The following is a 144,179-nucleotide window of genomic DNA, read 5'->3' as shown; positions in this document are numbered from 1 at the left end:
CTGGTTTGTTGAAACTATTTTGATGTAGGCCTATTACATACAGTATGTATAAAAGTCCGGTCTGGAAAATTCTAACCAGGTTAGCGTTCTAACCAGGGTGCACTGTAACATTTTAAAAATGTGCTGAACTTTTGAAATGTTAAACAGCATCATGGTATGAATACAAGTTGTTCATGTTTTCACATATCGTAACCCTGCTCGACTGATATATTTTAGCACACTCCTTGAAAGTTTTCGCACACTTCATAGACAAGGAGTTCACTTTGGTATATCAAAACATCCTGATATAATTTTGAAGACTCAAAACAAACACAAAATCTTCTCATTATTCCCGCAAGAACGAAGCTACGGGAGATATAGAAACGAGTTCCGTCCGTCCGTCACACTTTGTCCGTCCCAGCATATCTCCCAAACTATTCGTGTTGGCTTTAACCAAACTTGGTACACACGTCAGCCATGATCCCTTTAGATGTGCCTTTTGGGGTTAGACCCAGATATGAATTTTACTATGCGTGCTGTTTCCATTCAAACATGACTTAGGCTGTGACTATGAGGATGTCATCTTGTCTGAAACTGATCTTTCAAACTATACATGCTAAGTTCACAAAACTTGGTACACATATCAAACATGACCCATAGATGTGCCATTTGATGGTTAGACCAAGATATGAATTATAGTTTTTTAGCTGTTTCCCTCTGCGCAACTGGGATACGATGACATGCATCACCCAAGTCAGCGAGTCTGACCACCCGACCCCGTTAGTCGCATACGCTCACAGGCCCCCACTGCGGGTCAGAAAATCGATAAACTAGGCCCCGGTTTAGTATCAACACCCCTACTATATAATACATAAAGGTTCATCACAGAAATACGGTGACATGATCGAAAACCGGACAATTACGCACATGTCAATGAATATATCGTATTTTAAAGGTCTCACAAGTATCAAAAGCTTTTGTCCATATCTCCGATGTATGTAGGAGGCATATACATGCGCTTTCCGTGGGGATGCATTTGATGGGTTTTATTAAATCGCCAAAGACCGAGTTGCTGTGCCGGAAGTGTACAAAACTAGGTCGTCAGCGCAATCAAATTGGTTAATAAAATGACAACAAATGCACGTGCGAAAATGAGAGGGAAACTCAAACGTCTATCATCCAAGATGTCACTATCTGATGTTTTATCTTGGTAAGAATAATTTTAAAAACGAGTACAAATATTTTTTAAAGAAACACATTCATTCAGTGTAATGTGTTAGCCAATCAGATCGCCGGAGGTAGTGAAGTCAAGCGCTGACGAGCTAGTTTTGTATACTTCCGGCACAGCAACTCGGTCTTTGGCGATTTAATAAAACCCATCAAATGCATCCCCACGGAAAGCGCATGTATATGCCTCCTACATACATCGGAGATATGGACAAAAGCTTTTGATACTTGTGAGACCTTTAAAATACGATATATTCATTGACATGTGCGTAATTGTCCGGTTTTCGATCATGTCACCGTATTTCTGTGATGGGGCCTGTGACTCAAAGGCAAATGTTATTGTGATTGACTTGAAGTTATGTGGAGGTAACAACTGATATTTTTATAAGAAGACTTGTTTTTAATATTGCAAGAAAATCATTCCACAATAGGATTGCAAATGGCTAATTTGAAACTTTTCTGGCGGACACATGCTAATGAGGTCACAGGAAGAGAATGGTCCAAATGAAATTCACACCGTCAATAACGTGAATGTCCACCTTTGATGGACACTGATGCATGTTTGACACCTTCACCTCATAGAGCCAATCAAACGTCGCGAAAGTCTTGTGCGGTGTTCCTGAAGCGTGACTGGGGATTTGGCCAACGTCCTCAATCACCGCAACTACATTTCGCCCCAGACGTGTTCCGCACAGGTTATGGCCCGGGAAAGCGAAATCGGGACTAAACCTCCTCAATTTTGGTGTCGCTTTCGCGGGAACGGTCAAGCTACAGTGAGCATAGCCGAGAGCCGCGATGCGGTCCCATACAGTCAAGGCTAGCCGAGAGCCGCGATGCAGGGTCATGTCTTGACTGTATAAGACCGCATCGCGGCTCTCGGCTAGTATCCCTTGTGCAGCCAGACGCCGGCGAATGGTCCTTGGCGATATCCTGTTGACACCAGGACCTGTTCGGACTGTCAGTTTGGCTGGTTGGAATCTTTCTCGCACACGGGTGGTTCGAATCGAACGATCGTGTCGTGTCGTGGTTACAGGTGTACAGCCACTTCGGGGACTGTCTGCAACGACGACGTTTTGTTGATAACGTCTCCACGAGCAGCATATAGTGTTCCTGTGCACGTAAAATTGCCGTGCAACATTGCGATGGGGTGTTCCGGTTTCAAGCATTCCAATGGGTCGCCATCTTTCATTTTCAGTTAGCCGTGGCGAAGAGAAATGCAAGCAGCTTCTTCCAAATTGTTTTTCGAACCCGTCGACGTCTAAACAATGATTAGGTGACAATATGATTAGAGGTTTTATGCCTTTTTCCACGGACTTCTTGATAGCACGAAAACAAAACCATAGACAGGGCCCAGTTTGTGTTACGGATTAAGTGTATTATATAAAGAATATTAAAATGTGTTATAAATCATATTTCTCATTTATATAAACAAATGTGTTGATCACACTTACTTTTTCCTTTGAGTATATTTGGAAAATAGAATGCATTTGTTTCGACATTTTCAAGTGTGTAGTATATGTACTTTAACTGAGTAATTTTTCTGAAGAAACTACACAATGATAAGTTAATGTATTTCTTACATCATTTACAGGCAAAACATGTATCAAGCGTTATGTTTGTGATAACACTTCCCTCAGTAAAAGTACAGATTCTAGTATTAATTGTACATATGACCACTTACACTTTCTAAATTGCATTGTGCATTGGAACCGAATCCATTTCTAAGATAATATGGAATTCAATAATGGAATCATCTCACGTATGGCTTTCTTTTGTACTAAGGGACCGTTCATAAACTATGGCATACGTGCATTCGTGCGTATACGCGCGCGTGCGTGCGTGTGTGTGTGTGATTTTAAGGGGTCATCCATCGTCTTGGTATCTGCGAGGTTTCATTCTTTTGCCATCCTTGCCCTTAGGTTTAGGCGTTGGCTTGGGCGTTGGCTTGGGCGTTGGCTTGGGCGTTGGCTTGCCTGTTGGGGGTCATCCATTTTGTTCTGGGAGCTGGGGGTGGGGTGTGTCAGCAATTGTGTACATGAAAATTATGGGGGGGTAATTGATTTTGTACATGGCATGCAAAGGGGTCACTTATTTTGTACATAAATTCTAGGGGTCATTCACATCGTACATGCCTCTCCATAAAATCATCCCCTGCATGTCATGTACAAAATCACTGACCCACCTCTCCTTCCCATACTTTCCAAGCATTATTATAAAACAAACTTCCATGTCCAAATTGCTGCTCCCGCTCCCCCTACCAAAATAGGTAAATGGGTGACCCTCGCTTAAAATCATCATTCTCTCTCTCTCTCTCTCTCTCTCTCTCTCTCTCTCTCTCTCTCTCTCTCTCTCTCTCTCTCTCTCTCTCTCTCTCTCTCTCTCTCTCTCTCTCTCTCTCTCAAACATCTCTCTCTCTCTCTCTCTCTCTATCTATCTATCTCTCTCTCTCTCTCTCTCTCCCTCTCAAACACACATACATAAGGTCTTCGATTTTCCTCTGCGTTTAAATAACAAAATCTGCTGAATTTAATAGAAAGACGTCTTTATAACATAATATTTGTCCCAAAACAAAACTGATGCTTCCAATCATTGTAAAGTTGTCTAAAGTATGAATACACAATGCCATTTAGAGAGTGGCAAATGCAACACATGTAATTTTTCTCAGTAAAGTTACAGATTCTAGTACTTTTGTAGGGGTGAGTCCCATCCGGGATTCGAACCCACACCCTCAGAGTCAGGCACCTAATCGGCAGTACACGAAATCAGCCGTCTAAACCTCTCAGCAAAACGCAACTTCCACAAAAGTCGGACAACTGTTTGTCTAGACCACAGACTTTGTGTACCCCACTGATAAGTGTAAATTGGCACGGCTCCACAGCCGAAGCTATGAATACACAATGACATTTAGAAAGTGGTCAATATATATCATGAGTGTCAGATATGCACTGGGCCAGACTCGCCGTACAACACCGATACATAGCCGTATTGCTATCCAACTATAATTTGTCCACTCGTCATTTTGAAACCAACTGCGCACAAATGGCCTACGTAAGACCTGGACAGTATAGGAGTAAGGAAAATCTGCTCTCTGATCGGTCGATATATTCAGTTTACCGTCCTCAATGTGCATGTTAGAAATTCAGTTATTAGCGTTCAACTACTGTTTTACCTTGAGATCATTATAACAATGAAGTGTCATCGTATGTCATTTTAACCAAACATGAACGAAAACTTCTATAATGTGATCATTTTTAAGTTTTCATTGAAGCCAGATGAAAAGATATTTTTTGTCATTTGAAATATTTAAATTCCTAGCATAGTTCACAATACTGGCAACTAAACTACTAAACAAAAGTCTTGGGCATCTATTCAGTTTAAATGGGTTTATTTGTTACAATCAAAATTATATATATTCAGAGACTAAGGGTTTAGTCTACTCGTAAATGAAAACCAGCTATTCCGCCGATAATTAATATCACAAAGCGTATATTTGAATAAATATTCATATTGCTATAGCCATATATTTCATGACGGAAAATTGATCACTTGGGTGCAGTCCCGGTAGGGATCGGCAGTCATGTGTTAGCGAACGGTTATGTGTCGCAGTGAACTTGGTCAAAATACATTCTACACCTGCAGAATATACAGTATTCCAGATATATGGCAGCGGTCTGTCAATATGAAATCGTGTCTGGGACCAGACAACCCAGTGATCAACAGCATGAACATCTATCTACGCAGATGGGAACCGGTGACATGTGTCAACCAAATCAGTAAGCCTGATCACCTGATCCCGTTAGTCCCTACTTACGACAAGCATAGGTTGCTGAAGATCAGTTCTTACCCGGTCAGGCTTGCTGACTTGGTAGACACATGTCATCGTATCCCACCGTAGATCGACGCTCATGCTATTGATCACTGGATTACCTGGTCCAGACTCGATTACATACCGCAGCCATATAGTTGGAATATTGCTGAGATGCGGCGTAAAACTAAATTCACTCACATTCACATCAATATCAAGCCATGTCATTCTCAAACAATCCATTCAGATTAAGGGGGACTAATGGTAAAATCTGGAAATGTTTTGAACTGTTGTCAAAGTTGTCTGCAAGTGGGTGCTTTTACATGAATCTTTGATAGGAAGTTCTAACCATTGTGCAACACAAGTGATTGCTATTACATGGGGCACATTTTGCTTAAGTGTATAGGCTACGTGGTCATAAACTGACGACAAAACACTTGTAAGGGCGCTAAATATCAAGGATTTTCTACTTCCCTGTGTAGCGACAGGTTTCACTGCTCGAAGGGTTAAGCATGGGTGCCATGACGTTATAATTATCATACTAAGTTGCTGTTGGCAATATGTGAAGCTGCTGATTTATTTCATAAAATCTCACGAAAGCAAATTACACAAGAACAAAAGCATTGTCACTAAGGTGACATAATCCCCGCCACAAATTATCAAATCAAACTGAAAAAGTAATGAAAGTTTATGATGAAGTTAAATGTCAACAAAAACATGACCAGTCAACCTCTCTTGATATCTTGCCCTGTAATTGTTCAAACACAAAATATTTTCAAGACTCACTTTTGACCTTGACATGGAATGTTAAAAGTGTATGAGTGAGTGAGTTAATATTTAACGTCACATCGGCAATATTTCAGCCATATCGTGACGAGAACATTTGACATTGAAATGGAATATATATATTATAAAAATCTGCCGACGAAGGACAGTAAAACAACTAGAATATCACAGATATATATGTAAAACTAGCAATTAAATCTAAAAACATTTAACTATAGGGGACAACACAATATAAAAATAGGCTAGAGATAGCCAACAACTGAAGGTAGATCACCATACTAGGGACCATGGGGACTTACAGTACATTTGCTTCCTGCATGGACCCTAGCTGGATTTACACCATCCCTTCAGCTGTCAGCATGTTTAGACAATTTAGCCATAAGTTAAAATAACACACATTCTACGGTTAAAAATAATGGTATGTTTTGGGACTTACGTACCCCCAAAGGAGGACAATAATTTTACAATGCTTCAACCCCATGTGAGGATACAGCTACTCACAATCTCAGCTGTTCAACTGAACTACCAATTTTAAAATATTTATCTATTTACAATTCATTCTAACAAATCTAATTCTTTTAAAAAGTGCACTTACTAAATGATTAATTAAACTAATTATTAAAAGATCCTTCATCGTTCGTGACTTGAAATAGTTATCCCTTGTGATGGAATATTCAACACAGTCAAGCAGGACATGCTTGACCGTGATTCTTTTCATCACAAGGGATACAAAACGGAGGATCCTCACCTTCCAACAGGTATTCATGAGTATATCTGGTATGACCAATACGACATCTTCGTACGATGGCCTCTTCAAATCTGGATTGACAACCCAAGTAGGTGTAACCGATAGTTGGTTTTATTGCATGTAATTTATGGATGCCTACTTGCATCAGATCACGGATGTAAGTTCTAATGCCAGCTTTGTAATCAGAGTATGGAATAAGAAGTGGTTTTGAGTGCTCCTTGGCAGCAAAATCAGCCATTGTGTTTCCGGAAATGCCAACAGAAGACGAAGTCGTATTGGCCAGTAGCAAGATCATTATATAATTCAATAATTTCTATTAAAAGTGGATGTTTGGAAGAAAGTTTGATGGCCTATCCAATTGCCAAGGAGGAGAAGAAAGCAAACGGGAAAGAGATATATTTTGTAGGTCAATGCCAACAGCAGAAAGGCATGGTTTGACTCTTAGTCCCAGAGGCTGAACAAGAGAAGACTTTTTATTATAACTCCCCACATAGAGTTGGAAACAACTTCCATCAAATCAAAGGCCTTCAGGCCTTTAGCTTTAAGGAATTTGATATGCGGCGAAAAGTTATATGGGAGTCGAAAATTAGACCATAGAACTTGGCCCCCTTGACAACTTTGATGGGAGTGCCATTTAAAGATAGTTCTGGGTCTTTATGCGGCTTATATTTTCTACAAAGGTGTAGACAATTAGTTTTGGCCGTTTTCAAGGCAACATTTGTTTATTGCATTTAAACACAACTGCAATTGCCGTTCAATAGTATGCATATTTTCACCACGACAGGAAATATTAAAATCATCCACAAAAAGTGGTCCGTCGATTGAATCGTTTAACACCTTGGATAAACTGTTGATCTTGATACTAAGTGACAGACAAAATACTGCCTTGAGGGACACCCTGATCCTGATTTTAATGATCAACAGGGTTGAACCCACTCGGACTTGATATTGCATGTCTTTTGAAAACTGATATAAAAAGAGGCAAACGGCCTCTCAAACCAAAATCATGTAAATCCTTCAAAATGCCATCCTTCCAGGTGGTATCGTATGCTTTCTCGAGATCAAAGAATATCGATACTGCATGTTGTTTATTTACCATAGCATTTTTTACAAAGGATTCTAAACGTACCAAATGATCAATTTTACTGAAACCACATAGGATATTTGTGATAAGGGTTATTGGTTTCCAAGATACCATGTTAATCGATTGTCTACCATTTGTTCCATGGTTTTACAGACACAACTCGTTAAAGAGATTGGTCTGTAATAAGACGGATCAGTATGATCCCGGCCAGGTTTTGGAATGGGGACTACAATGGCATTACGCCAGCAAGTTGGGAAATTCCCTGTAGTCCATATCATATTATATCAAATATATTTAGCAGCATTTCCAAACACGATTCGGGCAAATGCTTTAGAGTGATAGTGGATATCATCAGCCCTGTTGTTGTATCATGAAAGTTGCTCAAGAGCGGCTGTAGCTCATGTAGTGAAAATAATTCATTATAATCTTCACCATTGTCTGAGTTAAAACTGATTCTTTTCTTCTCGTGTTGTTTCTGGTGTGTTTTGAAAATCAGAGACATAATTTGATGACGAAAAATATTTGGCAAGCGTTACGACAAGTTTATTTGCTAGGTCAGTTTTATGAGTTAAGAGATTATTACCATCCTTCAGATGCTGTATAGTAGATTTAGAACCTTTGCCCTTTATTCTTTGGACCATGTTCCACACCTTGGACATAGGTGTACGTGAATTTATTTTGGAAACATAGTTCCTCCAAGACTGACGCTTATTCTGTTTAAATGCGCGTCGAGGCTTGGCATTTAAAATTTCAACTTTGTCTAAATTATGGACTGTAGGATGTTTGCGAAAAAAAATTTTCAGCTTCCTTCCTACTCTTTCTGAGCTGTTTACACTCATTAGTAAACCATGTTTACGAATATATGGAATTGCAGAGGACTTGGGGATAGTGTGGCCAGCAATGTCATTGAGTATATCGGAAAACAGCTGTATAGGATCTTCGCTGTTCGCAAAAACATCATGTTTTAAAGTTTTATGTGATCATCACATAGTGTCCTATATAATGACCAATCACCTCTCGATAAAGGTGGATCATCACCAGGGTTGATTGTTTTGAGAATGGTAGGGACGTGATCACCCCACACAGGTCATCATGAACCATCCATTTAAATTCATTATAAAAGGTTGAATCGGTGAGTGACAGATCCAGGGAAGAATATGTTCCCGTAGCTGGATGTAAATAAGTGGCTGAATCATCATTGAAAATACAGAGATTATTATCTGATATAAATTCCTCAAAGGATTTTACCTTTATTGTTGGTATGGACACTTCCCCAAAGCGGGTTGTGTCCATTCAGATCGCCAATGATGATACATGGCTTTGGAAGCTGATCATACAGATTCTGAAGATCTGACAGACGGACATCAGAAGATGGAGGGATATATAAGCTGCACAGAGTCAAAGCAATGTGCAGGGTCAGTCGAACAGCTACAGTATGTATACTTGGCACATAAAGAAACTGTCCATACGAAAATTTAAAATCTAAATTATTCAAACCTGTGTAGACACATAAGGATTCAAACTCAGAGATTAGTGACATGTATCCAACATGCATGCACGTGCCACGTTCCGTGACGTCAGTGGGTTCGTCCTTGAGACGTGCAATACGTTGTTGCACGTGCATTCCGGGAAAAGAAAAACAGACCTTACAACAGAACTTGAGAGGATATGGCGTGACATCCCACAAGCCTTCCTTGCACGTTTGATAGGCTCTATGCGTCGTCGATGCACTGCTGTTCTCAATGCCGATGGTGGACATACCCGTTATTGAGCTTGTGACATGGTCGTTTGACCCCTGTCCCGCTTGTGGACTCGTGACGTCATTTGATTGACTTTTTCAGTTGAAATTCTCCCTACTTGTTATTGTCTCATGATCCCTCCATTAAAGTTTATATGTACCTTTGACATTGTTATCGTACTTATCAACTGGGATAATATTTTGACAATGCACAGTTTCTTTATGTGGCTAGTATATTATACCCTGCGGTACTAAGATTGAAGCACCTCCAGTTGCTTTATCTCCTGGAGGAGAAAAGGAATGATAATGGCTGTATTGTCTCAAAGTAAAGTTATCTGTAGGTTTTAAATATGTCTCTTGGAGACAGAGCGCTGACGGCTGAATATCTTGTATCAGTAATTGTATCTCATTGAAGTTATTTCTTAGTCCTCTGCAATGCCATTGCATTAAAGTAGACAATTGAGTCATGGCGCCTTGTGAATGCGAGGGAGGATACCCCTCCGCCTGTCCTGTGAGGACGGAGTAACCTCCATATCTAAAGGTCCAACTGAGTTTTCAAGAGGTACCTCTGGAGGTGAAGGAACAACAGGTAGTTTATCCCTAGTAATCCCTTTTCCTTTCTTCTTTTTAATTGTATCTACGACTGGTTGCAAAACAGACGTTTGCGATGATGTCTCGGATTCAGTTTGATCAGTCTGAGAACCAGACGTAGATTGAGTGACTGTGGCAGTAGGTTAATGGTTGAATCTGACGAAAGGTTTCTCTGACTTGACCCTAGTCAAGTCAGTCCTGACACGCAGTAGAGGACATTGCCACAGAGCGAGTAACTACCGCAGCGTAGGTACTGTGTGATGGTTTGATTTAGCAGTTTGTTTGCATCCAGGTATGAAACGTTAATGTTACCCTCTTTCTTAACGGTAAAACGTTTTACTGCTGAAAACTCAGAGAGACACCGTGCCCTGTCACGCACGATGCCACGACAAGAGTTTAATGTTCTGTGTGCAGAGACGGTAACTTGTGTGTTTGCAAAGGTCTTGATTGACAGCAGATTGAGAGTTGTTGTCTCCGTAAATATTCAACTAAAAGTGAACCACTACGGAGACGGGTAACATTCTTGACCTCCCCACAAATTCCAGAAATAGCCTTTGAAATGGCGAAAGGATTAAGTTTGATAGGAAGAAAATCTGCAGTTTCTATTACTAAAACCGAGTCCAAGAATCAACAGTTATATTTGTTTGGTCACTTGATTGATCTATTTCGTCAATACGTCGTACTTTTCATGGCGAGATGAACCAGCTTGTTGTTGTGACATGAAAGGAATTTGATTCAGCAACCCCTGCTCCCAACCCACCACGGAGTATCAACACGGATAATGTCTAATAGCACCGGATATCCAGCATGCAAACACCAGGGATACAAGGGTGATATACTCCAGTAAATACGACATAAATAGCTATATCTGTCTACCAAACATAATGTCAGGCTGGATCGGCTCTAACAAAAACTTGGAGACATACAGAATTTAGAGGTCGACATCACCAGATTGGCCCATGAGCCACCGCCTTCTGGCATAGGACTCTAGGCAATAAATTTAACAATAATTTGTATGCTAGAATCAAAATTACCAATACCCAATCATTCTAATGTGCAAAAATACTGTCTATGCACAGGGCTTGGCGTGACCAGCCGATTGATAGAACCGGGCCCATTCTGCCACCCGTCTGGGTGAAGTAAGGGCCAAAGTGGTGTGTTCGGCAAAATGAACACGGTTCCAGGCTACCATTGCCCTCAACCACCAGAATCCGTCCTCCACCGACACAAGGGGCGCAACCCACGGCAAACAGGTTGGTGGACCAAATATACCCCCGGTCCCACAACGGGGGTGGGGGTGGGGTTTGCGGGTGGCTCTTCACGAGTGCCAATAGTGTATGAAATATGCCAAAAGAGTACTGAAGAAATTGCTTATTGAAAAACATTCAAGGGAAGTCAAGAAAGTCTATGAAGAAAATCCAGTGAACGGTTCTTGAGATAGCTTAACATGCAGGTTAACATGCTGAAATCTTCAAAGTGTCGCCATGGCTTTGAAAATTATGTGAAGGTCACCAAAATCGACTGGGCCCTGCGCCTTCCCCGGATAAAGCTTGGGGTTGAATATGAAAAGAATCTAGGGAACGGTTCTTGAGATAGCTTAACATGCAGGTTAACATGCTGAAATCTTCAAAGTGTCGCCATGACCTTGAAAATTATGTGAAGGTCACCAAATTCGACTGGGCCTGCGCCTTCCCTCGATAAGGCTAGGTGTTGAATATGAAGAATATCCAGTGAACAGTTCTTAAGATATCTCGCTTACAAGGGTAAACGCTAAAGTCCTCTTGTGACCTTTGAAATGAAGGTCAAGGTCACCAAACCTCGGACCTTTCTTATACATTGATGAACTTAGTTACCAAATATGAAAGAATCTAGTCAACGGTTCTTAAGATATTCCAATTCGTACATACGGACGGACGGACGGAGTCTAATACTATATCCCCGCTTCGCGCTAAACACTTTGATAATAACAATTCGTGTGCTAGATCTAACTTTGCAACCAGTATGTACATAACTTCTATGACACAGATCTTTATATGACTAAGACATCGGACCTCGTCATATGCGGTACAATTGACAGCAAAACCTATTTGGAAAGAACACCAAGTGTATCAAGAAGTAATCCCTATCACTATGAACTGTGATTGGATATATCTGTACACTTGGTCAGGGTGTGATGTGCAGCACACACTGAAACAGGGTAGATTATCTGAGGTGCACTTGGACTTGGACTTTTAATGTTGAGGTACGTGGTTATTAAATTTCGCATATCAGCATCTGGTAAATATTAAATGATACAGGTACCCTCACGAACTAGAGAACAGTAGTTTTATTAGTCCAGTCATGTGACAGGGCGACTTAAGCTAACAGGAAATCTTTCACGATAACACTATCGCGACACTTTCGAGCGTAATTTACGCGATGTCACTAGACACGTTTATGGCAGATTTGTGGTCCAGTATACTTGATTGCACTAATGATGGCCTAAACGAAGCGAGCTTTCATTTTCCACTGTTTCATTGTCCGAATCTCCCATTTCACTTGACTACTTTTCAATTTAAACGAGTTACTTGTTTCTAGCAAACTGAGACATTTTGAGAGCCTAAGCGTCAGTCTATTGCCATTGTGTGTACTATTACATGAAACCTAGCAACGACTAGAAGGTGTTACGTGCAGTTTTATATTTTACCAGAAAACAGTATCTATTAACAGTTGTTTCTTGTGTCAGGACGACCTAAAGCTACCCGAGAAATCTGGGCTGCCTTGAAGGCTGCATGTGAATAAAGTACCGATCGATATCGTTATCTAAATCCATAAATCAAACCGTGCAGTTATACAGACACTATAAAATACCTGTGTCACCCTAAAGGGGCTCTGATCCAGGGCGATTTTAGTTTAGCCAACTATCTAATCACGTTGTCTTGGAATGAGTGTTTCGAGAGTCAGGTTTGATTTGTTTGAGTCACATGCAGTCTACCCTGGTTATAACGCCACCATTTGTCTAGGACGTGTTGTGGCTTATAACCAGGGAATTTCAGTGGCTGGAAATCTGTTCTTGAAAATTATGTCGTTATAACCAGCGTACACTGTAACCTATTTAAACAGCATCATGGTATGAACACAAGTTGTGATTTGTTCTTGTCCCTGGTTTACCATTATGACACTGCAGCTGGAGCGGCAAGTTTTGTTGTTGTTATAGGTGTGGCCTTGGGCCAGCTGTTTATGTTTTCACATATCGTATTTAGCACACTCGCTTAAAGAGGGTGTGAGATTTCAATTAGTTTTCGCACACTTCCTAGACACTTCCTAGACAAGCACACATTGTTACATAGAAATATCCTGATATACAAGTTAAGACTAAAACAAACACAAGATCTTCACATTTTCTTGAACTCGCCTGCAATTACGTGGAATACGTTTCATGTTATGAATCTGTTTAAATCGTTATTTTGGGGAAATGATTTCGACAGATCTTGAATTTGATACATCATTCGTATTTATGTTTGACAAAGAGCGATGTTAAATATACAATGATATAAAACATTTTTTTGTCTTTAGTAATGAAATAGGTAAAAGTTGTCATCAAAAACATTACTTTTTAACCTTCATTTAATTCAAGAAATATTTAATGTTGATCTGTCTTGTTAACAAACAAGGGCGGTGGGGTAACCTAACGGTTAAAGCGTTGGCTCGTCACGCCGAAGACCCGGGTTCGAATCCCACTTGAAGCCCATTTCTGGTGTCCCCGCCGTGATGTTGCTGGAATATTGCTAGAAGCGGCGTTAAACCAAACTCAGTCAGTGTTAACAAACATACTTTATTGAAGCATCTCTCTGTCGAAATTACTCCAATATCTGATACAGGAGTATGGATGGGTCACCAGTCGGTGGGGTAGTTAACTAAAGAGGACAGGGATCTATTGTAGAAATCAAATATTCTTTCATAATCATGGTTTTCTTGTACGAGAGAAATACTATTAGTCACACAACAACAACAACACATTTATGAACACAACACTTTTAACACTTCGGTGAGAAACAAGCCTGCAGCCTCTTGAGTTGTAGGGGAGGTGGGTAGCCTAATGGTTAAAGCGTTGGCTCGTCACACCGAAGACCCGGTTTCGAATCCACATGGGTACAATGTGTGAAGCCCATTTCTGGTGTCCTCTGACGTGATGTTGCTGGAATATTGCTAAAAGCGGCGTAAAACCAAACTCAGTCAGTCTTGAGTTGTACTTAGGACACCGTTGTGGTCACATATATATATTTCCCAAGTCAATGTACTTACAAAGTTAGTCTGACTTGTCTGTCCATTTTATGTTAATGTACAATACATTTGAAATCTTGGTGGTATATATGCTATGCAAGTGCCTGTAAATCTGATTTTGTAAACCCTCCTCACACTCTAACTCGTGTGTGCGTAGACACATCTTATCCATATTTTACTCATTTACAAATGGTATGCACTCAATTTGAACATGGTTAAATGTTAAATCAACTCGAACATGGCTCTTCTTAGTTGGCATTTTACATTTAAGAAGGAGGTATTTTGTTCTGCATAGTTCACGAGCATCAGATAATATAAGCAGTTTACCAGAAACTATTGAGAAAATCCTTGTTTCCGAATGCTGAGGTGAGGTGAGGTGAAATTGGGTTTAACGTCGTGCTTGAGAATGTTTCGCTCATATGACGACGTGCATGCGTGTGTATGTGTATGTGTGGCTGCTTGTACTAACCCAGACTGAAGCTGGTTTTATAGTGCTAGCTCACTGAGATACCATGCCGCAGTGAAGCATGACTACCCCCACTCAGACACAGTATACTGACTCCGAGCCGACCAGTCCTTGTTGTACCCATTAATGCCAAGCGCCAGACAGGGACCAACAAATTACCATATCTTAACGTCGTTTGGCATGACGGGGTCGGGGATCTAACCCGCGACCTTCCGCACTCCGGGCGGACGCTCTAACTCACTACACCACAGAGGCGGTCTTCCGAATACTGATAATAGAATTTTAGAATAGGTGTTGCATTATGTAGTAAGGTACTCAATATCGGGGATAATTCTTGTTAAAAATGCTCGTAAGAATCAACCTTACTATATGAAGAGTTATCTCCCTGGTGTAGCAGACGGCTTCCTTTGTTGACAAGGCAGTTTTGACAGAAGAGAAAGAAAGCTGGTTCTAGATGATTTTGAAAGCGATGTGACAGAATAACCAAAAAGGACTTAGAAATATTGAGGATATGAAGAAAGAAGTGTCACACGATATCCTGCAGACTTTGATCGGTAGTGTACCTAGGCTCATTTAGTCGTGTATTGCAGGGCAAGGAGGTCACACAAAGTAGGCTACTGAAAAGGCACTTAGACTGTAAGAGAATTATATCTCAACATATTCATTAAGTAAAACATCTATAGTTTATATACATGTATTAAATGTTTGGCGAAACAACTTTCTCAATAATTTCTTGGAATACTATACATATGACTCTACCGATATCTAACCCTCTGACGTTCGCGGGTGGTGGGGTAGACTAGCGGTTAAAGCGTTGGCTCGTCACGCCGAAGACCGGGTTCGATTCCCCACATGGGCACAATGTGTTAAGCCCATTTCTGGTGTCCCCGCCGTGATATTGCTGGAATATTGCTAAAAGCAGCGTAAAACTAAACTCAGTCAGTCAGTCAATCTGACGTTCGCATTATTGATACTGTAGTGTACATACCACCCTGCATTGTACAAAACAACACACAATTTAACAACGTATAGCGTCCTTTCAAGTACACCCAGTAAGAAATCCTAATACCAACGGGCATACTGCTGAACGTTCAGTCAAAGTGATATTGTATGGTCCCATATGCTTTGCCAGACGTTTTCAGAAAAATAATGATTTTCTGGATCGTTTTCGTGTATAGTTTGTTTGTTGCTTAACGCTGAGCAGTTTTCCAGCTATATGACGGCGGTCTGTACATAATCGTTCCTGACCCACATAACCATGTGGTTTACATCCTGACCATCAATCTGCGCAACTGGGATACGATGACGTGCATCGCCCTAATCAGCGAGCCTAATCACCGATCCATTTGCTGAAGATCAGTTTAACCCATTGAGTAGTGCTCAAGTGACATAGCTCAAGAATACCAAACTTATACCAATACCAATCGATAAAGTATATATCGTACATTACTAAAAAACATCTCGATACCGTTGTTCTCGTGAACATATCACTAATAAAACAAATACTGTTTGTCTTTCTCCTGTCCAATGCGGCTTTTATGCTCTAGGGAATAAGGCGAAGAAACGCTTATGTCTCGATTATGCAGAACACAAGTTTAGTGAAATGTTTCGAACAGTTAAAGAGATAATGTTGTGAAAGCTGTCCACCAGCGAATGAGTGAGTGAGTGAATTTAGTTTACGCCGCACTCAGCAATATTCCAGCTATATGGCTGCGGTCTGTAAATGATCGAGTCTGGACCAGACAATCCAGTGATCAACAGTATGAGCATCGATCTAAACAATTGGGATACGATGACATGTATCAACCAAGTCAAGCGAGCCTGACCACCCGATCCGTTAGTCGCATCTTACAACAAGCATTGATTGCTGAAGATCAGTTCTAACCCGGCTTGCTGACTTGGTTAACACATGTCATCTTATCCCAATTACGAAGATCGACGCTCATGCTATTCATCACAGGATTGTCTGGTCCAATCCATTCAGATTCAGAGGGACTAATGGTAAAATTTGGAAATGTTCTGAAGTGTTGTCAAAATTTGTGTCTGCAAGTGGGTGCTTTACATGAATCTTTGATGGCAAGTTCCAACCGATGTGCAACACAAGTGATTGCTGTTACATGGGGCACTTTTTGCTTAAGTTTGAATGTTTGTGTGTGTGTGTGTGTGTGTGTGTGTGTGTGTGTGTGTGTGTGTGTGTGTGTGTGTGTGTGTGTGTGTTATTGTATGTGGTTTTGTTTAGGTACATGGTCATAAACTTAAATATCAAGGACTTTCTACTTCCCTGTGTAGCGACAGGTTTCACTGCTCGCGGGGTTTAGCATAGGTAAGAAACTGTGTTTTACTTCGCGCACCTGGGTCCTAGTCTATAAACGTGAATTTAATCACGTTATAAATATCATACTTAGTGGGGTCTGGCAATATGTGAAGTTGCTGATATATTTCATAAAAATCTGACGAAAGCAAATTACACAAGAATAATACTCATATATTGCACGCTGACTGAAAACCTTCTGACAATGAAGCTTTCATAATCACAGAATGTGTGTGCTAAAAATCTAACTTTGCAACCAGTATATACACACCTTCCATGACACAGAACTTTATATGACTAAGGCGTCCCTACCTCGTCATATACGGTACAATTGACAGCATAACCTATTTGCAGAAAACACCCAGTGAACAACGTAGTAAACCCTATCAACTGTGATTGGTTATCTTTACACACGTGGTCAGGGTGTGATCTGCAGCACACATTGCAACAGCGGATAGATTACCTGAGGTATACTCGGACCGACATTGATGTTGAGGTACGTGGTTACTATATTTCTCATATCAACATCTGGTAAATATCAAATGGTACAGTTATCCTCACTATCTAGAGGACGGTATTTGTTGGTAGTCCCACCGTGTGGAAGGCGACTTAAAGGGACACTGATTCAGGGGCACGTTCCGTGGACTGGTTGCTGCTTTTGCCATTGTCTTTTCTCCCTTGAGTACTTGGATGAATTCTTGAATGTTTGCGATCTCTACATGAAAACGTTTTTACTCATTTCATTCTTCATTATTATGATAACGAATGAAAACATTTTGAAGTTTGGCTTCATCTACCAGTGGTAAAACATGATAAGCCAGTAAAATATCGATGTATATTTTGTCTTATAATCCTAATTAGTTTATTATCATATTTGTATGTATTTTGGAAACTTAATAAAAAGTGCACGATCTGTATTGTAGTGAAATTATAACATGATTGTAATATCTATATATTTTATAGTTGCCAACGTGAATTCATATTTTTTCACACACACACGCCCAAAGTGCGACCTGGTGTATGTTGTCTGTCTCATTACATTTCTCAGCGAATAAATGATTCTGTTGAACAAACAAAATGAACCTATGAATAAATAAAAATACAAATTTAAAATTAAAACCGACTTAAGATATAGCAATGATATCAGGCTATTACCTTGCTCGAGGAATGTATCCATCAATATCCACATAAAAGGAACGATATGCCATTCATCTGCAGCTGACAAAGAATCCTGTTCCATTTCGTAATGTCCTGTTTAACAGTCTAATAAAGAAAAAAGTGATATAACGTCATAACTAGTGATAGGTTTTCAACTGTTTCATGTTTTCACATTGGTGCATAGCCTCATTGGTCACCCAAGATAGCCCACCTAACAACTTCTTGCATAATGTCCACCATTCTTAAGAAGAAGTGAGTGAGTGAGTTAATATTTTAAGCAACATCGACAATATTTCAGCCATATTATGCCAGCTAAAACAAGTTATAATTGAATAATGAATACAGGTAAATTATAAAGCTCTCTCTGTCAACGAAGGTCAGTAATATAACTAATGTATCACAGATTTCAGTTTAAAACTAATAATGAACTATGAAACATTTTAACTATATATGACAATACAATATAAGAATAGGCTATAGATCGCCAACAACTGATGGTAGATCGCCATACTAGGAGTCCATGGGGACTCACATTATATGCTTCCTGCATGTACCCTACCTGGATTGGCACACCATCCCTTCAGCCATCAGCAAGTTTAGTTAATTTAGCCATAAATTAAAATAACACATATTCTACGATTTAGAAATAATGGCATGTTTTTAAATTTACTTTGAATGTTTTAGGACTTACGTTACCCCACAGGACAATACACACTTGTAATTTTACACGCTTCTACCCCTGTGGGGATACAGCCACTCAACAATCTCAGCTACTAAATTAAACTACCAATTTTAGAATATTTATCTATTTACAGATTCATTCCACTTTCAAATCCCTAATTCTTTTAGAAATGCCTCAGAAAGAAGTAAATTTAGTTAGCCAACAATGAGCAATCAACGTACTGGTGGTTAATCCCTTGACGGAAGCACGAAGGCTGGTGAAACCTCCACGATGCTCCTTCCAGTTCCACCTTCACTATCCACCTTCCATTCCATCTTCATTCCTATGGCCATTTCACTCCACCTTTTCCTCTTCTTCACCATACCGCCTTCCAAGATTCGCATGTCTTTCACTCCACCGCACCACTTTCCACTCCACTATTCCGACATTACGCCTTCAATTCCTCCAGGTTTCCTTTCACTCCATTCTTTCCAAAACGCCACTTCCCATTACCGTCCTTTCAGTTCACTATCTTCGCAACACACTCCTTCAATTGCGGCACCACTTTCATTCCAATATCGCGTCCACTTTCCACCACCGCACCACTTTCCTTTCCTACCGTTCCACTTTCAGCGCCGACTAACCACCACTTTCACCCAGTCGCACCACTTCCTTTCCTTTCACCCACCACGCGCACCACTTTCACTCCACGGCCGTAATTCACTTTCTACCCACTCCGCTCACTTTCTCAGTTGCCCACTATCGCACCACTTCACTATGTCTCTTTCACCCAATAATATCGCGCCTTCCGTCCTTTCTCCACTACCGTTCCTCCATCCTTAATTCATTTACCACTTTCAGTTCACTACCTTTCCTCTTCTAATTCCACGGTTCCTCCACTTCTTTCACCCAATTATTCCTTTCCTCCACTGTCGCCTCCACTTTCCGTCCTTTCCTCCGGGTTTTCACTCCACTATCGCGCGACACTTTCCACTACTTTCCTTTTTCCTCCACTACTGTACCGCGTCCTTTCCTCATTCACTTTTTATGGCCCAATTTCAATTCCAATGGTCGCGTCACTTTCCTCCGCACGCACCACTTTCACCCACTCACGGAAATTCTCCACCTCTTTCAGTTCCTACCGCACCCTTCCCAATATCGCACCATCTCCTTTCCTTTCCCCACTCAACTACTCTTCGCCCTTTCCTCCTTAGCACCGGGACCTTTCACTCCTTTCCTTTCCTCCACCACTTCTCCCACTACCGCAGTGTCCACTATCGCTCCTTCTCCTCCAATATCGCGTCATTCCTACTGCACCAATTTCCTACCGTTCCAATGTCCGGTGATCAACGCACCGTTTACCCAATGTCGCAATTTTCCTCCTCCACTAACGCACCAATTTCACCACGTCGCACCACTCCTTTTCCTCCGTACCACTTTCGGTTCCGGTTCCACCCGTTCAGTGCACCATACTTTCCGCGTCCTTTCACTTCTCCTCCTTGTGTCGCGTCCTTTCACCCACTCCGTACCACTTCGCAGCGTTCATCCTCCCTCATTGTTGCAACGCCTTCACGTCACTCTACTCCTTTCACCCACCTCACCACTTTCCTCCAGTTCGCACCACTTTCCTCCACTATCCGCGACAATTTCAACGGCACTCCACCACTTTCACTCCACTCCGTACCATCCGGTTCACTTTATCCACCACATCTACTTCAATATGGTTTCACCCCATCTATCGCGTCACTTTCCTCCTTTACCGCACCACTTTCCTCCACTACTGTACTCACTTGTCTTTTCCCACGCACCACTCCCGTTTCATCCCATCGGGACACTTTCTCTCACTCCACTACCGTTCTCGCCCAGCATTCCTACCTTCCATGCCGGATTATCACCTGCTCACTCCGCACCACTTTCCCTCCAATATCGCCACTCTCCTTTCCGCAGCCACTTTCCACTCCACTATCGCACCACTTTCCTCCAATATCGCACCACTTCCCTCAATATCGCACCACTTTCCCCACTACCGCACCGCATCACTTTCCTCCACAATCGCACCACTTTCCCTCCACTACCACACCACTTTCCAATATTGCACCACTTTCCACACCACTTTTCACTCCACTACCGCACCACTTTCCCTCCAATATCGCACCACTTTCCTCCAATATCGCACCACTTTCACTTCCACTACTGCACCACTTTCCCTCCACTACCGTACCACTTTCAGTTCACTTTATCGCACCACTTCAATATGGCACCACTTTCCTCCAATATCGCGTCACTTTCTCTCCACTACCGCACCACTTTCGCTCCACCCACTGTACCACTTTCAGTTCACTACCGCACCACTTTCACTCCAATATCGCACCACTTTCCTCCACTATCGCGACACTTTCCTCCACTACCGCACCACTTTCACTCCACTACTGTACCACTTTCAGTTCACTATCGCACCACATTCACTTCAATATGGCACCACTTTCACTCCAATATCGCGTCACTTTCTCTCCACTACCGCACCACTTTCACTCCACTACTGTACCACTTTCAGTTCACTACCGCACCACTTTCACTCCAATATCGCACCACTTTCACTCCACTATCGGGACACTTTCACTCCACTACCGCACCACTTTCGCTCCAGTATCGCACCACTTTCACTCCATAATCGGGACACTTTCACTCCACTACCGCACCACTTTCCCTCCAGTATCGCACCACTTTCACTCCACTACCGCACCACTTTCACTCCACTATCGCACCACTTTCCATCCAATATCGCGTCACTTTCTTTCCACTACCGCACCACTTTCACTCCACTACCGTTCCACTTTCAGTTGACTAACGCACCACTTTCACTCCAATATCGCACCACTTTCGATCCACTATCGGGACACTTTCACTCCACTACCGCACCACTTTCACTCCACTACTGCACCACTTTCACTCCACTACCGTACCACTTTCAGTTCACTATCGCACCACTTCAATATGGCACCACTTTCACTCCAATATCGCGTCACTTTCTCCACTACCGCACCACTTTCCCATTATCGCACCACTCCACCACTGTACCACTTTCAGTTCACTACCGCACCACTTTCACTCCAATATTGCACCACTTTCACTCCACTATCGGGACACTTTCACTCCACTACCGCACCACTTTCCCTCCAATATCGCACCACTTTCACTCCACTATCGCGACACTTTTACTCCACTACTGCACCACTTTCACTCCACTACTGTACCACTTTCAGTTCACTATCGCACCACATTCACTTCAATATGGCACCACTTTCACTCCAATATCGCGTCACTTTCTCTCCACTACCGCACCACTTTCACTCCACTACTGTACCACTTTCAGTTCACTACCGCACCACTTTCACTCCAATATCGCACCACTTTCACTCCACTATCGGGACACTTTCACTCCACTACCGCACCACTTTCGCTCCAGTATCGCACCACTTTCACTCCATAATCGGGACACTTTCACTCCACTACCGCACCACTTTCACTCCAATATCGCACCACTTTCCCTCCACTACCGCACCACTTTCCCTCCACTATCGCACCACTTTCCCTCCAATATCGCACCACTTTCCCTCCACTACTGCACCACTTTCACTCCACTATCGCACCACTTTCACTCCAATATCGCACCACTTTCCCTCAATATCGCACCACTTTCCCTCCAATATCGCACCACTTTCACTCCACTACCGCACCACTTTCACTCCAATATCGCACCACTTTCCCTCCACTACCACACCACTTTCACTCCACTACCACACCACTTTCACTCCACTACCGCACCACTTTCCCTCCAATATCGCACCACTTTCCCTCCAATATCGCACCACTTTCACTCCACTACTGCACCACTTTCACTCCACTACCGTACCACTTTCAGTTCACTATCGCACCACTTCAATATGGCACCACTTTCACTCCAATATCGCGTCACTTTCTCTCCACTACCGCACCACTTTCACTCCACCACTGTACCACTTTCAGTTCACTACCGCACCACTTTCACTCCAATATTGCACCACTTTCACTCCACTATCGGGACACTTTCACTCCACTACCGCACCACTTTCCCTCCAATATCGCACCACTTTCACTCCACTATCGCGACACTTTCACTCCACTACTGCACCACTTTCACTCCACTACTGTACCACTTTCAGTTCACTATCGCACCACTTTCACTCCAATATCGCACCACTTTCCCTCCAATATCGCACCACTTTCACTCCACTACCGCACCACTTTCACTCCAATATCGCACCACTTTCCCTCCACTACCACACCACTTTCACTCCACTACCACACCACTTTCACTCCACTACCGCACCACTTTCCCTCCAATATCGCACCACTTTCCCTCCAATATCGCACCACTTTCACTCCACTACCGCACCACTTTCCCTCCAATATCGCACCACTTTCACTCCGCTACCGCACCACTTTCACTCCAATATCGCACCACTTTCACTCCACTACCACACCACTTTCGAGGCACAGTTTGCGCGATGTTCCTCTCTGACGTAATACTAAAAGCCTAAATGAAGCAAGCTTTTATTTGCCAGAGTTTCATTGTCGAAATCTCCAATTTGGCTTTGGCAACATGGTTGTTTTTTGTGTGTCTTTTTTGTTTTATCTAAATGGAGTTATTTGTTTCTAGCAATATGAGATATTTTCAGAACCCGAGCGTCAGTCTTACCATTCTGTTTACGCACGACTTCGTGGGTTGTTTACGGTATGGACTTTACATGAAACGCAGTAACGTATGAAAGCTGTCAGGCGCACATTTGTAACTTAGAAGAGGACAGTATTTATTAGCAGTCTTATCTTGTGGCAGGGCGACCTAAATTTACTCGAGGAAACTGGGTTGCCTTAAAGGCTGCATGCCATTAAAGTACCGAACGATATCGTTGTTATCTAACTCCAACGGTTCAGTTATGCAAACACCATAAACTACCCGTGTCACCAAAAAGTGCCTTGCAGAATGTCCTTTTGACTTTGATATCCGTACAAGGCAATCGACCGACTGCAGACGCGACGCGGCTTCGGCCTTAGCCGTGTTAATTTCGCATATCCGCAAACACTATTATAAGAATATGGAGCCGTTATCAGACGGAGAGGTCAACAGGTGACGTACCCGGATCCAGTTGACCACGTCCACAACTGTAGCAGGACAGGTTCATATTGATCCGTCACTTAAGCGATAGGCTCACCACGGTCACCCTCACAGGTACAGCTATTTTCAGTCCAGACAGTGAGGAGCTGCCGCTGAGTATGGGCACAACAGTGACGAGTTACGTCGCGGGGAACGTTTTGGACGAACTGCATACAGGAAGTGTACAGGTTTGTTAGGGGTAGTGTAATGCTGCTCGTAGAAGACTTTATACACGTCCAGGGCACAAAGTTACACAGGTGAAATTCGACTACACGTCTTTCTGATTATGTAACAAACAAACGTGATTTAATTTTCAACCCGACCTCACACAACAATACTGACAGCAACCTTTTTGAGGAACCACAACATCCAAGTACTGTCATGGCCCTCAAGGTCTCCAGGTCTAAACCCCATCGAACATTTATGGAATGCTCTTGATCACCGTCTGTTTTCACGTCAGAAACAAGCAGGGAACCTTCAACAAGGAAGAATGTTGAACATTCCCAAGGCCACAACTGACTATTCTGACTGGTTCCATGTGGCGACAATACAAGGCCGTTCCGGACTTTCACGTTTGCCATACAGATGACCTTCATCTTGACATTCGATTGTTTCATGTGTGCCATGATGAACCTCGGTAACTGACAATGACTTTGTGGCAAATGTGAACATTTCATTATGATCATTTTGGAATGTCGAAAGTCCGGAATCTCTCCACACCGTGGCCAGTTTCTGACAAAAGATTAGACAAAATTCAACATGCAATTATGAATACATGCTAAGGGTGAAAAAGTTCAAAAGAATCTTTTTTCAGAAACTCGAAAAATGTAAACTACAGTAGCCCACAGGCGAGAATGATTACGTTTGCTCAACATTCATGTTTTGGGAAATTTAAATGAATGAAAGTTTTTTCACAAGTGTCATGACACAATATTCAACTCATTTTAACTTAATTCTATTAATTTAGAGCGTAATTCAAGCATCTCGAACATGAGCGAGGATATTATGTGAAGTGGCGTTTGTTTACATGATACGCATGACATGTTCTTCTTGAAGTACTTGTGTGTAGTATAGGTGCAATGTCCCGCCAGAAGACTTTTAAGAAACTTTTGCCCTTAAACTGAAACCCTTTCAGTGATTGGGAAAGGCAGGGGCCATGGACCATTTTGCACATTAGAATACAAAATGGCCTATTAACATTTTGAAGTTTACTATTGATACAAGGGCAGTGACCCATTCTAACTTCAGAAAATGGCTAATTGTCAAACTTCTCTATCCCAATCCCTGCCTTTTCCATCTGCATCCCCAACATAGCCTCAATCAAAAGAGTTTTGTCTTTGTTCCTTCTGACTTGGCCCGAGCTTTCAAAAACAACTAAAACCTCACAAATGCATCCAGAATTGGGTTTTATATCATATTTAAAGAGTCTCAAAGTGAAGTGGGTGAGTGAGTTGAGTTGAGTTTTACGCCGCACTCAGCTACCGCACCAGCTATATGGTGGCGGTCTGTAAATAATCGGATCTGGACCAGACAATCCAGGGATCAACAGCATGAACCACGTTGCTCAAAGTGGATCTCACCTTCCTACATTCACTGCATAGACTATATATGTCATAGGTATTCGGTCTCTCTTGGCCAGGGCTGTCAAAAATAACTTAAACATCATAGATGTATCTTAAATTGTGTTCATATCTGTAGCATAGTAAGATATTTACCTAAATACCACTTTACAGAGTCTCATAGCGTAGTATTTTATTTGCTGTAAGTAAAGCCCAGTCTGACTTGATCATTGCTAATTAAATCAATAGCCAGTCACCCCTGTTCCCAGCCTGCGTGATGACTTTTCTACGAGGAATTATCAAAACGTTTTGAGCCTAAAATACTTCTGATATGTGCATGATAAAAATAACTGTATGATATTGAAAAATGGTTTATATCATTTACATAATTTACGTATTAATGACATTAATGACATGCACACGTCGCTAGTTTCCGGTCACGTGACATCTGATCACATGTGTCCCTATTGAAACGGCAGAAATGGATATGCTTGAGTACGGAGCAGTTTTCGGTCCTCCCCGGTGAAGCACATTGCAGAACGATTGACAGCAGTATATGGAGGAGTCTTGCCCATCATTTGCAATCATCAAGCGATGGGTGAGGGAATTCCAGTGCGGTAGAGAGAGTCTTGAAGATGACCCCCGTCCTGGTCAGCCCACAACCAGCTCCAGCCAGGAAATCATTGACCAGACGCACGCCTTGGTAATAAGCAATAGTCGAATCTCCATCAATGAGTTAGAGCAGACAAGAGGCATCTAGTATGGATCAGTTGTAATCATCCTGCATGAACATTCCCACATTTAGTATGTCAGCATTAGTAATGATATTGAACAAGATATAACAAATCCCAGACCATTTTCGGTTAGGTAAGTTACTTGTGATGAAACTTGATTCATCACAATGACCCTGAGAGCAAACAGGAATCCATGTAGTGGAAGTAGCCAAGTCTCCTCCAACCGAGAAGTTCAAGTCGTCCAGAAAGGTTATGACCACCATATTTTGGGATAGCCAAGGTATCATCCTCATAGATTACCTTCCACGAGGACTAACGATGAATGGGGAATATGATGGTACCCTACTGAAGAAAGTGAGACAGTCCATCAAGGAGAAGGGCCGTGGCAAACTCAGGCTTCTACATCAGGACAACACTCCAGTCCATACCAGCCGTATTGCACTGGCTGCTGTTGAAGAATGCGAATTTGAAATCCTACCTCACCCACCCTTTTCTCTAGACCTGGGCCCCTATTCTCGAAAGGATCCTAGCCCTAGGATATCCTAACTTTGACCCTAGGGTCTAGGATAGGTGTCCTACCTTATTCTCAAAAAGTATCCTCGCGCTAGGATATCCTAACTTAAGACAAATACTAAGATAGGTTCTGACTTGTCCTAAGTCTATCTTAGTGGAAATCAACATGGTGTGGTGCTTGCTTGGTAACCAATTTTGACGTTGTCAAACAAAATAACTCGCCTAAATTACATCTGAATTTACAACAGCACACAGTTTTGATGAGCTAAGAAGCATTTTATAAGTTTATATTATCAATTTAACAGTAATGGATAGACATACTTGTTGCAATACACATATAAAAGAGATTTGTTCAATTCTTTCCCATTCTATCCACAACATTGCTCTTTTCTGTCACTTTGCTGTGAAATGTCAATGTCAAGGCCAACTTGATAAGGGAAGTAACTCCTGTTTATGCCCAAGGTGAATTTTCACTTTGTGAGATGACGCATAATTATAGTTCAAGTCATGATTTTCATAAAAAAACCCAAATAAAATGAAATATTGTTTGCACATATCTTAATTCTATTTTGGCAGACTTTCAAACTCTGAAGTAAAATACAAAATTATTGTTATCTCCTTGTTGAATAATTGAATTTTCAAAAAGTTCATTAACTAATACAAAGTGATGTAAATATCGAATATGGTAACATATAACAATACTTTAAGTACTAATTCACTCTATTTTATGGATACAAGATTTGATTTTGAATTATAATTATAACTCTAATTAATTATAATTTCTTCTAGATGTACTAAGTCCACCAAAAGCTGAATTTCATCGCTTTCCAGCTTTTTACTTCGATTTCTAGTCTAACCATTTATCTTGTAAACGAGTCTGTACTTGCCCTTATATATTAATGTTTTTATGGAATGAACCATGGGTACTATTTAGTGGAGTACCCAACTTAATGAAGGTTTTTTTTTATCTCACCTGGTGAAGAGCCTGCTATCCTAGCTAGGATAGGTAGCACAAGTTAGGACAGGGATAGGATCGTTTCGAGAATGGGTCTTATCCTAACGATAGGATGTCGTAACTCCTGTCTCAAGTACTTAGGATCTGCCTTAGCTGCGACACTTTCGAGAAAAAGGCACCCTGGCACCAACTGACTACCACCTGTTTCCTTATCCGAAGAAGCACCTCTGTGGTAGGAGATTCGATGATGATCGACAGATGTAGACACGTGGCTACAGGACCAAGGAAAGGACTTCTACAGAAAAGGCATAAATGTCTGGCAGACAAGATAGACCAAGTGCATTGACTTACAAAGCGATTTTGTTGAGAAAAAAATGGGGCTTGCATCGATGTCCTTCCTCTAAATATTTTATGCTCAAAACTTTTTGATAGCCCCCACGGTTCCCGACCATCTCCTATGTATGACGTATCGCACATAAATGTTCTGATGTTCTCCTCTCTCAGCTTCCCAATTCACTATGGTAATATTACACAAGACCATCAACCACTGCGTTTTATCAAACGTGAGTGAGAGAGTAAAAATTTGACGTCACTTCGGCAATATTTCAGCCATATCGTGACAACAAAAAAGGTATATGCTAAGAATAAACATATAGACTATTATATACTTTTCAAAAACCTATCAGCGAAGTACAGTATAATGACTAGATTATCACAAATTATTAAAAACTAGTTTGAGTTCAGTGTAAAATTTTAAATATTTCAAAACAACACAATAAAAAATCGGGCTATAGATCGACAGCAACTGAAGGCAGATTACCATGGACTGGGACCATGGGACCATGGGGATTTTCGTTACTTTTGCTACCTGCATGGTCCCTAGCTGGATTTATATCATGGCCTCAGCTGTTAGGGAATTTTCAGCAATTTAGCCATAAATTAAAACTACAAACATTCTACGATTAAAATTCTGGCAATGACCAACATACATTGAAGATGTGGTCTTAAATGAAGTGAAGTGACATAGTTGAGTTGAGTTGGGTTTTGCGTCACGTCGGCATTATTCCAGCCATAAAGTGACGAGAACTAGTTTGCATTAATAAACATTGTAAGTACATACTCGGTATGAGTTTTATTTCAAAAATATAGATTCATTACATTGTGATTTATAAGCAGAAAAAGTAATAACATCAAATTTAAAGGCAGGCAATTTGTTAGTGACATTTCACAGTTACAATTTATGATAGTTACATTTCACAGTTACAATTTATGATACAGTTCAACTTCCCTCAGGTAGTTCACTATCAGATGAGCGCTCACGCGGGAGAACAGATCTTTTAGGTTTGTTTCATCATAATGTGAGTCCCTTGCAGAGGACAAGTCCACGCATTCAAGCAGAATATGCTTGATGGTGAAACCCTCATCGCAAGACACACATGGGTGTGTGTGTGTGTGTGTGTGTGGGGTGTCCATCCCCATCCGTTTTCAGCAGGAAGTCATGAGTAAATCGGCTGTGGCCAATACGACATCGTCGTAAAATTACCTCATCACGTCTTGACTGACAACCCAAGTAGGTATAACCAATTGTTGGTTTCAATTCATACAGTTTATTTCTTCCTACTTGAGTGTCCCATCGTTTTTGCATCAGGTCCCGAGTATAGCTTTTGATAGTGGGTTTAAAATCGCTGTACAGGGATCAGCAGTGGAGATAAGGGCTTTGTCAAGAGCTGCTTTTGCTGCAGCATCGGCCTTTGTGTTACCTGCTATGCCGACGTGACCAGGCAACGAGCAGAGGACGATGTCGCATTGGGCAGTAGAGAGGTGGCTGTAAAGTTCCAAAATGTCCAGAATGATGGGGTGACTTGAAGTAACATTTTGAAGTGCTTGAAGGCAAGATAATGAATCTGTGAAAACGATGAAGTTTTTGGAATGATTCTGCTGTTTAATATAGGTCAGAGCTGAAAAGATAGCTTTGGCCTCGGCAGTGAAAAATGGAACTGTTGTCGGGAATCCTAGAGAAGACAGTCTTAGATCTTATGACTGTAGCACTGGCGACTTGGCCCTCATCCTTGGATCCGTCTGTGAAAATGGATCTATGGTTGTCATACTTGGAACGTAAGTGGATGTATTCCTGCTGGAACACCAAGGGATTTGTTTCAGACTTTTTGAATTTAGTGAGGGTAAGATCGACCTGTGGTTTCACCATCTGCCAGGGTGGTGAAGACAGGAGTCGGTAAGGAGCTATGCTATTGAGATCAATTTTAGCTGCAGATATGTGTGGTTGAATTCTGATTCCAAGTGGTGGAACCGGGCTTGGCAGTTTAGGAAACAGGTCTTCATAGAGAGGGTTGAAAATAAAATTGTATGCTGGATTGGACTGATTTGAACGTAATTTAGTGATATACTGCAGTGAGAGTTTAATGCGGCGTTGTTCAAGGGAAGGTTCGTTAGCCTCTGCATATAGACTGTCTACCGGAGAAGTCCAAAAAGCTCCCAGGCAGAGCCTCAGGCCTTGGAGGTGGATAGAATCTAATTTTTCTAGATTGCTTTTGCAGGCTCCACCATAAACAATGGAGCCATAGTCTAGTTTTGAGCGAACCAAAGATCAGTACAAGTGAAGGAGGGTAATCTGATCCCCTCCCCACTCTGTATTTGAAACGACTTTTAGTAAGTCCAGAGCCTTCAAGCACTTGGTTTTCAAATATTTTATGTGTGGCAAGAACGTCAGGTGGCGGTCGAATATGAGTCCCAGGAATTTGGCCTCTTCTACTACCTTGATGGGAGTACCATCTAAAGATAGGTCTGGATCCTTGTGTGGTCTGTATTTACAACAAAAGTGAATACAATTTGTTTTGGATTTTAAGAACTTAAAGCCATTTTCATTGGCCCATTTTTGGATTTTGTTAAGGCAGAGTTGTAGCTACCTTTCTATTGCGTGCATGTTCTTACCACGACATGAAATATTGAAGTCATCCACGAAAAGGGACCCATCAACACAACTGTTCAGAACGTTAGTGAGGCTGTTAATTTTTATGCTAAAAAGTGTGACAGACAGGATGCTGCTTCGGGGGCGCCCTGATCTTGATTGAAATAGTCAGACAGTGTGGAACCCACCCGAACTTGAAATTGTCTGTTGTTTAAAAACTGACATATGAATTGAGGTAGTCTACCCCTCAATCCAAACTCGTGTAAATCTTTTAGGATACCATGTTTCCATGTTGTATCATATGCTTTTTCTAAGTCGAAAAAGATAGATACTGTATGTTGTTTGTTGACAATGGAGTTTTTGATGGATGATTCCAGACGCACTAGATGGTCAATGGTACTTCGGTTTTTTCGGAAACCATATTGGAGGTCACTGAGGAGATTATTGGTCTCCAAGTATAGTTGAAGGGGCTTCAGATAAACTGAGAACCCTCTTTTTAGCTTCGTGAAAGGAGATGTTCTTTTCATGTTTCATCTTTACGATCTCTGATTCACGCTGCCATACAGGACAAGATTTGGAGGAGGTCATATGGTTACCACCACAGTTTGGACACTTCACTTCCTTGGTACAGTCATTGCTCTCATGTTTATCACCACAGTGGTAACAAACAGCAGAGGAACGACAGGACTTGAATCCATGGCCAAACTTTTGGCAGTTGTAGCACCGGAGAGGGTTGGGTATGTATACCTCCACTCCAATGCTGCAGTAACCAGCTCTAATCGAATCGGGGATCTTTGATCGGGCGAACGTAAAGAGATAGGTGTTTGTGGGTTGCACAACACCATCCTTCTTAAAAGTAAATCGCTTCACGGCTGTGACAGACTGCTGAGAAAGTTCCTGGACAATCTGTTTCTCAGTCATGTCAGACAGGCATCGAGCTCTGTCCCGTACTATGCCTGTGTTCAGGGTTTTGTGCGCTGAGACAGCAACCTTGATATTGACAAATTCTTGGATTTTGAGTAGATTCAAGGATTGGTGTTTCCGGGTACATTCTATCAGGAGCGAGCCGGATCGGAGCTTGGTGGCATTGGCAACCTCTCCGCAGATACCAGCGATACCTTTGGAGATTGCAAATGGATTTAGTTGCAACGGCTGCTTGTCACAAGCTTCAATGATCAGGAAGCGTGGCCAGTAGTCAGGTCGGGGTGGGCGTACTCTCGTCAGACGAGGAGTTGTCAGTATCCATGTGTCTTCATTTTGAACCGGGGCCTTGGGAAGCCATGTCGTGAGTAATGTGGTTCGGCATCCCCTCTCCCCACCCACCGTGGTGTGTCAACAAGGACGATCTTATATTGCAGCGGATCTCCAAGCTGCAAAGACTAGGGATAAGGGGGTGTTATACTCCAACGAATTGTCCATGACAATCAATTGGAGACGTACAGAAATCGGCGGTCAGCATCACCAGATTGGCTCATGAGCCACAGCCTTCTGTGCATGGGTCTGCGAGGCTAATTTGTTTTGGTAGAATATTAGTTAACATTTTAAACATGGCCAAAAGTGTTATGTAATACCAAATTTTGTATAGACATTCCATGCACAGGGCAAGGCGTGACCAGCCGATTGGTAGAATCGGGCCTATTCTACCACCCGTCTAGGCAAAGTTAGGGTCGAAGCGGTGTGTTGGATTATTGAACACTATTGCCGGTTCCGGCATCCTCAACCACCAGACTCCCTTCCTCTGCCGACACAGGGATGCAACCCACGGCAACCGGGTTGCCCAATTTGGTCGCCTCTTACGACCAGCAATGGGGTGCTGTGGACCTATTCGACCCCGGGTCCACACGGGGGCAAAGAGCCATAAGCGTTACCCAGCACCCACCACGAGGAGGTTGCTCTTCAAGGGTGCCTCGGCATAGCAGGTAACACAAAAGCCGATGCTGGAGCATAAGCAGCTCTTGACAAGCCCTTATCTCCACTGCTGATCCCGTACAGCGATTTCAAACCCACTATCAAAAGCTATACTCGGGACCTGATGCAAAAACAATGGGACACTCAAGTACAATTGGTTATACCTACTTGGGTTGCCAGTCAAGACGTGATGAGGTAATTTTACGACGATGTCGTATTGGCCACAGTCGATTTATTCATGACTATCTGCTGAAAACGGGTGGGGATGGACCCCATGTGTGTGTCTCTTGCGATAAGGTTTTCACCATTAAGCATGATCTGCTTGAATGTGTGGACTCATCGTCTGCAAGGGACTCACATTATGATGCAACAAACCTAAAAGATCTGTTCTCCCGCGTGAGCGCTCATCTGATAGTGAACCACCTGAGGAAAGTTTATCTGTATCATAAATTGTAACTGTGAAATGTAACTATCATAAATTGTAACTGTGAAATGTCACTAACAAATTGCCTGCCTTTAAATTTGAAGCTATGACTTTTTCTGCTTTTAAATCACAATGTAATGAATCTATGTTTTGAAATAAAACTCATTCCAAGTATGTACTTAATACAATGTTTATTAATGCAAACTAGTTCTCGTCACTATATGGCTGGAATAATGCCGATGTAACGCAAAACCCAACTCAACTCAACTCAACATTGCTTTTAAGCATCGAACTGAGAAAGTGACTCGGTAAGAAGAACGTGTGGTGAAGTAGACAAATGAAATTATATAAACAGTTAAATTGGTAATCTACTGTCATAACATATAAAAGCTCGCGCCTGTGAAATATCAACGAAACATTAGAAAAATAGCTCACACCAAAGGCTTCACCGAGTATTCACAGACAACATGCTTCCCATCTGCGGGAACCTATTTCACTACGAATGTGCTATGAGCGCAGCCCAGCTGTTGAAACCACTTTTCCCCAAGCGCTGGGAAAAAATTAGTGAATCGTTTGAACTTTAGCGAGGTTTTATTTTTTCAACTTTATATGTTGAATTTGTATTTTTGATGATTTGCTTCGGTAAGTCCATACCGAAAGGTATCCGAATCTGCAAAGTTGTGTTTTACGTTGCATGAGACCTTTAACGCAAACAGTCAGTAAAGTTTTCTCTTATCGTCAATATATGAGGCTTAACCAAGCATATAAACAGGACAATGCCACTTGAAAACAACATATTCGCGTTCATTTTTATGTGTAGTGTAGAAGTTAGGCGTCACAACTCAAATCTGTAGGCATTCTGCCACAAACAAACAAGAAAGATATACAGATTTCATATCATATTTATTAGCTTCGTTTCGATCAGTAGACATTTGTGAATTACATTGCCTCATTGTCCCTTTTCCTCCTCCTGTACAGATGCATCACTTTCTGTATCAGATATCATGTCTTCGTTTTCGGTCAAGTCTTCCACCCCAGATTTATATATATTTGTACAGTTTTGGAATCATGTCATGATACATAGTATTTGTGTCTTGTGTTTGCTTCAGTATTTCTCGTGTCTTCGTACCCTTCTTCATATGATACAGATAAGTAATAAATCGTGCATACGTCTCTTAAAAAGTAATCCATATTAATTTCTTCAGTTTGGCTTCTATCACGTCTTCGGTAACACCTCTTTTCGTGTACAGCTGTCGCTTCTCATCCCAAAAAATCTTTATTCAACTCACGTCTGTGATATCGCTTAACGATTCATTATCGTCATCATCATTTTCCATTTCAGGACATTGTTTATCATGTTAATGTCTTTGTAAGTTATGTTTATTGCTAAACACTTGACCACAATAGTCACAGTCCACCAGAGGACGTGGTCTCTTCACAGCAGAGAAGTTGTCGTCTTCCTCCCACTTCCTTTTGAAACCCACTCGGGGTATCCCAGGTGGACCGACTGAGGACTGTTTGGGACACAAGTTTCCTCTGTGTTTTTGCAAATCAAAATGATGCTGAAACACGAGTCATCACAAGATAGCATTGTTAGGAGGTTTTCTTCACACGTCTGCTCACTTTGAAAGTCTAACTCTGACTGGTTTGTCCTGGCTCGGAGGTCTCCTTTTAAACTGAAGACATTGGGACAAAGTCGCAAATGGGGAGGTGTTTGTCAGTTTAGACCATGCATGACACAACTTGTAACAAAGATTTCTTCCACGGAAGCGAGGTTGGGGTCGAAGTGACAATACTGCGTGATAAATGTCTTGCTACATCCATGTGGTTAACGTCCACTCACCAGTATGTAGATACTCGTCAATGTACTAGGCTGACAATACTGCACGATAAATCTCTTGCTACATTCACGTGGTTAACGTCCAGTCATCAGTATGTAGATACTAGTCAGTGTACTAGGCTGACAATACTGCACGATAAATTTCTTGCTACATTCACGTGGTTAACGTCCAGTCATCAGTATGTAGATACTAGTCAGTGTACTAGGCTGACAATACTGCACGATAAAGTTCTTGCTACATTCACGTGGTTAACGTCCAGTCATCAGTATGTAGATACTAGTCAATGTACGTCTTTATATTTGGTCTTATAATCCTAAAAAATTAGTTTATTTTGATACTTGTATGCATTTTGAAACTTAATAAAAAGCAGGCGTTCTGCTGATACTTACAATGAATTTATAACAGGACTGTGATATCTAGACAGTTTGTAGTTTGCCCATGTGAATCATAATTCGCACACATACTCTAGTGACCGCCTCCGTGGTGTAGTGGTTAGAGCGTCCGCCCGGGAGCGGAAGGTCGCGGAGTTCGATCCCCGACCGCGTCATACTAAAAAGATGTTAAAATATGCTACTTGCTGGTCCCTGCCTGGCGCTCGGCATTAATGGGTACAACAAGGACTGGTCGGCTCGGAGTCAGTATAATGTGTCAGAGTGGGGTATTCATGCTTCACTGCGGCATGGTATCTCAGTGGGCTCAGCACTATAAAACCAGCTTCAGTCTGGGCTAGTACAAGCAGCCGCACATACACATACACACGCATGCACATCGTCATATGAGCGAAATATTCTCAAAGTACGACGTAAAACCCAATTTCACCTCACCTCACATATTCTAGTGTATGTTGTCTGTCTCATTACACTTCACGGCGAAAACAATGATTCTGTTGAATGCTACGACTAATGAATAAAACAAAATGCAGATATTAAAATTAAAACAGATTAAAGTTATAGGAACAATGTCAGGCTATTACCTTGTTCGAGAAATGTATCCATCAATATCCACAAAACGAGTGATGTGCCATTCATCTGCAGCTGTTCCAAGCAATGTGTCTTTTAACAGTCTAGTATACGAAAAAAGTGATATATCGTTTCCGGTATTTCACATTGGCGTATAGTCTCATTGGTCAGTCAAGATAGCACACCTGGCAACTAACTGCATAATGTCCGCCCTTCTTTTAAAAAAAGTAATTTAGTTTGTCAATAATGAGCAATCAACCAATGTATTGGCGGTAAATCCTTTGAAAGAAGGACGTTGTTTTTCACAGACACTTTACGGCAGAGTGTATTCAGTATAGATTAGTAAATCTACATACATAAACACTACCTTTTGACAAATCCGCTGTGTAAAATAAGAGTAATTAGCCAATCAGCGTGTTATCGGTTAATCCTTTGATCGATGTTTATAATGTTGAGTATTTACTCCAGACACAAGAAATGCCAAATGGGAACCTTTGTCGGGTAATCTAAGTGGTGTTACCACTAATTATACCTGTTATAAATTCATTAACTGACCATCAAGTGAATGATGACAAAATAACATGTGTAGGTTTATACCACCTAACACGGGTTACAACAAGGGAGTATTATTTGCTGTATGGGCCGACACTGTTTTGAGAATACGAACAGAACTTCATTGTTGCATAAGAAATACATATAAGCATTTGCTGTGTGCTAAAGCTGTATGTACCTATTTACAGATGGCAAAGTGGGGTTGTTTACGTTACGGATTCAAATAAATCAAATATCAATGTTGAAGATCATACGTAATAGACGTTATATTTTTACATGACATGATTAAATATCGAAGTAAAAACCCACAGAAATGGACTCAATATGGATCAGTCATTATACCATCCAGGCATTAGAAAACTTGAAAAACCCACATTGCTTTGATACTTTATTACAATCACACAAGAACTGCCGGGGATATTTTCAAATAACGGCATCTGATGGGCATCCACCCTTCTTAATGTCGCACTGTTTAGGTTGAAGAAATTAACCGTAACCGTGATGAGCAAGGCTGATCATCGTTTTCACTATGACTGACTGACTGACTGAGTTTAGTTTTACGCCGCTTTTAGCAATATTCCAGCAATATCACGGCGGGGGACACCAGAAATGGGCTTAACACATTGTGTCCATGTGGGGAATCGAACCCGGGTCTTCGGCGTGACGAGCCAACGCTTTAACCACTAGGCTACCCCTTCGCCCCGTTTTCACTATGACTAGCTGCTGGCTCGAACAAATAGGGTCTAGCGACACCAAGCAATTTTGACAGAATCGTGTATGAAAACAAGTTGTAACTTGAAAGCTAGGCAAAGCAGGTGACAAAATTAAATGACAGTAGATTGTGAGAACATATAGCTTTCAATTTTCACAACAATTGTCTCAATTTCAGGTTTATACAAACCTGTAAACAAGTTAATTTAGCCCCTGAAATGTACATGAATTCGGCCCTCATATGTATTCCTCACATAACGTCACAGAGACGCGCCCCTCTGATTGGTTGAAATTTCGTTCGCGGGTGAGAATTGTGCACTGTTGTCAAAAGGTCGATTTAAGTTAATTTAAGATCGAAATGAGTAGTTATAATGACGTTACAGCAACAATGATATCAAAATTATGAAAAAATGCACTTACGCCCCCTCAAACGTTAAACAACTTTTGCGTTTTCAATGATGATAGTTTCTTAAACAACTTTTTGGTGGAGTCCGGAAAATTTAAAGAAAGCTGTTGGGTATTACATGTGTACTATTTATATTCATGTGGCAATTTTGTACAATGATAAAATTTATAATTCATCTGTCCGTTTCTGACTCAAACGGACTGTAGGTGTAGCTGATCTGCTATTACTGGGGCGGTGGGGTAGTCTAGTTGTTAAAGCGTTGGCTCGTCACGCCGAAGACTCGGGTTCGAATCCCCACATGGGTACAATGAGTGAAGCCCATTTCTGGTGTCCCCCGCCGTGATATTGCTGGAATATTGCTAAAAGCGGCGTAAAACCAAACTCAGTCAGTCAGTCAGTCAGTCTGCTATTACTGACGCAAGCATTCGCGCCCCTCCGTCTAGTCGACATTACGTCGGACACTTATGTCAATTAGATAGACAATGACGACTTTACAGAGGAATCAAGACTGTGCTCGACTGTAGCATGGACAAAGACAAAATCACTATTTAGATTGTATCTCAGTGACGAGGGAAGAACGGATTTCCATGTCCTACATTGAGCCATGACTGTTTCTGTACATGTGTGAGGCTTCATCTTCTTGTACCAATAACACACAATATCATCTTGACAATGTGATTTATGCCTACTGGAGATGGAGTGATGATTTGGTAATGACTAACTTTCATGCCATTTTAGACGATCTGTTGCTTTTGAACGTATATATATATATATATTTGCCATTTCATCGGTACGATTTTGCAGCAAACGGACAATAATTCCCAACGTGAAGCATTTATTGCGCTTAGAACACCATGGTAGTTATCAGAATGAACAGTATGCAATAAATCTATTAAAACTGAATCCACACTGCGTATGTATGTACTCATATGTAACATCTAAACTGATATCATAGTTAATAGACATCAGGGCCCGGTTGTTCAAAACTCGGTTATCTTAACCGCCGGTTAACTCCTAACGTCCGGTTAAATCCTTAACCGGCCGTTAGCTAACCGAACGTTAAATATGCGTTGTTCAAAACATGGTTAGTGATTCCGTTAGCTAACGTCACCGTCAAAGTTAACCGTGTGGTTAACGTCACTGGTTAGCTTCCATATATCCCAGAATTCCGTTTTCTGTTTACTTCCGGTTTGCCAAAAATGGAATCGCAACATGTCGCCTGCATCCCTAGAAAAATGAGAAGTAGAAATTTCCCTGCTGACGAGAATGGTTGAGCCCAAATGGTCTTTGTTATCGGTGAAACATTCGACTGTAGTTTCGAAGAAACGGAAAAACACATTATGGTCAAAGATTATAAGAGAAGTGAATGCGAAGGGGGTAGCTCCGAGACCCTTGGTTGAAGTGAAAGAAAAGGGGACAAACATGGATCGGAAGGCCAAGAACGACCACAGAATTCAGTCACGGAGCTCAGTCAAGCAACCAGCCATGTCGTTGACATGATGCGTGAATCGGCAAGTTTTGACGGTATATTTTTCAATAAATCAAACAGTGTACTGCAGTAAGGGACCGTTCATAATTTATCGCTAGGGGGGTGATTATGATTTTTATGGAGACGCTTGTGCAATGTGAATGACCCCCTCTAAAATTTATGTACAAAATAAGTGACCCCCCTGCATGTCATGTACAAAATCAATGATCCCCCTTCCCACCCATAATTTCTAAGCATAATTTTAAGCATATTTTTATGTACGAAATTGATTACCCCCTAGTACGTGTGTACACAATTGATGACCCCTCTAGCTCGCCAGAACAAAATTGGCGACCCCTTATAATCATTATCACCCTCCCTAGCCATAAATTATGAACAGTCCCTAAATGACAAATTTCACTTCGACAAAAATGACGTTAAATGCCCTGTTCAGTAATTTTACTCAAAGTTCAGTGGAGCTGATACATTGCACCTAGATACCGATGACGATGTAGGCATATGATTACAATTTTCACAATATAATTAACAACAAAGGCCATACGAATTCTAGGCCTATATGAAAAATGGGACATTAATATCAGTTTCACACTCACAAAATCTCAGGTAGAAATGGAACAACAAACCACGTGGTAATGTCTATTATCTAGATCTACTTTACTGTCGACACCATATATGGAATAATCTAGATCTAGATTTCGATATTCAAATATAACATTTAATCAATGTGACTACGAAGCAGGCCTGCATATCACTCACAACAGAAATAGATAGATAGATCCACATAATAATGTTTTGATTATTTTCCTACACATCAGTTGCAACAGCAATGTTTATGCTAATAAAGTTTTCGTCAATTTACATAGCATTTTTAAAAGATGATTTGCTTCAATAAAAAATCGAAGAATGATAACGGAATAAAGAACTATTGCTGAAATGATTAGTAAAAATATGATTAAAATCCATCCATAGGAAGGGGATGCCAGACGGACAGATGTGTCCTTGCTCCTCAACCCTCACTTTGAAGTCCAATAAAATTCAAAATATATCACGCAGACAAATATATTGTACAGTTTCGAAATCTGCGGAAAATTTCATGTATCTTGCGACCATCCACAATTATCCTAGACAAAGCTTAAGTGCTGAACACGACCTTTCAAAATAAGCTTCATCGTAAATGTCGCCATTTTGACACTATACGAAATAGAATACGATTCACAGCGTTATTTGGTGTGTTTTGAAATATAAAATTCGGATAATTACTAGAGTTACTGAATTTCAAAAACAGCATAATAATCATCACTGATATCAGTTTTTCATGAAATCACTAATGATAATTCTGAAACGTTGCCAATGAACCTGGAATCGTGTTGGGATGTTTTCATAAATACACTAACACGAACGCCAAAGTGCGCTTTCCGCCATATTGGATTGTGTTTACAAAATCACGTTTCGCGGAGGCCGGTATTGAGACGCCAATTACAACACTTATATTTCATATTCAGCTGCGACAAATGCATCACTGAAATTCCCCATGCATTTTAGAATCAAATTACAACTGGTCTGTGCCACCAGTACCAACTGTCTAGATAAACTGGAACGAAGATACTGGGGGTGAAACGAACGCTGTGAGCTAAAGACACCATTTGTTTGAAATGTAAACAAAGAATTCACACATTACACTGTGCAGCATTTTCTCAAATTTTCAGACACCCATTCAATACTTTAAGAATACAAATGGAAAGAGCAAAGAATTCACATGGAAAGAGCATCGCATCAAGAAATGGCAAATTAAAAATAGATACAATACAGTAATGTGATGTGTTTATAATGCCGTCCGGTGATTCCGCGCACCTAAGCACATCGATCACAACACTTAATTTTGAACGGGTACAAAAGACATACCTGAAAAGTGTTAAATCTTGTGTACAAGGGACAGCACTCCGTATGGCATATGTGAAAGCGTAATCTGTATAAGAGTTATCCCCCTTGTAATGTCCATGAAGGGTCGTTACTCAAAGCCATAGGCACATGTAAATGGATACTTTACAGTTATTTTGGAGAGAACCGTCCCATGATCAAGGTCAGTAATATTTATTTCAACACGTTTATGTATTTTCGTGAGCTGTCTACAGAATACTATGATAGAGCAGTATTGAAGATCTAAACGGGACTATTTATCGGCAATATTGACGTTTGAATTCTTCGAGCTCCCTTCCCATGGATGGATTTTAATAACATTCTTACTAATCATTACAGCAATAGGCCTTAATTTCCTTATTATTCTTCGATTGTTAATGAGGCAAATTAAACACAAAAGCATCTTTTGAAATGCCTATATACTGTATAAATTGACGAAAACCTTATTAGCATAAGCATTGCTCTGGCAACTGATGTGTAGGAAAATAAACCAAACATCAATGTACATGTATATATCTATTTCTGTTGTGAGTGATATGCAGGCCTAGGTCGTACATCACGTAACTTTGATGAAAATGTTATGTTTCAAAATGGAAACCTAGATCCAGATTATGCCATATATGGGGTCAAGTTCAAGGTCGACAGTAAAAATAGATCTAGATTATAAACATTACCACGTGGTTTGTTACTGTGAGTGTGAAATTGATTTTTATGTCCCATTTTTATATAGGCCTACATTTCACTTTTCGTAATTGCCAATGGCATTTGTTAAATAGATAGATTATGAATATCGGTACGTAGGTGATGTACCAGCTCCACTTTATTTTACGTATTTACTCATTTACTAAAATTATTTAACAGGGCATATAACTTCATTGTTGTCGAAGTAAACTAATTCATCATTTATTGTTTGGTGATTTATTGAAACCTACACTCTGTCTCGAGACCGTCTGGGACGTCGTCAAAACTTGCCGAGTCACGCATCTTGTCGATGATGCGGCTGGTTGCCTGACTCAGCTCAGACGGTGGTGGTCCTCCGCCGGTCTTCCTTGACTGAAATCTGTGTTCAGTGTACTGTTTCTTTGCCTTCCGATTCATGTTTGTCCATTTCTCTCTCACCTCAATCAAAGACCACGGAGCTACCCCCTTAGCATTCACCTCTTTTACAATCTCTGACCATAAGGCGTTTTTACAATGTGCAATGTTTATCCAGAGACCATATAATAGATTATTATATGGTCTCTGGTTTATCCGATAGCAAAGACCAGTTGGCCTCAACCATTGACTGGATTACATTCTCCTCGTCAGCAGAGAAATTTCGACTTCTTTATTTCCTTGGGGTGCAGGCGACATTTTGCGTTTCCATTTTTGACAAACCGGAAGTAAACAGAACACGGAATTGTGGGATATATGGAAGCTAACCAGTGACGTTAACCACACTGTTAACTTTGACGGTGACGTTAGCTAATGTCATAGCTAACCATGTTTTGAACAACGCATATTTAACGTGCGGTTAGCTAACGGCCGGGTAAGGATTTAACCGGCCGTTAGGAGTTTACCGGCGGTTAAGATAACCGAGTTTTGAACAACTGACGAGGCTATTTTATCAATCTGTTAGCACTCCTGACAGGCATTTCCTATGATTACTTACTCACGGGGGTATTTCAATGAGGTAATATGCGTCACACTTAAACATTGTAAGTTAAACATCTTAAATCAAAATCATTATGTCGGGAATTTTCCTGAACATGTTACATCAATGTCATAATGCATTTCAGACTGTATTTATTACCAATGATGATACTTAAACATAACGGTTATGGATCTAAGGAGACCAGAGTCAATAAGATTTTTCAGAGTTTTAAGAGTTTTCCAACAGGCGATCAACAACCGTGAAACGTACCACCCCATTTCACTTGAAAGTTTGAAATGCCATTTGAATATTACTACGGCTGACACTGACATTCGCTCTTTCGTTGGCTACAAAGTCACGTTGAGAGTGGGGAACTTCTAAGGCATTATATGCAGTTAAAGTTGAGAACTTAATATCCAGCAGGTTTTTTTCCATTCACTGACCTTAAATCTGCCGTTTGGCGGCAAAGAGATAATAAGACATGCATTTGCCAAGTTTCATGCCATACAACCTCTGATAGGGTTCCGTGAGCAAACCTGCTTTAGTCATCAGGATCAGGTTGTGAGTCAAAGGTGTAGCATTATACAATACCTTTAAACTCATTCTTTTAAACTGAATGGAGAAGACCGCTTCAATGTGTTACTTGACATAACAACTGGAACTCTCCCCAGCATTCCGCACACACGTTTCGTTCTTCATCTGCCAGTCAAAACACTTTCATCCAAATATACTTGCACGCTGTAGGCTGAAGCGGATATTGTGCTAACAACTAATTAACTAATACAACTAGTTATTCAACATATAGGAAATAACTGGTCAGAGAACCTTTATCATTTACTGATTCAACACAGACCATTGAAGCCGAGAGTACATGGCAATACAGACTGTTTTGCGACGTGAGCGCCTTATGGGGATATATTTCATGCAATCGTTTGCAAAGATTCATAGGTATATAAATACATATGGATAAATGAAGATACACATTGAATAATAATGTATAGTTAGTGATGTAGAAACTTCTTGGGCAGCAATTTAGACTTGGTGCATAGACCTGAGGGTAGACAACTACATGGCATAATAATGTAACGCATACAAAGTCGCGCGGTAGGGAATAAACTTAGGTCTCTCTAGTCTTAAATATCTTTGTTATAAAAATGCTAAATACATGGTAAGTTTTTCATTTTTTGGCTAGTAGTCCTACAAACGTATCGAAAGATTGGTGCTTTGTATATTAATCTGGTAAAATTCCATATTATAGTGAATCTTAATGTTGTCGTATATAGGGAGTTTGATGATCTAACATCGTTGGACCTATTTAATACTATTCATTGTGTGTGTCGTATCACATGTGATCATCTGAGAAACAGTTTCATGATTTTACACGCCCTGCGTTGAGAAAAGTTATAGTAATCATCAGTGGCACTCTGTGTCGATTGCAGGAACCATTATGTGATCATACCTTTTGTTCCATTTTTCAGATTTCTCACTCACTGTAATGTAAGACAACCCTAGGATTCCCGATGAGATGTTACTATGTAGTTACTGTGGTGAGGATATCCCACCAGGGACTCAATGTGTAGAGGGAGAAGAGGCGTATCATGAGGAGTGTATCAAGTGAGTATATATTGTCTGTCATGTCTTTCTTCTGGGTACGCGTTCTATTCAGTTCAACTTATATCTGACCTTATTTGGATTAAACAAGTTAACAAGTGTCAAGTATCTGAATATTTCAATCTGCTGTATCTGACAAAACCAAAACATCACAGAATAGGGTAGTGTGCACTGAAGCTGTTCCTCCATGATAAAATATATATGTTTCCTTTGTCATAATCTGCGTAAAGCATTATTTAATTAACATAGGATGTAATGAAAAAACATTCAATATGATCTTCACCACTGACTGAGTGGAAATGTATTCTTTTCTTCTACTGTTGTTTCTGAAACTGAGGGACAGACCATAATGATGAAGAAAGTTTGGCTGGAGTTTTGCCATGTTTATTTGCAACACCAGATTCATCAGTATTACATTATCACCGTCTTTGAGATGGTGAACATTAGATTTTGAACCTTTGCCTTTTATTTGTTGTATCATGTTCCACACCTTTGACATCGGTGTATGAGAATTAATTCTGGAAGCATACTTTCTCGAAGATTGACACGTATTCTGTTTCAATGCGCTTCAAGCAATGTCATTAAGTATAAACAACGTCTTCACTGTTCCAGAAAAGGTCATGCTTTAAGTGTTTCATACAGTTTGATTTAAGTACCAATCATCCCTTCACTTTCCTAATTGAAAAAAGTGGATGAGCAGCAGGGTTGATAATTTTGAGAATGGTAGGGATGTGATCACTCCCACATATGTCAACATGGACCATCCATTCAAATTCATTATACAAGTTGGAGTGCCAAATCGTGTACAGAATATGTTCCAGTGTCTGAATGTTAATAGGTGGTTGAATCATCATTATATACTTTGTTTATTCCATGAAATAAATCCCTGAATGATTTTACCTTTATTATTAGTATAGGCACTTCCCCAAAGCGGGTTCTTCGCATTGAGATCAACTATGGTGCTTCCATTTTAGTACGACATGGTATCATGCATAGCCCCCATCTCTAAATACAAATCTTCAAACTGTTGCTGTTCATCTGGTATTTGCATTGACACTGTGCAGCTTGTATATTCCTTCCTCTTCTGATATTCGACACGAATGAAGAGATATATAAAAAAACTGCATAATGAATAAAAGTTCATGCTGGAATGACAGGTGGTTAAATTTACTTTTCAGTTGGATTCTCTTCAACCTTTGAATGTTCAACCAAGTGTTACATATACAGAAATCCCTTTGAATGTTTCAGACTCAATATTCCAAGAGGAAAGGAAGCACTCAAGATCTTAGGAGATATTTCCACACAGTCCAATGTTTTGTGCATGGCAATACATGTCAACTACATACATGGTCTAGCACAGGAAAACAGGGAACAAACTAAAAGGAAGAAGGAAAAGAGGGCTATAAAAGCAAGGGAATTGTTGAAAAACGCAACTGCACTCCGCAATTCTAATTCAGGGCATCTATTGATTCACTTCGTGGGACGAGAAAAAGAAGACACCTTTACTGGGGCATTTGACGAATTTGCTGATGACAAACTTCAGACTTTGATTCAAGATGGAAGCCTGTTCACAGATGTGTACTCAAAACGGTTATTGGGTGATTATGCCACAGATCTAGACAACCTGCAGAAGAAGCAACAGGAAGTACTTCAAAGAGATATCAGGAAAGCTCGAGGCGAAAACCAAAGAACAACTACTTGCTCAGGAGCAGCTGGAAAGCTAAAATTGAAGGCCAAGGAGACACTGGATGAGGAGTTGCTTGATGCAATACTTCAGCAGAGACAGAAAGTAGTGGATACACTGAAGGAAATTGAAATATTGCAGAACATTAAGTTAAAAGAAAGAAAAGAAACTGTCGGTGTGTATTGATAAGGCTACTTTAAAGGATACACGCCATTATACAGATTTCCTTGTACTGTATGTTGAAGGTGGCCTATATCTCACCACATCTGACTCTAAAACAAAAATAGCTCTGGACGAACGAATCATCAATCCATCTGATCAAACTTTGATAAGATTCCTGAAAAGCAAAACTCAGTTTAGATCAGTGCATCCTAATGCAAATACATTCCGGGGCTTAACTAAACTTCATGAGAGTAGATCCGTTCAATTCAAAGGCTATTTCAAAGGGAAGGATACCGATGAGAAAACAGTCCGTTACATGTTGGATGACCACAGACTTCTTGAATACATTAGTGCATTTTCAAAACTACCTGATGGTGGTACCTACCTTTATGGCATCGCAGAGAAAGAGACTTCCATCAATGGAAGTCCATACAAGTCAAAGTGTATGGAAATTCAACAAGTTCCAGTCGGTAATCAGCAGAATGTAGAAGCTAAAATAAAGGAGGGAGTTTCAAAAGGTGTGTTAATCTGTGACTATGATGGACATGAAACACACAATGACATCGTGGAGGTATTTTTCATTCCATCTTCTCGAGACAACGAACAACCTGATGTTGGTGTGGAGGCCCCTGAACATTTTGTAATTCAAGTACACGTCCAGCCTGTCAGTGGCATAGTGTTCTATGATAAACAGGGGCCTTTGGCATACAGAGTGGAAGCAGACACTGTCAAACCATACTCTGTAAAACAGTGGTTTCATGCCGTCCTCGTGAACAGCGTAGTGAAGTAGATGAACGGATCACAAACAAGTCAGTAAGTTTGCTAACTTTCTGGGTCATTTGTGTTTTGCATTATATATTTTAGTTTCATTACACAAGAATATATACTCTTCAAAAATGGAAACTTGACACTGACTTTCCAATTTTAATAATAAAACAACTACTTGTAGGCAGGATACAAGCAACAAACGATCATGATACTATGTGGGGATAACAATATTAATTCCCAATACATTTCCAATGTCCCAAACTGAATCTCCTGGAAACCACTCGAAGCCTGTACTCAGGCAAGTGAGTGACAGATGATATGTTCTGCCTCTCATACTGCAATGCCAAAGTTGTCAAAGTGTAATGGTGGATTCCTCAGTACAAGTCTCACCTCCAGCTCCGTTTATGCGAATCGGATGTCTTTTGCATTACCATTCGCTAACATACTTGATTGTCATTGGGTTGTATTTGAGTCTGTAACAATCCGATAGCATGATTTTAGCAATGTCAAGTTTCTATTTATTTGGAAAGCTAAATGTTCATGTTGTGTAATGGAACGAGACATGGGTGCTGTAGTGGAACATGATTTGTTCGTTCAAATCAACTCACAAAGTATAATATAGTGAGTGAATGAACATTTAAGATCATATCAGCAATATTACAGCCTTATCGTGACGACAAAATTATCTATTAATAAAGGCCAACTAAGATAGAATAAATACATGTCAAACAAAGGTAGTAAAATCACTAGATATAATTTCTCTTAAAACTAGTATGTAACCAAAGAATATTATTATATAATATATAAACCTCCAACAAGACAACATAAAAACGGGCTGTGGATCGCCAACAGTGAGTGAGTTAGTATTTAACGAAAAACATTGTAAAGAGTAAAATCTGTCGACGATAGAGTATCACAGATATGAATTTAAAACTAGAATGTAAATCTAAAACATTTTGATTGAAGAAGACAGTTCAATATAAAACGCGGGCTATAGATCGCCAACAACTGAAGGTAGATCACCATATTTGAGACCATGGGGACTTACAGTACTTTGGCTTCCTGCATGGACCCTGGCTGGATTTAAACTACCCCTTCAGCTGTTAGCGATTTTACGCAAGGTTAGCAATTGATCCAAAATGTACATAGATATTGGTTTACATTACTATTCTTTGATTGATATGGGCTTACATACCCACTCAGGTGGACTTCAACCCCCATCAGTTAATAATCACATTTTACCGTTTTGTAAAATATTTAACTATATACTATCAAATTTTAGGATTAATTTATTCTATTTCTTTTAAAAGGTACCATGTTAAATGAGAATATTATTATATATATTATTTTCGTTATTGGTAATAGAAGCGACAAAACCCTTTCCACATTCATAGGAATTCTCTGCCAAAAGCAGAGTCGATTGTACAGTTGTGACAACCGGTATATCATGAGAAGATATTTGTTTCAGTATTACAGCTGTATGACGTTGTTTGTAAACAAATTGGGTCACAACCATACTATCCAGTGATTGTAACCATGCCATACGATGACAGAGCATTTGTTTATGAATCACCAAGAAATAGTGATGATACCAGGTGTTCGCACAACATGACATGTTAAAATCATCCACAAAACAGCGATCCATCAATGGAATCATTTTAAGACCTCAGAGAGACTATTTATTCTAATACTGAATAAAGTGACAGATAAAATACCGCCTTGTGGAACACCCTGACCCTGATTATAATGGTCAGACAGGGTAGAACCCACGCGGACTTGAAACTGCCTGCTGGTTAACAACTTGGATATGAACGGAGAGAGACGGCCTCATAGTCCAAAATCACGTAAATATTTTATGATGTCTTTGTTTCCATGTCGTGTCGTATGCCTTATCTAAATGAAAAGATAGACACTGCATGTTTGTTTTGTTAATTGCATGTTTAACAAATGACTCTAATCGAACTAGGGGCGGTGGGGTAGCCTAGCTGTTAATGCGTTCGCTGGTCATGCTGAATACCCGGGTTCGAATCCCCACATGGGCATAATGTGTAAAGCCCATTTCTTGTGTCACCGTCGTGCTGAAATATTGCTAAAAGCAGCTTAAAACCCAACTCACTCACTCACTCACTACTTAAACTAAGTGATCAACATCGATTTTTTCCAAACTCACACTGAATATTAGCTATTAAAGGCACAATATCACACCACACTTCTCTAAAATAAATAATGCATTTCTCTCATTAATTACTGTCAGCCCTCAGGGAAGCTACCATATTAATTTATTCCAAACAAAATTACGTGTTTACATTACAATATTAGACTAAAAAGTTTGATTGAATTAATGCAATTAATGCCCTCTACTGGCCGAACATTATTTCAAATGATTCCTATAGAATTATGTCCCATGTAGCGCTCTTTACGAATATCCTATGCACAACCTGTGATTGAAAACCATTTCGGCAAACACCGACAACACCGCGTGCTAGTTTTCTATGGACAGTGTTCTCTGTTTTATTAACACAACCCGTCAAAATATCACCCAATACTACATTCCTTATTCAAATAGTAAACTCACAGTTTTACAAAATGTGATTCGAAATGCAATACAAAACATTCAATATTCAATTAATTCACACACTTCCAAAGAAATAATATCCAAAATGCAATACAAAAATACACTCACGCATTTCTGCCACCAACACCACTGAAATACGCCTCTGAAGCTTTCACCATGACATTCGCTTAGGTATCACCCTCTCACCCAAACTGTCACATCCAGTTGTCCTTATTTAAAGGAGAACACATTTCAGCCTAACTAGTTTGAGCTTATTTTGCAGTAATTTCATTGGGATGGCAAACACAACACTGTTGCTAATGATAATATTATGATTCTAGCACGACATTGTGTGATACTCGATTCTGATTGGCTGAGAGCTCATCAAAACTCTTCTTAAATGGCAGTTTAAGGACCGCTAATTAAAGTGACCGATTCACCGCGTATGAATACAATGAACTCGTTGACCCTTTAGTTTGTTAACAAACATGTCGGACATCGGATATTTCAACCCCGACATCATCTTTGAGGTTTTTGAACTAAAAAGCAAATGTCCAAGATATTTTAGCAATTTCCAAGAAAAAGCCCCTTCAAGCCTTATGTTTTGCACGCCAAAGAGTCTGGTTTAAAATACTTATCAGTCGTGCTAGAATGAAGATAAAGCTAATCTATTTTTTAAACGCGTTTGGTTTTTGAATTACATTTAGCGGTCTTAAATCAACGATAAAGGACCGTAAAATTGAAAACAGAGTAACTTTTAATTTGAGTAAATGGGAAAAGTTTCGACTATAAACATGATTTTCATATGTGTAAAAAATATAATTTCATGTATAAAGATTACTATTAGCAGTGAAAATAGCAGTGCGTGTGCTTCAATTAGCAGGGTAAGTGGACGAACTTTCTTTATTCAATAATAAATATATCTAGTTCAACATAGTGGCAAAAGTTTGATGGTAGTATGAAGCTGATCATGGATTCAATTGATCGTTACCGTTTAGAATCAAACTAAGTTTCCTTGTTTTTGTGTTTGTTGTTCTATCACAGCGCTATTACTGGGGTTCTTGTCTCATGGTTTCTGTGTCAGGTATGTTTCAGGAAATACGACAAAATGCCAGGGCGAGAAGTGAGTTTAAACAGCAAGGATTTTCAGCGTCCTCGCTTGAAACCAGGCGTGTACACAGCATTACTAAGATTAAAGACACCTTTGTGAAGAAAGGTAAGTGTTTCTTTAATGTTGTTAGAGGATGACAAAATGCCTATTGACGATTTGCTATGCTTAAAACATAGTCACAAGTTGTTCTTTTAATGTCACCGAACTGATGAGATAATAGATGTATACTGATGTTACAGGTGTACTAAATGTTGTTCCGTCGGAGATACCCACGCATCTATCGGATATCAGAGATGACCTCATTTCGCTGCTGATGACAAATGGAGCTCTGTACCAAGAAAACATCATTACCAGTGAACCATTGGGGAAAGAGACAACACATGTCTTTTGTATTTGTCAAAATCTTCAGCAGCATTACTGGATCTCCCTGTGCCACGGACACACAGAAACACTAGGTGTGACGCCTTCATAGCAATGCCCCATCAACCCCTCATGCTGCTGACTCTGATTGACAATGGCACTGAAACTGAAGAGATAAGGAAGTATAACACCACTGTGGCTAGAGAAGTGACTTCAAAACTACGCAGGTTTACCAATGAAAGCATTAATCTGATACATGGAGTTTTGAGTTTGAGTGACCTCATAGACACGGACACGTGCTACATAAAGTTACAGAGAATAGCAGCATTATCTGCATCCTTTGTTCCCAAGTCTTCTGTTGATGACTCTTGCAAAATATGAACACGTGATGATGGCTTTCTGGGCAGCTGTTGCTGAAACAAAGTCAGCCCTGACAGAGACAGGTGAAGTAGATGACAGTTGTATCCACTTTCTCACTTCTGATCAGTGTATTGTGTCTTGTGGAGAACATCGAAAGTAGATATGTTTCCTGCAGACAGGAGACCGACATTGAATCCACGACTCTGATGGTGGAGGTGGCCAGGAGACTGAGTAGACTGGGTGACACTCTACTGATATGCAACTCACAGGAAGAAAAGAGCAGACTCAGGTATGTGGAATCACATAAACTGTATGTATACTCTAAACAATCATTGTTGTTTTGTTTTTTTAGATAATAGTGATATGACTAATACTAAATCGGATAAAGGCAAAGACTTGACGTTCTTCATCTTGTACATCTTAGATCAACCATGTATATGCCTTAACTATAAAAAATACGTCCCACAACATGTATGTAGTTCCAAATGACAAGGCTTCAAATAGCATAAAATTAATGGATGAATGAAAGCATCGCTGCCTAAATTATTTGATCAAATCACTTGGAAGTGACATGTCTCATAATGCTACAAATGTTTCTCCAGTTATTAACTAATGGATCGGTACTATAATCAACACCATCACATTTTTCTTTAACCCTATGAATGAGTGAACGAGTGAGAATTGATAGTCATATCGGCAGTATGTGCTCTACCCACCATGTATAGTGTAATAAAGCTCCCTGAACTATTATAGTTAATGAGCGTTATGATAGTTTAGGGCGAAAGTGTGCTTTATTACATTATACATGGTGGTAGAGCGAACAGTATTTCTTTTCTAATATGCCAAATTTAATACTTTCTAAGGATAATTACGATTAATCTACGGCAAAAAACGATCGACTGTGTCGATGACCTAAATGAAGAATCCTCGCACAGGGCTAACTGGCGCGCTGTTCTATTGATGTGTCTGCCCCCTACGTTAAGACGAACGTAACCAGAACAACAAATGATAGACAGTTTCATGACGGTTAAAATACGGATTAAATATCTCCTCTAAATGAATTTAATTACATCTGTGATTAACGTAAACCATATGAACGTCGCATTTGTACTACAAACGTAAGTTTAGATCCGTATGCAACTGGCAGTTTTTTATTCTGTTTGAAATTCGTTTTTCTATGACATCATCCGCTCATTGTAAGGCAAATATACTGAAAATTACATGCATCGTAACTCTGGCCAGTTTTGACACATTACGAAATACACACAGTTAACGTCAAAGTGAATTTTTAGCCATATTGCATTGTGTTTATAAACGTCACACGTACTCTTACACGAATCCGTGAATTCCTCATACAGTTCAAAATAAAATGACAAATGGTCTTTGTCACCAATACCAAGTGTTTCAGTGAAATCTAACGTAATATATCAGATGCCGTGCTTGAAAAGGATCACTTGTTTGAAATGTTAACAAAGTCGAACTCAGATTTCACTCTGTGTATCTGTTCGCCTACTTTTGTTGCATACACTTGCTCATTAGTTTTAGACCATGCATAGGAAAGATATTGTAGCAAGCGACAGTTAAATAAATAGGTGTATTGCAATGATTTCCGAGATTCATCACAATATATTATAATGTCTTTAAAGCGTGACGTCATGAAAGATGTGACAGACGATGGAAGTTCTCCTAATTTCTGACTATTTCCCTTGGTCATAATGAGAACAAAAAGAAAATAAGAACCAGCAGATTGTCAGAATGTTTCGGACTACTTACATGTCACATTCATGTATATACGTTGCTTGAAACAACGAAATTTCCGGCGTACTTCCGTACTCGTGTCAGTGAACACGTCATTTTGAGAATGTCGCTTCCCGATAGTGATGTCATACGTACGTCAACATTGGTACACATATTTGGTATTTTCATTGAGTTGAGGTTCTGAATGAAAATACACACGATCAATCTGTCCTGCTGCTTACATTTTTCAGTTCTTATGCTTCTATCGTATTTTGCACAAACTTTTCTCACGTGATTAATTTCAGTATTATTATCTTTTAATTTTGGACGAGAAGGGAGACCAGTCTAAATTCAAGTGGCACCAATTACGTCATCAAAGGGCGGTAACTCTGGCCTGTTAAGCTCGGCATACAAAGACCGCATGATGGCATAACATTTCAGCACTTCTTTTGAGGGTTATACTTTAATTGTAAGAAAAATGAACGTATAATTTCAAACATTGATATTAAATAATTAAAATATTTCATTTTGTTTCACATAAGATTAAGTGTGATTTTATCGTGCACACTTCCGCTTTAACCACCTTTGAGGATAAAGTCACTAACCATCTCAGTTACTAATTGACCGTGAAGATCCGGGGTAGAATAGGTGTTCAGCAACCCATGCTTGCCACTAAAGGCGACTATGCTTGTCGTAAGAGGCAACTAACGGGATCGGGTGGTCAGGCTCGCTGACACATGTCATTGGTTCCCCAATTGCGCAGATCGATGCTCATGCTGTTGATCACTGGATTGTGTGGTCCAGACTGCATTATTTACAGACCGCCGCCATATAGCTGGAATATTGCTGAGTGCGGCGTAAAAGTAAACTCACTCACTCACTCTTATTATAATATTGATTTAGAGATGAATCAAAACAAAACAAACTACAAGTAGTTATCTGTTATATATAATGGCCGTTTGCCCTAGGCTTAGAGTGCGTTTTCTCAAGCAGCGGTGTCCGTTTTCTTGTGAGTGATGGCAGTTTTCTCAAATTTTGTTCTTGTTGTTTTCGCTGAGGTCCGTTTTCACTATAACCCAAAATGGGATACGGAGAAAACGTCATGTTTTAAGTGTTCAGTACGTAATGTGACAGTTTTGAGAATGGTAGGGAAGTGATCATTCCCACATAGGTCATCATGAATCATTCATTCAAATTCATTGTGCAAGTTGGAATCAGTGAGTGCGAGATATAGGGCAGCATATGTTCCAGTGGCTTGATGTTAAATAGATAGTTGAATCATCATTAAAACACACAGGTTATATATATCACCGGACTGGAACATGAGTCTGGCATAAGACTCTAGGCAATCATAAATAATATATAGTGGTTTCAATTTCCTCACTTGTGGCCACGATCAAATGTTACCTTTGAGTAAATAGCCAACTATTATCTTGTGCGCAGGGCTTGGCATGACCGGCCGATTGATAGAACCAGCTCATTCTGGGCCTGAGGTATTCCTGGCTCCTGTCTCCTCGACCATCATAAGAATCTTTTCCTCCCCCGACACGGGCGCAATTCACAGCAATTCACAGGTTGCCCAATTTGGCTGTCTCTTAAGGCCAGCAATCGGGAGCCACACGCGTGCAGAGTTACTAACGTTGCTCAGCACTCACCACGAGCTGGCTGCTCTTCATGAGTGCCTAAAACCTATAGACATGACCATTCCTCCTTTGTACTTGGTTCCAAAGCTCCATAAAGTCCGTGCACAGAGAAAGAGATTGCAGGTTACAGCAAAAGCAACATCATAGCCCTGTCTCAAAATTTTAACCATAAACCTTCTTTCAAGAGGGAGTTTCTGTCACATTCACAGAAGGTACTTGAGACAACTTATATTATCAAACCTTCAAAGATTAGCCTACTACTTTTGTAAACTAAAAATCAAATTGATTCTGCCAAAAGATTAGTTTTTAGCTCTCATATAACAAATTTCAGGAAAATTCTGTGACACATGGGGCTTTTGTACTAAAAAAACGTGATGACCGTAGTTAGTAACCTGTCTGACTTCAGATGTTCATGATAATTTGTCAAACATATCGGATAAGAACTTCTGAAGTTCACTGACACTATGTTTTTGCTGCAGATCTGTCTACTCGTCAACAATCTCGGTTCTTGATGTGGAAGGCACCGACCTGTCAAAGTTTCAAAATTTGGTTCATGAAACGAACAGTTATCTGTTCGAACCCTCTGGCCGACAATGGAAGTTTCTCAAAGGTATATAGTGTTCATGCATTATACTTTTTACAGTCATGGCAGATACTTTCATTTATGTTAATGTAAGGTTTTTATGGACAATGTTGTTCATAACGCTTAACCTTTTCTTTCAGTCATCCCTTAATTCTATCCAGTGATAGATTAAACTGGAATACCTAAATGCTTGTTTTTGCAGGCACTCAACACAGGTCACATACTACAAAGAATCAAACAGTAAGTCCAAAATTATATTAATGTTTGTTGATCATTCATTTATTTGTAAATGAATCTACAGGATGCGTACTGGATGATTGTACATACACCTGAAACCGAAAATAGAGATTTTGCATGTGCGTAGCCACACCAAGACGTATGAAATTAGCTGTTCGTCACTAACTATCTCCATGTTATACTGCTGCTGATTGTTGCACATTGCAATATGTTCAGACTGAGACATCAAACAGGAAAGAAGATGGTTGCCAAGTGTTCCACACTAAAGACTTTCTCCGACCACAGTTACAGCAAGCGGAAGGAGATATTACTGAAATTAGACGTCATTACACGATGATAGGTACTGTACTGCTGTTGCTTAGATATACACACTGTTTTTATATGTTTGATAATTCGTATGTAATTAAAAACAAATATAGGATCAGAAGAAATAAATGGGACATCTGCTTCATTCCTCTGTTTTACAGAGGGTTATGATGAAGATTTATGGATGTTGACTTCTGTAAGGTGAGGTACAGGACCTTTTGGAGTGTATACATACTCCTTTATCATGTGGAAATCTAGGAAATAGATAGCTATATAAGTATATGTGGAACAACAAGAATGATTAGATGACAATATTGGCATTTAACAGAGATGATGATATGAAATTTTAATATGTGACAATAGCAATGATTGTTTGAGCCAAGGAAATCCGATGATGCCAGCTCACACCACATCCAAATTCATCCAAATATGTTCAATACATACGGCCTGAGGTCACATAAGATATAGGGAGCTGCTTGTGAACCTACAATGCTTCTTCAATAGCTTAATCTCGTGTGGGCGAAGACTCTAAATGGTGTTCATACTTTATGGTGATCTGTGGCGGTGGGGTAGCCTAGTGGTTAAAGCGTTGGTTCCTCACGCCGAAGATCCGGGTTCGAATCCCCACAAGGGTACAATGTGTGAAACCCATTTCTGGTGTTCCCCGCCGTGATGGTGCTGGAATATTGCTGAAAGCGGCGTAAAACCAAACTCAGTCAGTCAGTCAGTCATGGTGATCTTAATCTAACCCCAAACACTGTGAGTATACCTCATTTAGTGTCTCGGTTACCGCCACGGGACGACTGTTCCATTCTTAAGTAAGGGAATTGCTGAGGTCCCGTCTCACAAGGACGCTCTGACAGGGCTATTTATACCTTGTTTCACGTTTCACAGTGGTGAGGAGAGTGTGACGGGGCAGGCTACTCCTTGTGGACAATGGACTCTTGCATTGTCATCTCTTAGGATGAAGTGAAGTCTTGACTTTACCAGCATAGAGTCACGTACAAAACCAGAATGTTATGCTTACCCTATATCATGATTAAGCCTTCTCGATATTGGTCATGGACTGAATACTGAAATATTTTCCTTTCTGAGCAAGATCGAGCACCATGTCCAAATCTAGACTATATGTTAATTCCTCTGGAAACCAGTCTTGGTCTGTCTAAGTGACACGATCTTCATCTCTATTCCAAAGTCGTTAACTGTCGGTCAGTGCTATGTGAATGCATGCCTCGGACTGGAGACAAGCTCACGTTCACAATGACAACGACTTGGGAGTTAATCCAAACGTATAGTATCGACCACCAAAGACATTTGTTGACCTAGTTTCAATCATGCCTATCCCTCAGCCTAATTATTCAAGTGTCTAACCATATTTAAACTTGTGCACATCGTGCAAATGACTGCATGCCTCTGTCAATTCTGTGTCCTCCTGTGGGGGTACGGAAGTCCCAAAACATTCAAAGTAACATTAAACGTACCATTATGTTTAACTATAGAATATATGTTATTTTAATTTATGGCTAAATTGTCCTTGCTGACAACTGAAGTGGTATAAATCCAGCTTAGATCCATGCAGGAAGTGAATGTACTGTAAAATCCCTAAATTGGTGATCTACCTTCAGCTGTTGGCTTTCTATAGCCTGTTTTATGTTGTATTGTCACATATAGTTAAAATGTTTTAGAGTTCATTACTAGTTTAAAACTGAAATCTGTGATAAACTAATTATTTTACTGTCCTTCGTTGACAGGGTTTTATAATTTACCTTTATTTATTATGAAATTATAACTTGCTTTTAGTCACTATATGGCTGAAATATTGCTGATGTGACTTCAAATCCTAACTCACTCACTCACTGTCAACTCTTTTTGTTACTGAGGTCATTCATCTGTTATCCAACCATTCTGGAATTCACTCATCACTTGTTGGTTGCATTTTGCTTAATTTGTCCCATGTTTCATTGAATGTTATCTCAATTTGTTTCATTTGAATTGTTTCCAACCAGTCCCTGTATGATCCCTTATCATTTTTTTTCATTCTTTATTACGTATGGATGGCCATGAGACCAACTGTACACATGTGTAAAACAGTAAGGTAACGACATGCATATGCGCCACACTGAGAATATAGATCTTATTAAATTGATATGAGATTTTTGTATGATCCCTTATCTCTATACTTGAAGTTAATTGTACTTAACTGATCCTTATATCAACAGGCGGCGTCAACATAATTCCAGTCAGTCTGACAAGCCATTTGGTGGACATTAAGGATATGCTACTTTCAGTCCTGGAAACTGATAAATCCCTCTTTCACTGCAACATTGTCACTGGTGCAGAGCTGGACTTGAGTGATGACGAGAAGTGTTTGGTGCATTTGACAGAATCCTTAGCAACAACACTAGACTTTCCAGTTTCAGAGAGACCTTCTGAAATACGATGTGATATGTTTCTGGCCCTTCCAAAGCAGCCCCCAGTTGTACTGACAGTGATGAACTGTGAACATGAATCGAAAATGATAACAAATTACAACACCTCAGTAGCCAGAGAAGTGACTGCAAAATTACGTCGTTTTACAAGTGAAAACCTTAATGTTATACATGGGGTTGTGAGCAAGAATGACATGAAAGATAACGAGGTGTTCTTTGCAAAGTTACAAAAAATTGCCGCAGTGTCTTCAGTATTCATTTCAAAAGCTTCTTTGATGATGAACTCGTTCAAGTATGACCAAATACTTATGGCTTTCTGGGCAGCATTAGCTGAGACAAAAGTAGATGTACAAGAGAGTCAGTTAAAATTTCTTAACAAAGAACAATGCATCCTTTTGTTGGAAAATCTTAACAGAATGAATGTCGAGGTCAGGCTTCATTCCAGTAGTGAGGCCACCACCCTGATGCTTGAGGTTGCCAGGAGACTGAGCAGACTGGGCAACACCTTGCTGATCTGTCGGATACGGGAGGAGAGGGACCGATTGAGGTAGGTTGTATAGATGGGCCGAACGTGTATAATCCCTCTTGTTCCATGGTTATAATCTACCTTCTTGTGCAGTACAGTTATCATCTGTCTTGTGTTACAGTGTAACCTATCTTGTTCTACAATTCTTTTGTATCTTGTTATACAGGTATTACCTATTTCATTCTCTAGTCTGTTAAATTGTACGTGTATGTTGAAGGATTTATGAAAGTTGTGCTTAAAGATAAAACTTTACATTTCCAGGTCAGTGTACTCATCCACGATATCAATGAATGATGTCTGGAAGACGGATCTATCAGCATATGAGAACATTGTTCATGATGCTCGCAGTCTGCCCCAGATGCCGAGTGGTTGTCGGGTGTGGAGATTCAAAACAGGTAAGAATGTCAATGTCCTAAAAACTAATCATGATAATTGTTTTCTCACACATCCAATTTATCTATTGCTAAGACATGAATCTTAACACCAATTTGTATCCGATATATTGCAGTTACGACTGTTACTAGTGGAACTTATGAACCTCAATAATCCAAATTATCAAATGAAGCAGTGTAGTTTAAATCATGCACTGGTTAAAATGATTCCATGTTCACTTGGTATTTCACAAGAAACGTTTTCAATGTTTAGTAGAGAATAATGAGGGTTTTATTTACTTTGGGATGGATTGTTTGTGTTTTTATTACAAAACTATTGTGCAGTGGATTTCAAGGTCGTTGAAGCAGTTATGACACATTATTGTATGAGGCACCCGTGAATAGCCACCTGATCGTGGTGGGTGCTGGGTAACGCTAAGAGCTCTTCAACCCCCCGTGTGGACCCGGGGGAATATTTGGTCCACCAACCTGTTTGCCGTGGGCTGCTCCCCCGGTGTCGGTGGAGGACGGGAGGCTGGTGGTTGAGGGCACTGGGAGCCTGGAACCGTGTTCCTTTTGCCCAACACACCATTTCGCCCCTTACTTCACCTAGACGGGTGGTAGAACTGGCCCGGTCCTACCAATCGGCTGGTCACGCCATGCCCTGTGCATAGAAAGTATTTTTGCACATTTGAATTATTGGGTATTGGTAATTTTACTTGTCTAGTATACAAATTATTGTTAATTTTAATTGCCTTATTGCTAGATTCCTATGCCAGACGGCGGTGGCTCATGGGCCAATCTGGTTATATAGACCTCTGAATTCCGTGTTCTTTAGAAAAGTGTCATGGGCCGAACCAGCCTGGCACTTATTCAAGTCTGTATTTTCTGGAGTATAACATCCCTGTAACCCTGGTATTGCAGTCTGGTTTCCACTGCGATACCGTCCTTGTTGACACTCGAGGGCGGGTGGGGGGCAGGGTTGTTGAATTATATTATTACACCATGGCTAAAAACGCTCAATCTGGTTCATCGAAAACAAGCAAACGTCGTCATATGTCTTCTTCATCCGATGAAGAGATATCTACTTTCTTTAAAGATTCATGTCAAGTTGTTGGTCATTGAAAGTTCTGATGGAAATCCTTTAAAGATCAATCCTTTTGCCATCTCCAAGGGTATCCAAGGTATCTGCGGTGAGGTAAAAGAAGTCACTCGTCTCCAAAATGGTTCTCTTTAATTGAATGCTTACGTAGGCAACAATCTGTCAATCTGCTAGGACTACAGCAGTTTGTAAACAACCAGGTTGTTGTTTCAATTCATAAAACTCTCAACACATTTAGAGGTATTATCAGAGACAGGACCCGCGGTCTGTCCGATATGACAGAAGATGAGATTGTAGCAGAACTGAAAGACCAGGGAGTCACTTCTGTTAAACGTTTTAGCAGGAAACAAGTGTCAACCTTGGTAAAAACAAGTACATACCTTTTCACTTTTGGCTTGACAACTCTTCCCAAATTCATAAAAGCTGGATGCTGTAATATATGTAGAGATATATGTACCAAATCCACTCCGGTGTTACAAATGCCCAAAATTTGGAAATGGTGCGAGATCTTGTACAGGTAAGTCAGTGTGTTCACGTTGCAGTAGAGCTCATGAAAGCACTGAATGTACTAATGACATAAAGTGTGCCAACTGCAGTGGTGGGCATCTGACATCGTCAAAAACTAGTCCAAAATTTGAGTATGAGTGCAAAATCCTAAAATTGAAGTGCAATTATAATATCTCCTACTTTGAAGCAAAGAAATTGGTTCAGGATCAATCAAAACCAGCAACAGGTCTTACCTATTCTGCTACAGTTTCTACTCCTGCTCCCTGTTCTGTCAAAACAGCTACATCCGTTTCAACATCTTGTCAGACCGTTATATCTTGCATAAATGACGCTCAGATAACCTTAGATGACACGACCCAGCCATCACAAGATTGACAGCGCTCATCAGCCTCAAAGACTGAGGAGACCCAACCAGGACAAATATCAGATATTGATTTAACTCCAGATACCAAGAGCGTAGTTAAACTCACAAATAAAGAAAAGAAAAAGTCGAGAAAAAAGACCAGAGCCCTTCAACATGTAGAAGATCCTTCTCCTTTAACACCTTCTGTTGCGGTCCAAAATCTGTTTGAACCGCTTGACATGGAGATCACTCCTTCACAAAATGGTTGTAGGAGTGGCGCTGCCACGCGCTCACCATCTCCAGTGTAAGCTCCCTAAGCAGTTTTATGAAATTAATACAATGGAATTGCAGAGGCCTCAGAAACAATTTTAACGATCTACACTTATTGTCACAAGAGTTTACACCATCGGCTTTTAGTCTACAAGAGACATACCTGAAAAGTACAGACAGATTTGAATTGCGTCTGTCCAATTCATTTCAGACGAGAACGTATTCTGAACTTGATTTATCACTCTCAGATCCAAATATTTATAACGAGTTTGAATGGTCGGTCCATGATGACCTTTGTTGAAGTGACCATTTCCCCACAATTCTCTTAGCTATAAATCCGACTGATGACCCACCTGAAACCAGGTGGAATTTCAGTAAGGCTAATTGGCCTTTATTTCAAACACTTTGTACTGAGAAATTAAAATCCGACCTTTTGATGAATGTCCCGGATCCTATTCAGTTGTTCTCGGATACATTGAATGATATCGCTGATGAAACTGTTCCTAAGTCCTCTGGTAAACCTCATTGTCGTAAACCATGGTTTTCTGATGCTTGTAAACAAGCAAGGAAGTGTAGGAAAAAGGCAGAGAAGTACTTTCGACGACATCCTACAATTCACAATTTTAATAATGTAAAAATGAATAATGCCAAGGCTCGGCGTACTTTCAAACAAAGTAAACGGCAGTCTTGGAAGAACTTTGTATCAAAAATTATTTCACGTTCACCAATGAATAAGATGTGGAACATGATACAGAGAATTAAGGGCAAAGGTAGAAATTCTAGTGTTCATCATCTTAAAGATGGACACGATATGTTAACAGATGCAACTGACATTGCAAACAAGTTGGATGAAACTTGAGCTACTCATTCTTCTTCATCTAATTATAATCCACAGTTTCAGAAATATAAAACTCATCAAGAAAAGTTGTCAATTAACTTTCATTCTGAAAATGGTGAAGACTCAAATGAAGTATTTTCACTGCATGAGTTAAATACTGCCTTGGCACAAGCTCATGATACGGCAACTGGAGCTGATAACATCCACTATCAGCTCTTGAAACATTTACCCAGTGCATGTCTTGAAACACTTCTGAACTTTTTTTTATCATATTCGCACAACAGGACACTTCCCTCCTTCATGGCGTCATACCATTGTTGTACCAATACCTGAGCCAGGCCGAGATAATACAGATCGATCTAACTATAGACCAATTTCTTTAACAAGCTGTGTTTGTAAAACCATGCAACACATGATCAATACTAGATTAGTATGGTTTCTAAAATCCAGTAATCTTATTACTAACAGTCAATGTGGTTTTCGCAAAAATCATAGCACTATTGACCATTTGGTTCGACTAGAATCATTCGTTAAAAATTCCATTGTAAATAACCAGCATGGTGTATCAATCTTTTTCGACCTAGAAAAAGCTTACGATACCACATGGAAACATGTTATCTTAAGAGATTTACATGACTTTGGTTTGAGAGGCCGTTTGCCTCATTTTATATCACAGTTTTTAGCAGACAGACAATTTCAAGTTCGTGTTGGATCAACCCTGTCTGACCATTATCATCAGGATCAGGGGGTTCCACAAGGCAGTATTTTGTGTGTTACTTTGTTTAGCATAGAAATCAATAGTCTCTCAAACGTATTAAATGACTCAATAGATGGGTCATTGTTTGTGGATGATTTCGACGTTTCATGTCGTGGTAAAACTATGCATACCATCGAGAGACAATTACAGATGTGTTTAAATAAAATTCATAAATGGTCACTTGAGAATGCCTTTAAATTTTCACAGTTAAAGACCAAATGTATAGAAATATAAGCCTCATAAAGATCCCGAACTGTTCTTAGATGGCTCTCCAATTAACCTTGTGCAGGAAGCCAAGTTTCTGGGGCTGATTTTTTATAAACATTTGGCCTTTTAACCACATATTAAGTATTAATAGACTTAATAGATCTATTGTCTTCAGGCATTTAAAGTCGTATCAAATTCAAAGTGGGGAGGAGATCAAACTACCCTGCTTCATTTGTACAGATCACTCATCCAATCAAAACTTGATTATGGTTCCATCGTATATGGTGGGGCCTGTAAAAGCAACTTGAAACTACTTGATTCTATCCACCACCAAGGTCTAAAGTTGAGGCCTGAAGTTGATCTAACACTGAAAAAGTTTAAGAAATCTGAAACTAATGAATTACAGTATAAACAAGAATATAATCAATTAAAAAAAACACATATAATACATACAAATCCTAATTTACAGATGGGTCCAATGTTGGTGGCGCGGTGGCATGTGCCACTGTCATTGGATCCAGAACGATATCTTCTCGACTACCAAATAACAGCTCTATTTTCACAGCAGAAGCTAACGCCATATTAACTGCTCTTAAATCTATTAATACACACCCTAAATATAAACATTACATGATGTTTTCCGATTCTCTTTCGTGTCTTCAGGCTAATAAAAATCTTTCTTGTAAACATCCACTTTTGTTAGAAATTATTGAATTGTATAATGAGCTTGCTACTAGCCAATGCGACATCGTTTTTAGTTGGTTACCCTGCCACGTTGGCATTTCTGGGAACACAATTGCTGATCTTGCTGCCAAGGCAGCACTCAACAAATCTGTGACACCACTTCTTATTCCATACTCTGATTACAAAGCTATCATTAGAACCTACATCTGTGATCTGATGCATCAGAAGTGGGACACCCAAGTAGGTATTAACAAATAACATGAAATATAACCCTATATCGGTTACACTTACTTTGGTTGTCAGTCCAGATTTGAAGAGGTCATCTTGCGACGATGTCGTATTGGTCACACTCGATATACTCATGCATACCTATTGAAAGGTGAGGATCCTCCATTTTTTATCACTTGTGATGAGAGAGTCACGCTCAAGCATAACCTGCTTGACTGTGTTGAATTCTCCATCATAAGGGATCAATATTTCAATGTGAAAACAGTTAACGATCTTTTTAACACTGTTAATTTTCATTTAATTATTGTGTTTTTTTTAAAGAAATTGTTTTCATCGATGAAGTTTGAATAATATGTTCTGTAGATTGATGTATTTTAACTCATTAAGCCCGAGAGCCCCATCGTTACTCAACACCTGGAAGCCCTCGCTGATTGCCCACTCTTTGTGCCGAGACTAATTAGTGCTAGTCACACCTGATTTCCCTGGCAGGTTTCGGGGATCACAGGAAACTGTCTAGTCGTACAAACAAGTCCTGATTGCTTAATTGTGTCGTAAAGATATATGTTGAAAGGAATCAGGTGTGAACACATGTCTTGTATTGCAAGCTCTATGTAATTTTATTGCAAGTTTCTCTTGTAGACCTTTTGTCGGCTTGTACATTTATATTTTATCACAATATGCATACACATGTATTCTTTTTATGTAACAGATGAGACACACGTTAACAAATTCTCTCTCTTATATCATTGTGTGAGGTTTAAATTTACAAAACATCTATGACAATGACATAATGTAAAGAAGAATTTACTTTCATGCTTTATAATCTTCGACGAAAATAGCGGTTTTGTCGATACATTTCTAGTGTTTACGAATTATTTTAATGAAAGTACTATAACGCTAGTCTGTGACTAGCACAAAGCACATTCATAGCATTGCACTTTATTTCATACAGATTTAATGCGGAAAACATGCGTGACCATACAAACATACATATACAAAATGTATACTACATATTCCTTGCATAGACATAAAACAAAGAGTCACGTCATCAAAATTCCCGAATAGAACGTTCGGTTTCTCAACTGTTCAATGTAGTGGCTGGTCATATGTTATCTGCGACCAATCGTATCATGAGATACCTGTCACAGAGGAAAGGACAGGTGATGGGGCGTGGGCGAAATTTCTGAAGAGCACGTTTGGTCACTCAGCAGCTTGGATAGATATTGGTTATTGGCTATATCCTTGACCAGTCGACATGCTGGGTTTCGGCTTTATCAACTCAAGCTATCATGTAACAGTTTGTGTATTGTAAACATACATACTGGTATCTCAACTGTTCAGTATAGTGGCTGGTCATATGTTATCTGCGACCAATCGTATCATGAGATACCTGTCACAGAGGAAAGGACAGGTGACGGGGCGTGGGCGAAATTTCTGAAGAGCACGTTTGGTCACTCAGCAGCTTGGATAGATATTGGTTATTGGCTATATCTTTGACCAGTCGATATGCTAGGTTTCGGCTTTATCAACTCAAGCTATCATGTAACAATTTGTGTATTGTAAACATACACACTGGTTACGATGTATGAAATATACACATAAGACAAATAGGAGTAGATAGTCACTTTGGCGAGTTTATTTGTCCTCATTTTAGTGTTTTTCGATAAGTAAAACAAAGCGATTGAAATCTAACCACTGAGTAGAGGTAGTATTTATTTTCATATACATTTTATGCACACAACTAGTACATAAAACATAATGGTTTGATGTACATGTAAATATAATCTTCACCTTGATACGAATGACTATCCAAACTAGAGTACACGCATTACAGAATTCACGAGGTGACACTATACTGAATCATTATAGTGTATAAACTTGCAGTTGACACCCCCACCCCCAATATTTATGAAGGTGGGCGTGCCTATATCTTAACTGAATGCAAACGAGGTTCATAAGATTACAGATGTGCATGCATGTATAAACATCACAGAGAGGGGCGTGACTCCATAAAGCAAGATGTCCAATGATATAACAGCGCATCTGTTTATTTTACACTTGTCACGGGACAAACCTTTCAACAAGGACGTAACTACATATGCATTCTACCGGAGGCTGTTATTTCAAGGTCGAAAGAGGCGTTCAATTATCTCAATACTGTTATCTGCTTGAATGATTATACGCATGTGTATCGATACCGTAACTGATATACTATCCAGCTTTTATTGACGATGGATGAATAGAGACTGAGTTGATTGATACACGTGATAATTGCACCGGAATTGATATTTACACAGATCAAATACCAACGTTTTACAGAATGGTCATGTACATTGCATAGAAAACTGACAATTCAAATCAACATGAAACTTTCAACAGCTTGAACAAAAATGCTTGAAATACCTTTGTATGGCTTACATGTAATAACTTATGATATTACTTCTGTCCATGTGTGACAATGTTTTGAATTACCAAGTAACTGTCTTTTGTAACAAACGTAGTAACACGTTTCATTGTTGTAATAACACTGACATGTATATATGTATTCGATGCAAAGGCGCGACTTATCACTTTATATTCGCCTAGGTAACATTACGAATTTTAGATTATGGAAAACAACTAGTTACAATTCAGTAAACTTCAAATTAGTAAGTTCAATGATGTTTAATCTATTCGAGCTTGGATGTATAATTACTTGTGTTTATACATTATGTTTCAGTATATGAAACATGATAACGTAATGATGCCTAAAAGGTAAATTCAAACTATTCTATTGTGTTTGAATTCTTTGTATGTCCTTGAAATTTCGTATATTGTTTCCTATTTATTAGGTAGTTGAAGGAAATATAATTTTTAGTAACCTCTAAACCATTACATCTAATTCAATCAAGGTGCATACGAAGTATTTTAGTATCCATTCCCAAGGAAGAGTACCAGGCACTTACATCTGTAAAAACATCATAATCCCCATTCTCGCCGACATGCGTTCATTTGCTAAACGCTGTACAAGGCTATGATAATGATTAACAATTGTCATCAAAACACTTTAAATACTTCTTCTGATTGATACTAAATGTGGGATCTCTCGTAAGAAAAGCTAACATTTGCTCAGTACTGCTAAAGTGGTTGAAATAATAGGCACAGTGCGATTTTTAAAAGTACAACACACATGTGCGTCTCTCGCAGAATAAGAGGTGCTTTCTGTTGACGACTGTATGTGGCTCTCGCTGTGTTGAGATGAGTTGAGTTGAGTTTTACGTCACATCGGCATTTTTCCCAGCCATATAGTGACGAGAACAAGTTTGCATTAGTAAATATTGTAAGTACATACTCGGAATGAGTTTTATTTCAAAGACATTTATTGATTAAATTGTCATTCAAAAGCAGAAAAAGTCATAGCATCAAATATAAAGGCAGGCGGTTTGTTACATTTCATAGTTACAATTTATGGTTGTTACATTTCACAGTTACAATTTATGATACAGATCAACTTCCCTCAGGTAGTTCAGTATCAGATGGGCGCTCACGCGTGAGAACAGATCTTTTAGGTTTGTTGCATCATAATGTGAGTCCCTTGCAGGCGATAAGTCCACGCATTCAAGCAGAATATGCTTGACGGTGAAAACCTCATCGCAAGAGACACACGTGGGGGGTCCATCCCCATCCGTTTTCAGCAGATAGGCATGTGTAAATCGACTGTGGCCAATACGACATCGTCATAAAATTACCTCATCGCGTCTTGACTGACAACCCAAGTAGGTATAACCGATTGTTGGCTTCAATTCATGGAGTTTGTTTCTTCCTACTTGAGTGTCCCACCTTTTTTGCATCAGGTCCCGAGTATAGCTTTTGATAGTGGGTTTGAAGTCACTGTACGGGATTAGCAGTGGAGCAGTGCTGCAGCATCGGCCTTAGTGTTACCTGCTATGCCGACGTGACCCGGCAACCAGCAGAGGATGATGTCATATTGGCCAGTAGAAAGGTCGTTGTACAGTTCTAATATGTCCAGGATGATTGGGTGACTTTAAGTCACGTTTAGAAGTGCTTGAAGGCAGGATAATGAATCCGTAAATACGATGAAGTTTTTGGACTGATTTTGCTGTTGAATGTAGGTCAAAGCTGAGAAGATAGCTTTGGCTTCAGCGGTGAAAATGGAACTGTTGTCGGGGATCCTAGAGGAAACAGTCTTGGCTCCAATGACTGTAACGCTGGCAACTTGGCCATCGTCCTTGGATCCGTCTGTGAAAATGGATCTGTGAGTGTTATACTTCGAACGTAACTGGTTGTATTCCTGTTGGAACACCAAGGGATTTGTTTCAGACTTTTTGAGTTTGGTGAGGGTAAGATCGACCTGTGGTTTTACCATTTGCCATGGTGGTGAGGACAGAACTCGGTATGGTGCAATGATGTTGAGATCAATTTTAGCTGCAGTTATGTGTGGTTTGATCCTGATTCCAAGTGGTGGAACCAGGCATGGCAGTTTAGGAAATAAGTTTTCATAGAGCGGGTTGAAAACACAATTGTATGCTTGATTGGGCTCATTTGAACGTAATATATTGATATACTGCAGTGAAAGTTTAATGCGGCGTTGTTCAAGGGAAGGTTCATTTGCCTCTGCATATAGACTGTCTACCGGAGAGGTCCTAAAAGCTCCCAGGCAGAGCCTCAGTCCTTGGTGGTGGATAGAGTCTAATTTTTCTAAATTGCTTTTGCAGACTCCACCGTAGACAATGGAGCCATAATCTAGTTTACTGCGAACTAATGATCTGTACAAGTGAAGGAGGGTGGTCTGATCCCCTCCCCACTCTGTATTTGAGACTACTTTTAGCAAGTCTAGAGCCTTCAAGCACTTTGTTTTCAAATATTTTATGTGTGGTAAGAATGTCAGGTGGCGGTCGAATAGGAGTCCAAGGAATTTGGCCTCTTCTACTACCTTGATGGGAGTACCATCTAAAGTTAGGTCTGGATCCTTGTGTGGTTTGTATTTACGACAAAAGTGAATACAATTTGTTTTGGATTTTGAAAACTTAAAACCATTTTCATTGGCCCATTTGTGGATTTTGTTAAGGCAGAGTTGTAGCTGCCTTTCTATTGCGTGCATGTTCTTACCACGACATGAAATATTGAAGTCATCCACGAACAGGGACCCATCAACGCAACTGTTCAGGACGTTAGTGAGGCTGTTAATTTTGATGCTAAAAAGGGTGACAGACAGGATGCTGCCTTGGGGGACGCCCTGATCTTGGTGGAAATAGTCAGACAGTGTGGAACCGAACCGAACTTGAAATTGTCTGTTATTTAAAAACCGAGATATGAATTGAGATAATCTCGTGTAAATCTTTTAGGATACCATGTTTCCATGTTGTATCATATGCTTTTTCTAAGTCGAAAAAGATCGATACTGCATGTTGTTTGTTGACAATGGAGTTTTTGATGAATGATTCCAGACGCACCAGATGGTCAATGGTACTTCGGTTTTTTCGGTAACCACATTGGAGGTCACTGAGGAGGTTATTGGTCTCCAGGTACCAGATTAATCGATTGTTGACCATGCGCTCTATGGTTTTGCAAACGCAGCTAGTTAGTGATATAGGACGGTAGTTTGAGGGATCAGTATGATCGTGACCAGGTTTTGGTATAGGGATGATAATGGCATTGTGCCACGAAGGGGGAAAGTGTCCGGATGTCCAGATGTCATCAAATATATTTAGTAGTGTTTCCAGGCCTGTGTCAGGGAGGTGTTTCAGAAGCTGATAATGGATTTCATCAGCTCCTGCCGCAGTATCGTGAGCTTGTCCTAGGGCAGTACGTAATTCATGGAGGGAAAACGTTTCGTTGTAATCCTCCCCATTATCAGAGTTAAAATTGACTGGTTTCTTTTCTTGTTGGGTTTGATATTTCTGGAACTGAGTGTTATAATTTGATGAGGAGGAGTGGTTTGCCAAAGTTTCGCCGAGTTTGTTTGCAATTTCAGATTTATTTGTTAGAAGGGAGTCACCATGTTTCAGGTGGTGAACTCCTGATTTTGACCCTATGCCCTTGATCTTTTGAATCATGTTCCACACCTTGGACATGGGTGTGCGGGAGTTGATTTTGGACACATATTTCCTCCATGACCGGCGTTTAGTTTGTTTGAAGGTACGTTTCGCCCTGGCATTTGTCATTTTAACAGCATTCAGGTTATGCACTGTAGGATGTTGTCGGAAATATTTTTCCGCCTTCTTCCTATTTTTCCTCGCTTGTTTGCAGTTTGTATCAAACCATGGTTTGCGTATGTGCAGGTTTGCAGAGGACTTAGGAATACTTTTGTCTCCGATGGCATTTAGGACGTCTGAAAATAGTTCCATGGGGTCAGGAACATTCCTGAAGTTGTCCGGCTTAAGTTTTTCTGAACATAGGGTTTGGAATAAAGGCCAATTGGCCTTAGTAAAATTCCATCTTGTTGATGGTGGTTCATCCGTGGGGTTGATAGGAGTAAGAATTGTTGGGAAGTGGTCGCTTCCACAAAGGTCGTCATGGACCGACCATTCGAACTCATTTAAAAGATTAGAATCTGTAAGTGATAGATCGAGAGCAGAGTATGTTCCAGTGGCAGGATTGAGGTAGGTGTTTGATCCATCGTTGAATATGCATACATCATTATTGGAGAGTAACTCTTCAAGTATCTTCCTCTTACTATTTGTATCATTACTCCCCCATAGGGGGTTATGGCCGTTGAAGTCGCCCATGATTATGCAGGGCTTTGGGAGTTGATCATATAAGTTCTGAAGATCTGATAGGCGAACAGTTGAGGTGGGAGGGAGATAGAGGGAACATAGTGTAAACCCTATGTTCAGAGTCATGCCGACAGCAACAGTTTGTAGGTTGGTTTTAAGTGAAACAGGGCTATGAAGGATGCCCTGCCTCACCAGGATAGATGTGCCTCCTGTAGCCTTTACACCGGGAGGAGAAAAGGAGTGGTAGGAACTGTACCGACGGATATCAAATTTGTCGGTCCTTTTTAGGTAGGTTTGTTGGAGACAAAACGCGGATGGTTTGAAGTCTTGAATCAATAACTGTAATTCATTATAATTATTCTTAAGTCCTCTGCAATTCCATTGGATCATGTTTTGTGGATTCATGGTGCTTCCACTGGTGACATGTCACGTGAACGTGAGAAAGCGTTTGATGAACTCTTATTGGTGTCAAGTGGAGTTGGAGTTACCTCCATATCCAGAGGGCCAAAGGAGTTATGGACCTCGATGGGGACCTCTGAAGGAGAGGTGGCCTTTGGTTTTGTGTTTGGCAGTTCAAGTTGTTTTAGTCTCTCTAGCCTCTTTCTTTCCATTTTCCGGCGCGCAGTTTCTGTTTCTGGTTTTGGCATTTGTTCTGGTGTTTGTGATTCAGAAGTTTTGACTTTTGGCGTTGGAGATGGAGTGGCTGAGATAGGCTAAGTTGTGTTGAGTTCAGTTGGCTGAGAAGACGTGACCCATGTCAGGTCGGTCTGACATGAGATGGTTGCAGTAGTGATGGTAGGACGGGAGACAGCAGCAGAGTAGGTGATGGTTGAAGGGGCTGCAGTTAGACTTGCAACCCTCTTCTTTGCTTCATGAAAGGAGATATTTTCTATGTGTTTAATCTTCAGTATCTCGGATTCGCGTTTCCATACTGGGCAGAACTTGGAAGAGGCCATATGGTTACCCCCGCAGTTTGTGCACTTCACTTCCTTAGTACAGTCGTTGCCCTCATGCTTGTCACCACAGCGGTAACAGACAGCAGAGGAACGACAGGACTTGGATCCATGTCCAAACCTTTGGCAGTTGTAGCACCGGAGTGGATTGGGGACATACAACTCCACACCAATGCTACAATAACCAGCTCTAATCGAGACAGGAATGTTTGCTCGCGCGAACGTGAAGAGATAGGTGTTCGTTGGTTGAACAACACCATCCTTTTTTAAGGTAAATCGTTTGACGGCTGTGACGGATTGCTGAGAGAGTTCCTTGACAATTTGTTCTTCAGTCATGTCAGACAGGCATCGAGCTCTGTCCCGTACAATGCCTGTACACGAATTAAGGGTTTTGTGTGCTGAGACAGCGACCTTGATATTTACAAATTCTTGTATTTTGAGGAGATTCAAGGATTGTTGTTTCCGGGTACATTCTATCAGGAGAGAGCCAGATCGGAGCTTTGTGACATTGGCAACCTCTCCGCAGATACCAGTTATACCTTTGGAGATTGCAAAAAGGGTTCAATTGCAAAGGTTGCTTGTCACAAGCCTCAATAATCAGGAAGCGTGGCCAGTAGTCAGGTCGGGGGGGCGTACTCTCGTCAGACGAGGAATTGGCGGTATCCATGTGTCTTCGTTTTGAACCGGGGTATTGGGAAGCCATGTCGTGGGTAATGTGGTTCGGCATCCCCTCTCCCCACCCACCGTGGAGTGTCAACAAGGACGATCTTATATTGCAGCGGATCTCCAAGCTGCAAAGACCAAGGATAAGGGGGATGTTATACTCCAGCGAATTAGACATGAAATGCTGTAGCTGCCTACCAGATTAAAGGTCAGGATGGTTCTGTCCATGACAATCAATTGGAGACGTACAGAAATCGGAGGTCAGCATCACCAGATTGGCCCATGAGCCACCGCCTTCTGTGCATGGGTCTGCGAGGCTAAATTGTTTCGTAGAGTATTTGTTAACATTTTGAACATGGTCAAAAGTGTTATGTAATACCACGTTTTGTATAGACATTCCATGCACAGGGCAAGGCGTGACCAGCCGATTGGTAGAATCGGGCCTATTCTACCACCCGTCTAGGCAAAGTTAGGGTCGAAGTGGTGTGTTGGATTATTGAACACTATTGCCGGTTCCGTCATCCTCAACCACCAGACTCCCTTCCTCTGCCGACACAGGGATGCAACCCACGGCAAACGGGTTGCCCAATTTGGTCGCCTCTTACGACCAGCAATGGGGTGCTGTGGACCTATTCGACCCCGGGCCCACACGGGGGCGAAGAGCCATTGGCGTTACCCAGCACCCACCGCGAGGAGGTTGCTCTTCAAGGAGTGCCGGCTCTCGCTGTGAGAAACTGCTAATTCCCTGCCCCATAAACACGTCACTCGCTGTGAGGAGCTGATTAATTTGCCCAATATATGCGTCTCTCGGCCTTAATGAGTAAATCATTGGTAGTTTAGATTAGTAACTTAGATTGTTAGTGGCTGTACCCTCAAAGGGGGTTAAAGTACTGTAACATGATTGTCCTCCTGAGAGGGTACGTAAGTCCCAAAACTTTCAAAGTAAAATATAACTTATCACATTTTAAACGTAGTATTTGTGTTATTTTAACTGTTGGCTAATTTTTCCTACAGTCGCCAGCGGCTGAAGGGACGGTGTTAATCCAGCTAGGATCCATGCAGGTAGCAAAAGTAATTTAAGTCCCCATGGTTCCTAGTATGGTGATCTACCTTCAGTTGTTGGCGATCTATAGCCCGTGTTGTATACTGTATTGTCTTCTTTTATTGGATTTTTTTAGCTTTGCTCGCTAGTTTTATATTCATATCTGTGATTCTCTAGTATTTTTACTGTCCATCGTCGACAGGTTTTAATCTTCCAAATGTTTTCACCTTCTATTCTATGGATTCTTCTCCTCACGATATGGCTGAGATATTGCCGATGTGACGTTAAATATTAACTCACTCACTCACATATTGTTTGAGAAAGACTGCACTTGTGCTTCCTAAATCTATATCCATAACCTACTAAAACTGACTTCGCCGTAGCATAGCCCTGGTAGGCTGCATTGGAGTTAAATGTAAACCATTTGATATTTTGATATTTACAACACTTAACAGTGCCATTTATTATAGAGATTGACATTTATCTCTATCTATCTGTCTGTCTGTCTGTCTGTCTGTCTGTCTGTCTATCTAATTTATATAATGAAAAATTGAATTTGGAAAGTGGTATTGAATATGTAATTATCCTAGTATAGCTTCTTCTGGGTCTGAAATATTATATTATTTCCTTCTATTCAAAATTAAAAAACAAAACATCTTTAATTCTATACAATGCAGTCATTGTAGAAATGTGCATATATATATATATACGCACAAAATGTCCAAAGTAGTACAGGTGTTCAGTACCCGTGAAGATCCGGGGTAGAATAGGTCTTCAGCAACCCATGTGCTTGCCATAAAAAGCGGCTATCTTGTCGTAAGAGGCGACTAACGGGATCGGGTGGTCAGTTTCGCTGACTTGGTTGACACATGTCATCGGTTCCCAATTGCGCAGATCGATGCTCATGCTGTTGATCACTGGATTGTCTGGTCCAGACTCGATTATTTACAGACCGCCGCCATATAGCTGGAATATTGCTGAGTGCGGCGTAAAACTCAACTCACTCACTCACTACAGGTGTTCAGTCATAAATATTGCACAGATAAATAAAAACAGAATGCCTTTTTCTCCAACATGTTACGTTCTTTACTCTTCAGGGAGATTGTAGCGGTTACAGTATGGTAACTGTACTGTAACCGCTACAATCTCCCTGAAGAGTAAAGAACGAAACATGTTGGAGAAAAAGGCATTCTGTTTTTATTTATCTATGCAATATATATATATATTTTTGGTGCATGGTGCATGATATATTCAATGACTATGGATAAATGGTGGATGTGTGTGTGTGTGTGTGTGTGTGTGTGTGTGTGTGTGTATCTACCATTTATCCATACAGTCATGCACCATAAACCTTTACAGATATAGAAATGTAGATTTCAGTTATGCTCATGTTTAACATTCTATCCATCGTATTTGAACATTGGTTACATATGTAGGTGATGATTGACATCATCTGTCCGTTACTGTTATTTTACAAGTATTTGTTAATTGTTAATTGTTTCTCACTTCCTATATACTCGCTAAATATTTGTGTTGTCAAAAATCCCATAATGTACGACCCGACGAAATTCACACGTTGCATAACAAGACTTTCACATTTCGCACACCACTTCTGGTCCCTCCCGTACTAAATTACATGAATGCAGCCTAATCGGCCGGAATACGATAGAGATTTGTGTACATATACAATGGAAATATACTGCAGGTTTAAAAGTGTGATATTCAGACATTTAGTGCCAGACTTAAATTGCCGGTTGCAAAACATTCAACAAAACGACAAAACATGACCTGAAAACGATCTTCGAACGTCCCTTTCGCGATTCATTATTGTTATTGGTTAACAGTCTCTAAGTGTAATAGTAACACGTACAGCTCCCGTCGCGCATAGGACAAGCGCTGTCAGTTTAAGGTTGGACCGTCCGGATCAGCGCAACTAGCGGATTAGTGAAGGGAACATAAATTCCAAAAGATATGTTTGAGAAATTCATTGTTGTAATTATTCATCTCTTCTGTTTTTGCAGTGACGGGAATCCGGAAGAGGAAGAAACATTCTGAACAAAATCCCACACAGGTATATATGTTTGGAATGTTTGGACGTTATCTCCGATCAATACATGTGGGTTAATTATTTATGCCTCATAATGTTCTAACGTAACAATCGTCAAATGTTGCGATGAGGTCCAAGAAATATTCAACCAAGCATTTTATCCCTCAGGGTTATCGTATTACAGAGGTAGAACATTGTTCATATCTATGTTCAATGACGTTTTGCCTAAACTATAGATGAAACCACTGAATACTTCGGGTCTGCCTCTGTATGTGCGTTAGTTAACCGTCCGATGTTTTAGGAGTATATACTTATCAAACTCATATTGAACAGAAACAATTCTTACGAATAGACCCCTTTAACACCTGAATGTCTTATTTCATGAAACATGTTTCTGATCGACAGGTCTAACTTGAAAAAAAAATAAACACCCATCATATTATGTTGTCTTATTTCATAGTGGTGTGGTAGAATTGGTATAAAGTAATTGTTAACAGTAGTGTAAATTGGGGGATGGCAGCTTGGGAGATTTACCGTAATAGATTTATCAGTACCTGATTGTCATGTAGCCATTGTCTCACTTATGCGGGATCTTTTGGAGTTGATTCGTTTGGGAGGATAAAGAGTGTATGACATACGTACACCACATGGCGAGGGCCTGTGCGGCCAAATTGGCGGTCAGGTATGTGACTGAGGCACGTGACTTGCCGATTGCCTTGGCGGGTCCAACGGCACGGACTTTCCATGACGATTCCCATCGTTCCACCGTCAAATGTCAATTCATGGCATTACTATATAAGTGACCTGGCTTTCAATGTCAGTTGTCTTGTTGCGGTGATCCGTACAGGTACCATACACCGATAGGTTCCCGAGGTCTTGTCATCAAAACTCCCTCCTTGTCACTTGGGCCTTGTAGTTAGAGTGGGACGGGAAAACAAAGTATACTAGGCACATAAAGAAACTGTGCATTGTCAAAATATTATCCCAGTTAATAAGTACGATAACAATGTCAAAGGTACATATGAACTGTAATGGAGGGACCATGAGACCATAACAAGTCGGGAGAATTTCAACTGAAAAGTTAATCACAATGACGTCACGAGTCCACAAGCGGGACAGGGGTCAAAAGACCATGTCACAAGCTCAATAACGGGTATGTCCACCATCGGCTTTGAGAACAGCAGTGCATCGACGACGCATAGAGCCTATCAAACGTGCAAGGAAGGCTTGTGGGATGCCACGCCAGATTCTCTCAAGTTCTGTTGCAAGGTCAAGGACGTTATCTGGCGGATGAGGAAGACGGCGTAGACGTCGATCCATCTCGTCCCAAACATGTTCTATCGGGGAGAGATCCGGTGAATTTGCAGGCCAAGGCAGTAAGTCAACGTTGTGGTGTTGCAAGAAATCCATAGCAACCCTTGCCGTATGAGGGCGGGCATTGTCCTGTTGGAATGTTAACCCAGGGCCTTGACGTTGCAGGAAAGGAATCGCCACAGGTCGAAGAATCTGATCCCTGTAGCCCACACCAGTTAAGTTGCCCTGAACAATCACCAAAGGAGTTCTTTGGCGTGCTGTTATTCCACCCCAAATCATCACGGAACCACCACCAAAGCGATTCCTCTCCAAGACACAGGCCTGTGCATAACGTTCTCCCACGCGTATAGGCACGTTGACGTCCATCACTATGGGAAATGTTAAACCTGGACTCATCTGTAAAAACAACATTTCTCCACCAAAACAAGGGTCTGCGGACATGATTTCGCCACCACATTCGGCGAGCTTGTCGATGACGTTGTGTCAGGATAGGCTGTATGGCGGGACGTCGTGGTCTGATCCCGTGATGACGTAAACGTTGTCGAAGTGTGTTGGGGTGGATACGGCGAAGTCCTGGGATGGTCCGCGTCAGTCATCACTGCAGTCTGAAACCTGTGGCGAAGATTGGTCACTCTTATCCATCTGTCCTGTCTTGGCGTTGTGACACGTGGACGTCCAGAATGTGGCCGATCGATGACGTCATTTGTGTTCTGGTAGCGTCTCACCAGTGCAGAAATGGTGTTCCGGTGGCAGTGGAAATGTGCAGCCACTTGTCGTTGAGACATTTCCCCACGGACCATCCCAATGGCCTCATGACGTTGTGCAGACGTGAGCCTTGGCATGCTATGCGTTTCAATAGCCGTTTAATTGTGAGAACGATCGCAAGGGCAGGGGTTGAGCTTTCCAAAGTGACAGTATTGTGTTGCATTCATTTTCTCTGTTTCTCTTTCCCGGACTGAGCGTGCAACAACGTCTTGCACGTCTCAAGGACGAAACCACTGACATCACGGAACGTGGCACGTGCATGCATGTTGGATACATATCACTAATCTCTGAGTTTAAATCCTTATGTGTCTACACAGGTTTGATAAATTTTGATTTTAAATTTTTGTATGCACAGTTTCTTTATCTGCCTAGTATATTTAGGATGAGTTAATGTTCGGTTGGGAAGGGAAACAATTAGTGTAGGAAGGAATCTGTTAAGCGTTAGGAATTAAAGGGCATATAGAGGTTGGTAATTAAAGGGGTAGGTCGGGAGGATAATAGTAAAAGTTTAGAAAGTAAGTTCCAGTTGAGTGACTGAGTAAGATGTTGTTTCGATACGTTTTTGTATATTTTCAATAAACTCTCTTCTATTACAGATTTTTGTGTTATTCTTCATGTGTTTGAAGTCCAATATTAGAACTGAAATCTGAATTACAAACAATGGGGATGGACAACAATATTCTCACAGTCCATAAAATCACACAACGCAAAGTCTAAGGTTGTCTGTTACCATCTCCCCACACTGTTTGAATCCCATAATTCAGCTGTCACTGGGTGCTCCCCAGGGGGCGCCTATTACAGTGGCCTTCTCAAGCTCTATCCACTGGAGTTCTCTTCCAGCAACGTGCACGGAGAAACCTCATAAGTTTGCCTGTGGCACAAATGTGTTCTCTGTTAAACTGTTCTAACTTTCCCAGGATTTTAGATTTTTCACTTTTGGGTTCATTTCTTTTTTAATTTGCGGTAAGCGTATGTCTCCTCACGATCCTCATGATGACAGTGGCAAATGTGTGAAGACGCCATGTTCGGAGCTGGTGTTAATAGCCTTTCAGTCACACCCTAAGCCTAAAATACACTTTCGCAGATAAAGTTGCAGCCCTAGAAGTTAAATTGCATGATTCGATGCCCCGATGTAAAGTCACGCGTAGATTCAACAGCCTGAAGCTCCCATGTTAAAGATGAGACAGAAACGTAAATTCGGACATAGCCCGTGACACACTGCAGATGCTTCGCTGCTGCTTACATCACGTGGCTATTGTGGTGTTCGATTCTCAAGCCTTGTTAGCTAACCTCGGGGCTCAGTTCACTCTCTTACGAATATATCATCATCGCTATCAGCTATGCTCCTCATGCTTTTTTCTAAGCCACTTGATGATCAGCTGTTCAATGGCAAGTGTGAGGAAGAGCTTGAATTTCTAAAGTCAATAGGAATAGAAAGTGTCACAACTTTAGTTTCCTCCAGCTCCAGCTAGTCAAGTCCTATTGTCAAGAGTTGAGTTGAGTTGGGCTTTACGTCACATCGGCATTATTCCAGCCATATAGTGACGAGAACGAGTCTGCATTAATATACATTGTAAGTACAAAGTCAAAAATAGTTTTGTTTCAAAGATACACATTCATTAAATTGTCATTTTAAAACAGAGAATGTCATAGCACTAAATTTAAAAGCAGGCAAATTCGTTAGTCACATTACACAGCTACAATTTATGATAGAGATCAACTTCCCTCAGGTAGTTCACTATCAGATGAGCGCTCACGTGGGAGAACAGATCTTTCAGATTTGTTGCATGATAATGCGAGTCCCTTGCAGATGTAAACTCCACACAGTCAAGCAGAATATGTTTGATGGTGAAAACCTCATCGCAAGAGACACATATGGGGGGTCCATCCCCATCCTTTTTCAGCAGATAGTCATGTGTACACCGACTGTGGCCAATACGACATCGTCGTAAAATTACCTCATCACATCTTGACTGACTACCCAAGTAGGTATAACCAATTGTTGGCTTCAATTCATGGAGTTTCATCTCAGAAATATCTTTGCTGTCCCTTGGAGATTATTCCAATTGCGAGTTCTACTCATGGGAATATCAGTGGCTCCATGGCTACAGATATTCATGGATATATAGATGATTTCCTGTATCCAAGTGTCGATGTAGACTCTAGACGACTCCCTATATCTGAGAGATTTCTTTCTAGTTCCTAGTGCATTCAGCAAAATCACAACTTTAGCCCAGGAAGGAAACGAAATATATAGGGGCCATATTCAACACTCATCAAGATAATGTTTATCCACCGTTGGATCAATCAACATCGAGGGAAACAGCTAGACTCTGTCATTATACCTACGGATCTTGTGCTAAAGAACCTTGTATGGTTGATAAACTCTGATAATGTCATTCACAGGACTCCAATCAGGACGTTGTCACCAGATCGACATTTCTTCGCAGATGCTTCAATCACAGGTTGGGGAGCTCATCTATAAGACAAGAGGGCATCAGGTCTCTGAGGAGTTACATTCCCCAGTTCATATCAACATCTTAGAGATGAGAGAGGTCTTATTAACCATCTAGCACTGGACACAAATACACAGTCGTTCCTCACTTCTAGTTGTCACGAACAACACCATTGTTGTCCATATTAACAGACTTGAAGGAACCAGCACTTAACTATATTTAAAAACATCCTAAATATAAACAATATATCATATTTTCAGATTCTCTTTCTTGCCTTCAGGCTATTAAAAAAAATTTTTTCTTGCAAACATCCACTTTTATTAGAAATTATTGAATTATACAATGAGCTTGCTACTAGCCAGTGCAACATCGTCCTCTGTCGGTTACCCAGCCATGTTGGAATCTCTGGTAACACATGAATGGCTGACTTTGCTGCCAAGGCAGCACTCAACAAATCGGTAACACCACTTCTTATTCCATACTCTGATTATAAACCTAACACCAGATCTTATATCCGTGATCTGATGCAGAAGAAGTGGGACACTCAAGTAGGTGTTAATAAATTACATGAAATAAAACCTTATATTTGTTATACCTACTTGGGTTGCCAGTCCAGATTTGAAGAGGTCATCATACGATGATGTCGTATTGGCCACACAAGATATATTCATGAATACCTATTGAAAGGTGAGGATCCTCCGTTTTGCATCCCTTGTGATGAGAGAATCACGGTCAAGCATGTCCTGCTTGACTGTGTTGAATATTCCATTACAAGGGATAACTATTTCAAGTCAAGAACTATGAGGGATCTTTTTAATAATGTCAGTTCTCATTTTATTATTGCCCTTTTAAAAGAATTAGATTTGTTAAATGATTTGTAAATAGATGCATTTTTTATTATTGGTAGTTTAAATTAGTACCTGAGATTGCTAGTGGCTGCGGCCTCAAAGGGGGTTGAAGTAGCGTAAAATTATTGTCCTCCTGAGAGGCTACGTAAGTCCAGAAAAATCATGCATCATAGTGGACAGACACATCCCAGGAAAGATCAACATCCTTCCATATGCGTTACCATACCTGGACAAGATTCTAACAACATAATGGACACTTAATTCGAATGCTTTCAGGCAGATAGCGATCAAATAGAAACAGTCTCACATAAATCTTTTCGCGCCCCTGTAGAGCAATCTCCTCGTGATGGGTGCTGGGTAACACTAATGGCTCTTCGCCCCCGTGTCCACAGCACCCCATTGCTGGTCGTAAGAGGCGACCAAATTAGGCAACCTGTTCGCCGTGGGTTGCATCCCTGTGTCGGCAGAGGGAGGGAGTCTGGTGGTTGAGGATGACGGAACCGGCAATAGTGTTCAATAATCCAACACACCACTTCGACCCTAACTTTGCATATGGTATTACTAAACACTTTTGACATGATGAAAATGTAAACTGGAATTTTCCCAACACCAAATAGCCTTGCAGGCCCATGCACAGAAGGCGGTGGCTCATGGGCCAATCTGCTGAAGCCAACAATTGGTTATACCTACTTGGGTAGTCAGTCAAGATGTGATGAGGTAATTTTACGACGATGTCGTATTGGCCACAGTCGGTTTACACATGACTATCTGCTGAAAACGGATGGGGATGGACCCCCCATATGTGTCTCTTGCGATGAAGTTTTCACCGTCAAGCATATTCTGCTTGACTGTGTGGACTTATCGTCTGCAAGGGACTCGCATTATCATGCAACAAATCTGAAAGATCTGTTCTCCCGCGTGAGCGCTCATCTGATAGTGAACTACCTGAGGGAAGTTGATCTATATCATAAATTGTAGCTGTGTAATGTGACTAACGAATTTGCCTGCTTTTAAATTTAGTGCTATGACATTCTCTGTTTTTAAATGACAATGTAATAAATATGTGTCTTTGAAACAAGACTAATTTTGACTATGTACTTACAATGTGTATTCATGCAGACTCGTTCTCGTCACTATATGGCTGAAATAATGCCGATGTGACGTAAAGCTCAACTCAACTCAACTCAACTCTTTGCGACATCAGTTGCCGACTTATATCAGTCTTGTCCCATATCCTCCAGCTTACGCAGTAGATATCATGCCTTTCCACCGACGGCAATCTTAATACAAGTCCTTGTCAAGATGTAGTATGATGATCTACCTTCAGTTGTTGGCTATCTGTAGCCTGTTTTTATATTGTATCGTCTTGTATAGTTAAAATGTTTTAAAATTAATTACTAATTTTAAATTTACATCTGTGATAAACTAGTTGTTTTACTGTCCTTCGTTGATAAGTTTTTACCTCTAATTTACAGCTGTTACGCAAACACTGAGAGCTTCAAATCTGTTTATATGACTACAAATAGGATCGATTTCTATTTGTGGTCATATAACTCTGAGAATCCGAAACTACCAATGGACCTATAACGTCGCATATGATTCTGGTTGTGTTATACATCTCAAAGATTATCGCTGAGCACTAGCATCTGTTGTTACCAAGCTAGGAATACATGTTGGGAAGGATCCAGGTCTTAACATGAATATTTGAACTAGAGGATATCCCCAAACAACGCATAACTACAAAACGTTATTTGTGGTTTATCAGAAATTATTATTACACCATCCGTTTGAACCTATTGCAAAACAACTTTTCCTCCTATTGCTTGGAAGACTGCATTCCTTGTGGCACTGGCCAAGGTTTCACAGATTACAGACCTGCATGCCCTGGGCGTTGGATCGGTTGCATTCCCGAAAACCCTTTCAGAGTTGGCTTCATCATCAAGACACTTAAATGAGTAATATACACCCGATGAACTGTAGGTGAAAATAGCTTGTACTGCCACTGTAGATTCCCTTGAAGAAATCAGTTTTAGTTTGTAAATTTAGTTAATGTCAGAATACAGTTGTTAACTGCAAACACTCCTTTCTTGTTTGCTTCACTCTAAAACGATTTCTGGTTAACGTATTGTTCAACATGTGACAATGGTTATACAATCGCTAAACATTCCATCATCATGAAGTACTGCATGTCATGTCCTGCAAATGGATCAAAAGAGACAATTGGTCACAAGTTCACATTATGAGATTGTTATTTCAGTTATGATAAAGGAAGGTATGTCATTCATGCGTAAACAAGATATAGCTACTGCGTGTACTTGTCTTGAAGGCTGAACGCTTATTTGTCACCGTAGTGCAGGTAATTGCACAACTCGTATTCAAATTGTAAATTGTTGTGTGTTTTTTCAGCCTTTGGTGGACAGTCTTCCTCATGCCTCTCTGGGGGACTATGCTTCTGTCACACCATCAATGGACTCACTAAAGAAATCGGTTTCTGATACATCACAGGAGGGTGTTGCTTCTCTTAGTTCACAGGACTCGCCAGAGGATTTATCTTCAGAAAGATCAGGCTCTCAGATAACAACACTGGAGGAAACTCATGACTGTAAGTGACAGAAAGCTTTGAGACATTGTCCACAGGGCGACTACAACTGAGTGTTTTTCACATTCATAACTACAGTCATAGTTGCAGAAAACTATTTCTGAAATGAATTTACAAAGTAGGCTAAACTCTGATTGAACATGCCAGAATTGGACAGTTTGAACCTTTACATGATAGCTTAAGCAATGCGTATTGGAACTTGGAAAAACATAAACAATTACCATGATAATGAATGTTATCTTTGATGTCGGTTTAATGACAATAGTACTTATGACAAGAACGGTGTTCAATTGTAAAATCGTAAAAGTTATGGCGACTCTGCCATGACTGTGCTGTGTGACGATTCTGATCTGAATATAAGAGAATCTTAGTTCTAAGAGAGCTCCGAAAATCTTGGCCTAGGTCTTCTGAACTTTTCCCAGGTGTATAGTAAGTAGGAGTTCAAAGAGAAAATCCCATGGTCACCATCACTGTCGTTATATCATAACAAAATGATATAATACCATTATGAAGATAATGTGATTTAATATTGCAACTCATAAATCCTGACATGGCCAAAGCCAAGTACCAATGTTACACATTATGAATTACAGACCTACCTTGTTTTAAACCATTCTGTTTCTGTGCCCATGCAGACATCAGCAGGAATTGATCCCATTGATCGATTCTAAGTTGCCAAGTTCGAATGTCTCATTAATACTGATGTTGTGTAGGCACATTATGTTAATTGAAATGAGTAAGAGCTATTGTTCACTACTTATTTGTAGTTTTTATTATATTAACAATACGGTTTATTTGTGGTTCAATTATATTATCCTGCAGGTTTTGAGGACGCAAAGAAGCTTACAAAAGACTTGGATATCGTGGAAAAGGTAACACACATTTTGCATTGTTAAATCAAATTCATCAGAATACAAACAAAATGACATTCAGCTGCTGCAAAAAATGTACGGGCTAGTGTGTGTTGCTTTAGATATCGAAACGCTGACTTTCAGTAGTTACTAGACATTTTAGCAGATGAAACACAAAATGACTATTTTGTACAGTGTGACGTGAAACGTTTTTTTTTTTTTTCTTTTTCTATGATAATGCATGATATACTTCGGAGTGAACGTCTGTTGTCATTGTCATTGGAAACCATGGAACAGACAGGTTTAAAAATAGTTGACCTTAACTGCTGCAGTTGCAGTATTCCAATAACATTTTTGTAACACAATCACTACTAGATGCCTACTGAAGTCGAATGTATAACCCGGAATACAGATGACCAATTAAGAAGCTGACTAATCGTCCCATTCCCTTGCTCCCTGTGCCCTTCAACAGACGCACAAGCGTGCATATAAGTACATGCATGCGCGCGTACCTCCATACACATGTAAACGTGTGTGCGCGTTTTAGGATGGCTAATATTTTCTGTTTGTTTCAGGAGGACAAAAACATTGTGCAGCTAAGTCCTCTATATGCAGGTATGGAGTTTAAATACATTCAGTCTTTGATCATTCGTGCAACTGTTGAAATGTGAAAATCAGAAGGTGGTGGATAATATTTCTTTCCATTCCTCAGCTGAGAGGCAAAACCCATTACATTACTTGAGCCGGATCATAGACAGCCTTTCAAGGTTTAGAGAACAGTCAAGACTTGATACGGTAAGTGTTTTTGGTGTCAAGACAAAGGGATGACAGATTTACAACATTTGTCAGTAGAAAGGTCTTTGGGTTGCTGATGATTAACTTAATCATCACAAGGACGTTATAAACTCTTACCTCATAATAATATCTCTGTAAAGATGTAGACGTAACATTTCACTTTCATTGCCATACAGATGATTCCAGATAACAAAGCAGCCATAGCCCAACATGTAGGAATTATTCTGTCTGTGGAGCAAGGTTGGTATAATATTGGACACAGGTCATTTTGAAAAATGTTAAAAGAGTAAATAATTTGAATTGACAAATAAAGATTACATTTCGTAGGTTGTGTCCACGTGTGTGGAAGTATTAAATCGCAAATGCTTTGAAACCACTCTTCTCTTTCTGCTACAATTACTATTTCGTAATATTACAAAGAAATGTTCATCTGGAAATAGTTTTGTTCAGCTTTTGCGAATAAAATCTTGTGACATCTTTTGTTTATGAGAGAGATGCTACATCTATAGCATACTTTAATGTCTGCATAGTTTTGCTATAACTCCTGAAGGTAACGTTTTGTACCTGAATTGTTATTTTAGGTGATCGACTTGTCTACGTTAAGGGAACTCCTGTTTTGTGTAAGTTCACTTTTTCCTTATGTGAAACAAAATATACACAACCAACATTTTATAAAAGGATATTTATATTTTATAACCCAACTGGAACACATTTATTATGGATTTCACCTTCAAGATTCATTCATGTCACCATTTGTTATGTTGTTGATCACGAGAGGGAAGATCGAAATATTAACTCTCTTAGGACTTATTCATGTAGAATTTTTTCATACACACAGCAAAAATGTTCTTTAAAAACTTCTTTTCCAACGTCTAACCTTTATTTTTCCGTATTTATCAACAAATGACAAAGGGGAGTTTACAACAACAGTAGATTGACAGATACGCTTTACCATGATTAGGGTATTTTTCGGTCTGTTACTGCTTACTACATGGGATAATTACAAAGAACTGTTCGTCTTTCTATGTGCCGATGCAGCACCCCTGAAGAGCAATCTCCTCGTGATGGGTACTGGGTAACGCTAATGGCTCTTCGCCCCCGTGTGAACCCGGGGTCGAATAGGTCCACAGCACCCCATTGCTGGTCGTAAGAGGCGACCAAATTGGGCGACCCGTTTGCCGTGGGTTGCATCCCTGTGTCGGCAGAGAAGGGAGTCTGGTGGTTGAGGATGACGAAACCAGCAATAGTGTTCCTTAATCCAACACACCACTTCGACCCTAACTTTGCATAGACGGGTGGTAAAATAGGCCCGATTCTACCAATCGGCTGGTCACGCCTTGCCCTGTGGTATACAAAATTTGGTATTACATAACACTTTTGGCATGTTCAAAATGATAACGGATATTCTGTCAAAACCAATCAGCCGCGCACACCCATGCACAGAAGGCGGTGGCTCATGGGCCAATCTGGTGATGCTGTCCTCTGATTTCTGTACGTCTCCAATTGATTGTCATGGACCGAACCATCCTGACCTTTAATCTGGTAGACAGCTGCAGCATTTCATGTCAAATTCGCTTGAGTATAACACCTCCTTATCCCCAGTCTTTGCAGAGCTCGATGCCTGTCTGACATGACTGAGGAACAAATTGTCAAGGAACTCTCTCAGCAATCCGTCACAGCCGTCAAACGATTCACCTTCAAAAAGGACGGTGTTGTTCAACCAACGAACACCTATCTCTTCACATTCGCGCGAGCAAACATTCCTGACTCGATTAGAGCTGGTTATTGTAGCATTGGTGTGGAGGTGTATGTCCCCAATCCACTCCCGTGCTACAACTGCCAAAAGTTTGGACATGGATCCAAGTCCTGTCGTTCCTCTGCTGTTTGTTATCACTGTGGTGACAAGCATAAGGGCAACGACTGTACTAAGGAAGTGAAGTGCACAAACTGCTGTGGTAACCATATGGCCTCTTCCAAGTTTTGCCCAGTGTGGCAAAAAGAAAAAAGAAAATATCTCCTTTCATGAAGCAAAGAAGAGGGTTACAAGTTTAACTGCAGCCCCTTCAACCATCACCTACTCTGCTGCTGTCTCCCGTCCTTCTATCACTACTGCAACAATCTCATGTCAAACCGACCTGACATGGATCATGTCTTCTCAGCCAACTCAACTCAACACAACTCAGGCCATCTAAGCCACTCCATCTCCAACGCCAAAAGTCAAAACCTCTGAATCACAAACTCCAGAACAAATGCCAAAACCAGAAACAGAAACTGCGCAAAAAAAAGGGAAAAAAAGAGGCTAGAGAGACTAAAGCAACTCGAACAACCGCCAAACACAAAACCAAAGGCCACCTCTCCCTCAGACGTCCTCATCGAGGTCCATAACTGGCCCTCTGGATATGGAGGTAACTCCATCTCCACCAGACACCAATAGGAGTTCATCAAACGATTTCTCACGTTCACGTGACATGTCACCAGTGGAAGCACCATGAATCCACTAAACATGATTCAATGGAATTGCAGAGGACTTAAGAATAATAAATAATGAACTACAGTTATTGATTCAAGACTTCAAACCATCTGCGTTTTGTCTCCATGAAACCTACCTAAAAAAGACTGATAAATTTGACATCCGTCGGTACAGTTCCTACCACTCCTTTTCTCCTCCCGGTGTAAAAGCTACAGGAGGCACTTCTATCCTGGTGAGGCAGGGCATCCTCAATAGCCCTCTTCCATTTAACACCAACCTACAAACTGTTGCTGTCCGCATGACTCTGAACATAGGGTTTACACTATGTTCCCTCTATCTCCCTCCCACCTCAACTGTTCGCCTAACAGATCTTCAGAACTTATACGATCAACTCCCAAAGCCCTGCATAATCATGGGCGACTTCAACGGCCATAAACCCCTATGGGGGAGTACTGATACAAATAGTAAGGGAAAGGTCCTTGAAGAGTTTCTCTCCAATAATGATGTATGCATCTTCAACGATGGATCAAACACCTACCTCAATCCTGCCACTGGATCATACTCTCCTCTCGATCTATCACTTACAGATTCTAATCTTTTAAATGCGTTTGAATGGTTGGTCCATGATGACCTTTGTGGAAGCGACCACTTCCCAACAATTCTTACTCCTATCAACCCCACGGATGAACCACCATCAACAAGATGGAATTTTACTAAGGCCAATTGGCCTTTATTCCAAACCCTATGTTCAGAAAAACTTAAGCCAGACAACTTCAGGAATGTTCCTGACCCCATGGAACTATTTTCAGACGTCCTAAATGCCATCGGAGACAAAACTATTCCTAAGTCCTCTGCAAACCCGCACATACGCAAACCATGGTTTGATACAAACTGCAAACAAGCGAGGAAAAATAGGAAGAAGGCGGAAATATATTTCCGACAACATCCTACAGTGCATAACCTGAATGCTGTTAAAATGACAAATGCCAGGGCAAAACGTACCTTCAAACAAACTAAACGCCGGTCATGGAGGAAATATGTGTCCAAAAAATCAACTCCCGCACACCCATGTCCAAGGTGTGGAACATGATTCAAAAGATTAAGGGCAAAGGGTCAAAATCAGGAGTTCACCACCTGAAAGATGGTGACTCTCTCTTAACAAATAAATCTGAAATTGCAAACAAACTTGGCGAAACTTTGGCAAACCACTCCTCCTCATCAAATTATAACCCTCAGTTCAAGAAATACCAAACCCAACAAGAAAAGAAATCAGTCAATTTTAACTCTGATAATGGGGAGGATTACAACGAAACGTTTTCCCTCCATGAATTACGTACTGCCCTAGGACAGCATCACGACACTGCGGCAGGAGCTGATGAAATTCATTATCAGCTTCTGAAACACCTCCCTGACTCAAGCTTGGAAACACTACTAAATATATTTGATGACATCTGGACATCCGGACACTTTCCCCCCTTCGTGGCACAATGCCATTATCATCCCTATACCAAAACCTGGCCGCGCTCATAATAATCCCTCAAACTACCGTCCTATATCACTAACTAGGTGCGTTTGCAAAACCATGGAGCGCATGGTCAACAATGGATTAATCTGGTACTTGAAGACCAATAATCTCCTCAGTGACCTCCAATGTGGTTTTCTGAAAAAAACGAAGTACCATTGACCATCTGGTGCGTCTGGAATCATTCATCAAAAACTCCATTGTCAACAAACAACATACAGTATCTATCTTTTTCGACTTAGAAAAAGCATATGATACAACGTGGAAACATGGTATCCTAAAATATTTACACGAGTTTGGATTGAGGGGTAGACTACCTCAATTCATATCTCAGTTTTTAAACAACAGACAATTTCAAGTTCGGGTGGGTTCCACATTGTCTGATTATTTCCACCAAGATCAGGGCGTCCCCCAAGGCAGCACTCTGTCTGTCACACTTTTTAGCATAAAACCTAACAGCCTCACTAACGTTCTGAACAGTTGTGTTGATGGGTCCCTTTTCGTGGATGATTTCAATATTTCATGTCGTGGTAAGAACATGCACACAATAGAAAGGCAGCTACACCTTAACAAAATCCAAAAATGGGCCAATGAAAATGGTTTTAAGTTTTCAAAATCCAAAACAAATTGTATTCACTTTTGTCGTAAATACAAACCACACAAGGATCCAGATCTGTCTTTAGATGGTACTCCCATCAAGGTAGCAGAAGAGGCCAAATTCCTGGGACTCATATTCGACCGCCACCTGACATTCTTATCACACATAAAATATTTGAAAACAAAGTGCTTGAAGGCTCTAGACTTGCTAAAAGTAGTCTCAAATACAGAGTGGGGAGGGGATCAGACCACCCTCCTTCACTTGTACAGATCATTAGTTCGCAGTAAACTAGATTATGGCTCCATTGTCTTCGGTGGAGCCTGCAAAAGCAATTTAGAAAAATTAAACTCTATCCACCACCAAGGGCTGAGGCTCTGCCTTGGAGTTTTTAGGACCTCTCCGGTAGACAGTCTATATGCGGAAGCCAATGAACCTTCCCTTGAACAACACCGCATTAAACTCTCACTGCAGTATATCACTAAATTACGTTCAAATGAGTCCAATCCAGCATACAATTGTGTTTTCAACCCGCTCTATGAAAACTTGTTTCCTAAACTGCCAAGCCTGGTTCCACCACTTGGAATCAGGATCAAACCACATATATCTGCAGCTAAAATTGATCTCAACATCATTGCACCTTACCGACTTCTGTCCTCACCACCATGGCAAATGGTGAAACCACAGGTCGATCTCACCCTCACCAAACTCAAAAAGTCTGAAACAAATCCTTTGGTGTTCCAACAGGAATACAACCAGTTACGTTCAAAGTATAACACCCATAGATCCATTTTCAATGACGGATCCAAGGACGATGGCCAAGTTGCCAGTGCTACAGTCATTGGATCCAAGACTGTCTCCTCTAGGATCTCCGACAACAGTTCCATTTTCACCGCTGAAGCCAAAGCTATCTTCTCAGCTTTGACCTACATTCAACAGCAAAAACATTCCAAAATCTTCATCGTTTTTACAGATTCACTATCCTGCCTTCAAGCACTACAAAATGTGACTTCAAGTCACCCAATCATCCTGGACTTATTGGAACTTTACAACGACCTCTTTACTGTCCAATGTGACATCGTCCTCTGCTGGTTGCCGGGTCACGTCGGCATAGCAGGTAACCCCAAGGGCGATGCTGCAGCAAAAGCAGCTCTTGAAAAGCCCCTATCTCCACTGCTAATCCCGTACAGTGATTTCAGACCCACTATCAAAAGCTATACTCGGGACCTGATGCAAAAAGAGTGGGGCACTCAAGTAGGAAAAAACAAACTCCATGAATTGAAGCCAACAATTAGTTATACCTACTTGGGTTGTCAGTCAAGACGTGATGAGGTAATTTTACGACGATGTCGTATTGGCCACAGTCGATTTACACATGACTATCTGCTGAAAACGGATGGGGATGGACCCCCCCCATGTGTGTCTCTTGCGATGAGGTTTTCACCATCAAGCATATTCTGCTTGAATGCGTGGACTTATCGACTTCAAGGGACTCACATTATGATGCAAGAAACCTAAAAGATCTGTTCTCCCGCGTGAGCGCTCATCTGGTAGTGAACTACCTGAGGGAAGTTGATCTGTTACATAAATTGTAACTGCGAAATGTAACCACCATAAATTGTAACTATGAAATGTGACTAACAAATTCCCTTCCTTTAAATTTGATGCTATGACTTTTTCTGATTTTAAATGACAATGTAATCAATATATGTCTTTGAAATAAAACTCATTCCGAGTATGTACTTACAATGTTTACTAATGCAAACTTGTTCTCGTCACTATATGGCTGGAATAATGCCGATGTGACGTAAAGCCCAACTCAACTCTGCAGCTTGGAGATCCGCTGCCTTATAAGATCGTCCGTGTTGACACTCCATGGTGGGTGAGGAGAGGGGGTGCCGAACCACATTACTTGCAACATGGCTTCCTAACACCCCGGTTCAAAATGAAGACAGATGGATTCCTACAAGTCCTCGTCTGACGAGAGTACGCCCCTTCGACCTAATTACTGGCCACGTTTTCTAATTATTGAAGCTTGTGACAAGCAACCTCTGCAATTGAACCCATTTGCAGTCTCCAAGGGTATCGCTGGTATCTGCGGAGAGGTTGCTAATGTCACAAAGCTCAGATCCGGCTCACTACTAGTGGAATGTGCTAGGAGAGAGCAATCCCTGAACTTACTGAATTTACAAGAGTTTGTCAATGTAAAGGTTGCTGTCTCAGCACATAAAACACTGAACACGTGTAGAAGCATTGTACGGGACAGAGCTCGATGCCTGTCTGACATGACTGAGGAACAAATTGTCCAGGAACTCTCCCGGCAGTCTGTCACAGCCGTGAAGAGATTCACTATCAAGAAGGAAGGTGTGGTTCAACCGACAAACACCTACCTCTTTACGTTCGCCCGATCGAAGATTCCCGAATCAATTAGAGCCGGTTATTGCAGCATTGGTGTGGAGGTCTATGTACCAAATGGTGACAAGCATGAGAGCAATGATTGTACTAAGGAAGTGAAGCGTTCAAACTGCGGGGGTAACCATGTGGCTTCTTCCAAATCTTGTCCCGTGTGGCAACGTGAATCAGAGATCATAAGGATCAAACACAAAGAAACACAGCAAAAATAACTTGGTTTCCGCAATGCGAAAACCTGATATAAAGTTGACTGAAACTTAAGTTTCCACCAGAATCCAGTGAGTTTCCGTTCTATTACATTGAGTATCCGCAATGACGGAAACTTACAATTACCCACTTTCTAAGGGTTTCCGCAAGGTTTCCGTTACCCACAATCTAAGAGGTTTCCGCAAGGTATCCGTTACCCACACTCCATCAGGTTTCCGTTGGGTTTCAGTTAACTTTAAATCCATCAGGTTTCCGCAAGGTTTCAGAAATAGACTCCAACAGGTTTCCGCAGAGTTTCAGTTACCCACAATGCGACATAGTTTCTGCATAGTTTCAGTTACCAGTTTCAGTTTCACGGGTTTTCATATGCGTTTCATAGAGCCAATTTTAAACATTCTTATTTATTCATATTATAAACTTTGTTAAAAACAATAAGCAATTTGTTATAATCATAACGTTTTCATAAAGAACAACAGAATATATGGTAAGATTCACTGTTTTATTTTCTCAACATGAATATGAATTAGCATTTAAGGCAAATAAGGATCATGCATATAACTAATAATATATCATTAAAGAACAGAACAAAACATTTATGGCATAACTCAATCCACTTTAAGAAATCATATATCATTTATAACAAAGTAGTAATATCATCAGTTAAACTCTCATTCAGTTATTATTTGGAAATAGCATTTTAAATATGAAATTTATTCCTAAAATCATGCTTATGGTGAAAAATAATAATAACATACAACTTAAAAAACAGTAATAGAACATAGTTGCATCGGCTTTTATTTGCACGCCTTGACATGAAGCCACACACTCTGTCACAACTATCGCCAAACTACCGCTATGATATACATCATACAATAACACAACATACAGCTTGCAATACAAAAATAAAATAAAATAAAAATTACATTATGAAATTGAAAATATAATTCAATTAAATTGCAAGAGTTGGTCAGTTAGTTAATAGGCCACTTTGGGGCATCCCTGGGCGGAGATTCCTCTATTACTTTGGTTGGATGCCTCATCCTCGTCCTCATGTTGGCCTTGGCGAGAGCAGTGACGGCGTAGATTCTTTTCAAATCCAGTGTCGTCTTGTATGCCCTAAGCTTCCTGGACTCCCAGCGAAGGGGGGCGGAATGCAACAAACTGACATCATCGTCACTCACGACTGGTGATGTCATGTCTATGGTGAGTGTTGTCGCTACCTTTTTCTTTCGCCTATCTGGTCAATCGATAGATGCAAGGCTGTTTAGGCTCTGTGCAAGTTTCTGAAAATGGCAGATAATAACGAATTACTAGATTATTTTAATAAATTACACAAACATCAGTCAACAAAAAATTGCCAATGCCAAGGATGATTTAAAATAGTTAATCCAAAAGGATTGCATTTTCTATATAGTAATAGGTTTTCATCAAATTGCTGTATTCAATCTATTACAGTTCGTATTGTTGAAGGCACAAGTATATTCACCCAGTCGAGACTGTATGTTTACACCATCAAGTCTTTGGGGTGCATTTAGAAGTGAATAATACAAGACAAGAATGTTTATGGATGTCAACGTCTTTAGTATGTGAAAACACCATGTTTCGGAGTGAATGCTTACACTTGACGAGGGGGTAAGCATTCACTCTGAAACGTGTTTTCACATAATAAAGGAGTTGACATCCATAAACCTTGTCTTTACACCATTAATTGGAAATTATTAACTATTTATAATGAAAGTCACTACAGATAAGTCAAAATTACCATCACATGTTCCTGCTGACCATTATATTGTTTCCCGACTCATCATCAGCTTTGCTGAAAAAAATAAACAATAAGACGTTACTTTTCCTTGCATTTCCCAATTCATTCATTCATGTTAAAAAAAACCCAAACAATTGCAGTGACATTTGTACTAGCAAGCAAACTACAGATTTATCACTCCACGTTATGCAATTGGTAAGTGAACGGCCTGATAAATGAAGTTTAGTTATCTCATGTGACATAACCTTGGAGTAATTACGGTATTGTAAAATCAAGGTGTCAGTTTGATTGCAATTTCACACAGGTGTGAAGTTAAGCTTTATTTGGTCCAATCTGAAATCATAATTAAGTTTACCGGTTATTCAAATCCACTTGCAAATGTAACTTTTTGAAAATGAATCTAAGGAAGCGAAATAATCAAATATTCAAAATGAAATTATGTCTATGTTTCGTAGTACCATAAACACATACCTTCAATCAGCGAGGGTGGCCTTTCCCTCCAGGAGTAGTCGTGACAAAAGTTTTCTCACAACAGCTTAAATGAATAAAACAAATCCATTAATATATAATATATTTGCTATATTTTTCAAAATAGTAGATAAAGTATATTTTTTGATAGACCTGTTTTACTTCACTAAAATTTAAAAATAATTCGAGCGAAACTGTATATACAAGGGACTGGGATACGGTGATTTCGTAGACTGAACCAGTTCGTAGACGCGGTGGATTCGTAACCCAGACTGGTTCGTAGACGGTGATTTCGTAGACGTGTATTAATAATTGAATAATAGTATATATTAAGTTTGTTTATTTACTTAGAATGTGTATAACGAAGTTGTTATGCTTTGTTTTCAGTGATACAAAAATATTGTTACTGTGTGACTTTGTGTGTAATAAAGATGAAGCGTCATTGAGGTTGAACTTTTCCCATTTTAATAAAGTCTACGAATCCACCGCTCAATCCGTCTACGAATCCACCGGATTTCCACGTCTACGAACCAGTCTGGTCTACGAATTCACCTACAGCCAAGGGACTTAAGTATTTGTCAGTCGGCAAAATTCTCTTGCATGTTATTTTAGTGTAGCTGTGTAATTTTCATTAATTCAGTTTTCCTTATTTGGTGTCAAATTTTGCAGGTTGTTAGGAAATCATCTTGGTCACAGAAACATAATTTCCATGTAATGTTCCTTCAAGTATTTTCCGCATTGTGGTTACATGAGCAACATATATACAACATTGCGTATTTTTTCCCCATAGACCGCCATGTTTAAAATTAAGAAAGGCAAGATTTATGGATATCAACTTCTTTATTGTGAATTATAAGTTGACATCCATAAATCTTGCCCATCTTATGCATTCCACTTCTAAATGCCCTTCAAAGCTTTGATGTTACAAATTGTCAAAACAATGACACTCATCAATCAAAGTATTGTCATTCTTGAAATGCTGAATGGAAAATAGAATGGAAATTATGTCTTTGCAGCAGAGATGATTCATGACACATGTGCGAAATATGAATAATATCAAACGGAAAATAAATTCAAGACACATTTTCTAGCTGTACCAAATTAACATGCAAGTCTATGGAAATTATGCACAGTGACGAGTACTGCCAATGACTGTAATTCGCGAGATTAGCTTGTTTACCAATCCGGATTTCTGTACGTAAAGTAAATAATTTTTTAAACGTTATTTGACAACAAAACATTTGGTCTTACCTGACACGGTCGTGGTACTGCGAGTTTTTCGCAGGCATTACCATCTTTCTTTTCCAGGTCTCGTCCAGTGCCTTGAGGGAGACTGAGTCGGTCATGAAAATGGCGTCTCGCAAAGACTCATGGGAAATACACTTTGTTGTTGTTTTTTAATCTAGCTCCAATATTACAGTTTGACAATAGCTTTCCGCGTTATACAACAAAACAAACATACACTATAGACATAAGATGTGTTTTTATAATGATTGAGGTAGTCTCGCGTGGACGTGATCCGGTCGCCAATTTTTCATTTGTTTACATTGCCGACATCAAAGGGGACCGTGAAAAGTGGAAATGAGCAGATTAAATGTGAGTACCCAAAGTGGGCTTATGGGTCTTTTCATCGCATTAGGGACACTAATTGCTCCTCCTCAGTGCCAAGCATCAACATGTAGGCCTGGAGATAAATAACAGTGAATAACTGTGAAACATATTCATGTTACTTAAAAAAGCCTGAGCTTTATGAGTCCTACTCATTTATTTCTCATAATAACTTTTGTTAGTGGCAAATAAGTGATTTTTCAAAACCCTCTCAGGAGTAGGCAATATTCGAAAATATTTCTGCTGGACGTAAAACATCATCATGTAAGTAATTTACATATTGAGCTCAAAACATACATGTATATTAGAAATGCTTATATCATGTTCATTCTTTTCAGTTCTACACCTAGATCTACGTATACTATTCCCATGTATTATACGTTTTCTTATCTAATTTTGCAGTATATATTACCAGCTTATCAAATGTCAGTTCTATTTATCTGAGTGAGTTTAATTTTACGCTGCACTCAGCAATATTCCAGCCATATGGCGGTATTTATATAATTATACCAGTTCATCTATTTCATCATGTTATAACCATTAAAACTATCATCACATATACTTTACACTAGCTTTGTGTTATAAATTGTGTAGGGGCGGTGGGGTAGCCTACTGGTTAAAGCGTTGGCTCGTTCACGCCGAAGACACAGGTTCGAATCCCCACGTGGGTACAATGTGTTAAGCCCATTTCTGGTGTTCCCCGCCGTGATGTTGCTGGAATATTGCTAAAAGCGGCGTAAAACCAAACTCAGTCAGTCAGTATAATTTGTGTAATCAGTTATAAAACCTCTTAGCCTTACAATGCATTGACACAACTCACGTATAACATTTCTAAAAAAATCATTGTTTAAATCATATGATTTACAGTACCTATTGTGGATCCACTGACTTCTGGATATTGACAAGAGGCTTGGCTTCGTAATCATTTATAGTAACACCATACCATACTCCTAATTTCATAAAAGGAAATCTTATAACAATATTTTTATTCATTTAGTCTTTAGTCAAAAACAAGTAAACACCTTAATTGATGTATAGAATAAATTTCTTTATCTTTGTGAAAAATACAATCACTCAAAATGTAACAGTGCGTGGATTCCAGTGTAATTATAAGTTGATATGTTTTTCAGGTCCAAGAAAAAAAAAAAGTTTTCTGTCCGCACTGCCAGTCGGGAAACAATGAATCCGTCTCGAATGGACGGCAGTCTTTCATCAGGTTAGTCACCAAAGATACTTCACTGCACAGGTTTCACTTACTTAACGACTTCAGTTTGCACTGTCCCTTTGCTATCATTCATATATCAGAAATGAATATATTAATTATTGTATATCAGATATGTAACTGTAACTGAAAGTGAACAAGTTGTATTACACATTTTACAATTTTTATAGTCAAGTCAAGTAAAGGTCATTGCCCATTTTATGTTATTATATTGCTGTGAATTGTTTCCTTAGAGGGTTGATAAAACTAAGAAATACCTACTGGCGATATTTTCATCAAGGGAAATGTCAGATTTTGCAGCCTTTTCTCAGTTGAGCTGGTCATTTCAATTTGAAATGAATAAGATCACTGACATAATCAGGTGTTACATTCAGTGTTTAAACATGATTCCTATCTATTCAAAATATGTACGTACCGTTGTACCTATATATACTTAGATTTCAATTGGCGATTTGGTAGTAGATGTCACCTTGAATATGAGTACACTGGCTTGGCTACTATTTTCTGGCATCTTTTATCAATCAAATAAGTCACAATGTCCAATGGAAGAAACAATATAAATGTATGCTTTCCTTTGTGATTGTGAAAACAATCTTTTGGTTACATCTACAAATTATTCGTTCTAATTTTATAATTTCCTTGTGATCATATGTACCACTGTGCATGCATTTGAATATGTATACATGTGTTAAGCATTGTATGCATTATATTTGCAGGATGATGTAGAGTCTGTGTGGGATGATGAGGATGGCAACGATGTTGTGCCAGGCACCAACCAGGACTCTTCACATTCACCAGCAGACATCCTAAGTAGAGCATACACCATCTGTTTGCGGTTGTGGACTGGTTCAAGCCTTGTTGTCATCAACTTGGTTATATTTCCCCTTTCTCTGTGCGGGAAAACAAATGTCTCAACTCAGGCTCTGCTTCATATGTACCAGAGGATTGCTGCCTGCTCAACATGAGTGCAACAGAAGCTTCATGATTGTGAGCGAGTTGCCAAGTCTTTACTATGTGAGATTGTTATTGCGTATATGTGATACATTAAGGCACCTTCAAATGCACACTTCATGTATGGCCTTTCATAAAATAAGCATGAATTTGAATTTGAAATCTGTTTAATAAATACCATGTTATGCCTGCCCAAGTTGACCTAATTTCTTCACATGCATAAAACTTTGAAAGGTTTTGACATATTGATTATTTTCATATTCATACAGAAGTTGTGTTCTCAAACGCTGAAGATTCCCTCTTCATGTGGCTTCTCAAACGCACACGTTTTGATTTTTTTCTTGAGTTCTACTCAAATGTGAGCTATTCAAAATAATGAAACAGCTGAATCATAACAGTGACTGTGTTACTGTGTTTGTTGTTTTTTCATTGAAAATGTAATAAATGGCACATTCACCATTGTAAGTTTCTGTATGTAGAATGGCGAGTGAGTGAGTTACAAAGTCACATCGGCAGCCATATGGTAACTATGAAAGTCGTAAATTTGCAAATGTGTACATGAAAAAACCAAACTTATATACTTACCTGTCTGCAAAGGACAGTAAAATAACTAGCCTATGACAAATGTACACTAAAAACTAGCATAAAACCATAAAACACTTTAACGGTACAATATAAAAATGGACTGTAGATTGCCAACACCTGAATGTTCTTTTGCTTCCTGCATGGACCCTAGCTGGATTCTGTATATAGAAACTATCTTGCAAATGTAACAGTAAGTAAATATAGTCCCCCCATGGATCAGCACAAGGCTAATTATGAGGTTGTCATTACATCTAAGCTGAAACCAACAGACTTGTCAGTTTCTGGGTACAGAAACCTAGCGGAAACCTACATTACCCAGTATCCAATAGGTTTCCGCAACAGCATTTTTGCTATGAATGTTTCAGCGAACTGAGCCTAAATGGAAAGTCACAATGGCAGTTTCAGTTGTAGAAACTTGATGGAAACCTACATTTGTTAGTTTCACTTTTGTCAACTATGCGGAAACTATCATTGTCTGTTTCCGGATACTGAAACCCAGCGGAAACCTACATTACCCAGTATCCATTTGGTTTCCGCAAGAAGTTATTTTTGCTGTGAAAATATATCATTTCACAAAGCGAAGAAGAGGGTTACAAGTTTAACTGTCTCCTCTTCAACAATCACTTACTCTGCTGCTGTCTCCCGTCCCACTATCACTACTGCAAGTATCTCGTGCCAGACCGATCTGACTTGGGTCAATTCCTCTCAGCCAATCTCAACCACTTCAACCCCAAAACCAAACGTCAAAACATCAGAATCACAAACACCACAACCTATTCCAAAGCCAGAAACAGGAAAGGTGCGTCAAAAGACGAAAGGAAAGAAACCAGAACGATTAAAGCAGCATGAGCAACTGCCAAAACCCAAATCCAAGACCACCTCTCCGGTAGAGGTCCCCCTCGAGGTCCACAACTCCTTTGGACCTTTGGATATGGAGGTCACTCCATCTCCAACTGACACAAATAGCAAGATGGGAGTTCCTCAAACGCTTCCTCACTGTCACGTGACATGTCACCAGTGGACGCACCATGAATCCACAAAGCATGATTCAATGGAATTGCAGAGGACTTAAGAATAATTTTAATGAACTACAGTTATTGATTCAAGATTTTTAACCGTCTGCGTTTTGTCTCCAAGAAACCTACCTAAAAAGGACTGATAATTTCGACATCCGTCGGTACAGTTCCTACCACTCCTTTTCTCCTCCCGGTGTTAAAGCTACAGGAGGCACTTCTATCCTGGTGAGGCAGGGCATCCTCAATAGCCCTGTACCACTTGACACCACCCTACAAACTGATGCTGTCCGCATGACTCTGAACATAGGGTTTACACTATGTTCACTTTATCTTCCTCCCTCCTCAACTGTCCGCCTATCAGATCTTCAGAACTTGAATGATCAACTCCCAAAGCCCTGCATAATCATGGGCGACTTGAACGGCCATAACCCCCTATGGGGGAGTACTGATACAAATAGTAAGGGAAAGGCCCTTGAAGAGTTTCCTTCAAATAATAATCTATGCATCTTCAACGATGGATCAAACACCTACCTCTATCCTGCCACTGAATCATACTCTGCTTTCGATCTATCACTTACAGATTCTAATCTTTTAAATGAGTTTGAATGGTCGGTCCACGACGACCTTTGTGGAAGCGACCACTTCCCAACAATTCTTACACCTATCAACCTCACGGATGAACCACCATCAACAAGATGGAATTTTACCAAGGTCAATTGGCCTTTATTCCAAACCCTATGTTCTGAAAAACTTAAGCTGGACAACTTCAGGAATGTTCCTGACCCCATGGAACTATTTTCAGACGTCCTAAATGCCAAACGTCCTCTGCAAACCCGCACATACGCAAACCATGGTTTGATACAAACTGCAAACAAGCTAGAAAAAATAGGAAGAAGGCGGAAAAATATTTCCGACAACATCCTACAGTGCATAACCTGAATGCTGTTAAAATGACAAATGCCAGGGCAAGACATACCTTCAAACAAACTAAACGCCGGTCATGGAGGAAATATGTGCCTAAAATCAACTCACAACCATGTCCAAGGTGTGGAACATGATTCAAAAGATTAAGGGCAAAGGGTCAAAATCAGGAGTTCGCCATCTGAAAGATGGTGACTCTCTCTTAACAAATAAATCTGAAATTGCAAACAAACTTGGCGAAACTTTGGCAAACCACTCCTCCTCATCAAATTATAACCCTCAGTTCAAGAAATACCAAACCCAACAAGAAAAGAAATCAGTCAATTTTAACTCTGATAATGGGGAGAATTACAATGAAACGTTTTCTCTCCATGAATTACGTACTGCCCTGGGACAGGCTAATTAGCTGCGTTTGCAAAACCATGGAGCGCATGATCAACAATCGATTAATCTGGTACTTGGAGACCAATAACCTCCTCAGTGACCTCCAATGTGGTTTCCGAAAGAACTGAAGTACCATTGACCATCTGGTGCCTCTGGAATCATTCATCAAAAACTCCATTGTCAACAAATAACATACTGTATCTATCTTTTTCGACTTCGAAAAAGCATATGATACAACGTGGAAACATGGTATCCTAAAATATTTACACGAGTTTGGATTGAGGGGTAGACTACCTCCATTCATATCTCAGTTTTTAAACAACAGACAATTTCAAGTTCGGGTGGGTTCCACATTGTCTGATTATTTCCACCAAGATCAGGGCGTCCCCCAAGGCAGCATTCTGTCTGTCACACTTTTTAGCATAAAACCTAACAGCCTCACTAACGTTCTGAACAGTTGTGTTGATGGGTCCCTTTTCGTGGATGATTTCAATATTTCATGTCGTGGTAAGAACATGCACACAATAGAAAGGCAGCTACAACTCTGCCTTAACAAAATCCAAAAATGGGCCAATGAAAATGGTTTTAAGTTTTCAAAATCCAAAACAAATTGTATTCACTTTTGTCGTAAATACAAACCACACAAGGATCCAGATCTGTCTTTAGATGGTACTCCCATCAAGGTAGTAGAAGAGGCCAAATTCCTGGGACTCATAATCGACCGTCACTTGAAATTCTTATTTCACATAAAATATTTGAAAACAAAGAGCTTGAAGGCTCTGGACTTAAAAGTAGTTTTAAATACAGAGTGGGGAGGGGGATCAGACTACCCTCCTTCACTTGTACAGATCATTGGTTCGCAGTAAACTAGATTATGGCTCCATTGTCTATGGTGGAGCCTGTAAAAGCAATTTAGAAATATTAGATTCTATCCACCACCAAGGGCTGAGGCTCTGCCTTGCAGCTTTTAGGACCTCTCCGGTAGACAGTCTATATGCGGAGGCCAATGAACCTTCCCTTGAACAACGCCGCATTAAACTCTCACTGCAGTATATCACTCAATTACGTTCAAATGAGTCCAATCCAGCATACAATTGTGTTTTCAACCCGCTCTATGAAAACCTGTTTCCTAATCTGCCAAGCCTGGTTCCACCACTTGGAATCAGAATCCAACCACATATATCTGCAGCTAAAATCGATATCAATATCATTGCACCTTACCGACTTCTGTCCTCACCACCGTGGCAAATGGTGAAACCACAGGTCGATCCTACCCTCGACAAACTCAAAAAGTCTGAAACAAATCCTTTGGTGATCCAACAGCTACGTTCAAAGTATAACACCCATAGATCCATTTTCACAGACGGATCCAAGGACGATGGCCAAGTTGCCAGTGCTACAGTCATTGGATCCAAGACTGTCTCCTCTAGGATTCCCGACAACAGTTCCATTTTCACCGCTGAAGCCAAAGCTATCTTCTCAGCTTTGACCTACATTCAACAGCAGAATCATCCCAAAAACTTCTTCGTTTTTACAGATTCATTATCTTGCCTTCAAGCACTTCAAAATGTAATTTCAAGTCACCCAATCATTCTGGACATTTTTGAACTTTACAACGACCTTTCTACTGGCCAAAGTGACATCGTCCTGTGCTGGTTGCCGGGTCACGTCGGCATAGCAGGTAACACAAAGGCCGATGCTGAAGCTAAAGCAGCTCTTGACAAGCCCTTATTTCCACTGCTAATCCCGTACAGTGATTTCAGACCCACTATCACAAGTTGTACTCGGGACCTCATGCAGAAAAGGTGGGGCACTCAACTAGGAAGAAAGAAACTTCATGAATTGAAGCCAACAATTGGTTATACCTACTTGGGTTGTCAGTCAAGACGTGATGAGGTAATTTTACGACGATGTCGTATTGGCAACACTCGGTTTACACATGACTATTTGCTGAAAACGGATGGGGATGGACCCCCCATATGTGTCTCTTGCGATGAAATGTTCACCATCAAGCATATTCTGCTTGACTGTGTGGACCTATCGTCTGCAAGGGACTTGCATTATCATGCAACAAATCTGAAAGATCTGTTCTCCCGCGTGAGCGCTCATCTGATAGTGAACTACCTGAGGGAAGTCGATCTATATCATAAATTGTAGCTGTATAAAGTGACTAACGAATTGCCTGCTTTTAAACTTAGTGCTATGACATTCTCTGTTTTTAAATGACAATGTACTGAATATATGTCTTTGAAACAAAACTAATTTTGACTTTGTACTTACAATGTGTATTCAAGCAGGCTCGTTCTCGTTACTATATGGCTGAGATAATGCCGATGTGACGTAAAGCCCGACTCAACTCAACTATGTGCCGATGCATCCACTTGATCTCAGCTCATACAGTCGCCTGTGTTTGTGATACACCCACTTGGGTTCAGTTCATTCAGCCAGCGTTATTTCTGATGAACCCGCACGGGTTCTGTTGTTTGATGTATCCACTTAAGATAGGTTCAGACGGTTGGTGTTGTTTCTGATGCATCCATGTGGGTTAAGTTCATACATATAACATTGTTTCTTATACATCCACATGGGTTCTGTTCCAGCAGTAAGCGTAGTTTCTGGCGCATTCCCATGGGTTCAGTTCATACAGCTAGTGTTGTTTCCAATGAATCCACTTGAGTTCAGTTCATACAGTTGGCATTGTTCAGTTTCTGATGTATCCATGGGATCTGTTCAGACTGTCAGCGTTCTTTCTGACGTATGCACAGGGGTTAGGTTGAGACAGTTGGCATTGTTTCTAATGAAATCACTTGAGCTGAGTTGAGACAGTTGGCGTTGTTTCTGATGTATCCACATAGGTTCAGTTCATCGTGCACGTGAATACACACAGGTTCACTGCATTCGCTCAGTAATATGTAAGGTTCCTGCTCGTGTACATTTTCTTCAGGTAAGAACTCTCGACTCATATACATAAGCTTAGGGCGACACAAGGTCCCTGCTCATGTACATTATCTTCAGGTAAGAACTCTCGACTCCTATCTCATGTACATTATCTTCAGGTAAGTACCTGCTCATGTACATTATCTTCAGGTAAGAACTCTCGACTCCTATCACAGTACCTGCTCATGTACATTATCTTCAGGTAAGAACTCTCGACTCCTATCACAGTACCTGCTCATGTACATTATCTTCAGGTAAGAACTCTCGACTCCTATCACAGTACCTGCTCATGTACATTATCTTCAGGTAAGAACTCTCGACTCATATCACAGTACCTGCTCATGTACATTATCTTCAGGTAAGAAGTCTCGACTCATATCACAGGTTTCTGCCCGTGTACATTTTCTTCAGGTAAGAACTCTCGACTCATATACATAAGCTTCGGGTGACACAAGGTTCCTGCTTGTGTACAATATCTTCAGGTAAGAACTCTTGGCTCATATACATAAGCTTCGGGTGACACAAGGTTCCTGCTTGTGTACATAATCTTCAGGTGAGAGAAGGTTCCTCCTCCTATACATAATCTTCAGGTGAGAGAAGGTGCCTCCTCGTATACATAATCTTCAGGTGAGAGAAGGTTCCTGGTTGTGTACATAATCTTCAGGTGAGAGAAGGTGCCACCTCGTATACATAATCTTCAGGTGAGAGAAGGTGCCTCCTCGTGTACATAATGTTCAGGTGACACACGGTTCCTGTTTGTGTACATAATCTTACACATAATCATAATCATACAAAATCTTCAGGTGAGAGAAGGTGCCTCCTCGTATAAATAGTCTTCAGGTGAGAGAAGGTGCCTCCTCGTATACATAATCACCAGGTGAGAAGGTTTCTCCTCGTATACATAGTCTTCAACCGGATGGTTTGGTTGGCATTTGTATTGTTTGTTTTTTTCTTTTTGTTGTTGTTGTTGTTGGCTTATTTGTTCTTCAGATTGTTGTTTTTTTATGTCAGCACTAGTTGGTCATGTGAGATTATATGCGACCTAGAAGGTCTGTTTTGATAAGAAATCTACCTAAAAAAATGTCAATGCCTTGAGCATGTACTAGATACATGGATAAGTGCGCTATATAAATATCCTATAATAAAAAAAAAGATTTGGAAAGTTGTGGTCGTTATTTAGTGGGCTTAGGGATGTTTGTAGTGTTAGGTGCGTCTTTGTGTCCAGTGAGTAAGATCAGAGAGTTAACAGAATAGAGATTGAGAGGCATATAGACAAGTGTGGGTTAGTGTTTCGACAGTACAGTGGGAATTAGGATTGCAATAGCATGGGGAAGCCAGTTAACTACACATTGTTTGCCTTAAACACGTGAAGCATGAAGTATAAACAAAGGAATTAAGATAGATGGGAATCATTGTGGGATTCGCAGCATTAATTCTCATAGAAATATGCACTGGGGAGATGTAACCTTAAATCAGGATGCAAAGGGCACTGAGTACTTATATATCTTACAAATCTAAACACGCGCTTCTTTCAGTGGAATTTTAGAAGTGTGGACGTGTAATATACATTAGAAAAAATTATGGATACAACTTCTTTATTTCCTGACTGCGACGTTTCGATACAGATTATTGTGTCGTTGTCAAATAGGAATGACAACGATTCAAGAATTTGTATCGAAACGTCGCACTCACGAAATAAAGAAGTTGTTATCCATAAAGTGTATCTATATTGTAAACACGCACGGGAATAAACACTGAGAAGCTTGGACTGCCACGCCAACGCTGCCCCGTCGTTCATAATAAACGCTCTCAACCATAACCCACGGGGTTTTAGAGGCCGTTACAAGGCATTTCACTTGACTACAAATCCCAAACTACCCCCTCGAGCCGATTCATCCTTGGTTTAGGCGACAACCAGTTCAAACCTTTCCTTGGAAATGGTCCGCCTATTCAGCTAATTCAATTTGGTGACCATAGAAAAGGACAGAGTTTCACTAATTGTTTACAAACTTCTGGTAATTCTAACTGTGATAATCTAGTCGCTTTACTCTCCTTTGACGACAGGTTTTATCATAAACATATATTCTTTACCAACGTCAACATTTGTTCTCGTCACGATATGGCTGAAATATTGCCGATGTGACGTTAAATATTAACTCACTAACTACAAATGTCTGAAGAACAGCACAAAAACATAAGTAAATTTATTAACAGACTTCCTGGTCTTTCCACTTCTGAATCGTTGCCTTTTGCTGGACTTGTTTGCCGTCTGTGCTATATCCCAAAATTTCTGATTGAGCTTATCAGCTCTATATCTTCCGATAGAATCAACAAATCTGTGATAAGTATTCATTTTCTCAATCAGAGCAGTGACAGTCAACATACATGTGTGCCTAGTAACAGAAAACGTGAAATGAATCGTGGAAATCTCTCTGCCTGCAGTCACGTGACTGTGACCCTGTCAACGATCGATTATATTCGTTTTATTTTTTGTGAAATCGACAAACCACAATCCCTCAGGTCGTTGTTAGCCTCTCTCACTGTCACATATTATATCTGCACTGAGTTTTCGTACCTCATGTACGTATAAATGGGCCGAGTGTCCAGTAAATATGATTACGCACCAAAAATCTCAGATCAATTAGTCAGTCAGCCGAATAGCGATTAAATCACATAAATATGACCTTGCACAGTTGTTACTTTACTTCTTTTTTTAAAAACAAACAAAACAAAACAAAACCTTTTTTTCTCTAAAAACATCATCTCAGACATCGGTTAAATGAAGGGAATTGATAGTCATTTGGTATTGTACAATCAAACTGTCGGTGTGTTGTCTAACATGCCAGCGGCGATATATAGACAAACAACCCTGATAACGAATGAAGAAATATATTAGTTCAAAGGCTTTTCATGCGTTAGTGAACGTATTTATGTGTAATCATCATTAAAACTTCACCTACATATTGTTTGAACGGTATATCGGTGTATACAGGCTCCTGTTCATTGTAAAGGATTGTAGAAACTATCATTTGACAGCAGAAATCAACAGTAAGTTTTAGCGAAGTGCTATTTCTGCGAAACTGACTTTTTACATGCAGAGTCGAGCCAGACATTTCTTGAATCTTTCATAACATATATCTTATTTATAAGATACTTTAAATAAATAGAAGTCCATGAGTGAGTGAGTTTAGTTTTATGACGCTTTTAGCAATATTCCACCAATATCTCGGCGGGGGACACCAGAAATGGGCTTCACACATTGTACCCATGTGTGCATTCGAACTTGGGTCTTCAGCGTGACGAGAGAACGCTTTAACCACTAGGCCACCCCACCGCCCCTCAAGTACCTCCTCCGTGGTGTAGTGGTTAGAACGTCCGCCCGGAGAGCGGAAGGTCGCGGGTTCGATCCCCGACCGCGTCATACCAAAATATGGTACGTGTTGGTCCCTGCCTGGCGCTCGGCATTAATGGGTACAACAAGGACTGGTCGGCTTGGAGTCAGTATAATGTGTCTGAGTGGGGTATTCATGCTTCACTGCGGCATGGTATCTCAGTGGGCTCAGCACTATAAAACCAGCTAGTCTGGGCTAGTACAAGCAGCCGCACATACACATACACACGCATGCACGTCGTCATATGAGCGAAATATTATCAAGCAAGACGTTAAACCCAATTTCACCTCATTCACCCACCGCCACTCAAAAGGTCCATGAAGAGGACAAACTTGGTGCACATCAGCAAAGAGAAACAAAACGAAATAACTTCATGTTTGCGATAGTTAAGATATATAACCTTGCACAGACGTTAAAGATTTAGTCAGGGATATATTACATGGGGCAATATGTATATGACGTATTATTTTACAATCAGATTCTGTCAGTGTCTGCTTTCAACACAACACCTGTTGGAAGTAAATATATTAGTTTCATGTTTACTTACGTATTAATAAATGTATCTATGTGTAACCATCATTTAGAATTCCCCTACAAATCGTTACAACCGTACATCCCGCCATTCCCCGCTCAGCGTGACGCTGTATCTGTGAAAGTGACTGAAGCGGACATAGAAGCTGCCCGTTCATATGTTGTCTGTTGTCTGTTACAGATGTCAAAATGTCTTCACTTGACTTTGTTTTCTATTTTATTGTATTCCATATTGCACTAAAGAAGTTCAGAATTCCCACACTATAACTTTTATCGTGATTTATGCAAGTATTTCTGTATATTTTGACGAAGCGCCTCGACGTCTGTCTTCAACATCACATCAACAGGGCCGGAAAAAAAATGTCAAAATTGTTGTGCTCGGTATTTATTCGTTTATCAAATCACGTAACTTTGTTTGAAATACATTTAGAATTCACACACAAATAGTTTTACAGTACAGTTATTCCGTTGTGTGTGACAGTGATCACCCAGTTTGCAACTGGTGAAACTCACAGTCACACATTCAGCGCGCTGTTCACAGATAATCACAAAGGATCATTCAGCTGTTTACAGATAATCACATGCAATTCCGATTAAACACCCGGCTTTGTCAATGACAGTAAATAAACTCGTCTCACAACAAACCCAATCTGTATTTCCAGGTCCTGAACTACATCTGGACGCCGCACGAGCAAACACAAGATGGTGCCAAGTAACTGCAGATGGTGAGCTGATCAACTCGCCGTCCCACACACCGTCAGATCAGGAGAGGCACAGGTTACAGGAGTATTGGGGGACCTGTACTTCCACCCCCATCCCCTTTCCTCCATCCTACTCTACTTTCGCCCCAGTATACAGCACACCTAGATACTGGGAGACATTCACCAGGCTGCGGGTGGTGGTGGGGTCGTGGTGCCTTGTACTGGAGATGGGGGTGAGTGAGGCAGGTCAGGTAGGCAGGGTGTGGTGGGTTTCTGATCAGCGTCGCTCCTGGTGTGTCAATGTAGAGAGCTGTGACATACACCCGGGAAGTGTCTGCACCACGGTGTACAGGGAGGGTGAACGGGGCGAGTGTCAGCAGAACACCGTGTTCCGCACTCCCGGCACACAGGCCACCCTCCACTATGGCGTTGTGCTGGATGTGGCGAGGGGAAGACTCGCATTTGTCGACTTGAACAGAGAGATTGTTTTAGCCAAGTTTGATGAGATTTTCACGGAAGACCTGTACCCCATGTTTGGTGTTTGGTCGGATGAATTGACCATCAACATGAGGCTGGTCAGCGGTGAGGACATCGACATCACTGACACAAAGAAGTCTCTGATTCACCATGCGCTGACATAGAAAACACGCCAGACATGAGACTGTGTGACGTTACCAGTGTAACTGAGAGACTACCCGCCGTTTCATTGACCTCCACGTTACTCAGCGAAGCGGACATAGAAGGGTCCGTTTCGTTTCATGTTTCATGTTTACAGAAAGTAGCGAAGTTTGCTAAATGTGATGTTTTGCTGCACGTGATGATGGTACAATGTCTACAAAGTATTTAGAATTATCACATTAGTATCTTCATGTTGAAATAATTGATGTAACCACCACCATTAGGAGACACTGTGTGATGTTTGTGAAATCTGATGTGTTGAATATAAGTCTTTAGTGAAGTCAGGTTTTACACAAAATGTTTCACATAGCAATGTTTTCTATTTCACTTCACTCTCCTGTGTATTATAAATGTTTTGAATCCTCGCGTTAATAGTTTTATGATCATATTCGTGTTGTTGCCGCTTAAACTAAGTTGTTATGTTAAGCCATTATGTTGTTTTCTAATGAATGTCAGGTTTGGTTGAGTTGAGAGCACAAAACTGAGATATGTTGTTTCAAAGTACAGTTTTCTTTATTCCATTTCACTTATTTTGTTACAAGTGTTTTCAATCAACGCATTAATAGTTTCATGATCAAATATATGTTTTTGCAACTTAAAAGTGACATATTATGTTGTTTTCTGATGAATGTCGGACTTTAAACTGGTGAGAACTCTAGACTTAGTTGTGTATTTCGCTCAACGTGCCTGTATATCACAAAGCTTTCACTCTAACATAGACAGTTTTATGTCTATTTCTTGAGCAGCTCTTAATCATGACACAGTTTGTAGTTCTCTGACCGACGATATAATTTGTAACAATGAGAACAAAGATTGATAAATAAAGTGCTTGTAAAATTGCCGCTTTCATTGTTTCTTTCAATTTTCAGTATTGTGTGAGTGAGTGAATGGTGTTTTCTCGGCAGTAAGGAATATTCCAGCTATATCACAGGATCTTGTAAATAATCCTGGTCCTGTAAACCAGTGATCGATAGCATGAGCAGTGATTACTAAGTTAGTGATTACGGATATAAAGTGCGTTTGTTACTAATGAATAGTTGTAAAACTGACAGGGGTGAAGTGACTAATATATGGTGTAGCAATTCCACTTGAGGCTACACCAATTTTATTACTTGTTTTACGGATTTTTGTCCTCAGAAAACCAAAAGGCAGGAGGGGAAAACCATCACCAGTCAAAATAATATTACTTTTAAATACTAATAGAATTTTAGCGGGGAATTTTTTTTCTTATTCTTGAAAAAATACGACCGCCGGATGCCTAAAACAAGAAATAAAGAATTATTCACCACCTGATTACGTGAAGGAATTTAATATTTGACTTTTTGTGCAATAAAATGCAAATTAAATTAAATACATATCAAAGCAGCATCTATGTTGCTCAGTAGTGGAATTTAACATTGCGTATGAACATCACGTGACACACGTGCAGATACAGGGTAAAAGGGCGTTTTCCTTATGGGGAACTCACAATCTCCAATGCTACGGAGCTAAGGATACGCTTTGAAATACTTCCGAAACTATCTCTAAGAACAGAAGAAAAGGTGTCAGTATGCCGTCAAGCGGATGGGATTGCAATGAGACCTAGCTTTCATTAATTGTTAAAAGGCAATAGCTTCAAATCTGCTCCTGTCATCAATAGAAAAGTATGTACAAGGTGATTTTCAACATCTACTGTTTTGAACATCTAATGTTTATTGAATGGGTTAGCCGAATATTGACTGCAAAGTTCCGGACAGGCGAGGCAACACCTGGGATAGGTTTGTGCCAAAAGCGTTACACCATGTTTACTGACCAATTTAGGTTTTGCCTCTGATTCAGTGATGACAGAAAACGTTGTAAGCGACGTAGTGGCGAGAGATATGCGTTGGTCAACAAGTCTTGATGGTGATCGGGATGGCGACGTAATTTTATAAGTGTCATGGTGTGAATGGTATAACACATCTTACGTATACGGGATAACACTTTAGTCAAGTATAATCTCTAGTACTATATTGAATACTAATACGGTTAGAATATACACCCTCAGTGTGAGCTATGTGATCACACAAAGTCAGCTAGCTCACCAACTCATGGTAGGGTACACATAAGTACCAAAATAACTTTGCATATATGTCTTTTAATCAATTTGCCATGGTAAAAATATATCTGCAGAGTTCCCTCGCAACAATTTTAACGTTCCCAAACCTTGCTACTGTGTACCCTCACAATACTGTCCGCAGATCAGACATAAGAGTTCCTTCAAGTTTGAAGCAGCTGTGATTCTCTTACCCTTTCCTGAACATACCCAGCTTTACTGACCCGTGTCCTACAATCCCCATGACACGTATCTGTGTAATTCCATCAGGCATTACTCCGTCGTCACTTCTACTTATATACTCTTAAGGTCAGGGAATGGTCGTAGGTATTTTCACTAAGAACACTCTGTAAGAATACGAGCCCCAGAGACACAACTGCAATTCACTTTGTATTTTACTGTGGTTGAGCTAATAACATTAGACATACAACATGATGTTACTAGCGACCACTGAGTACATGAGTACCCCTTGCAGTGAAGTATGGCAGTATTGGCTGTATATATGAAACATCCTTTTGAAGAAAGATCGTATTCTAAACTACGCATCCACAGTGTGGCATGGGCGTCGGTGGAATTATCAGTTACACATGAGAAAGGTCTCCCAAAATTCTAAAGATAGTTTTTATTTATGAAACATGACGGTGGTTTGCAATGAATATTTGACGTAGGCAGAAAGATCATTGTACACTCTCCAGAATAATTATTGTTAAGAACTATGATCAACAATTTCTCTATGCCTCAGTTCGAAAATATCATTATAAAAGAAGCGAATTCTTTGAATCTCCATATGAAGAACATTTATGACGGAGGTCACAGGTGACCCCGTTGTACGGGGTTTGTTTCATTATTGTATGCATTATTTTATGTGTTATTCGATATGAAGCAAATGTATAGCGAGACGGTCAAGGGTATGTATCTTCATAGAAAATGATAATAAAACCCTCGAAAATCGAGGATGTCTCCTCTGGTGGGTTTTATCTCTTCTTCACGGAGTGTCATGACTGAGTAAAATATACTCTTAAAAAAAGTAACGCAAAAGTGAAAAAATCCTGATAAATTTAGATATGTGGAAACTTAGAGTTATGAACACTGAATATGTTGTGTTGTGGAGCTTACAAAAAGCATTTTCATCGCAATAATCGTTAAGAAATGACTTCTTACACAGATGATTAACGGTGAAAAAACGCAACAGCTGTGGTTTTGAGCCACTTACGCAAAGGCATGGCATGCACGTGCAAAAGGCATAACAAGCACCATATGAGTACAGGTAGACTAAGGCTTAGTCTCTGAATATATATAATTTTGATAGTAACAAACAAGCCCATGTATATTGAAAAGGAGCCCTAGGGAGACCAGAGAGACTGAGGAAATCTAGACTTGCTTTATCAAGGGCTTTAGCACCGCAGAGAGGGCTTGGCAGTAGGGAAATTAATGTGGTTCAGGGACTGTGAGACAGACTAGAGTGCAGGGTTCTCGATTTCGCTTCACTTCGGTTAAAACTCTCAGCACAGATTTCATAATGCCAAGACTGAACGAAACTCAGAGGAACAACGCCATCGGAGTGAGTGAGTGAGTTTAGTTTTACGCCGCTTTTAGCAATATTCTAGCAATATCACGACGGGGGACACCAGAAATGGGCTTCGCACAATGTACCCACGTGGGGACTCGAACCCGGGTCTTCGGCGTGACGAGCGAACGCTTTAACCACTAAACTACCCCACCACCACCCAACGCCATCGGACGATTGCAAGGAGGCGAGGTTTTTTAATGTCTCCCCTAGCACCATATCGAGGCTATGGAATCGCTACCAACAGCAGCAATCAACACGTGACCTTCCCAGATCCGGTAGACCACGTGTCACCATTCCTGCCCAAGACCGCTACATCCGGTTACGCCACCTACGCCAAAGGATGACAAATGCTGCCTTCACTGCATCCTCAGTAACGGGACATCATCAGGATCTCGGACCACACTGTCCGTAACCGTCTACGAGAGGCAGGGTTGCGACCAAGACGTCCTGTTAAAGGCGTGATTTTGTCCCGGCCGCATCGCCAGCTACGATTGCAATGGTGTCGAGCGCACGGGGTATGGCCTCAGGGACGATGGAGACACGTATGGTTCAGCGATGAATCCCGATTCATGCCATCTCTCACAACGCCAGGACAGGCTTAAAAGCTTGGGGGAAGAGCAAAGCGCTATGATATCTTGCGTCCGCACGTCGTCCCCACCATGGCTAACGTCAACGCTGTTTTCCAGCAGGACAGTGCCCGTCCTCATACATCACCACATCACCACACACATCACCACAGCCTTCCTAGCAAACAACAACATCAACGTTCTGCCATGGCCTTCCAGATCCCCGTATTTTAAACCCAATTTAGCATCTTTGGGATGAATTCTCATAGACGTCTGCGATGGCGACAACCACAACCTCAGATACTACAACAGCTAGCTGCCGCTTTGGCGGCTGAGTGGGCTACAATTCCCCAGACTGTCATCCGCAATCTGATTCCGTCTATGGGCAGGAGGTGCCAGGCAGTAACTGATTCTCAGTGGGGTCACACACGTTACTAACTGTGGTGTACCTGACGTCAAAAGTGCCGTTGGAACATTCGATGACTGCTACTATTGCCTCGGTTGTTGTTTATCTGTAAAAAAAGTCAAATTTCTTTCATTTCTAGTTCATGTAGTAAATGTCTTCGAAACATCCAATGTAAATCTGGCTTTGGGTTAGTTTTTTTAAGAGTATATTTATTTTAATGGGACGATTAGACACCCAACAAAGAATTTAATCTTAGGGTTTATAGCTTTTCCACACATTACATTATATTGTTATGTTGGTGTCCTGTAATAATGTATCCTATATGCAGAAATTAACTGTTTATATTTCTAAAGTAATGCGCTTTGGTTTTGTATGTTGATTGATTTATTGTGAATGTTGTCTCTCTGTAACTTTGTAATGCAGAAAAGACGTGTGGCCTACACAGCGAAAGGAATAAAATTAATGCTAGTCATTGTTCCAGTGATTGATATAGTGGACAACGATAACACTAATACGTCATCCATCAAGTGACCCGTGAAGATCTGGGTTAGAACTCATCTTCAGTAACCCATGCTTGTCTCCCCGTGAAGATCCGGGTTAGAACTGATCTTCAGTAACCCATGCTTGTCGTAAGAGGCGGCTAACGGGATCGGGTGGTCAGGCTCGCTGACTGGGTTGACACATGTCATCGGTCCCCAACTGCACAGATTGATACTCATGCTGTTGATCACTGGATTGTCTGGTCCAGACTCGATTATTTACAGACCGCCACCATATAGCTGGAATATTGCTGAGTGCGGCGTAAAACTACTCTCACTCACTCATCCATGAAGTGGTTCTACCCCTGTAGGGCATGTCCCTCTTGACCCCTGTTGTGTTAGGACACTTGGTAAGTTCCTGTCCGCCCCCGACTGACTGTGTCGTTCGTCACGCTAACTCCTTGTGGTAGGATTAGCTGTCAGATCTCGCTAAGCATGGCAGCTTACAGGGTCAGATGTGAGCAGCTGACTAAGTGTTATCGACATGGATCGCTACACCACGCAGCTCTGGTCAATCCCATACCATGGGCGCTTGACTCTGATATGTTTATAAGTATGACCTATATATATAAGATATAAGAAAGGTGTGTCAGTAAATCGAAACAAAATGGCGGCCCGGCTCGGCTCGGCTTGGTTTCGGTCTGACAAACGGTTCCATCGCTTTGACCGTTGAATAAACTGCACAATTTATGCTCAGTTGACCTCTGTAAAGTACCTTGCGTATCACTAACCTGGTGATTTTATTCTCATTTAAAGCTTTCAATAATTTTGCCGTCCATTCTCGGGCTACAGATATGTACCGAATAGCAGAGCAAGTCTCAGATTGGATAGCGTCTTCTATTATTCCCACCTCTTTTAACGTGCAACTATATTATCCAATCAGAGACTCGCTCTACTACTCGGTGTGGGTCTGTAGCCTAAGATTTGTTTACTTCCGGGCATATGTCCTGACTTCGTGCGAGAATGGACGGCAAAATTATTGAAAGCCTTCGAGACATACATGCGGTTTGGTTGTTTCTCTCAGACCTTGAGCCAAACAACTAAGGTTTTGCCAACTACACATCATTTTTTTTTCAGAAAGCTTGTCCTTGTGTCATCGTATCTACTACCTGTTGCGTAAAGGATCTCGGTGTGAAACCAACAAGCAACAACGGTATGTGATAGAACTCGCCGTTGTAGTCTACAATTACTTAGACTAGAAATCACTACAAATGGATTGTAATAGTGGTACAAAATAGAGTGGTAGTACATTTCAAAGCGGCACTTAATTACAGTAAAGATTGCAGCAATAAAGACGGTGTTGATGGTTCACTCCCAAAAGACACACCTCCCAAAAGACAGACCTCCCATAAGACAGACTCATTGAGTACAATAATTAGCTGAGCCATGCTGTTCACTCCTGTTTACTTAATGAGCTGTAGCATAAGAAGAGCAGAGTATGTCCCATCGCTGAAAGGTTCTCTGAACCACAATTGAACCTACCTCATAAAATTAATGTACTTCTTCAAGTATAAAACAAGTAAAAATAATTGGAGAATAGACGTTTTTATAACAGGTATTTTCCCATGACTTTTTTGTTGTTGTTGAATTAGTTTTTTGCAAATAACTGGAGAGCAGGATGTTTTTATTACTGAAGATAAAAGTGAAATAGTATTTATAAAGTTCAGTATAAACAAAGTTTATAACTGGAGAGCAGGACGGTTTTATAATAGTTATTTTCCCCATGACTTTTTTCCCATGACTTTTTCCCGATCATCCTTCTAGATGGCTACCTGGGCCTAAATTTTCGAAGCTCTCTTAGCGCTAAGACTGTCGTAAGTGCCATACATTAACATTAACTTACGACTATCTTAGCGCAAAATCTAGGCCCTGTATTCTAAGAGCAAGGTGAAAGGAGAAAATGATGATGTTCAAGTGGCTTTCTGATAAGTGTTACCTGTGCTCTTATCTGACATGTGATGTAAAATAATATGGTGCTTGGTCTCATATGTTTGATAGGTACATGTATATAAATCACTGTTTTTTGATAATATTCACAAGTAAATGTGATCTAGCAAATATATGTTGATGCAATATGTCTTAATTTAAAAATCATAATTCATTACATGAGTTGATAAACTATAGTTAATACCTAATGTTGTCTTTTAGGGTACAGCTTAATTAAGCTTATGCAACCAGCCATAAAATGTGTTGTTTTAAGCGGTCTGTCTTTTGGGAGGTCTGTCTTATGGGAGGTCTGTCTTATGGGAGATACCGTGTTGGTAATAGGGGTGACTGACTATTGGGGGGAAACAACTATTGCGACAGCGATAGTCTATTGCGACCAACTATTGCAATAATGTTTTCCTCCTTGAAGTGTCTTATTTGAGGTCATTTCCCAAATGAATGTGTAGTTTATATGAAATAAACACAAGTTGAATAGTTTCAGTCTCCTTTAATAACTGACAAGAAACTTGAAATCCAGATCAAGTAAACAGTTCAAACATGGATTCAATGAAGCTGCGCTAGTCTGCCCCCAAACATCCTGTATTTTGCGCCGCGCATTTATCAATGAAAGTCAATTACTAAAGTATCCATAGTCACACATGTATCGACAGTTTTTCGTTTCTACCATCGATTAATTGCTATCAGAGACTCGACAACTGCATCCTTACAACCATAGTTGATAGTACATATTCCCCTCGCTTTAACAGAAGCAAAGCTTCCCAAATAGGCCAAGTATGAGTTACCATGGTGACAAGTGATCTTCACACACCTGCTGGCTTTATTGTAACGTGAGATGCTTGAGTGAGTGAGTGAATTTAGTTTTATACCGCTTTTTGCAATATTCCAGCAATATCAGGGCGGGGGATAGTCTGTCGTTCAGACCCTGAAGCAAATTTGTCCAAGAAAGCCCACACGAGTCTAGAAAATGTGGCAAGTCTGAAGAAAGTCTCAGGGCTCCTTTTCATTATATATATATATTTTTTTACTATGAACTGTTTTCAGTAAAATATGTTCATTTCAGAGACTAATTGTTAGTCGAGGCGGGGGACACCAGGGTGCTGTTGTAACAAGCGATCTTAGGGCTAAGGCTAACTCCTGTACCTCAACACACACTGTCGTAGCGCTCAGGTTGTTTTGTACAATGGCACCTAGAAATGGGCTTCAGAGAGAGAGATGTTTATTCAAGTCAAAGGCCACTGGCCTAAATGACATACATTTGCAATATATACAATAAATATACATTTGTAATATATACAGGATATATACAAAATAGTTTAAATTACAAGAATAGAAGCGTACAATATGAGAGAGTATAGCAGTAGATTAAACAAACAGCATGTAGATTATTGGTGAAGATAAGGATATAATTCAAAGGCAATGAATACATATTTACTTAAATTTAACAGTGTTTTAGGACATTTGGTGTTCATTAGATTAGCAAATGTTGTAACTGAGGGATGGTTGTGATACATCGAGTGAATATAGGAGTTTCGGAGTTGGGTGAAGGCTTTGCAGATTAATAAAAAATGATACTCGTTTTCAATTTGATGGATTCCATATCGGCTGCAGTGAGAGCATATTCTTAATTCTTCATCCATGGGCTTCACATGAGAGTGAGTGAGTGTGGTTTTACGCCACCTTTAGCAATATTCTAGCAACATCACGGCGGGGGACCCCTGAAAGGGGCTTCAAGCATTGAACCCATGTGTGGGGAATCGAACCCGGGCCTTCGGCGTGACGAGTGAACACTTTAACTACTAGGCTACCCTACCGCCCGGCTTCACGTGAGATGCTTGAGGCAAGAGCACGTCACTTTATTCACAAACAATGGTGTCCTGAACTTTCTCTAACTCTGTGTCAGACTACACTTGAATATACCCGAATACGCTTAGAAATGTACACACCAATTTAGTCTCCTAGTGTCAGTAACCAACACACCACTGTCCTCTACCTAGACTAACGCTCAGTCTCCGAATATATATAATGTTGATAGTAACAAACAAGTCCATGTCAATTGAAAAGGAGCTCAATTGAGACGAGAGATTCTAGACCTGCATATTTTAGGGCGTTAGCATTGCAATGAAGGCTTGGCAGTAGGCAAAATAATGTGGTTCAGGGACTGTGGGACAGAGTATGCTCAACCGAATCTTAACAGAACCGATTTAATACAAACACACACTGTTTTGACAGACGGACATACATTCTATTTCAGTAATGTAGGCCATTGGCACATAATACAAACAAAATGCATTATATAATACATATATGCTGGATATAGGATAACGATTGAATACAAGGTCAGTTAATTGTAAAGGTCTTTTATACTTCTTAGCTTTAATACAGCGGAGAGGAATGTACTTTATGTTTTTTGATAATTTATGTTAGAACAGGTAATTAAACGCACAAAGGTTTCAAGTTTTGGAGGGTGGGTTGTGAAACGCTTATTCCTTATTTCAGAATATTTACCACAGATAAGTAGGACATGGAGCTCGTCTTCAACTTAGTTTTTTTCCAATAGAGTCGCAGTAAAGGCAGAGACGTTGATCACAGGGTGTGGCGACCGGTTTCCACTGCTAAAATTTAAAGTTGTTACAGCGGAACATGGTTATAACTCATAACTGTTTTACATGTCTGTGAACATTGCAACATAACAGTAACTGATTCTAGCCATCATATCAACATCCAAGTCAGGGAGAATTGAATCGGAAATTGATAATAGCATTGATACTGACGTCAACTCCCAGTTGAAGCTATGGTATCTGATTTGGTAAGTTTAGCATAACAGCGGGTGAATAACAGCGCATTGAGTCGTATTTAAGTTACATCACAGTGTGCCATGTGGTTGTGTAATTTAGTATGAATTTATGTGATACGCCTAATTCAGCAATCCAGTGATTGACATCATGAGCATCGATCTACACAATTGGGATACGATGACATGTGTCAACCAAGTCAGCGAGTCTGATCACCCGATCCCGTTAGTCGCCTTGATGTGAGTAGAAAGGTCATGTGTTGCAGGCCTCAGACCTTTATAGTTTTGATAAACCCATACTCACTGGTGCTGGCAAATTTAGAAAAAAAACCTTGCGACTGATCAAGGAAATCCTGTCAAGCATAAGGGACGCAATTCAAGACAGACAACTGCAGCGCCAGAGACGACCCGTATCATAACAGAATCGAAACAAAATACAATGGATTAACGAGGGTGCAATGACTCATTACATGACTCTTATAAGAACGTCTCAACAATTATTGAGATTTCAAAGACTTAATTCCTAAAAAAACCCTGATTTTTAATGTCATAAGTAATGTCATAATTCCACTCATTCTTCTGTGTGATATTGAACAGTATTGATTGGAATAAACCCATACTTAGTTACAGTTCGCCTATTCATCCGTTACTGAAAAGCGAGGGTTTATTATTGTTTAGAGTAAATAATGAATGTACTGATATTTAATATTCACCATTTTTTATTTCATCAGTCAATTAATACGTTAGTGATGTGATCTGTGATATTTTAAGATATGTAAAGGTTTCAATTTAAGTGTAATGATTCAAATTTAAATTATTTATGTTAATGAATTTTAGACATAATAGAAATATTTGAACAAGTCATTATGTTACGATATAGTAATTATACATTATCTCTTAATGCAAATGCAATAATATAATTTAGGTAAATAAATATTGTGTATCTCAATGTGTTAAAATTGTATGTCAATAACAATGTGATATTAGGTTACTTTTGCTGATATAAACGCAATTATTGGTATCTTTAAAGGGGTCAAACAGCTAATTGTTGCCTTTCTTACTTTACCGACAGATTCTACACGCCGTAACACCTCCCACCTCTTTTTTTATATAAAATGACAACACAACGCGGTTTTAAACCAGAGGTTTGTGGCCTACCTATGCTTTCGAAAACATGTTTATACATGCAAACACTAAAAAGACTGGTCTGTCACAAGAGCTGATCTTCTACAGTATCTCACACAGATGTAAGATCGTCATTTTTCCGTGGTTAAGTTGTATGACTACGTCCAATTACATTGGATCAACTCGGATGGTTTCAACGTCAAAATCTAAACAAAAACACGTGACACGGACAGGGTTTATTTATGTCAAGGGCTATTTTTAGCACAACAACCCCGTTACGATTCCGAAGCGGGTCAGTGAACTTCCGCTTCTTTAGAACCAGCGTGTTATACTTGATTTTTCTTGATTGACTTACAAGTTTGCAGCAGGCTAATGTCACCCTTTAAACCTTTCTTGGTTGAAAAATTAGAAATTAATTTGGAAGTGTTACAAACCGGAAGTAGTTATGTGCGTGCGCAGGTGTTACCAGATCATCTGTGTACGTCTAGTTTGCAAATTCGATGAAGTAGCAAGGAGAAATTCCAGATTTTCCAGTATTGCTTTATCTTATCATATCTACAGATAGTAACATAGTATGTATATATATTTATCTTGACAATTGGTGCCAAATGTATGCCGAAAACTGTCTTTGTTTTCAGAAAACTGCACTTTTGTGCTTGTACTTCTGCTCGTCATTAGATTTATTCGCCAGGCTATCGTCTTTGTGTCGTCTGATTATCAGATCAAACATGAAACTTACTCTCTTGATCTGAATTTGTTGAAAGATATAACAATTCATGAACTCATATATTCATTTCGTACAGTGATATGTGTCTCGAAAGGCGGATTATTTGAGACAAAGTTCGTGTTTATTGGGAACGCCAAACCATCATGGTTGACGACCAGCTGTCGCTAGGTATGATCATTTCATATGGAACACATTGTCACATTTTGCAAAGTATAACGTGCAATTGCGGTCACTTACATGTGGTTGAGTTCACTTAAGGTTGTGTCTTTGCGTGGCAATTACAAATGCATTGTTAAGAAATGTCTGGTATGAAATGTACATTATTTATGCAAGACAACTAAGTCAGTTGAATCTTTTTGAGAAAGGAAGTAGCCAAGCTACCTGGTCAAGATGACTTTTCCCAAGTTCCCCTCATTGATTGAATGGCAGGTTGTCACATGTGGATTTGTGTTCCAGATTCATGTTTAGTTTACAGGGAAGGTTACTTTTACCCATATAATTCTCACATATAATATGTAGGGCACACACCATTTGCGCATCTCTTGGGATTCCAAGTTAAAAGGTCCAAATTCAGTTGTTCAAGTAATCCTCCATATGGTCTAATCTTAAATTGCACGTGGCACTGTTTCACAGGTCAGAGGCATTATTAAGTGTATATTCAAATTCATTCAGAATATCATGGAGTTGATCGGATGACTGTGTACTTATGTTGCCCTTGCTGACTTACTGCCAGCATATAACTGGAATACTGCTGAGTGTGGCAGTAAACAACAAGCAAACTTGCTGCCAGCTGTTCTATTTCCACTGCTCTGTGTAAGACCTTGCCTGTGGGTTGTGGAAAGAGTTCCTTACATCCCCCCCCCCCCCCCCTATTTTTGTGATGAGCAAACACTATAGTTTAGTCTATAGTTTATAGTTAAAACTGAGGTGGGGGGTACATAAGAAACTCTTACTGGGGTCAGATTGTTAAAAAACTACTTCTAAATGTTGAAATCTAAACTGGAAATATAAGAAGAAAGGGGCTTTACTCTAGGATGGTGCTGCAGGTTGTCAGGTGCCCAAAGTTACTCCTCCCTAGTAGTCAAGGACTGTAGAGGGGAGTGATGTAACATTAAACAGGCAAATTGTGATATGAACATTAAGCAGTACAATGTTACTATATAACCCTTATGTTCCAATAGTCATAGATAAATTTATATATTTACTGGTATGATAATAACTAATATCTACAATCTTGAGGCATTTCTATGGTCTGGTCTCTTTTCTAAACAGCACATGCCTTGGCATGTTTATATTAACACTCCATGTTGATGATGTAATATGTAGTCTTGTTTATCCTTGTTGACTGACATGTTGCTGAAAGTCTGGATTATTGAGTGAAGCAGCACCAGGTTTCGAATTGTTGTAAGACATGCTCATTTAGGGGTAAGCCACTGAGTATTTTAGTTCAACAAAACTAATGTTTAAGAAAGATTGTTTGGGCCTTTAATACCTACTGCATTATGTATCACAATACAATTTTCTATTTTGCACTGTAGTGCAATATGAAATGTGTACCTATATGTCAGACAGACAGGACTATTAGTAATTCAATGTCTTACATACTGAAGTCCACATACAATAGCCTGGTGCCCAGATGATTTATCCATGAGAATTGACTTGCACAGATGACAACTTGTTTTTCTCAGCTCCTAAACAAATAATAATATTGTTACTGATGCAGACATGATAATAATTTTATACAAAATAGGAAACTTTCTGTCTCTGATCTGTCCATTTGAAAAGAAACTGTTTATGACAAAGGTAAAGTTGTTGCAGTAAAGGGACAGTCTTGAACTGGTCTACAGGAGCATAAATAATCTGGGTTTTGGAAATTTTATCTTGGACCATTGGTGTTTTCAGCAAGAGCAAAAGTTGCATATGTATACATATATATGGGCCAGATGGTGCTGAAAAGATGCTGCAGCCCACAAATGTTACCACTCAGCTTCTCTATAGACAAAAAAGTGTGAGTACAGATAAAATCTAGCCTGCTATGCCACTGACTTTGATTTGAAGGTAGATATTCCACTGTCTCCACAGACCAGCAGCTATTGGACCAACTGTCAATAGCTTATGTTATTCCAGTGTAGGAAAAGTAATTTTCATCAGGTTATTTTTATGGCCATACACTTCAGGAAAATGTGTCGTTTCAAGTTTTTTGTGAGAGGGGCAGACAAAATGTGCCCAGGATTTCAAATTTGGTAATTTTATATAAGCTTGTGTGAAATGTTGAAACATTTGGTGAATATAAGTAGTACTGAAAGATATGCTGTCTTTTAAAAAAGTAATATGTACTAATGGTATTTGTCCCAAGTGTATCACTGTCTGTTGATATCATAAAGGCTGGATGTCCAAAAGTGTTTTAAAACCAACTGTCAAGATGGTATATTGACATCTAAGAGGGTAGTGTACAGTTGATGGGGAGATGGGCAAAATATGCTGGTTCGGGCAAAGTACTGGGTTATTCAGTGTTGGCAATGTTGAAAGAGAACATCAGTCTGTCATCAACACATAAGTTTAGTCACTCGTCGTTACAAATGCCTGAGTGTAGCGGATTTAATAATGTTTGGCAGGTAGGTCATGCCTTTTACTCTGATAGAATATTTATCTTAGGAATATCTGACAGAACATCCATAGGAGGTCACACTTGGCTGCTTAAACTAAATGAAGGGTCTATGTATTCTGAAACCAATCAAAGTAAGCTTTCTGAAAAGCTTCATGTCTAAATTCTTGATTTGGCAGTTTCGATTTTAACAATTTTGCCATTTTTAAGTGCTATTTTAGCTGACACCTGTTGAATATTGTTACAGATCAACACGGCATGTTTCCCCCAAAAACATGATTTCTAATGAACAGGCCCTAGCGACAGTCAAGGTAGAAAAACAATTCCACACATGCTAATCATGTTCATATGTGTGTTTGCACCTATTGTTACAGAAATCTTTGCAGTCGGCAATAATCTCATAAAAAATGTGTGCTTGATTATTCACAGGAGGTTTACGAACTAGGAGTATTACTTGGTGCCAGGAAACCAAGCTGATAGTTGCTAGAGTATCATAGGTTAAATAATGATGTTTTTAACGAAGTTTTGCAGAGACAGTTTATAGACATTTCAGGAAAATGTCTTTGAAATCAGACGTCTGGCTTTACGGTGAGGCTCAGTACCAAATAATGATAATAATTAGCGTAAAAAAAGTACAAATTATACATCTCAGCAAATATTTCGCATTAAGAAATTTGAAACCAGGATTCTAACTTTACCGCGCAACTCAGACGGTACTTGTGAGTACTGTTGCCGTTTTAAGTACAATAGGTGCTCTTCCCGTGTCTGTGACGGAGCTTGCCCATATAGTGTGGGTGCTATGCCCAATAAATTTTTTTTTTAAATCCTACAATGGGTGCTATTTTTGTGTCGTTGACAGAGCTTGCCCATATATTGTGGGTGCCATGCTCAAGGAGAAGAGAGAATAAATAATTATCCTACTCTGACTTCAAAACTCTAAAATGCTGAATATTACTTCGCTGTTAATGTCTTCTTAATACTGACACATATAATACATGTGTGTTTGTGGGTGGCTGGGCCCAAGAATATCCCTATTCTGACTTCATTTTACAGAAGTAATTTGGTGCACATTGTTCAAATGCAATTAATACATTATGGTATAGACATAAGAAGGTAATATGAACTGACTTGTGATTGAACATACCTGGTTGCCCTTATCAACAATATCAAATTGTATATCCTGAACTGAGTCAATTTAAGTACACACAAATAAGTACGTAGTGATGATCTGTCTTGTACACAATGTCCATCTTGAAGATGTCCTAGAGTTCGTTTCTGTATGAATACAGGACTGTGATCAGACCTCAGTGATCAGACCTCTGAGGGGAGACGCATGAACTTGCTTGGTCTGTGGTATCTCGCTGTTTCATCCTTAATTTGTAGGTTGTCTATTAGATGGTTTCTGTATGATGCTCCATTCAAGATGGTGGTGTTGAGGATCCATGTTGATCAAGACGCTTGTAATCTCTTCACGTACACATAGAACTTGGGGAATCATCCTTGATATACAATGTTAATGGTAGGCACTTAGAGAGGTGTCAGGATCGGGAGTAAGCTAAACGTTACTCTACCCGGATTCTAACACCAAATGTCAACGAGTAGATGTGTGGTCTGGGGAACTAGCTCGGAATTTAGGCGAAGTGTGCGTTGATGAAGAGGGAGTCATACTTAGTTCAAACTTCTTTAGTTACATGACAAACAAATACACAAGACATAAATGAGTACCTGCTCAACCCCAGGGCGTTTCCTACGAGCGGCATTCTCCTGCTCGTGGTCGTCCCTACAGACAGTCGGAATACCGGACTCGTACTTCTTCCCTCTATTGATGTGAGCATACTAAGTATATATACAGTTTTTGACAACGATGGACAGGCGACGACTCAACAATGGACAGATAGGAAAACAATAGCACTTTCTTGATCAGTTGATGTGAGGGCAGACACGGCCAAGGGAGATGACCAATTAAGGTTATAAATGTCATATACAGTAATTAATTGCCTGACAAGTCAATGTACAATGCGGAAGTGATAAGGATTACATAGAATACAGATAAGCATAAAATAAATAATTACAATAAAGTCTCACATGTCTTGACGACATAGTTTTGGGTCTTATTAAATATTTGGACGATGGCTGTCCTTAATTAGTCACTATAACAACTTCCCTCCGTTCCGTAAAGCTTGGACCCCAAGCTTAAATATATTGAGTCCAAACTGATCGGAGTGAAGCTATATAAATGCCAACAGTGCAAATCATTGAAGAACAACTCTTGCAACAGATATACCTATGCAATGACAGTTTAGGAGTGATCATCTTGCCAGTCTGACTTATCAGAAAAATAATCAAATGATCGTTGTAATGTACATTTCACATCCAAAGATTAGGTAGTCTGGTGTGAATCCGGTTGTCTGACATGGTGAGGTTCTAAGTCCCATCATGACAAAGGGTAAGATGTCGTCCCAATTATCTTGTTCAGGATTGCAGTAAGCTGTGAGGAGTTTTGCATTGTCTTTTTTTCTTCTTTCACACACACCATTGGTCTGGGGATGGTACTGAATTGAATAGTGATGCTTGACACTCATTAATTCACAGATGGCATTCACAAGGTTAGAAGTAAATTGCCGTCCTCTGTCAGTTAGAAGAGTCCTTGGTGAGCCATATCTTGTGAAGACCTCTTTGACTAGAATGTCAGCAACTTCAGTTGCTTCCATTGTTAACATGGGAAAGCTTTCCATCCATTTTGTAAAGGAGTCTATGGCCAAAAGCATGTACTTGTGTCTTTTCTTGGTCTTGGGTAAAGGTCCCAAGATGTCGACATGTAGTCTGTCAAAGGTACCAACTGATGGCATTGGAAGCATTGGTGCATGACATCATAGGATTTGACATAGTCTTCAACATCTTGATACATATGTGGCCAATACTAGGCTAGTACTTCCTTCAGATATTGATAATGGTGGCAGCCTTGAGGAGCTCCTGTTTGTCTTGACATGGAACTGTCAGTTGTGGGGATTGCTGCATCCGGCTTTCTTGGGTCTGCGAAGTGGAAGAGAACTCTTTCTTTGATGTCATACTCCATAGCATGTGCTTGAAGTCGTCGAATTTGTGCATCAGTGCGTCCTTCTGGAATTTTGTCGTTGGCAATGAAACTATAGATGACTCCTCATTTTGGACATGCCTGCTGTCGCTTAGGAAGTCCAGGTTGATGGATAGGATCCTGAATTTGAACCGGCAGTACTTCAGGTGTGGTGTTGTACTGGAAGGTTGTTTGCAGGTACTCTTCAGGTGAGGATCATCAGTGTCTGGTTGATGATTCTGCGTTGGATAGGTTCTTCTATACAGAGCATCAGCGTTAATGTTCAGTTTCCTTGCTCTGTGGAAAATCTCATACTCTTGAAGAAATAGTGCCAAGCGAGCAAGACTTTCTGTTCCACTGTGCTTGACGGTCTTTAGGAAGGCAAGGGATTTGTGATCTGTGTAGATGGAGAACTGCCTGTGGGCCAAGTATGGGCGGAAAGTCTTTACACCTTCAATTACAGCTAGTCCTTCTTGCTACGTGACAGACCATTTCTTCTCAAATTAATGAAGAGATCTCCCTCCATAAGCAATGATGTGTTCTTGTCCCTTGTCATCCAGTTGTCGCAAGATGTATCCTAATGCACCTCCACTTGCGTCTGTTGTCAAGATAAATGGCTTGTCGAAGTCAGGATACACCAGAATTGGAGCATTCATGAGCTTCTCTTTTATGGTGTCAAAGGATTCTTGACAAGCTGCTGTCCAGTCAAATTTCTCCTCTTTTTGAAGAAGTCTTGTCAAAGGAAGTGTAATTTTGGAGTAGTTATTGACAAATTTGCGGTAATAGTTTGCAAGCCCAAGAAACTGTCTAACCTGTTGTTGATTTTGGGGGACAGGGAACGATTTGACAGCTTCAGTTTTGTCAGGATCGACTTGGATGCCTTCCCTGGTGAACATATGGCCTAAATACATAACCTTTTTTGCTGCAAATCTGCATTTAGAGGGTTTGAGAGTCAAACCAGCTTCTCGTAGTTTAGAAAGTACTGCTTTTAGATGTTTTAAATGTTCAAGAAAAGATTTGGAGTGAATAATAATATAATCGACATATATAACACATACTTACAATTCTTTCCTGGAGTGCCTTGGCCAAGGTTGATTGAAAAGCGATTGGTGCATTTTTCAAACCAAAAGGTAGTCTGTTAAACTCAAAAGACCATATTGGGTAATAAATGCAGATTTGTACTTAGAATTTGGATGTAGTGGAATCTGCCAAAATCCACTAGCACAGTCAAAGACAGAGAATATTTTGGCATTGGATTGTCGTATGGAATCAATTACATCTTCCAGTTTTGGGAGAGGATAAAAAACGGGCTTGGTGACTTTCTAAAGTCGACCGCAAATCTGTAAGAATTATCATTTTTTCTTTACCATAACCACAGGAGACCTCCACTGTGAGTCACTGGGCTTGATTATACCTGCTTCCAACATCTCCCGAATCTGTTTCGAGCACTCATGTCTAAGTGGCGGTAAGAATGGCATCCTAACTGGATCAGCACTACCAGTGTCTATGTGATGATAGTGCAGAGATGTTTGTCCTAGTTTCTTCCTGTTAGAGGCAAAGACATCTCAATGATTTTTCAGGAATGTCTGAAGCTGGTCCTTCTCCATGTCCGTGAGATCATTTTCAGAGAGGTCAAATGCTGTCATCATCAGGTACCTGAGCACTATCATTTTCATGCTGTTCAGTCAAAGTGTAGATTGTAGCTTCATGTGTGGGTGAGACATGTGCAAGCACTTTGTTCTTTGGGATATATACACGTTTGTCTGTGTAAGGAAGAAAATACATGAAAGGTTTGTGAGAGCATAAGTGACCAATCCAATCCGAACAGAGAGATTAACAGTTCCTAAAGCAGGATGAGTTTCATATCCTACACCTACAATATTGCGGAACTGGCTTGGGCCAAAATGTTCTGGTTTGCCTACTTTCTTGAGCTAATTCAAGCTAATACATGAGAGGAAGCACCAGTGTCTAAAAAAGCATTTGTTTTGGCACCCTTGATAGAAATTAAAATTGCATTTTTTGACTAAAGGAGCTCTAAACACACTGTTTCGACATTGTGCCTGACCTCATGTACATGAGCATCAGGCGCCGTATCCTATGCATTTAATTTGGGATTCCTACACAATTTAAAGTAATGACCATGCCCACAGCATCTTTTGCAGGGCACACAATACATTGGACAAGAGGGGATAACAACGTTTGGACTCACCACAGTTCCAACATCGTTGTCTTGTCTGTTGTCGCTGGGTGTTGTTTTTCTTCCTCTGTGGTTTGAATCCCCTTTGATGATCTCACTGTGTCCAAGATTGTACTGGTGCTGGCTTCGAGGTCATCATCGTTCCCTCAAGTTGTCCAAGTTGAGACACGGATTTGTCCTGTTTCTCCTGTTGTGCCTGTAAGGCATTTGTGATAATCTGCTGTACATCCCTCTTGCTTCTAGTGCTGTCTGTTTGATGCAGTCGTTGCTGTTCAACAGTCTTTGCTGCCCTCCTTAGTTCTGGTAGTGACTGAAGATTCTGGTATTGTACCCACGGTTTGATGTTGGGAGAGAGTCCATGTATAATACATGAAACAAATATTGCGTCATGGATAGGCTGACCTTTCACCAAGTAAGAATCTGCCAATGAAGTCATCCACAGATTCCATACTTGTCTGATGAAGAGACAGAGAAGATGCATCAAATGTTCTAGTCATGCAGAATCTCTCATTCAGAGAATCAAGCATCTTCTTTAGGGGAGTATAGAGTAGTCCAACAGTTTAAAGTAGGACTGTGCAGTCTCTGTTAAGGAATTGATGAGATATAGTTTTCTCTGGTGCTCTGTGTACTTGGTACCTTCAAACACAGCTTCAAATATGTTTTTCCACTGCTGAAAGGGTTGACTGGCATCTCCATTTAACTTGGGAAGGAGATTGTGTGGAAGTAGGTCTGCCATTTCTGCAACTGGTTCTGGCTCTTCTTCTTGTAACGGGTTGTGGTCCTCTTGACTGCTGTCAGTTGTTGACGTCTGTGATGTTGTTCTGTTGTCTCGGAGTTCGTATTGCCGATAGGGCGACGGGGTTCTTGCTTTTCCTGGCATTCGAGAGGTAGGGATATTCTTTTTCCACCAACTGAGATCGTTTTATACAAATTTATACATTTTTTTTTACTATTTCAAATAAAGAGTTGAGTTGTGTTGAGTTGGGCTTTAAGTCACATCGGCATTATTCCGGCCATATAGTGACGAGAACGAGTCTGCATTAATACACATTGTAAGTACAAAGTTTTATTTCAAAAACATATATTCATTACATTGTCATTTAAAACAGAGAATGTCACAGCACTAAATTTAAAAGCAGGCAATTCGTTAGTCACATTACACAGTTACAATTTATGATATAGATCAACTTCCCCCAGGTAGTTCACTATCAGATGAGCTCTCACGTGGGAGAACAGATCTTTCAGATTTGTTGCAACATAATGTGAGTCCCTTGCCGACGACAAGTCCACACAGTCAAGCAGAATATGCTTGATGGTGAAAACTTCATCGCAAGAGACACATGGGGGGTCCATCCCCATCCGTTTTCAGCAGATGGTCATGTAAAAATCGACTGTGGCCAATACGACATCGTTGTAAAATTACCTCATCACGTCTTGACTGACAACCCAAGTACTGACTGAGTTTAGTTTTACGCCGCTTTTAGCAATATTCCAGCAATATCACGGCGGGGGACACCAGAAATGGGCTTAACACATTGTGCCCATGTAGGGAATCGAACCCGGGTCTTCGGCGTGACGAGCCAACGCTTTAACCAATAGGCTACCCAACCGCCCCCTACAACCCAAGTAGGTATAACCAATTGTTGGTTTCAATTCATGAAGTTTGTTTCTTCCTATTTGAGTATCGCACCTTTTTTGCATGAGGTCCCGAGTATAACTTTGGATAGTGGGTTTGAAATCACTGTACAGGATTAGCAGTGGAGATAAGGGCTTGTCAAAAGCTGCTTTAGCTGCAGCATCGGCCTTTGTGTTGGCTGCTATGCCGACGTGACTCGGCAGCCAGCAGAGGACAATGTCACATTGGCCAGTAGAAGGTCGTTGTAAAGTGCTAAAATGTCCTGGATGATTGGGTGACTTTTGAAGTGCTTGAAGGCAAGATAATGAATCTGTAAAAACGATGAAGTTTTTGGAATGATTCTGCTGTTTAATGTAGGTCAGAGCTGAGAAGATAGCTTTTGTCTCAGCGGTGAAAATGGAACTGTTGTCGGAATCCTAGAGGAGACAGTCTTGGATCCAATGACTGTAGCACTGGCAACTTGGCCATCGTCCTTGAATCCGTCTGTGAAAATGGATCTATTTGTGTTTTACTTAGAACGTAACTGGTTGTATTCCTGTTGGAACACCAAAGGATTTGTTTCAGACTTTTTGAGTTTGGTGAGGGTAAGACAGACCTGTGGTTTTACCATTTGCCACGGTGGTGAAGACAAAAGTCGGTAACGTGCAATGATATTGAGATCTATTTTAGCTGCAGATATGTGTGGTTGAATTCTGATTCCAAGTGGTGGAACCAGGCTTGGCAGATTAGGAAACAGGTTTTCATAGAGAGGGTTGAAAACACAGTTGTATGCTGGATTGGACTCATTTGAACGTAATTTAGTGATATACTGCAGTGAAAGTTTAATGCGGCATTGTTCAAGGGAAGGTTCATTGGCCTCTGCATATAGACTATCTACTTGAGAGGTCCTAAAAGCTCCCAGGCAAAGCCTCAGCCCTTGGTGGTAAATGTTATTTTATAAAAGTCATTTGTTACATGGATATGTGGCAAAGGGAAATACACCTCATAAACATAAATTATATCTTACCACTTCTCTCTGTTTGTCAAAGCAACTTCCACGGTGTAAGCAGCTAATTAGCATATCCTCCAGCCATCACTTCCTTGTCAGTATCCCATTATCTTCCGGCCAAGTCAGGAGATCACTGCTCACTTCATTGTTTGTTGTTTTCTAAATTACCTTGCCAGTCTCTGCGACCATACACATGCCTACGGCGTAAATATGCCATACTACTGTATTGTTTCAATTTTGCTGTTACCAAAGCGTCATTGTGAAACGTTGCCGCGGGTCTTACTCCAACAGGTTTGACTGCATGTTCCTTGCTTATAAATACTGCGGTAGCATCCCCATAGCTTCACTCTTGAACTGCAGTCAGACTTTTTGGTCATATTCTGTTATTGTTTAGTTTAAGATAACTTGTGAGATACAGGAAAACGGCCCGATCTCAATACTTTGGAAAGCTCTCGTAGCAATATTGTAAGTCATTGTTACAGTATAGTACGTACGAATGCTACGAGAAAAGTTATGAGATTTTAGGCTTATGACGGCTTTGTGAAACGGTGCCCTGGACATGGTTATTCCTGGGGTAGATGTATATTTGTATATTTGTTAATACACTTCTGGTCGTACATGATTTATTTACATTAAATCCCTGCCAGGGTACAAACTGCAATGTGGCTGCACAATCGTACTTGATGGTACAAAATCGTAGTAAATACGCCAAAATACGCCAGGTAGGCAAAACTTCTTCACTTCTTCACAACAAATATCTCTAGAATAACGTTTGATGACATGAGGGTTAAAACTACACACTGTCAACTCCCTGGACAATAAAATCACAACGCAATGGACAGTTTTATTGCTAAATGTCAGCAACTCTACATATACTAGGCACATAAAGAAACTGTGCATACAGAAATTAAAAATCTAAATTTAACAAACCTGTGTAGACACATAAGGATTTAAACTCAGAGATTAGTGATATGTATCCAACATGCATGCACGTGCCACGTTCCGTGATGTCAGTGGTTTCGTCCTTGAGACGTGCAAGACGTTGTTGCACGTGCAGTCCGGGAAAGAGAAACAGAGCAAATGAATGCTACACAATACTGTCACTTTGGAAAGCTCAACCCCTGCCCTTCCGATCGTTCAAAAAATTAAACAGCTATTGAAACGCATAGCATGCCAAGGCTCACGTCTGCACAACGTCATGAGGCCATTGGGAATGTCCATGGGGCAATGTCTCAACGACAAGTGGCTGCACATTTCCACTGCCACCAGAACACCATTTCTGCACTGGTGAGACGCTACCAGAACACAAATGACGTCATCGATCGCCAACGTTCTGGACGTCCACGTGTAACAACGCCAAGACAGGACAGATGGATAAGGGTGACCCATCTTCGCCACAGGTTTCAGACTGCAGTGATGACTGTCCGGACCATCTCAGGACTTCGCCGTATCCACCCCAACACAGTTCGACAACGTTTACATCATCACGGGATCAGACCACGACGTCCCGCCATATGGCCTATCCTGACACAACGTCATCGACAAGTTCGCCGAATGTGGTGCCGTACTCATGTCAGCAGACCCTGTGTTGGTGGAGAAATTTTGTTTTTACTGATGAGTCCAGGTTTAACCTTTCCCATAGTGATGGACGTCAACGTGCCTTTAGACGCGTGGTAGAACGTTATGCACAGGCCTGTGTCTTGGAGAGGAATCGCTTTGGTGGTGGTTCCGTGATGATTTGGGGTGGAATAACAGCACGCCAAAGAACTCCTTTGGTGATTGTTCAGGGCAACTTAACTGGTGTGGGCTACAGGGATCAGATTCTTCAACCTGTGGGGATTCCTTTTCTGCAACGTCATGGCCCTTGGTTAACATTCCAACAGGACAATGCCCGCCCTCATTCGGCAAGGGTTGCTATGGATTTCTTGCAACACCACAACGTTGACTTACTGCCTTGGCCTGCAAATTCACTGGATCTCTCCCCGATAGAACATGTTTGGGACAAGATGGATCGACGTCTACGCCGTCTTCCTCATCAACCAGATAACGTCCTTGACCTTGCAACAGAACTTGTGAGAATCTGGCGTGACATCCAACAAACCTTCCTTGCACGTTTGATAGGCTCCATGCGTCGTTGATGCACTGCTGTTCTCAATGCCGATGGTGGACATACCCGTTATTGAGCTTGTGACATGGTCGTTTGACCCCTGTCCCGCTTGTGGACTCGTGACGTCATTGTGGACTTTTCAGTTGAAATTCTCCCGACTTGTTATGGTCTCATGATCCCTCCATTACAGTTTACATGTACCTTTGACATTGTTATCTTACTTATCAACTTGGATAATATTTTGACAATGCACAGTTTCTTTATGTGCCTAGAATAAAATATACAGTTTGATTTTTCGACAATAACTGGGAAAATACTGACGCATTAAAGCCTAAACTTTGAATGAAGACTTAAGACAACTATATCTAAGAATTGACAGCAAAAAGGCGTGTCTTGTGATGAGGTTGGCATATTTCGTGCTGAAACAATCATTTTCCGCGATCTTGTTTGGAGGGTGCCCTCGCTTAACGCGCAGTTGCAATAAATAGAGAGGGTGTCAAGCTATTATATAAACATCTGTAAATTTCTAGGCAAAACCTTATATACTTGCAAAATATATGAAAATGCAAGGGAAACCTTACCATTACTCTTGCGCCACATGATTTTTTTTCACTGTCCAGCGAGGAAATGGAGTTGCTTTTGGGGAACTCCACATTTCACGTGGACAGCGCTTCCACCCTGTTAGAAAGTGTTTAGGCATGCATGCCCATACTACGGTTATCAAAACAACCAGGGATGGTGGGTTAGCCTACTGGTTGAACAAACAGACCCCTGTTCGATTCCCCACATGGGTACCATGCATGAATCCTATTTCTGGCGTTCCTGTCGTGATATTGTTGGAATATTGCCAAAGGCGGCGTAAACCTGAAGTCACTCACTCACTATACAAGCGGACACTGGACGTTGAGTGTAACAGGTTTGTCAGAACATCTGCCCCGCTTCCTGAAACCAAGTTATCTCTCTCCCCCCCCAGGGCAGCTCGGGTGTATCATCCTCCCCATTGGGAGAATTGCCGTTGTTATCAACGTAAAAAAACTTGCTCCGTTTTGTAACCTTCCCGAAGTAAATATGTTGATTTGAAAAACAAAATTAATCAAAAAATAAATATTAACTGGATATATGTTTTCTTTTGTAAACATGAAATGCGTGCTTTCATTTCTCGAGGTATGATCGTCCGATGGCAGAATGCAAGCCAGTTAAGTAATAATAAGAAATAATATATAAGAAATAATGAAAAGCACTTCTACAGGCAACTGAAAACAAAGGGTGATGGTGAGCATGATAAACGGCCTCCCATGGATGCCAATGAAAGGTTTTGGAAACAGTTGTGGTCTGTACCCGGCCCCCTGTGTCCAAACACCATTACTTCACTGCTTCAGTTCCCTCGTGGACACAGGTGATGTTCCTCCATGGTTCTGCAAAGGTCGCACAATACACCTTCCCAAAAAAGGAGACTTGACGGATCCCAAAAACTTCATTCCTAACACATGTTTGAATACACAATACAAAATATTCACTGGGTGTTTGACAAACCTCGTGTCATCTTACTGCTCTTCCAATGATATAATTTACAGAGAGCAGAAGGGGGCAAGAAAGGGATGTTGGGGGTGCAAGGATCAACTTCTTGTACAGAAAATAATTTTGGAAGAGGCTAAAAACATATCACCGCAACCTCTCCATGTGCTGGATTGACTACTAAAAAGCATACGACTCTGTCCCTCACGAATGCATTCTGAAGTCTCTTCATTGTATTGACCTCCCTGAACGACTACTTGATTTACTCAAGTCTTTAATGAGTTGCTGGTCGACTCACCTTGAGATGTACTCGCAAGGGCAGGTGCAGACTTCGGAATCTATTCCAATCAGAAGGGGAATATTTCAGGGGGATTCCTTTAGTCCTTTGCTTTTTTGTCTGTCTTTAAATCCTTTGAGCTTTCTGCTCAATAAAGAGGAGGGTTACCATCCTGGACTGCCTCAGCACAGATCACCAACACCTCTTACTCATCTCCTTTACATGGATGACATCGAGCTCCTTGCCAAAGGAGATTCCAATTTGAAAGAGCAGGTTCTCCTTGTCGCGTGCTTTTCTAATGATATTTGCATGACATTTGGACTAGATAAAGGTAATACTCTTCATTTGAAACGTGGCAAGGTAGTTAATGGTGGATCGGTCAAGTTACAGGTGGGAGGAGTTATTGAGCATCTTGTGGAAGGTCAGGCTTACACCTATCTTGGAATGCAAGTTCGAGACAAGCTCCAGAGTGCCCAAATTCAAGACAAACTTCGGGCCGAGTATAAATCTCGCCTGAAGAAAATCTGCAGCTCAGTGCTAAATGCTCGAAACAAGGTCACAGCCACCAATACGTTTGCTGTGCCAGTACTCTCCTATTCCTTTGGAGTAGTTGATTGGACAAAACAAGACATCCAGAGTCTTGACGGCCTGACCAGGAGGATAATGTCTGATAACAGAGCCCACCACCCTCGTTCCTCTCTTAATCGTTTATATATGCCAATCAATTCTGGAGGTCGGGGTTTGATTAATGTGGAGGCTCTTCATGATAGAATTCATTGTGTTCTTTTTCACATATTCATTTATCGGATGATCCTCTGGTGATGCATGTCAAGACTCATGATAAAAGCAAGGAATTCCACAGCTATTTTAAGCTTGCCAAGGTTGTTGGACACAATCTGAAATTTGATGTTGATTTTGTTGATGGCAATGTACTGCTGGACGGTACAGCGATGGGAGTAAACCAGGTGAAGTTATGCACCAAGTCTGCTCAGAATCGGTCTTTTGTGGAGAAGCTTTCTGAGAAGCCATTGCATCGTGTGTACATGCAGTGTGTGGAACAGAACAGCAATTCCACCGACTCCTTCGCCTGGATGAAGTCTGCTGGTCTCAAATGTGAAACTGAGGGCTTCCTTTTTGCTGCTCAGGACCAGTCACTTCCCACTCGTAATCGCCTAAATGTGATTCTAAAAGAAAATATTTCCATGAAATGTCGATTATGTAATGAATTTACAGAGACTGTCCAACACCTTGTGAGTGGATGACCTTCCTTGGCAAAAACAGCATATCTTAAGAGACATGATGGCATGGCTTGTTGCTTTTACTACCGTCTTCGTCATGCCTGTGGCTTTGACACCGAGGTCCATCCATGGTACGACCCTGAACATGTCCAGGGCGTCATGGAAAATGATGCTTTAAAACTTCTGTGGAATAGGCACATATACAGCCTCAGAAGAATTCCATCCAACAAACCTGATCTTGTCCTTTTTTGATAAAGCCAATGAATTTATTTATATCATTGAATTTTCTGTCCCTTTTGACACCAATGTGATTGGCAAGATTAAGGAAAAGCATGATAAATATGCTGACCTCGTCTTTGAAATGTCTCGCTTGCATCCAAAGTACACTGTCGTCAGACTCCCCATTGTTCTCGGTGCCCTTGGTTTGGTACCTCCTGATCTCTTGGCGCAGATCAGGAGAGTGCCTGGGTTCTCCACCGGGAGCACAGCCCTTCTGACACTCTGGGTAATGCAGAAGGCTGCAGTGTTGGGGAGCCTTCATATTCTCCGGAAAGTTCTTGGTGGGTTCGACTAGGCAGTGTTTCCTGGGAGAAGTCCCATTCGCTGTCTGGGCTGCGTGTAGAGGGGGCGAGGGCCCTGAGCTGATGATGAGCCTTACCAGCCTGACTGTGCCAGGATCACCCGAACACTCACTGCTGCATTTTCATCTTTAATGTGTAAAACATAATAATAATACATTTGTAAAGCACCTAATATCCTCCTTACAGATGCTCAGTGGCGCTAATACAGTGATAAAACTGAACATATAGACATAAAACAGAGAATGATTATCTATTGGTTCACAGATAGAAATAGGTGAGTCTTAAGCTGTTATTTAAAGGTGTCTTTAGTGGTTGTATTTCTGAGGTTTAGGGGAAGCAATGTTCAGAGTTGTGGGTTGACGAAAGAGAAGGAGCGTTCGAAAAGTCCATTTAGTGATTTTGTTTGAGTGGACTTTTCGAACGCGCCTTCTCTTTCGTCAGCCCACAACTCTTAAAGACTTAAAGTTTAAGACTTTGTGTTTGTTTTTAACGCTGCTCCCAGTAATATTCCAGCTATATAATATAAATAATCGAGTCTGGACTGGACAGTCCAATGATTGCCATCATGAGCATCGATCAACGCAGTTTGGAAACGATGACACCACACAACCAAATCAGCGAGCACGACCACCCGATGGTGACACCCGTCGCCTCCTATGAAAAACCTCGGTTGCTGAAGATCAATTCTAACTCGGATCTTCACGGTCCAGAGTACTTTATACTCTCCGATCATTGCTGTCAACCTGTCCATCATATCCAGGGAGTTTATCAAAAGATAACCTCAATATATGTAACGCCAAGGTCAGGTTACTCGGCCTGACATAACTCGATATACTGGTACAGATAGACTTTGAGGTGTCAGCCATCAGGGCAGTGGAGGAAATCTATGAGGAATGTGAGGTGCGTGGATGCTGTGTGGTGAAATGTGGCTGAGAAAGGACTGACAAATGACTACAAGGACATCCCACAGGTGCAGGCCCATGTCAGGAGAGCAGCTGCTCTTCCACTACTTTCACGGGACATGGTGCAGGACACTTGGATCGCTGCCTTGGATGAAGGCCCGGGGTTAGAGAAGGTCAAGAACTTCAACGACTACGTCACGAGTATATGGGTGGACTATGAGGCACGTTTTCTGGTACGGATCTGGACGCAGTATGGAAATATTGGACCGCAGACTAATAACCACATCGAGGGGGGCACCTGAAGCTGAAAAACCTTATTGCCAAAGCCCATCCAAACATCTAGCTCTTCGTCTCCAAATATCAAGAAAATTGAAGCTGTAGACAAAGCTTAACGTGCTCAGCCCTCCCCAAGTCACACAAGCCTGTTTACAGAGAGCTCGATGCCAGACATCTGCGACTGAAGGAGCACCTCCAGACCGGCAGAAAAACGCCTCTTCAGTACTTTGATGCTGCTGGACATCTCATCAAGTTTGCTAAGTGATTGTTAGTTGTATGTAATTGTGAAACCAATAAAAGACTGTCAAACCAGCAAAAGACTGTAAAACCACTGAAAGACTGTAAAACTTATCAATTTTTCATTATATATGCATGTCTCCATGTAAAGACTGAGAATTCTCAGAATGAATAAATATGTCTCACCAACCAACACTTGTCTATTATTTTATACTTCTGTAGGCGGAATGGGAAGACACCATAGAACAGGTCAGTTCTTTAACCAACTAAGTGGTCAAGTTCATTTTAGCAGGGGTAGAACAGGTCAGATCGGTGTATTAATTTCCTGATCACTAGACCGTATCATGTTGTTTTAACCTGTAGGCAGTATGGGAATACACTGTGAGTACGACCTTACGTAAAATCCGTCTATAGGATGATCTGAAGCTGTGGATTGAGTCGATGCATTGTTTTGTGTCCTTAGTGGAGCGCATTAATACAACGTGGTGAATGAGTAACGTCACACGAGTAACGTCACACATCTAACTGCTTTCTACTCATAAATAATGTGACCCTCCACTAAAACGTTTCAGTCACATCTGTTCATTATCAAGGCGATAACGATTATGCAAACTATACTAGAGAAACTGTGCATTGTCAAAATATTATCCCAGTTGATAAGTACGATCACAATGTCAAAGGTACATATAAACTGTAACGGAGGGATCATGAGACCATAACAAGTCGGGAGAATTTCAACTGAAAAGTCCATCACAATGACGTCACGAGTCCACAAGCGGGACAGGGGTCAAACGACCATGTCACAAGCTCAATAACGGGTATGTCCACCATCGGCATTGAGAACAGCAGTGCATCGACGACGCATAGAGCCTATCAAACGTGCAAGGAAGGCTCGTGGGATGTCACGCCAGATTCTCACAAGTTCTGTTGCAAGGTCAAGGACGTTATCTGGCGGATGAGGAAGACGGCGTAGACGTCGATCCATCTTGTCCCAAACATGTTCTATCGGGGAGAGATCCGGTGAATTTGCAGGCCAAGGCAGTAAGTCAACGTTGTGGTGTTGCAAGAAATCCATAGCAACCCTTGCCGAATGAGGGCGGGCATTGTCCTGTTGGAATGTTAACCCAGGGCCATGACGTTGCAGAAAAGGAATCCCCACAGGTCGAAGAATCTGATCCCTGTAGCCCACACCAGTTAAGTTGCCCTGAACAATCACCAAAGGAGTTCTTTGGCGTGCTGTTATTCCACCCCAAATCATCACGGGGCCACCACCAAAGCGATTCCTCTCCAAGACACAGGCCTGTGCATAACGTTCTCCCACGCGTCTATAGGCACGTTGGCGTCCATCACTATGGGAAATGTTAAACCTGGAGTCATCTGTAAAAACAACATTTCTCCACCAAAACAAGGGTCTGCGGACATGATTTCGGCACCACATTCGGCGAGCTTGTCGATGACGTTGTCAGGATAGGCCGTATGGAGGAACGTCGTGGTCTGATCCCGTTATGACGTAACCGTTGTTGAACTGTGTTGGGGTGGATACGGCGAAGTCCTGGGATGGTTCGGGCAGTCATCATTGCAGTCTGAAACCTGTGGCGAAGATGGGTCACCCTTATCCATCTGTCCTGTCTTAGCGTTGTTACACGTGGACGTCCAGAACGTTGGCGATCGATGACGTCATTTGTGTTCTGGTAGCGTCTCACCAGTGCAGAAATGGTGTTCTGGTGGCAGTGGAAATGTGCAGCCACTTGTCGTTGAGACATTCCCCCACGGACCATCCCAATGGCCTCATGACGTTGTGCGGCGTGAGCCTTGGCATGCTATGCGTTTCAATAGCCGTTTAATTTTTTGAACGATCGCAAGGGCAGGTGTTCAGCTTTCTAAAGTGACAATATTGTGTGGCATTCATTTGCTCTGTTTCTCTTTCCCGGACTGCACTTGCAACAACGTCTTGCACGTCTCAAGGACGAAACCACTGACATCACGGAACGTGGCACGTGCATGCATGTTGGATACATATCACTAATCTCTGAGTTTAAATCCTTATGTGTCTACACAGGTTTGATAAATTCTTATTTTAAATTTTTGTATGCACAGCTTCTTTATGTGCCTAGTATACATAAACTCAAAGAACATTTATCAAATACTCTCATATCATGTAGTTGAAACGTAGATCTAGATGAATATTAATCTCTGACGTGAAATTAGTTTGACAGTGTTTGTCAGTATCAGCGTTCTGCACATGCTAGGTGACGCGCGGTCGTCATCGGAGGATTGATAGGATTTCTTTGCACATGGGAGAGCTTCACATGCGTAAAACTAGAGGTTAATGTTAAACCTTCCCTCACAGATCAGAGCCGAAAATTTTTAGAAGAGTTTATCATGGATTCACAGAGAGTGGCCTGAGTGCTCGAATGTAGAGGTTACGTTTACAGTCGAAGGGGGACTACTCTTCGTCGACAAAGCCTGCTAGTCTGCTTGTTTTACTGGAGCCCAACTCTGAGAGAAACGTTTTCACAGCTTTTAGGCAAGCAATTTTCTTGTTGAATAGTTGGTGAAGTTGCAGTTTTCGAAAGCGGCATATTTAGACATTCGTTTTATAACAGAACGAGTCTATTTACACCGACAGGTTGCCGTTTGAAAGAGGGGAATTTGAGAGATCTCAATGGCTTCTAAATGTTGTTGACAATACAGAAGTAGGTATCTGGACTGTAGGAACCAGCTTGAATGCAGCTTGTAGATGGAGTCGTTGCATAATGTGTCACTCAAACTTTGATATGCATAAATACATTTACGGTTATCCAAAGGATTATCCCTTTTGCATTTCGTCTGAGTCGACCTCGGTGGATTCCCCAGACATTCCTAAGTGTCACTGTGGGCATTCACCCCATTCCAAGTGGCAGTGTTGAAGCTGATGTTTATGATGCGGAACAGTGACTATCACTACACAAATTAAGCACATTGAAGGTGCTCTCACTCTTTGAAATTAAAGACCTGTCTTCAGAATAATTTAAATGATAAGTTTTTGAAAACGTTCTTTGAAAATACAATTTTGACCTTTACAAAATTTGGAAAAAATACGATTATAAGGTATCAAGTAACACAACTTGAAATCAATTAAATCTTTTAAATCATGTTAGCACCAATTTACCTCCCTTTTCTTATTTCCAACCTATTTGCTGAACTGTATTCATGATTGAAGCTTGGAATTGACATTTTTTGAAAATTGTGGGTTTTGGGGCGGCCATCTTGGATTTGGGGCGGCCATCTTGTATTTAGCCTCGTTCTGAGTCTGAGCTACCAAACCGTCATGGCCATCATATATTTTTGATATGTAGAGACCATAACCACCAAAAAACATAAAAGTGTTTGGTCCCTCTGAGTGGTACCAAGGAATTACTCGCCTATCGTGGACCACTTCAAATTTTGTTGTTTGTTGTACATCTACTGTAGTGTGGACCCGTGAAGGTCCGGGCTAGAATATTGATCTTCAGTAACCCATGCTTGTCGTAGGAGGCGACTAACGGGATCGGGTGGTCAGGCTCGCAGACTTGGTTGACACATGTCATCGGTTCCCATTTGCGCAGATCGATGCTCATGCTGTTGATCACTGGATTGTCTGGTCCAGACTCGATTATTTACAGACCGCCGCCATATGGCTGGAATATTGCTGAATGCGGCGTAAAATTAAACTCACTCACTCACTATCTACTGTAGTGTGTTTTGGTTCTGATTGTCGTTAACGAATATGGGTCATTCCCTTAAATTATGTCTTTCCGGTATATAAACAACACATCTGAATTCACTTTTCAAATGATGCTATTAAAGCTATGGACAACATAAAAAGTACTGAATCAGCTTAAAGTATGCAGGATTAATAAGCTGTACCTGTGCTGATACCTTGCTTCACATTTAGTTTATTTGTCACCAAAATATATTTAGAAGGAATAAAATTTATAGTGTGGTTGTTGTGTTTTGATACAGTTCAAACATCAACAACACTTAAATTTTATTTATTGACTTTACTGAATTATTAGAAAGTATATGCATACAATGGAATTATATGCACAAAGGCATTTCACATACTTGTCTACCGCTTACACTGAAATGGAACTATCATTATTCAGTAAGAAAATTATGGAGTCGAAATAATAGTTAATATAGTTATGTCATGCTCATCTCAAACAGGGAACCTGATCAGGTTTAATTTCCATTAAAAAAGATAAAATGAAATGAGAAAAATCAAATTGAAAAATCCCCAAAACAATAGTAACAGCCAGTCTGATTTTCTTTTACATTCAGTGATAACATTAAATCATTCTTCACCTCATCCTTGTCCATATACATACACGGATTTTTGTTTGTTACGATTCTTTCCAAAATATCTGTCCCCAAAACCGGCTTAAAACAATAGTGATAGCAAAGACAGTTGGGTTTGGGAAGGCTCTGGCACCAAGCTAACAATATCCTCAGAATTGTACCAGCGTTTGGCTTTGAGTTTGCATGGCCAGAAGTAACGATTTGTATTCCACTACATTTTCACTTCATCCCTGCAGGCCATAAAAACTTCATCTAGCTCTTCAACATAACTTGGATATGGTCAACTGGCTGGTGTATCTCTTTTTGTCTTTCTTTCTTATCATGGTCTGACCTTTGTATCATTTCCTTAATACTTATCTCATGGTGAATATCATCATCATTCAGACTCTCCATTCTGTCAGCACACAACTCCACGTCTTGCCTGCCTCACTGAGACTCTCCAGCATCCTGCACATCCTCCAAGGTTCTGTTCCTCACTTTACCATGGTATCATCAATGCAGACACTGACCCCTGTCTGTGCTGTTACCATTACAAGTCTGTACTGTTACTAAACATCTGTAGTGTATACAGTGTTTAGTGACAGTTATACATGTTCAGATATATATGCCTGAAATTTGTCTCATCTTTCCAGAAGACTTACGCATGTTGTATACTTTGTATGTTCCAAGGGGAGCCACACAGGAGATAACACACCATTGTCATCAGCCTTAGCATAATTGTTCACATAGATATGAGATATTACTGGTCGTTGAGGCAATTTCGAAGTTGTGATTCCGACTACTCTGCAGCAACTTCAGTGGCAGGCTAATACATGTTTAGTGTGGTTTCGGTACACTGATAATTCTGGATCAGATGTTGTGGTCCGGACGTTTCAGGGCAGTAATGGGACAGTTTCTGACTGGAGCTTTATCAGGACAATGGCTATTTTCTGGCCGTATTCCACTCATGAGGGAGCCTCACTTGCATGTTTTATGTTCAGCTATATTTTGTTGCGAATATCCCCATGGTGTCTAATGGATATTTGCCCTGTTTATACAATATGAACATGTTTAGATACATATGTGGTAATGTTATCTGAAATGTGACTGCAGATGATATGCACTGTTCATGAACAGATATCTCAGAGGAATATTTTTCCAAGCTAAGGCATCTCG

General features: G+C 40.5%; 1 protein-coding gene across 2 annotated transcripts; it reads left to right on the top strand.

Moving 5' to 3' along the window:
- The first annotated feature begins 41,588 nt into the window (after positions 1-41,588).
- LOC124269695 lies at positions 41,589-110,166 on the top strand. 2 transcript variants are annotated; one of them, XM_046704730.1, is made up of 17 exons: positions 41,589-41,601; positions 46,621-46,804; positions 50,413-50,533; positions 50,668-51,437; positions 55,008-55,138; positions 55,314-55,351; positions 55,565-55,688; positions 57,874-58,630; positions 58,871-59,004; positions 75,312-75,361; positions 83,127-83,322; positions 84,142-84,192; positions 84,744-84,785; positions 84,883-84,965; positions 85,142-85,205; positions 85,547-85,585; positions 108,611-110,166. In XM_046704730.1, the coding sequence occupies exons 4-17, from the start codon at positions 51,241-51,243 to the stop codon at positions 109,288-109,290; spliced, it is 2,586 nt and encodes an 861-aa protein (XP_046560686.1). In that variant the 5' UTR covers positions 41,589-41,601; positions 46,621-46,804; positions 50,413-50,533; positions 50,668-51,240; the 3' UTR covers positions 109,291-110,166. The 2 variants fall into 2 exon arrangements, with proteins under 2 accessions (XP_046560686.1, XP_046560685.1); XM_046704729.1 differs by lacking the exon at positions 41,589-41,601 and having other exon boundaries at positions 45,835-46,808.
- The last annotated feature ends 34,013 nt before the right edge of the window (positions 110,167-144,179 follow it).

The sequence above is a fragment of the Haliotis rubra genome, unplaced genomic scaffold, assembly GCF_003918875.1.
Source record: "Haliotis rubra isolate DU_JTF1 unplaced genomic scaffold, ASM391887v1 Scf1465, whole genome shotgun sequence".
Taxonomy (NCBI): Eukaryota; Metazoa; Mollusca; class Gastropoda; order Lepetellida; family Haliotidae; genus Haliotis; species Haliotis rubra.
The sequence above is the reverse complement of the archived record's forward strand: the minus strand, read 5'-3'. Positions and strand labels throughout refer to the sequence as shown.

What these genes read in the sequence shown, in the direction of transcription:
- LOC124269695 (XM_046704730.1), top strand. Translation starts at nt 51,241, where the DNA reads ATGACAGTTGTATCCACTTTCTCACTTCTGATCAGTGTATTGTGTCTT. An exon ending in GAGGAGAGGGACCGATTGAG is followed by an intron (nt 58,631 to 58,870) that starts GTAGGTTGTATA and finishes TTACATTTCCAG; the next exon opens with GTCAGTGTACTCATCCACGA. An exon ending in CTTGGATATCGTGGAAAAGG is followed by an intron (nt 84,193 to 84,743) that starts TAACACACATTT and finishes TCTGTTTGTTTC; the next exon opens with AGGAGGACAAAAACATTGTG.